This window comes from Micromys minutus (genome assembly GCF_963924665.1).
Source record: "Micromys minutus genome assembly, chromosome: 13".
Classification (NCBI taxonomy): domain Eukaryota; kingdom Metazoa; phylum Chordata; class Mammalia; order Rodentia; family Muridae; genus Micromys; species Micromys minutus.
The window spans coordinates 32,239,383-32,383,561 of record NC_137982.1 but is presented as its reverse complement, the minus strand read 5'-3'; the positions used below and the strand labels follow the sequence as shown (position 1 = coordinate 32,383,561).

Genomic DNA, 144,179 nt, shown 5'->3' with positions numbered 1-144,179 from the left:
TGGCCCTATGATTTATTGTAAATATATTCAAATGCAATTGATTTTTAAAAATATTTTCTAAGATCTTGCTAAATTCACTTATAAGATATTTTTAATGTAAAGTTTTAGTATAAATATGACAGTTCTATGGAAAAAGGACATGCTTAACATCTTTTCTAATATATATTTAAATTATCTTTTATCTTCTTTTTCTATCACAGCGTTTTGAACCTTTAGTATAATTAGAGAGAACTGGTAAAATTGGATGCTATCCCTTATTTATCCTAATAGGAGAACACTCATTCTCTTGCCTTTAAATTATCTTTTGCTGTTAATTCAAAATGCCTTTTATAAGACTAAATAAATTCTTTGTTCTGAAGTTATATTAAAATTCAGTTTTAAGATTTGTGAATATTTTCCCATACATTGATATGATCATATGAAATTTTCTTTATTTTATGAATGACTTATATCAGTCGATTTTAAGACTATTTTACAATCTATTTTTATGTGTATGTATGTTTTCCTTGTGTGTTTATTGGTGCACCATATGCATGCAACAGTCACAGAGGCCAGAGGAGGTTGCCCTGGGTCTGGAATTACAGAAAGTTGTGAACCTCTGGGAGGGTACAGGAAATGAAATCAGGGACCTCTGACAAAAACATCCAATGCTCTTAACCACCGAGGCATCTCTTCAGCCCTCTGCAAGTCATATTTTAAATGTCGAAAAAACTTCACAATTCTGCAGTAATGCCTTGTACCCATTGTGCATATTCCATTTATTCTGGTTTTGTTTTTTATAATATTTTGGTAAGAATTATTTATTTAATTGTGTTGAGATTAAGCCCATCAGTTCAGCAACCTTTCTGAGGTATATGCCCAGTCCGTCTCTGTAATTTCTAGGTTTGTTATTACACACTAACCTTCCTCTTTAAAAAAAATATTTTATGTAAATGAGCACAGTGTGGCTGTCTTCAGACACATGAGAACATAGCCTCAGATACCATTGCAGATGGTTGTGAGACACCATATAGTTGCTGAGAATTGAACTCATGGCCTTTGGAAATGCAGTCAGTGCTCTAACCACTGAACCATCACTCTAGCTTCTCCCTCTTGTTTTAAATATTTTATTTTTCCTGTATTTGTATATTAATCCACCATTAATTCTGAACATTGTAAAATTCATTTTATTTTAATACTAGATCTTTTTATATTTCTTTAACAAATGCAGCTGGGCTTTGGTCTGGCAGTCATTTAGGTTAATTAGTAGAACCATTTGAATTATCTTTTAAGGTTATTTGAAAAATTTGTCATTTCAGTTGCAACAGGACCCTGCTAGGTAAAAGGATAGAGCTAGAAAATGTTACACTGAGTGAGGTAGTCCTGAGTCATAAAAATCCAGAGGACCTGAACTAGATTTAATTTGAGAACCTCCCTTATGAGTATATATATATATACATACATACATATAGCAGTGCCCAGGAACCAAGCATTCAGGCTTCCAAAAGCGGGGTACCACTCAAACTCCAAACCAGGGAAGCATCCTACTTAGTTATAGTGCCTATTAACCACAGTGATAGCCAGCATGGCACAATAAAGTAAAGGATGCTATACTGGGACGTATATATTGGCAGCAATCAAGATCTGTCTAATTCAACTTAGGGCTTGCTTACTCAGATATGCCTGATTCTGGACACATAGCCCAGAGCTAATTAGGTCATAGATCTTAGCGGTGAACCTGCATCCACCACTTTACCAAACTAGTATAAATCTAACTACATTCTAATCACTTATTTTATACCTATAGATAAATGTATCTTATTTTTCACCGAAGAAACTTCTCTGCAACAGAAGGAGTCCATTACAGAAGACCATAACCAGTCAAAAAGCAGACAGCAACAAAGTATGGGAATCCCAGTACCAAATCTCATGTCTACAACACAGCTTCTGCATGATGTCACAAAAGAAGAGGCCGTAACAGCCAGAAGATCAGGAAATCTTCTGAGAGATATGTCTCCTAGAAATGACAGAAAAGTTATACCTATGAAACCTCAACATTAGAGCTTCCTAAATAAAACCTGAAAAAATACAACAATCCTATACATGCGAACATGGAAGGGGAAGTCTCACATGGTCCTAATCACTGACAAAGAACTATGGGCAACTAAGGAATGCTGAAAGAGGAAAAATAGTCGTCCGAGGGCATGAGCCCCATCTTATGTAGTACCAAGTGATTAGCCCTGAAATCATATACCTACAAGTAACATTAAACAGACTCAGCTGGTTGTATTTATATATTTATGCATGAATATAAACAATAACATTAAAAAAAAGAGAGGCCATGATTTCAAGAGAGATCAAGGGGTAAGATTCACAGAGGGGATTGAAAAAGAAAGAAGGGAAAGAAGGAAAAACTTGGTATACATAAGAGTCATACAGATAAAACTGGCATACATTCTGTATCTGTAATTTTAAAAAAATTAAATGCTGATGAAATATAAAGATGAAATTAAATAACTAATGCACAGAAAAGCAGACGATATTCATGGATTTATTGTATTGATAATTATTTCAACGTAAGAAAGGTCTGTTATTATTTTGAATTCTGTCTCTGTTTATGGGTAAATGCCTGTGAGTATCCACAGAAGCTGGAGGGATAAGACCCATCCTGGTGCTACAGGTCCAGACACTTGTGAGTTGCCAAGCATAGGTACTGGGATCCGAATCAAGGTCTCCTGTAAGATCTAAATGCTTTCTTAACCATTGAAATCGTCTCTCCAGCCCTCTTCTACAAACTACATCCAACACAGCCTTTATTTTATGTCATTTATGGGTAGGGAACACCGATGTCAACCCTCACGTTAACTCTACTAAATGTCTTTACGGCTCATCAAGGAGTTTTCACCCTGGTAAGTGTGAACAATGGCAGCCATGTTCCTTATGGTTCAGGAACAGCTAAGCCAGTGGTTGTGTAGAGCGTGTGGAACTTTACACAGTAAATGTGCAGACTGATATTTGACTAAGGGCTGAAGAGAAGCCCTGTATTGCAGAAGCTTTTGGTCTTTTGGTCACCGTCCTTTGTATATTCTCTTTCGGTCCCTTAAACTCTGCACCTGAACCATGTCATATCAACTCAGGCAGACTGCTGAGAGCTCTTCTAGTTCCTTCCTTTGGCATAGAGTTTTGGAAAGAACCAGATTCCCACGCTCTTCCAGTGCTTGCTGAGTCTGCTTTTCTCATCTCAGGCCTGTCAGCTCTTCATTACCTATTTGGTCAGGAAACTGTAGCTTTGTGTGATTTGTTCACTATTGGAGTGGTCTGTTAGTGAGTTCAAACTTTCTTCCTTCCCAGTGGTCAGAAGCAGAAGTCCTATTTTAATTTCCAGAATTTTTGCATGTATATAATTTAGGGAGTCAAATAGTATCATTACGTTGACACAAAATCCAAACCAGATGGTACAACCCAATGCCTACCTCTCCTCATTAACCATATTGCTCACATCTAAAGGCAAGCACTTTTATTTTGAGAGTTTCACACATGAGTACTGAATTCATACCATTTCTACTCTCCCCTTCTAACTCCTGTTGTGTTCCCTGACTCCTCTCAAAGTCATAATCTTTAATTATTATTGTTACATACATATACATATAAATAGATAAATACAACTTGCTGAGCCTGTTGAATATTGCTGTACACACACACACACACACACACACACACACACACACCACACACACACACACACACACACACACACACATATATATAGTTTTTTAGTTCTGAGCACTTGAGGTTGAAAACTTTATCATCAGGGTGCTCATTCCTAGATGTAATTAAGATTCCCCCCTTCTTAGCAGCTACTGATTACCAGTAGCTCTTCATTAGGAATATTTCTTTGAGAGATTTTTCCCATTTCTGTTGGCTGTCAACTGATGGTATCATTGTGCAGGTCTTCTTTAGGTGACCATGCTGCTGAGATTTCATGGTGGCAGCTTCCCAGCTTCCCTCATATATAGAAATCCTTATCTTGCAGCAGATGCCCTGGTTTTCTGACTCTTACAGTCTTTCATCTTCCTTCTCTATGATGTTCTCTGCGCCTTGGGTGTAGAGGCTGTGTTGTAGATGTATCAGTCGGGGTTGAGTAACACACAGTTAGTCATTTTCTGTATTTTGACCAGTGGTCAATTTCTCTAACAGTCTCCATCTGCTGCAAAGAGAAGGTTCTTTGATGAGGGGGTAAGAATAAGCAATAAGAATACAATTAGGAATTACACTGTTGAGGAAAGTGTCAGTAGTGGGTTCTCTAGAGTCCGTGGCCTCACCAGTCACAGGAAGTTGACCTCATTTGCAATACAACAGGAAGGATGACTTCCCTTCCACCTATAGAGTCTTAGGTTCAATTAGATGGTTGTTGATTACCCACAAGATATTAGTGCATGGCAAACCATGGTCAACACAGATATTGTACCTGCATTATTGTAGCATGTAAATAGTCTTGCCTGGTTCTTAGTGTATGCTATTATTTTTCTTTATAACATATCTTTTCAAGCTTTCATGGGGTTAACAAGTTTTTTGTGCTTTGTCTGTATTTTGTAGAAGAGGTCTCAGTATGCCATTGAGTCTGGCCTGGATTCTCCTATCTTAGCTTCGCAGTGCTAAGATTATAAGGGGATAATTTATTAATTTTCTAGCCCTAGACTAGGGTAATCTCAGAAACTTCCTCTTACTTCTCCTTCATTAATGTTCATATGTGAAAATTATTCTATCTGTATTATCTTACTGAAGATTTTTCTAGAGCTTGAACGTCTCAAGTTGTTCTAACCTGGCTTTTTTTCAAGATTTATTTATTTTATGTATGTGAGTACACTGTTGGTGTCTTCAGACACACCAGAAGAGGGCATCAGATCCCATTACAAGATGGTTGTGAGCTACCATGTGGTTGCTGGGATTTGAACTCAGGACCTCTGGGAGAGCAGTCAGTGCTCTTAACCACTGAGCCATCTCTCCAGGCCCCCCTAACCTGGCCTTATTCTCCGTGGCCATCTCTCTTTTCCAGTACAATTGTTACTTTAGCTCATCTCATGGGCTAGACTTCTTGTACACTGCATTTCATTCTTGCTTTTCCACTTCCCTTTTGCTGTTTAAAATTTCCTTGCAACCACCCAAGAAAGAACAGAAGAAGCCCATTTTTCTCTGTTCTGTTATTTACTTTTTGTGAATCAGCATATTTTTATTCTTGCTTTGGTTCTTAGTTTGTTACCCATCTGAGAGAAGGTAGATGTTGGTGCTGAGGTGGGGATGCTGTTAGATCTCAAGGATTATTTTTAAATTAGAAGGGTTTATGTGTGGGAATTAGACAGGCTTGGGGCATCCTATTTCTCTATGCCAGTCTATGGACATACAGTGCTGGCATGAGGTTGAATATGTATGAAATGCAGGAAAGCCAAAGCTGGTCATTATTGCTGGGGTTAAAATAACAGATGGGCAGGTAGGGGAACTGGGAGGAAGATCTAAGGTGATGTAAGAGGCATCTGATATTTGCCTGCATCCAGATAAGCTTCTGATAAATCCCTTATTCCAGGAAATGATGCTGGTCCATTTCATAAGACTTCTCTGCTCCTTTCTGTCTTCTCTTTCAGGAACACCTGTTAATCAGACTTTAAGATCATTTAGACTCTAAAACATTCTTAGGTTTTTTCTTCTGTATTTTCATATGATGTTACTTTGCTTTAATTTAGAGAAGATACTTTTCTCAATTCTAACTTCTGATTATTAACTTTTAACTGTTTAATTTTGACTACCATATAATTTTCTAAAGAATGTTTGTGTGTATGTATTTGTCCATACATATTACTGTTTTTGTCTAGTCATTTCAGTATTGTCTTTAAATTCTCTCAATATTAATTATAGTTCCTGTTTTGTTTTATTGGATTTTTTTCATGAAAATTTATTATTGGTTTCCTCTATATTTTATCCTTGACTTGTTATCTTTGAACTCTATCTTCATCTTAAATTTGTCCTCCAGATGTTTGCTGGCTATTTGTTAGACTGGCATGGAAAGGAAAATTGAAAGCTCTCTGTGCTTGGGTGAGCCATCTAATTAAAGAGCTTCCAAAGTCATTAGGTTGAAGAACTTCTTGGCTTGTCAAAGTCCTAGAGAAAACTCTTCTAGTCTTTGATTTAAAGGATACAGACAAGGCTTACAATGTTAAGGAGTTCATGTAGACCAAAGGGGAGGTACATAGTCCATGCATAAATTTTACAGTCTTCTTTGAGGGAGAGGACAAGACATCCTGAGTCAACTATCTTTGGTGTCTCCCAGCCAGAGGGCACCAAGTCCATCATCTTCTGAGAATAAATTCTTATCTCTCAAGAGATGCAAGGTGGAGGTTAAATATATCTTAAGCAGACTTAAAACCATGCATTCTGATTTCACCCCACCTCTGTGCTTTTTGCCAGCAATTCCTAAGGTTCAGGGGTTTCTACCACTTAAAATGAGTCATTGCTTAGCTCTTACCACTGCCAGCCAGCTTAGACTCTAGCTTCATGGGTTTGTTAAGTTACCCATCTGTTTTCCAGCTTCCAAAAACTCGTGCCTAGGATTGCTTCTGTTCTTTCTATGGTATCTTTCTCCAAATCTCTTTTGCATGGAATATAAACAGATATTGAAGATCTGCTTTTCCTTCCAGCCTACCAAATATAGAAATTGACCAAATTAAGGATCCTGGCATGCCACTATTTTCTGTGCTCTGAAGATTTCAGATCTCCCCAGTGTGTGCACAGCATAATAACATTTGTGTCTCTTAATGTGTCAATGCTGGCTTACTATGGGGTTATGAAATATTCCACAGTTGTACAGTTTATAAGAGACAATTTCATTCATAATTTTTATTTTATCCCAGTACAGTAAAATAAGACTGTGCACTCTGTAACTGATTTGACTTCTCATCAACATTGAGCTCAACATATAATCAAGAGAAACAAGCTTAAACCATTATCAGAAATATATTTAAATTTTCCAGTGTACAGTTTTGGCATAAGAATACAGTGGTATAACATGGTACACTTTCCAAATATAAGTGGCAAGGAGAATTAATGTTCCAAGTGATTATCTTAAGATACCATGGTAGCTTGATTGAGAACGCCTCCCTACAACACGATTGTTCCCCAGTTGATGGAACTGTTTGGGGAAGATAGGAGGTGTGGTCTAGTTGAAGGAGATAAGGCACTAGGTGTGGGCTTTGGCTTTCTAAAAGCCCATGCCATTCCCAGTTAGTTCTCTTTGTCTCATGCTTGTGGGTCACGATGGGAGCTCTCAGCTACTGCTCCAGTGCCATCCCTCCTGCCATGCTTCTTGCAATGATGGTCAACAACTCTAATCTTCTGAAAATTTAAGCCCCAAATCAATTCTTCCTTCTATATGCTGCCTTAATAATGGTATTATATCACAGCAATAGAAAAGTAACTAAGACAGATACTAAAATAGATTATCTCTCGCTTTCCCTAGACTCTATTAGGGTCTACCTTTACTAAGGTTGAACCACAGACATTTTTGAAATGTTTAATGAGGTGGCTTTCAGATTAGGTATATGTTATACATCAGAACATTCTACACCCAAAAGTTAATCCAGCTTTGTGGCATAGAAGTAAATGTATGAAAAATCACCTAAATTTGTCAAAGAAGACATGTGCTGAGTGAAGAGTCGAGTCTGCAGGATTTTAGGCTCAAGTCCAAAGCTCCAACAGCAACAAACTATTTTCCACCCAGAATCTGTTTTAGTATTCACTCTGCAGTTGCTGTTTCCATGAAACTCCAGAGTCTCAATGAGTCCCTGAAGTAATCTACTATGGAAGAATTAATACTTCACACAACTCAAATATTCCCAAGAAAAGACTAGTGAGTTAGGCAAGTATTCTGTTCTGACCTTTGGGAGAATCAAACAAGTGTGATCAAGAATCCGTTTTCTAAAGAACTTAGCCAGAGAGAATAGGCATTGTCTGCCACGTTTGAGTTTGGAGGAGGATGATACACACTATGTCACTGGTAGGGATATTAATGGCTTTCAAAGTAACACAGAGGAGGTGAAGGGAGTTTATTTGAGGGAAAAATAGAGTCACCAAAGAGGAGGAGGAACCAAAAAAAGTTGTTCTTGCGCTTGTTCTCTTGGGTCATAGAAACTTGGAGAACAATTCAGAGAGAATGAGTTGGAAAACAAGAAAAGCTATAGGGTCATAAATGGCTGTAGTCAGTTTATGTATACATTATCCAATAATATTTTGTTTATAATAATGATTATATGTAAGTATATATTATCTATGTTTCTTTTTTGACAGAAACCTATCTTAATCTACTTTATTCCAACAAATATCTGTAGACCTCTGTGACTAACAAAAACCGTTGATGAGTCAGATATGGCTGTTATCTAGAAGCTGAGATGATCAGTAGGAAATTTTATCTGACCTTTGGCTCTGTTTTCTCCATGTTGGTATTGCTTTGGCAGGCTTTCTTTATGTGGTGAGGATGAGGGTCAGTTTAAGTCTTGTGGGGTCCATACAGCTTTCCATCCTAAATGAAATCACCTCTGTTTTAATGCCCATGTGTGAGAAGTACCTAAGAGTACAATTATCTATCCTGTAGGCAAGACATGATGGACACGGGCTCACTGCTTTTATTACATTGGTGAGTGGAATAACAGTTTTTCATAGCAAAGTGTGCTGATATTGGAGAGACAAAATGTGTTTCTACAGTCCCAACATAATTTATATTATCCCCAAACAAATACATTTGTTCTTTGAGTTTTAGATGGGTGGTAAGGACATTAATATTGGTGAAAAGAGAGAGGAATAAATTTTGGGACATTGCTTGTGATATGAAAATTACAACAGCATTTCCCATCACTAACCACCTTATTCATGCAATACATTACCATTTGTAGACTCAGTTCTCTTTAAGAGAGTAAAGATCATAGAGGTTCAATAGGGTGTCAGAGTTCTTCATGATTGGTTCTTCACTGTTCATTTCTCTCTTTTTTCCTGAAAAAAAAGTTTTGTTAGGACACATAAAATTTACATATTAATTTAAGGAGATTTACATTGTGTTATTTTTATGTGGGTGTATGAATTTAGTGTTGTTTGAATAAGAATGATGTATTTGAATGCTTTAGTAATCAGAAGTAGCACTAGTTGAGAGAGACTAGGAGGTGTGGCTTTGACAGAGTAGGTGTGGTCTCATTGGAAGAAATGTGTCTGTAGGGGTAGGCTTTAGGGTTTAAGAAGCCCAAGGTAGGTCCAACATGTCTTCCTGCTGCCTGTGGATTTATATGTAGAACTCTCAGATACTTCTCCAGCACCATATCTGCCTGTGTGCCCTCATGCTTCCTACCATGATGACAATGGAGTAAACCTCTGAGACTGTAAGCAAACCCCACTTACATTCCTTTTTTTTTTTTGTAGGAATTGCCATGGTCATGGTATCTCCTCACAGCAATACTACACTGACTAAGACAATGAATTAAAGTGCATTTCTGGCACAATGAAGAAAAGAATATCAGATTCCTTTGAGCTGAAGTTACATACAGTTGTGAACCACATAACTGGGTACTGGGAACAGAACTCAGATCCTCTGCAAGAACAGTAGGTGCTTTTAACTCCCGAGTCATCTCTCCACATCATTGAGGAGATTTTTATTTATTGATTTATTTTATATGTAATGAACACAATGGCTATCCATTCAACTTTTTAAATATAGCCTTCAAAAAGTTTTTAAATTTCTCTATAAAACTCTAATTTTTATTGATTAACTTTGTTATTTACAATGTCATACAAGTATATAATATATTCTGATGACTCTCTCCCACTGGCTTATATTTATTTCTAGCCCTATCAACCTTACCTTATCATTGCCTATCTCCAAGGTTTATCATCAGTGGGTACCAAAGGCAGTGAGTCTCACTTTCCTTGAATCTATCAATGGCAAACAGTTCACCAGTGAGAGGTAGGACCCCAGAGCTATTCTCCCATCCATGTCTGACATGCAGATAGGCCCACTCTGTGCAGACCCAGTAGACATGGCCCCCAGCTGAGGCCATGTCTTCATCTTCAAATTTTTGACCCATAATTGCTCCTGACTAAAGAAAATGCAGGGACAAAAAATGGAGTAGGCTGGATAAAAGGTCATCTGGTGACTGGCCCAAATTGGGATCCAACAAGAGCCTGGCATGACTGTCCTCTGAGAAGATCTACCAGCAGCTGACTAAGACAGATGCAGATACTTACAGCAAACCATTGAACTGAGGTTAAGGATCCCTATGGAAGAGTTAGGGGAAAGACTGAAGAAATTGACAGGGATGGCAACCCCATAGGAAGAACAACAGTGTCAACTCACTGGATCCCTCAGAGCTCCCAGAAACTAAGCCACCAACCAGAGTATATATGGGCTTGTCTGTGTCCCCTGACACATATGTAGTAGAGGACAACTTTGTCTGGCCTCAGTGGGAGAGGATGTGCTTAATCCTGTAGAAATGTATGCCCCAGGAATGCTGCTGGTGGTAAGTGGATGGGGTGTACCCTCTTAGAAACAAAGGGGAGGGGAGACCAGATGAAGAACTTGGGAAAGAAAAGTCCAGGAAAGGGGCAATATTTGGAATGTAAATAAATAAAAATAATTTCATAATAATAAGAAAGTAGGAAGAGGGATTAGTGGTGTTTAGAGGGGAAGATGGTGGGGATGGGTAAGGCTGACTAAATGAAGTGGTATAAAAAAAAGCTATATGGAAACATTTATTACCAAAGTAGAAAATACAATTCATAACAATTAAAAAGGAATTTGAAGGGAGATACCGTATATGGTTAGGAAAAAGAAAGCTGTCCCTAAAGCTGTGAAAGAAGAATGAAGATACCGAGTATCTAGGAAGGAGGCCAAGATCAGGGAAAACTTCATGGTACTTGGACAAAAAATAACCCTGGGGAAGAAGCAATTCTAGACTCAGTTTTTAAGGCTTAGGTGGTGAGACAGAAGGTGGGGGTGGTAGAGAATGAATGCAATGAATTAGTCAGGTTGGTTGGGGTTACTGCCAGAGAAACTGCACATAAAAGACAGCGCTCAGGACTCTGGCTACTTAGCTATAACCTTGTTCAATGCATTGAAAAGGATCCAGAAGCCACAGAGGTGTCTAAGGCAATAGCTCAGTGGGTAAATTGCTTGACACCTAAGTTTAAAGACCAGAGTTCAGATCCTCAGCAAGGACATCAGTAGTGGTTCTCTGGTAATACCAGTACTTCCAGCAGATAGAGATAGGAATTACTAGATTAAGCCAGCTAGGTACACTAGCTGATTCATTGAGCTCCTTCCCAATAAATGAAGTGAGAAGTACAAGAGAAAGATACTCAACATCAACCTCTGGCCTACAAATGTGTGTGCATACATATTTATACACACCTATCTGCATGTGCACAACAAACATACAACACACACATCCACACACACACATGCATCTGGGAGAACTCTTATAGGTGAACATAAATTATTAGATTGCTGTGTGAGGCAGGAAGTAGGAATTACAAAATGTTTTACTCTGTCCAGTATCGCAGGAATTGAAATAAGACAAGATTAGCATAATTATTTGGGGGATGAGAGCAGAGTTTAGGGAGATATAGAAAACACACTTCTGGGATTATGTGAGTGACCTTCAAAATTACCTGGGAGGTTTTTGTTTGGGGAAGAATATGTGTTTAGTAACCAAACACATGCAAGGAACACGAGAGCAGCCTGCTAATTAGCAATCAGCCTCCCTAATCTCTATGTGCATTTTGTGCTGTTTCAGCTGCCACTCAAACCAATTTAAGGGTGCTCCTTCCTATAGCAGATAACCCAAAGTTTCCAAGCACCTCCAACAGTGTTTTCTCCTCTCAGTAATCAACTGTTTATTGAAAATTTACTATGCACCAGGTGTGCTAGGCTGCAGGCTACCAGGCTCATCATGTCGTGCTTCTTTGGTGTGTGGAGTCATGTGGACTCCATTCTTACCAAAAGACGATGCAATAAACTATCCTATGAGCTCGAGAATCAAGAGGCAGGATACCATCACCTTCACTCAGGATCTGATGGAACCAGGAGACTATGAACCTTGGAAATCGTGAGTAAGTTCTTCCCCACTATAAGTTGATTATCTCAGACTTAAAACATTTTCATTTTTTTAAATGTGCGTGAGTGTTTTTCTTTAATTGAAATACAAACACAGCATTTCCACTTCCTCCTTCTCTCTGATCCCTCCCATGTCCTCGTGTATGAGTGCTTTGTCTGCAAGGTTTTCTGTATAGCACCTGAGGGCCTGGTGCCTGGGAAAGCAAGAAGAGGGCAGCAAACCTCCTGGAACTAGACCAATGGTTTTGAGATACCATGTGGATTCTGGGAACCAAACTAGAGTACTGTGTAGAAACAGCCAGTGCTCTGTGACTGAGTCACCTCTTCATCCTCTATCATAGACATTTTGTCACTGCCATGGGAAATTGAATGACAAAATTAGTACTGAGAAGTGGGTTCATTGATTAGGTGGCTCAGAAGCCTTTGGAGTTTACTGGAAGAGTTTGAAAATGTAGGTAGAAATGAAAATACCTACCAAGAACTAGTTTTTACCAGCCCACTTTTCCTATTTTTAAAAAATAATATTGAGATGATTAACAAAATGAGATACATTGTTCTTACAGGCTGAGTTTTTTTAAGTATGTGGAAAACATAGTACTCAGATCAGAACATTTGTTCTACCTTAGAAAGTTTCAATGCAATATTTATTTATTTATTTATTTATTTATTTGTTTGTTTGTTTGTTTGTTACATTAATGACTGCTGTGTCCCAATAAATCTAGAATTCTTTTTTCTTGTTTTTAGCTGAGTGTTCTCCATTAACATCTGCATTTTGAGGCATGCATTTTACAAATCAATAACTCAGGTAGGACAAATTCTTCAGCCTTCGCATATTTTGTCTGATACATGATGATTATATCAGCCCCACCCACTCCAAACCCTGACCTCACCCCATGAGTGTGGCACTGGAACATACCTTCAATTTGATTTATAGGATATGGTAAGAAAACACAAGACTGAGTTCTCCAAGGACATGTCCTTGAGTCACCTAAATTTACGCAACGCTATGTCTTCATGCGGAGTTCCTCTTGTGCATTAGAGCATCCAAAGTACCAAGTAGTCTTGTAGAAAAGAAACCTATCAACCAGATGTTACTCAAAGAAGTGCAACCCTAGAACAATGTTTTTCTTTGTAAATGTTGCACCCACCTAATTTCCCTTCCCAGTGTTTCTCCATCCACCTTCCCCTTACCCTCTGAGAGGGCAGCCCTCATCACATCCCCCATATTGGTGCAACAAGGATTGGGTGTATCCTCCCCCACTGAGGCCAGGCACAGCAGCCCTTTGCTACATATGTTCAGGGTGAGGTGAGAGTAGGGGCTCAGACCAGCCAGTGTACTTTTTGGTTGGTGGCTCAGACTCAGGGAACTCCCAGGAGTCAGTGTTAGTTGACACTGTTGGTTAGTTGGTCTTCCTGTTGGGTTGCTATCTCTTGAAGGGCCTTCATTCCATGACTTAGGCACTAAGGTCAAGAATTAATAAATGGGACCTCTTGAAACTGAAAAGCTTCTGTAAGGCAAAGGACACTGCCAATAGGACCAAATGGCAGCATACCCATTGGGAAAAGATCTTTACTAACCCTTCATTTAACAGGGGGATAATACCCAAAATATAAAGAACTCAACAAGTTAAACTCCAAAAAAACCAAATAACCCAATCAAAAAAACGGGTACAGAACTGAACAGAGAATTGTCAACAGAGGAATCTTTAATGGCCAAGAAGCACTTAAAGAAATGTTTAATATCCTTAAGTTAGTGAAATGCAAATCAAAATAACACTGATATTCCACCTCACATCAATCAAAATGGCTAAGATCAAAATCTCAGTAGCAGCACCTACTGGAGAGAATATGGCAAAAGGGAAGCATGCCTCCATTGCTGGTGGGATTGCAAATTTACCACACTTAGCCCACACACTAGAAATCAATCTGGTTCTCTGTCAGGAAACTGGAAATAGTTCTACCTAAAGACCTAGCATTTAGAAGCTTTTGTTTCATTCCTCCTGTGGATCAGAGCTCGACTCTTCTCCAAAGCCCGTGTCTTAAATGTTGGGTCTCCAGATTGGGATCTGTGGGAAATAAGGGTTGTGGGAAGCCTTTTTATCCGTGGGGATGTGTGACCACACTCTTTCTCTCATTCACTTCCTGTTCAAAATGGTGAGTTGCTTTCTTCTGCTGTACATTTCTACCATGACCTGTCACCATGGCATGAGTCCAAAGCAGGAGGCTAACTGGTCATGTGCTGGGAGCTCGAAAACTATGACCACAAATAAACTGTGTCTCTTTACAAGTTGACTCTCTCAGGCATTCTGTCACAGTGATGTCAGCTGACTTGAACAATTTCCTAGATAAAATTGCTCACAGAAATTCTATTGATTCATCGAAGTTCCTTCAAATGTCTCATGTCATCAGGTATTCTATTTAGCACCTGAACATCTAAAAACAAAGCAAAGCAAGACAAAACAAAACAAAAAAAATTTGTATCTCTCTTCAACTTTAGAATGGGGCTTTCTTGTGAAGGTCAAGATGGATACTGAAGCTCTTCATTGCTTTCACGTGTTTGCTGACATTTTTGCTCATTGTATCAACTATAACTTCTCAAGTGGGGGGTCAAAGAGATTCCTAGAATGCAGTGGATTAAATACAAATTGGTATTCTGTTCATTTTCTCTGTAATCTGATAACCTGATTGATCTTCTCTATGGAATCATTCAGGGATCCGTCCTTCTGTTCATTTTATCTCTGCCAGCCCCTGGGACATGGTCCTCACTGGCATGGCTCCAGCTATATTGTCACATCAGGTTCCCAGCCTTGAGAAATAAAAAACCAAAATGAGAGCGCAGTGTCATAGAAGCTGACTCTAAGTGGGCTATCTCATGCTTTCATCCTGCTATGATCTCTAAGTGGGCTATCTCATGCTCCCATCCTGCTATGATCTCTAAGTGGGCTATCCCATGCTCCCATCCTGCTATAATCTCTAAGTGGGCTATCCCATGCTCCCATCCTGCTATAATCTCTAAGTGGGCTATCCCATGCTCCCATCCTGCTATAATCTCTAAGTGGGCTATCCCATGCTCTCATCCTGCTATGACCTCTAAGTGGGCTATCCCATGCTCCCATCCTGCTATGTTCAAGGCCATTAGGTATCTCTTCTAGCTTCTTGGCTGAGTGTAGAGGAGGAAGAGTCCATGGATCCCAGGATGGTTACTACCTGCTTTGCTGTTGAAATCTCATTCAGGCCACAAAACAATTTCTCATTTACACTCTCAGTCCCACAGTGTTTATTTATTATGGCTGTTAAATCAGGACATGTTTTAGCACCTATTCTGTGTTATTCATAACAGACACGCCATTACAAAATTGAACAAATGGTGACCGTTTTTAGACTGTCACAAATGGAGACAATGTAGTATTTCCATCAGTGGAGTATTTTTTTTATTGTTTTTGTTGTTGTCTGTTTTGTTTTTGTTTTTGGTGTGTGTGTGTGTGTGTGTGTGTGTGTGTGTGTGTGTGTGTGTGTGTGTGTGTGTGTATGAAGAAACTCATCCTTTTAGGACACCAAAAGAGATATCCCTTTTTGTTTCAAAAGCTGTTTAGGATGAGCTTGCTGACTGAGTATATGCAAGTAGAGTCATTCCCTCATGTCTATGAGGGACTGGTTCCAGGACCTTAAGGAATACCAAATCCTTGATTAGCAAGTCTCTTCTAAAAAATGAAGCAGTATTCATATAGCAACTACCACATATGCAGTTGTCTCTAGATTACTTTTAATAATTAATAAGTAAACAGTCCTTATGGCTGCATTGTTTATGGTATTGGGATGAGAAATTATTTTCAGTTGAGGCCATTTTCTTTTTAGATATGTTCTATCCATATTGGTTGAATGTAGACATATGGATGCAGAGGATATTGAGGATGAATTTCTCAGCTATGGAATATGACTAGTCAGCAAAGAAAATGAAAGACATTTTATGCATCAGTGCAGGTGTTGTTCACATATCGCTATCTAGCAAATTGCTAATTTAGTTGCCTATAGAGCCTGTCACCTGTCACCTGTCACCTGTTGCTTTTCACCTGTTGCCCGTCATCTGTCACCCAGTCAGTCAGATATTTCTCAATGGTTGGATGGGTTTGAAATGAACTGTTTGTCAAGACAAACATTAAGAAGCTTCCTAGTCACGGCCTTAATACTCTGTCTCTCCTTTCTTCCCCCCCCCCCCTCTCTCTCTCTCTCTCTCTGTGTGTGTGTGTGTGTGTGTGTGTGTGCACTTGTGCAGAGGTTGGCAATGAGTGTTTTCCTCAACTGCTTTTCCATTTCATGTTTTTGGAAACTGGGCATCATGGGCTCTTGGATTCAGTTGGGCTGTGTAGTCATTGGCGACCCTCTTGTATTCATCTCCCTAGTGCTGGGGGTCACAGGCCTGTGCTGCCATGGCAGGTTTTTGTTTTTGTTTTGTTTTAGTTTTTTGTTTTTTTCTTTAAATGAGCACTTAGCTGACTGATATGTTTCCCAGACCCAATTTTGTTCATTCTTGATGAGAATTTTTTCATGGACAAAGCATGAAAAAAAAAAAAAAAAAAAAAAACAAAACAACTTAAGTTCCTTTGTCCAATTCCTCATCCCTAAAAAGTTCTGGTCATTAGCAAATCTATTAACCTCTTAGGACCTACATTTCTGCATGCAGAATTACCTAGAGTGAGATTTTTGACATAAGTAATCTACTCTGAGCTCATTATTCTTTCTCTGCCAATCCTTGTAGATGGTCCTGAAGCTCTTCCATTTCCCCAAGAAGAGCTACCTAGTCACATACTCAGGTGACTTCATCAGAATATAGTGTTATGCCAAAAGGCCTTTTAAAAATCTGTATATGTATCCTTCTTTTTTAAAAAATAAAGTTGTAAGAGAGAAAAAAAATTAAAAAATTAAGAAGAGAGCCAGTGAATGGGCAGGGGAAGGAAAGGTGGAAAGAGGGGTAGGAGGAGAAGGAGACAAAAAAGAGAGATCAAGATGGAGCTTGGGAAAGCAGACCTAGAACCTGGTGGCTGTAGTCGGACATAGGTAGACATAAAGATTTAAAAGAATCCTATAGGTCATTATCTCATATAAAAGTACAGTTTGTATCTTTCTCTATTGAGTGTAATCTTATTGTGCAGAGGGTTTGTGAATTGAGAATTATATATTTATATAATATTATATAAGCCTGTTTGAAAAGTTACCAGGCTTTGAAGTGATGTTTGGGACTGGCAGTGGAGGAAAGAAGATGATGGGGCAGTAATTCCACTGGGCACAGAGGCAGTAGAGCAGGTGACTGAACCACCAGGGAAGGGAACTGCAGAGAATACAGCTTTCAGACCGAGTGGCAGATTCTTTGTGCAGGGCTCCATATTAAGTGGTACTTGTGGAGTGAGACCATGGGAGCTGATAAGAGATAAGCTTTCATCTTTTTTTTTTTTTTTGGCCTTCGTTTTTCTTGAGCTTCATATAGCCTGTGAGTTGTTTCTGGGGTATTCAGAGCTTTTTGGGGTTAGTATCCAATTATCAGTGGCTGCATATTATGTCTGTTCTATTTATTTATTTCCTAAGAAGGACTGAGGCTTTCTTTTTTTTTAAGTCCTTATTAGGAAAAAAAAATGTATAGCACCCTCTTAGAGTGTGATACACCTGGACTTTAAATAATTAATAATCCAAGAGCTAAGATAATAGCCTTGTGGCAATTTTTGGTATTCACAGATCATTATGCTTAATCTATACTCAACAAGAAATCTGTTTCCATGTTACGTCCTGTCCTACATGTACTTCATGCTTATGATAACTAGTGGGATTTCAATGCATGCTATCCAACCTCTAAAAGAATTAAGTATTGACAAAAATATACATATAATGTTATGCCAAAATGCCTTTAAAAATCTGTATATGTATCCCTCCTTTAAAAAAAATAAAGTGGTAAGAAAAAAAGAGATAAACTATCCATTTATAATATTTACTGGAACACATCCTTGTTTCTTTCGTTGTGATGGTTTGGCACATTTTAACAGCACCTAACAGCTTCCGGCTATTGCCCAAGTCAATGACCTCGAACGCTACTTATATCTTATATTTTTAAACACTGTCCACACTAATCCCTATTTTTAATAGTTTTCAGGTTTATGTTGCATCCTGGTGTGGCCCAGAGTAGACCAACATCATTATGTCATGAGCTCTGTGTGCAACTCCTCTGAGCCGTTCCTGTGATCTCAAATGAGTTTCTCGACTTCTGAATTTTAAAAGTTAATAATTTTAATATTTATCTAATTATCAATTAAATAATAAGTGTTAGTTACTATAATAAACGCTAGTAAGAAATAAATGTTTCATAATAAAATACTGGTGGCATTGAAAGTTAATTCAACCTGCAAAGCTAGAAACAGCACAGGCATGCCTGCAGGTGCTTGCTTTATGAGATCTGATACAGCGATGTAGCCTTTGGGTTATAAGTGTTTCTTTCCTAGTGATACTTGCTCTTCAGCAGCAGCAGCAAGCATATTTCTTCTTGCTAGTTCATTTTCTTCTGTCCAAACAAAAATTTTCAGAGATCTCCATAGCAGGCATTCTGGTCAAAGCAGAAACATGGAAGAGTGCTGGTATTCCAGATGCCTCCTAGTCCTAGAATCATCTTCAAAATCAAAATCAAAATAAAAAACATACCAAGAAGAGCAGCAGAGTGGATAATACCATCAACGCATCCTCTTCTCCCATTTGGTCCTTACAAGTTCAATGAGTATTTAAAGCATGTTTTACATATCAGGCACTATGCTTGGCCCTGGGTTACAGTGGGTATAGCACTGTTCTCACCATCACAGGCTACCAGTGGGAATGGTGACCAAGAACTGATGACAAATGCAGAAAGTGCAGGGATGTTAGGTTTCTGTTGCTTAGGAGCCACACAAAGGGCACAGCTAGTCCATACTGTGGAAAGGGAGAAAAGGTCCCAGTGTTGGCAAAGCACCAAAGACCAGCACTTTGCCATGGTTCTGCCAGAGTAACCATTCTGGATCACTGTCTCAAGATGGAAAGTGATAACAAGCTTCAGCCCAGTTCACTTCCAGGAATCATATATAGCAGGAATACCTGTGAGCGCTATAGATCAGTGCTTCCCATCGTTCCTAAGGTCGAAACCCTTTCATAGAAATCTCCATGTTGTGATAAATCATAAAATTATTTTGCTGGTACTTTATAACTATAATTTTGGTACTGTTATAAATCACGATGTAAATATCTGATATGGAACCTCTGTGAAAGGGCTGTTTAACCCCCAAAGAGGTTTCAACTTAAAGGTTGAGAAGCTTGGCTAGAGATACAATAAAAAGCCTACCAGTTGTCAGGTATCTGGTGTCAAAAATATACTTACTAAATAGCAACTATTGGGTTGAAGAATTTCCCAAGAATGATTACCTGAGATACAGTAGAACAACACTGCAGTTTCCCCCATAAAGGGAGTAAACATTTTTCACATGATGGGTGCTGAGCCTATGAGGTCCCATCTGCTCTTGGAGGCTGCTTTATCTCAACATCGCACAGTCTCCATGGGCAATAATGGTTCCGGTCACTGTTCAGAAGCTAGTGTCCACTCATCCAGATCTCCAGCTTCAGCTTTGCTTGGGTGCTTCAGATCTATACAAACTTCCAATTGCCTGTAGGTATTTCCTTTCCACCTGGCTTTTCCATAGCCTGTTCAAATTAATATGTAAAAACTATGTTTTCTATATGTATAGTCTATTTTATAATTTATAATTGTAAAAATACACATATTCTGCCATGTCTACATAAAACCCTGTACTTCCCATTGTACGATGCCACCATTGATTCATTCTCTCTGGGAAGTGATCTACAATTGATCCTTCACTCACAGGTGCTGTCTCCTTGCTCCATCCCTCCATAATCCATTTAACAACAACTAAGCCCAAGTCCCAAGTATCCCCTGGTGCCATGCACTCTGTTAATTTTTGCTGTTAGGGCCTTAGTTGAGGACAGCATTGTCCCCCACTAAGATATGGTTGCCCAATAATCTCTCTGCCTCTGATCTTGTTACAATGCAGCCAGAATGATCATTATGAGACACAATATAGCCATAGTACCCCTCATTCTAAAGATTAAACAGATTCTCATGGCCTTTGTGAAAGTCTATCTCCTACATGCGGTTTGTAAGTAGGCTGACCATATGTCCCAGTTTCTCAGAATAGTCTTAGTTGATGCCTGCTGCTTTAACGTAATAGTCCAAGTTCACCCTTTCACTCCACAGCATGTGCTGGTCTTCTTGCATTATAAAGATATCATAATTGCAAGGCCTTTCATTCACATAGTTCTTTTTCTTTAGCACTCAGTATTACCTATTGATACTGCCCATCTCACTAAATACCACCATGTTCTTCTGACATATACATTTTTTACTTACACACTGCTGCTTGTGCTCTCTTCTCCTCCTGGGTCACTTTTTATGTTCCTTTAACCATGGACAATGGCAAGTCACAGCCCGGTTCCATTGTATCTCTGTTTTATCATCACTTGGTACTAAATGTGTGTGTGTGTGTGTGTGTGTGTGATCACTGATACTTAAATGTCACCTCAATACCACAAACTCTGAGGGAGATGTATTTTTAATATTATGACTCCAAACCATGTGTGTACTAGAAGCCAAAGGAGGCCAGAAGGCATCACTGAATCATCTAAAACTGGTTATAGATAATTGTGAATTATTATGTAGATGCTTTCACAATAGAGCCCTGATCTTCTGCAATAACAACAGCCAGTGCTCTTAACCACTGAGCCATCTTCCTAGTCTCTGGAAACTGTATTTCTTGTTTATATTTTTCCTTAAGAACTCCTGCAGGGCATCAAACAAACAAAAACCAACAGCCAATTTCTGTGTCCCTTATGATCCCACAGAAAACCTAAGATGAGAATAAGATAAGTTCTATGGGCAACTGTGAAGTAGGGAGTGTGTCTGGTGCCCTAGCACCTCTGTCTTTTATTTGTCAGCCTAGGGCATAGGTCTGAACTTCTGTATGTGATTCCAAATTTTTCACAGAGATGGTCAAATCAAGTTGCTCCCTAGATTGCATTCTGAATATATAGCACCCTGGACCAACAGCCCAGGAAATACCTCACTGAAAAATAGGGAGGGAACATTTTTTTCAGTTGAGGATACCTCTTACCCAAAGACTGTAGCTTGTGTCAGGTTGATATGAAATTAGCCAGCACACAAGATGGTGCTGAGGTTTACATACCAAGACCTGATAATTGTTGACTTTGTGAATAAAACTTTATTGGAGCACAGTTGTGTCCTTTCGTTGACATGCTGTCCACGGATATGGGTTTTCTGAGTGGTTGTAACAAATCCATGTGGCTCACAAAACCTAAACTATTTATAATTTGACCCTTTACAGTAAAATTTATTTACCATCTGGTCTTCATTTCCAATGCAGAAGACATTGGGTAAAAATCTAGAAGCTTGCAGCTCTAAATGTGTTCAGTGGACCAGCAGCAGCAGCATCAGCCTCAAGACATTTAGTGTGAATGCAGAAATCTTGAGCCTAGCCTAGAACCGCTGATACACACATTGATAAGCTCCTTGGGTGACACATGTATATAAAGTTGACAAAATCCTGCTTCTAGATATCTCTAGAGGTTGAGGAAGTGTCCCAGGAACTCACTGAGGACATGGGAAGTTTGGATACATGAGTTTCAGGAGCATTAATTGTGCTAACAAGCCATGTGTGAATAAAGTCTTAAATGGTGCATCCAGAGGACACAGCCTAATGAAGATTCATAGGATTATCAGAATTGATGGGGTGCATATTTGGGGACACAGACTCTAAGTACTGCTAAATCACAACATTCGGCAGTCATACACTTTGTGAATAACCTTGAGCTTTTTATTTATTTTTTCCCATTTTTCTGAGCTTGAGAATGGATACAGGAGATTAAGCATCACAACACAGAAGCAGCAGCTGTTTTCTCACATGCTACCATGGTCCATTTTATTTCAAGGGCAAAATATCTTCTTTTTCCCTCTCCCTCCTTATTTCTGAGTTCTTATTTCCAAAGGCTACAGTTGCTTTGTGCTATTGGTTGGAGGAGCAGGGGAGATGAAATCACTTTTCAGAAATAGTAATTTGCCATCTCTTGGTTTCTTTTGGGGGGGCTCTCTAAAATTTAAGAAATAACCCCAAATAAGGCTAATATTTTTTTGAAACATCATACTGAGATGGTTTCTGGAATCCTGTAAGAATCATAGTACGTGGGAGATATTATGAGAGTTGTTATACACAGGAATTAAATTGATTGGTGTCAAAGCTTTCACACAAATACCACCATGGTCTGTGGGATGCTCTGTAAATTATTTAGGCTGAAAAGTAGAGAATGTCTCCAATAGCACAGGATGTGTCACCTCAGAACAGCAGATGTATTTATCCTTCTAAAAAAATTCACAATAAAGCTTGAAGTCAAGGCCATAGACTGCTTTCTTGTTGTGGAAAATGCGCAAACACAGTGTGTCAACCTGGGAAATTTAATAAATCTTGCTGCTGACCTCTTCACCATAACCTGTCACAGCAGAGCAGACACAGGAAGCTGATTTGCCTCTCTCTTGTGTTACTGTTGCTTTGCTAAGGATATTTATCCACTAACCTTGGTCTCAGAACTATTTTTACAGCTAACAAATAATAACTTTGATTGATATAATTTATCTCTTTTTTTCCATTTCTCTGATACAAGCTCAAATGAATCAGTTAAAATAAAATAAAAATTAAGAAAAGGAGAGAGAAAAGGAAGTCAGGAGGGAGGGAAAAAGAGAGCTATAGATAGATATAGAAATAAATAGATACATAGATAGATGATAGAGATATTTATAGATGATATAGAGATACATATCATAGAGATACAAATAAACAGATACATAAACAGATGATAGATAGTTGATAGAGATATAGACAGATACATAGATACATAGACTATAGATTATAAATAGATATAAATAGATAGATATGGATAGATGACAGATAGATGACTATAGAGACATTTATAGAAAGTAAATATAGATAAATGTAGATATAGATAGATACATAGATGATAGACAGAGATAGAGATGCAGAGATACATGTATACATAAAAGTACATGATAGATGACAGATGGATGATAAAAGATACATTAAGTGGATAAAGAGACAGATATAGATGAATATAGATAGATGATAGATTGATAGATAATAGATAATATCTATTATCTATCTATCTATCTATCAATCTAGAAGGAGGGAGATGGAGAGAGAGATGAAGAGAGAGAAGTAGTATCTCAGCAGGGCATACTTAAAGAGGCATATCCAATGCAGTTTGTAGTCCTGTGTTCCTCTCATACCCTAGTAACCTCCAAATGATTCTGCATCTCATAACACAGAAGCAAAGAGTGAAAGGAGCAATTAGACATTGGATTCTCGGTAGTAGAAGATGTTCTCATCCAATTCTTTGGTACTAGTGATGCATTCGATGCATGTGTGGAACATGGAGAATGGAGACTACAAATGAGTAAACACTGTCCAGATGGAGGACGAGTTCCCCTTTCTCTTCTGTAGTGGGCTGATCTGACCCAAGTATGCTGCATGAATGGGAAAATGAATGCCCCTTGCTCAGGCTAAGGAATGAGGGATTCTTAGCCAGGAAGAGTTCCAGCACACCCTCTGAAGTTCGTGTGCCACATGGTCACTTGCGTCTGTTTCTGCTTGTCACCTACAGAACAGGATTGGCATAACTCTGTACAGATGAGGGAACTTCGTGAGTGACAGGCTCATGTTCCATCTCTTCACTGCACCCTGCTGCATTGTTTTCTGGATGAGCTATGAAGTTCTCACTTTTGTATCCATTGTCATCAAGCAACCATTGAAATAATGAATATGTGATGAAGCATCCACTGCGTTCCGTGTTGAGGATATGAAGGTAAATGAGTCACTGTTTCTGTTCTTGTGGGACTCTGCCAAAGAGAAAAGAAAAAAAAAAAAAAAAACAGATTTTGCTTTCCTTATGAATCTGAATTGTTTTTCCCCCCATGCCTCCACTTGGCCTTAAGAGTGTACTTGTTACACGGCTTGTGCCAAGTAGGCCCTATACTGAGACAGAGCCTTTGCTCTTTGCGTGTTTATGCATCTTGACAGACATAATAGACCTACGGAGATGACTAATTAACCATATGGGTGATGACAAATGTTCTCATTAACTCCAACAACCCACTAATTCAGGAATCTCAAAATCTGAAGAATAACATCAATCCGATAAGTGAAAAATGAGCCTCTGAAGACTCTAAATAGTGACTGAACAGAACACTAAGGTTCATGTGTTTGCCTGCAGGAAAACCATCCCGGATCTGTGTCTGAACCAATGTACTCCTAGCTCACACAGGGTTCTAATGCTGTTGGATATCTGCTTGAAAATTACAACACATTTGAAAAACAAAGGAACCTGTTTTGTTCCTTGGGCACTACCCAAAGAAAGAGATTTAGCTTCTCATGAATCCATATTAATAGAAAAGTGTCTGAACTGAGAAGCAGGATAGGGAACAGTTAGAAGAACAAACAATTTTTAAAAAGTATTTGATTTGATTTGTTCTTGAAGAACACAATTAAGCTTAATAGTCTTTTCTCAAAGCCATTCTTCTTTTTTAAACAGAATTTAGCTATGTTCTTTACCCCTTGTTCCCTTCATTTTTGCTCCCATTAGTATGAGCACTGACCATCTGTAGTGCATGGATAACAGGTCCCATTGACTACCAGCTATAGAACTCTATCCAGAGTCCAGTTTTTAATTTTACTGTGTTCCATCAGTTTTATGAAGATGTAGACTAGAGGTGGCAATCCCAGAGGTGGAGTCTGCATTTTTCAGCAAGCCCATTCTTCATGGAGGCCCACCTAAGCTGTTCTTTCCTTAGTCACCAGTCTGGGTGGGTTTGGAAACATCAAGGTCACAGGGAAGCAGGCCCAATAAACTGGAAGGGAAACATGAACATACTCTCAGCCTAGGATATTGGGGCTGATGTTGCCTTGGAGAACTTCTTCCAGGTGACAGATGGCAAGCAGTTCACTGACCAGAGAATGACCTTTTATTATAATGAGATGTGACTAAGCATTTAGAGAGGACCAGTGAAACAGTATCTGATGGTAGCTTTATTCCTGAGCCAGCAGAGGGTGGAGGGTTGGGGAAGAGCAAGTTCCAGAAGGATTTCATTTTGACACTTGGAGATTGTAAATAATTATTGTATATTCATTATTTTAAAAGGTGGATTTTAAAATCTAGAGGTGAGATGTCAATTATGTATCTTTGCTTTTCTTTGAGTCACATAGGAACGGGATAGGTGGAGGTCTGGTCGCTTTTCAGAGATCTTCTTGTTTATAGAGTGAGGCTGGAACTCAGTGATAAAATACTTGCCTGGTTGTACTAGGCCTTGTATTTGATTACCAGCACCAAGAAGAAGAAAGAGAAGAGTGGAGGAGGAGGAAGGAGAAAAGAGGAAGAGCAAGGTGAAGGAAAAGAAGGAGGAAGAGGAGGAGGAGGAAGAGGAGGAAGAAGAGGAGGAGGAGGAGAGATAGATAGATAGATAGATAGATAGATAGAGAGAGAGAGAGAGAGAGAGAGAGAGAGAGAGAGAGAGAGAGAGAGAGAGAGAGAGAGAGAGTTCAGACAGAAACTTTGGAAAATTTGTGAAGGATAACGGAATCAGACACACCATTGGAAATATAATGTTAATCTCTTCCTCTGGGATGCTGTAATTGAATCTGGACCTTGTTACAAGCTAGTAAGCATCCTAACTACGCAGCTATACCCCCAGCCTAATACAGATCACTTAAATTGCTCTTCTAAGTTCTACATGCTCGCCCCATTTTTGTAAGTCATTTGAATGAGTGGGCAGCTATTCAATATTAGCATTTTATGAGCAAATGACTGAGAATCATCCATCTGTAGGTCAGAATGTTATTAAGGATAGGCTTGTGTATGCTGTCTTAGGTCTTATGAGGTCTCAGAGAAGTTTTAATTTTGCAAAATGAAAAAACTGAGGTTTATGAAAAATAGAAAAGAGATAAAAAACTGTCTTGTTCTGGGCACCCAGTTAGGTCCTGAAAGCTTTCATTCATGTTTGCATTTTGTGACTTCCAGACCAGTGATCTTCTTCCAGGAATCTTTCTTGCTTTCTCAGCCAAACACTCTTCTCCAGAATGTCTCTTTCTTAAGAGGGGAAAAGATAGAAATAAATGGTTTTCATACCTATAAATAAAATATTGATTAAGGATTGGCAAGGAAGTAGAGAAAGAGGAACACTCCTCCACTGTTGGTGGAGTTGTAAGCTGGTACAACCACTCTAGAAATCAGTCTGGTGGTTCCTCAGAAAACTGGACATAGTACTATCTGAGGACCCAGCTATACTCAAAAGATGCTCCAACATAGAACAAGGACACAAGCTCAACAATCTTCATAGCAGCCTTATTTATAATAGCCAGAAGCTGGAAAGAACCCAATGTCCTTCAACAGAGGAATGGATACAGAAATTGTGGTACATTTACACAATGGAGTACTACTCAGCTATTAAAAACAATCAGTTCATGAAATTCCTAGGCAAATGGATGGAACTAGAAGCTATCATCCTGAGTGAGGTTAACACAGTCACAAAAGAACACACGTTGTATGCACTCACTAATAAGTGGATGCTAGCCCAAAAAGCTCAGAGTAACCAAGAAACAATTCTCAGACATTATGAAGCTCAAAAAGAAGGAAGGCCACAATGTGGATGCCTCAGTCCTTCTTAGAAGAGAGAACAAAACACTCACAGGAGGAAATACAGGGACAAATAGATGAGCAGGGACTGAAGAAATGATCATTCAGAGACTGCCTCACCTGGAGATTTACCCCATATGCAGTCCCCAAACCCAGTCACTATTGTTGATGCCTCCTCAGAGGCTCTGCCAGTGTTATACTGATACACTTGAGGATGCTTGCAGCTAACTGTTTGACTGAACGTGGGGACTCCAAGGAAGGAGTTAGAGAAAGGACTGAAGGAGCTAAAAGGGTTTGCAACCCCATGGAGGAACATTATCAACCAACCAAAGCAAAGAGCCAAAGGTTCTTCAGAGCTCCCAAGGACTAAAACACCAACCAATGAGCACACATGGCTCCAATTACACATGTAGCAGAGGATAGCATTGTGTGGCATCAATGGGAGAAGAGGCCTTTGGACCAGCGAAGGCTTGTTTTCCCAGTGTAGAGGAATGTCAAGGCACTGAGGTGGAAGAGAGTGGTTGGTAGAGGGAGCACCTTCATGGAGGCAAGGGGAGTGGGGAGGGGAATGGAGAGAAGAGGATAATATTTGAAATGTAAATACAGAGAATATCCAATAAAAAATTAAAAAAGGATTGAGACAGATTTCTTGATTAAATTCAAATGTAAAATTGTATATTTATTGCTACTCATGAAACTCTCAGTTGGATTATTTTGTAAGTGGCATGAGACCATTGCCCAATACCTTTTAAGTCCTTTGGTTAAGGATTTCTTTCTTGCAGTATTCTTACACATACTAACTTATAATACTGTCCTTATACATACTATCCACGTTAACTTTGCATAAACACATTATCCATTAAACACATGTATCCATGTATTCTCTAATGTACACAAATAAAAGCTGCATGTAGCAGGTACTCACTAACAAAGCATTTTTAAATATTCAAAAAAAGCCACTTATTTATCACATATGTCTAAGAAACTAGTCAAGGATGACAGTGGAGTTCCTTTAGGATGGGTGGATAAAAGCCAATCAACTCTTATGCAAAGTTAATAGAGTACTCCCCAACCCTGGTGTTATATATATTCTGGAGGGGAGCATGTGGCTGAGAAAGCAAGGAAGATTCTATGAGGAAGGCCATTCTTTTGCTCATTAAAATAAATAGCATTTATCTTTTTATTCCAGTAAAGATGGATGTGAAATATTGTAGCATTTTAGAGTTTCCAATGATATTCAGTTGTGAAACTGCAGGATATGGTCTGTCCTATAAGCTCTGTTAATTACCAAACAGAATTTAGTTAGAATGAATTAATTTTAATCTCTCTCTGTGGTGAAGAATTTAGATTATGAAGTACCCCAAGGAATTCATTATGAGGCAGTTTTGCTTGTAAGCAAGGCATCAATCTACCTCTTTTGCTTTTGAGCAAGATTCAAGCTTATGGGTAAACGATTCCCTTGGGTTAAGGCAGATGTCTTGAGAAGTTTCATTAATAACTATTTAGAGTAACTGTTTATGATTCATGAGCTACGCACACTTATTTTCCCGTGGTTCACTAGACCATCTGTAAACTGGCCTGACATGGGGCTTCAAAAGAATAAATGCATAGAAAAAAATCCTAAGTTAGAATTCTGTTCTTTTTTAAGTTGAAATATGTGCTGTTTTCAGAGTCAATCAAGTGTCCTTTATTTTAAGGTTTTCTTTTCCTGGAGATCTAAACATCTATTGTACATTAATTTCAGCATATTGATTTTAACATATGGTAGACAAATATTTCTGTTAATTTGTATGTATTTTTGGAATATTTGGCTATATTATTTTAAGTAGAGAGCATGCATCTCAGGGAAGCAGAGACAAAAAAAATCAAAATAATGTTATGTAACTCGAAGTTCCTGACTTCTCAGCAATAAGCCTCATGATTTAAACTATGGACAACATGTCTTTAATCCTGAGTGTGGTATGTAATATTATAACATTTAAACAACACAAGTGTAAATTTTGAAAGAGTTATTACACACTCCACTCTTCACATTGCATTCAAAGAATATTCTAGTACCTCTCCCAGAAATCCTCCCACTTATGTATGTTATGTATGTATACACACATACATGCACCTTTTGTATTTGAAACATTGAGATCAAGCTTTATGTACTGCATCGGAGCCCATTTTCTTGGTCTTGCCTGCGTATAATCATGTAGACATACTAAATAATATTTGGTAGCCATTCTTTATTCCAGGTGTCAACTGAAGAATTATTTCTTTGTTGATTTACATTGAAGCTGTTCTCAGTATCTTTTCCATATGAGATTGTGCTTCCTGGCTCAGTGGTTAAGAATATTTGCTGTGAGGTGCGTTCTCAGCAGAGCCGTTAGGCACTCATAACCACCTGAAACTCCAGAGCCAGTCTATGAAAAAAAAACCTCAGAGATTTTTCTATGAATATTGTATGTTTCCTATATACACATGTACATATGGTTCTTTAGTTTAATGATCTGTTAGTCAAATTAAGCCTTGAATTTTTTTCTTGACTATGGGATAGATATTTTCTTATATGGGAATAGTTTAAATTTTCTGTTAGGGTATGTTTCGAGGCTAGGAATCAAATCTGGGTGATGTTGGATGAATACTCTACCACTAGTACCCCAAACCTATAGTAAACTTTATTCTAGCTATTAGCTCTTATAAAGCTCGTGGTTATGTATGTATTCATATATCATTTTTTCAAGTCATCTAGTTTGTATAGGATCATCCTTTTTATCCTTTGTTCTTTAGGCATTATATATATACACATATATAAAACACATATAGAGGTCTGTCTATCCCCTAACAATCTCCCTGGACAACTTCAACATGCTGCCCCTTCTCACCTTCATGCCTCTTTGGTTGCTCGTGTCTCACCAAGTCTAGCTAATGTTGACCACCAAAGGTGCTGTGAGAAGTTCTTAATGACAGTAGCCTTTAGACATCCAGAGGACAGCATTTGACAGCACTCTCTCCATCCTCTAGATCATACGTTCTTTCCATTTCTATTTCTGCTGTGCTCCCTAGGCCTTGAGGTGGAGGCTGCTATAGATGTCCCATTTAGGGCCAAGAACTCAAACCATCATTTGTTCTTAGCTCTTCGACCAGTTATGTATCACTGCATCATCTGCTGACATGGCAGAGAGAAGCTTCTTTGGCCAAGGTTGGAAGTGACATAAATGTGTGGGTATAAATACAGTTTAATAATTGTTGCATGAAATATAAAACAAATCCCACACTGGTTCTACCTCTCTGGAGCCCCGAAGTCGCTCTCTCCCTCCATCTCACTAAATTCCTATGACTGGCTGTCATTTCACACAACAGATAATGTGCCCATTTAGTGATCTAATAGTAGCAGGTTTTCTCTTAGGGCCAGTAATGCCTCAGTAGTAAACTGGCTTTGGACTAGGTTTATCGTGTCAGACATTAATTTCCTTCTGTGCAACAGCCTCGGGTCGAACTAGAAAGTGGTTGGTTAAGCATATAACCTTCATGCCACTATTGTGCTGGTGGGCATATCTTGTCTGGTGGGTCAGTACTGTGACATCTCATGTTAACTGCTGGGTAATATCACTGATGACTTTCTCTCCCAGTGGCTTTAATGGTTCATTCTAACATTGTGAGAGCTAGGGAGATGTTTGCAAGTCAGTTCCAGCTTGATTTCTCTAACTCTTACAACTGACATAAAGACATGTTAGTCTTTAGCAACAAGGTCTTTCCAACTAGTGATGATGGGTAACCAGGAACAATGATAATAACCAGGTCTGTTGGGACCTCTGTGAGTAATGACATGTAAGAATGTAGTCCATGTCTGACACTGAAATTTATATTTTATTAACTTTGTCTTTTGGGGAAACATTATCCATCATGCATGATATCTGTGTTTAAACACTTTCTATTTTTTAATTTTATTTTTTAGTAATACTCATGGTATATACCAGAATTGTATTGATAGAAAAACAATAAAATATTTTAAAAACATTAATAATAAATCAGTATGGGGTCTTTGTGTGTGTGTGTGTGTGTGTGTGTGTGTGTGTGTGTATGTGTGTGTGTGTATGTATGTGTGTGTGTTGCTTTAAGACGGGATCTCATGTGGTGCAGGAGTACTATAAACTCAACAAAGAGCTGAGGCTGACCCTGTCCTCCTATCTACTTTCTTCTCTCTCTCCCTTTATAAATGTAATTAGAAGTTTAATGTGTTTATTGTGTCCCTTTTATTGAAAATAGATTCCTTTCTTGTACAATGTTATGATTAACTGTTTGCCCTTCCTCTGCTCCTCTCCAGTGTTTTCTGTTCTTTAGAATATTATTTTTTTAATTTTAATTATATTTTATGTAGCTTATTTATACTATATTTATTTTATATTAAATTGATATATAATTATATTTAAATTGATATATAGAATAAACATGTTATATACTTAATTGGCTTACAAAATTGTGAGTTTCCATATGGTCATTTATGCATCCTTAATTTTGTCTAGCCCCTCCCACACTCTCCTCTTTCTTGTCCTCCTCTTCTCCCTTACCCACTTAGACCTTTACAACTCCAGTATTCACCTTGACTTTCACATCATATGTGTTCCACTCCCATCTCTTTCCTTAATGCCCTCTTTGCTTTCATGTGTCCTTTCCAGATCATGTGTCTTGATCTCTCCAGACAATTCAATTAACCATATATAAAACTTCAAAGCAAAGGTCCACATATGAAGGGGACGTGCTGGCTTTGTCTTTCTGAATCTGGTCACCTCACTTACTATAAATTCTTCTGGCTCAATTTATTTTCTTGCAAATTTTATTTTTCATTATAGCAGAATTAATTTGATGGTGGCCATGCACCACAGTTTCATTATTCATTCCTGGGTTGATAGACAGCTTAGGCTGATTACATTTCTTAGCTATTGTGAAGCATCATTCTTTTTTTTTTTTTTAAAGATTTACTTTATGTGAGTACACTGTAGCTGTCTTCAGACACACAGAAGAGAGCATCAGATCTCATTACAGATGGTTGTGAGCCACTATGTGGTTGCTGGGAATTGAACTCAGGACCTCTAGAACTCAGAACTCAGTGTTCTTAACCACTGAGCCATCTCTCCAGCCCGTGAAGCATCATTTTTAAGTGGAATTTCTAGATGAAAGAATTGTGTGATTTCTTTTTGAAAATTTCAAATTTCAGATCTTTTATATATGGTGCTTGGGAACACTCTACTAGAAATTTGTGAAATATAACTTTCCTTTCAATTTTGTGATATACTCAGTCTCTCTCTCTCTCTCTCTCTCTCTCTCTCTCTCTCTCTCTCTCTCTCTCATTATGGTTGAGCAGGTAAATGAAAATAGAACTTCATTATGATTGCTTTCTGTATTTTAAAATTATCAGTGAGGCTGAACAATAATTCATGTGTTTAATAACTGTTTATATTATTTCTCCTATTAATATGCATCTTCTATTTCTTCCCAATTTAACTCTCAGATTTTGCTTACTGAGTTGAGTGAACTCTTCACATTTAAAGCTATTAATTGTTCATAGTGATATCAATAACAAACCTACTCCCTACCAATACTTGTTATTTGTCACTTGGATTCTGGGTCATTTGGTAGTGAGCTAACTTTGTGTAATTATGGAATTTGGGTGGTTGTCACTTTCTCTTCTGTATTGTTTTAAAAATTCACTTTACCTTACTCCTGTGCCTTAACTTTTACATTTGAATTGCATATATCTAAAACTTGTTTAAGTTTTTTATATCATGTTTCAGATCTCCTTGTGTGTTTTGATACTCACTTGACAGAATTGAAGACATCAACCATTCCATTGGTCCTTAGTTTCTGGTTGCGTGTTTTCAATACTATTTCTCGATCCATTTGAGTGTGAGGTAAGTAATTCCTTGATATAATTGTGGCTTCTACGGTCAGACAGACCTGGTGTTTAAATTGTCACTCAGCTATTTACCAAGTGAGATGCCCCCAGAAAGTTTTGGTGGCTTCTGATGGCCATAGCTGTGGTAATACTTTCTTATATGCGGGCCATGTTGGACATTGTCAATGCTTTCAACATGATTGTTGTCGTCATCTAATCTGGTAGACTTGTACGAAGATGGCTCCTGCTGCTGGAGAGGATCCCAGTGAACTTTGTAGAGTGTCAGCATCTGGGGTACTCCTTCCATACAGGCCATGTTTCCAAAGCCCAGGAGTTTAGTGCTGTATCAGATAAAACATAAGCGTCATTGTTCCACCAGTGATACGTATCCCTTCATGCTGTCTATGATATATGCACATTTTTTTTGTGGAAACATGAAAATTTCATTCATTTAATTATTAGTGTTTAAACATGGGCCAGCAGGATAACTGGTATATAAAATAAAGAACAAGGATAAAAATCTTTTTGGTAATGCATAACATTTATAAGTTATAAAGGAAAGCATTGCCAGATAGTTCATGATTTAGAAATTCTGTAAATATATGTCACAAAGTAAAGTGAAAAAAAAAAACCACTAGCCACCTGCTCACATATAAAAAAGTTAATAACTCTAACAGCTAAAGAGTTTATAAACATTAAGATGGAAAAGAGAATTCACAGCCAGCAAAAAATATGAGAAAAATTCAAATGCAAATTAAAACATTAAAAAATATTTATAATAGCCAAGATCTGGGAAAATAACAAAGTGTTATTCACACTTTGTAGGTAGAATTCAGTGTGAGAGTACCTAAAAATTTAGACTCTACATATACTTTGGATCAGCAAATGCCACATACAGATTTTTTTTTTCTACATAGCAATGGGTGTGCACTAAGCTATCTGTTAAGAAAATTAACTACATTATGAAGAAGGAGAAACAGTTTGGGCTTCCTCAAGTACAATAAATATGCTTGCTACTCAGAGTTATATAATGATTAAAAATCCATGGCCAAGTTTGACGTGGAGATTTCCTAGCAACATTATTATAAACAGAATCAAGATCCATACATGAATAGGATGCTTCCAGACAAAAGCACAGATGTATTTATAACCATGTAGGAAGAGGTCTAGGAAAACACACACCTAAAGTAGGTTTGGTGTCTCTGATAAAGAGTGTGGCATCTGTGGGGAGTGGAGTGGAAGCAGGCAGGTAAGAAATCATGGGGGTTTGTTTCCCTTTCATCCCCAGTACAGCTTTGTGGTTCAAACACATTTATGAATGTATTCATGTGTACTGTACTTCTATAACTGAAACTTAAAAACAACCACAATAACATGGTTATTATTGCACAGCCGTTCTTGCTGTGAAGTGGAATGGGATGCTCACTTTGAAATTCCTGCCCAGGATAATTTACTTCTACAGAGTATAACTGGAGAGCCAATTATAAGATCGTGGCCTCTGAGAGTCACAGTACAGTGTTGGATTCTTCACACCCACAACACACCAGACTGGCCCTGCGTCAGCACATGTTTTAATACGATGCCTAAAACCTCATTAGAGTGGGAACTGGGGTGTAATGAGGTGATTTTGCTGACAAACTGCACCTTGTTCCATCACAGTAAATTTCATACTGCAGAGAGTGCTGTCACGTTCTAGGATAGATTGTCTCTCTCTGCTGGTATTCCACTGAACTTTTGCTCTTTAACATATAGGAAAAGCTGTGGCAGGAGGAAGCTTTCCTGCGATCATTAATTGTGAAACTGACTTAGAGCTGTTTGGCAAGGCTGTTGAACAAGGACATCGTTAATCTCTCTTGAGTTTCCTGAGAAAAAGATTGATGCCCTAATACCATTGAATTTTCTGCCTCCAGGACTGGCCTTTTGGGTCTGCCATTTGTTTTCTGCTTCTGACAGAGATCTGTATAAGCCGAACAACACGAAGAATGCGAAGGTTGGCATCAGCTAGCTGCAGCAGAGGCAGCTGGGAGTGCGGAAGACTTGTAACACGTACCAGACTGACTGCACACCATCCAAGGAAGGCAGCTGCAGTCGGTGTGTTGGAGCGGAGGCCAATGGTTCTAAATTTTCTAATGTTTAAAGAGAATCAAGAGGCCCCAGTGCTATATGCTTTTGCTGTTAGCTTCCAAATGTTTGGAAATACAAATATAAAATTAATATATTATATAAAATTCTATCACCACTTAGTCAACCTTATACAACTGACCACAACCAAGTTTGGCATTTGGGTACACACCACTTTGCAGCGCTATATTTATGACATTTTTAGGGGTTCTTAAATACTCTGTGTCTCAGATTCCCTAACTTTGCAGTGTGTCCTTACACACTCTCTGCTGAGGTTCTCAATAATGCAGGCTATTGAGTTCTGCTCACATGTGTTGGAAACTACATAGCTTTTATAAACTCTCCCATTGAATACATATAGTTAGTTCAACAAGAGCCCCTGGCTAGCTGCCAATCAGCTATAATTGGAATGGCAGATGGGATCTATCTTAAATGCAAATTCTAATCCATTAATGATGGTTGTCTGGAACACTGACTTGAGGACTGTCAGACTGTGGCCAGGTCTGTGGGGAAAAGACTGGCGATCTTTAATGATGTATACCTTGGGTACTGGCTAGTGGAGAGTGATGGTACTTGTATAATTCTTTTGTTTTCTGACCATAGATAGGGCAGGAATTTTGATTTAAAAATACCTAAAATTTCTTTGCAATGTTGTCCTATCTTTTTCTCCAAGTTTGTATGATGGGAAATGGAAGGGGAGACAGAAGAAAAGATGGAGAAAGAATAAAGGGAGAAAGAAAGATAGGAGGGAGGGGGAAGTATGGAAGGAGGGAGGGGGTAGGTGAGTCAGAGGAAGGGATGGAGGGAGGGAAAGATGGAGGGGGAAGGGAGAGGGAGAGAGAGGGAGAAAAGGGAAAAAAGAGGGAGATTTTGAGCCAAGACTCACACTTTCTAGGTTTCTAATCTCAAAATTCTAGAAAGATTATGGAAATTGATAAACTTCAATCTTTATTTACTAGATATTAGTCTAATTAGGCCTGATAATCATAGCAAAGTTCCCCTGGGTTGCAATTCTGTTCCTAAGTTGTCCCATTTCTTCTGAACTATCCACCAGTTATCAGAATATCTTCTCTTGACTCTCTTGTTGGTCATAATTTTGAGGAGAATTGAAATGTCTGTGTATATAGTTGAAGTCCACTATTATTTAAAAATGTTTAGTGGTTTTGATTAAAAGCAAGCAATTAACACTATGAGTTTATGGTATCAGTAAACTTCAAGTGAGTGGCCCCATGTTGGGCCAATAACAAAACATTGTCACTAGGAAGCAAGGTTTTCTCTTCCTTTTGTTCTACCTCATAAATCAGAGGCATATTTGTTAGCAAACAAGCATTACTTGTCCTTGTATATTGCAACTAGTTGCCAGGTTCAAACATTCTTTCCCTGAGATGGAAAAGAGCAGGAACAAGGGGGACTTTTCTCCTTGAACACAGCTCTCATGCTGGGAAGAAAACACACTGAAGTCCCAGTTACTCTCCCTCCTTTTATATTATTGGTCAAAACAGTGTCTTAAATCTTTAACTAGACCAATCATTGGCAAAGTAAATTAGTCAAACCAATGGCAGTTCACTCCATAGGCTGGCATGCTACCAGCAGAAACTCGGACAGAGATGGTAAGGAGTAGTAGGGAGAAATGACCAATGTGTTGAGTTTAGACGACAGTCCAGGGAGCTCCTTCTAGTGCTGGGATGATGAGAACCAGCTCCTAAAATGAAACAGTTTTCTGAGGATCTGAGATTCCTGTTCGGTAGCTCTGTGGAGGATAGAAAGCGTGTCAAATCTTGGCCTCTCTTTCTCTTGTGCTCTTGCAGCCTTGCTCTCCCACTCCTACCCCTCCACTTCCCTTTCCCTTCCCCTCTCCCTCCATGTGCTCATGGCCGACCATTACTCCTCTACTTCCCCCCCCCTCACTCTCTCTGCCTCTACCACCCTCTTAACTTTCCCATGACCTGAATAAACTCTATTCCGTACTAAAAAAAAAAAAAAAGAAAGAAAGTGTGTCAAAATGATGACTTTGATTATAAAGTTAAGATATATTTGCTATAAACACTAATGAAACATATCATTATTTCAGACCAGTATGGACAGTTGCTGATACGAGTGTTTTTATTAGTAGAACAGGTTAAGCATTATACCAACATACCTACCACATTCCAATTTTATCTCAAACTAACTGTGGACCGGAATAATGGAGCTTTAGAAATTCGAAGAGGCATTGGGAAAGCTGAATAGCACTAATGTGAGCAACGGAATGACCCATGTTATTCGTAAAACAGCCCAGAGACATTTTACAACCCATAGAACGTAGATTTACAACATGCAAAACCAACATGCCTGCTCTAAGCACAAAGATGCTCTTAAGCTGTGAGTGAGAGGTAGTTAGATGTGAGCAGCAAGCTCAAGTTTTTAAAAAATAGAGCACGCTAACTTTTGTTTGCCTCTATCCACTGATTTTTTAACCTTCTGGGTTTAAGGGCCTCATTGAGAATCTGAACAAAGTTGTGGAATGCTTCCCAGAGAGGTGCATTTGCATAGCTGCACAATGATTTGAATATTAATAACCTCTACTCTAGTGTTCTTGACCCTATTAGAACTGGAGCAGCATAACTAATAACTAACGATAGACATCATTAATTGAGTCCTTTCCAGCCTTCTAGGCACCACTGAAATCTACTCACTGTAGGCATCAGGGGCTCCAAAGCACATAGTCTTATAAAGTCCTTTTATTGTTTCTGACGAAATTAATTAGATCCTTCCTGGTTTGTGAGTGAAGCAAGAAGTTTATGTTAAAACAAACAAGCAAACAAAGATTTGTGCTCAGGGAGCATTAGCTTCAGTCTTCTTCATCTTACTTTATGTCACCTGTAATCTGGAGAGAGTAACTGTCCCCGAGACAGAGTGAAAACAAGGGAAACTGTATACAACCGCAGCAGAGCATGTCCCTGCATACAGCATACACTATAAATATTTAACTTCACCGTAGGCGTGTATAAGAGGCTGATTTATTTGCAGGAAGACTCTTGTTCAAATATGAAATGATTACTTGGACTAAGAAATTCATGGCAGTAATATTTACGTTGCATGTTAAAAACAGAAAACAGCAAGGACACCAGCAAGCTGGACAGTATCCCAGTCACACAGGCCTCAAACACTTTATCCAAACAAAGCTCTTTAATCCTCTGGTCTCATCCTCTCAAGTGACCCTGATGTTGGAAGGCCTTTGGAGGCTGCCAATTCCTAAAACTCTAACACTTTTCTGCCAATACAGTAGGTTCTTGGGATTGTGGAAAGCTTCCAAGCAACCAGATTGTTCTGAAGAGTGGAGAGAGTAGAAAGCCATGTCAAAACAACAACAGCAACAACAATGCCCAGTGGTTTGAAGATAATGTAATATATAATCTAGGATAGAGTAGACATTTGAAGATTTACTCTGTTTGGGCCACAAAAAGATATCCCATCATAAATGGCAGGTTTTTTTTTTTTTTTTTCTTTTTCCAGTTTTAGTGTTTATTGGTGCCCACTGTCAACCTATACCCAAGCCCATGCTGGCTGTTCTCGGGGATGCCCTCCCACACCTCTCAGCTGCTCTGTGAGAGATAGGCTCTTCCATTGTAGCATCTAACTGCAGGCCTCTATGGCCTGTCCCTAGCTCACCCTGTTAGTGAGAAGCAAGATGTAACTGGATGCAACCCAATACTTGCATCCAACTACAACTCAATACTTTGGTCCAACTCTAGCTTTTGAGGACAATTGTGCTATGTAGCAGTCGAACAAAAGAAAGATAGAAAAAGACTGGATAGAATCACTCTGGAATTAGAGAAGAAATATGGACAGAGTAGAAGAAGCAGTCACACTGGTGAGATTTTTCTGCCTTTCTAATATTAACATGTCTCTGATTCAGCCAATGATCCAGCAACCCAAGGACCTCTAGTGTGTGTGTGGGTCCAGATGAAGTATCAGGTCAACAAAGTCTCAATGACAGTTAACCATCGTCAAGGCCACAGCCATTTCTTACAGAAGCAATACCCAGACGAGACACGAGTGCTGAGCCCAACATTAGGGGAGCACTCCCTGTGAGTTAGTCACCACAGGCCTGGCTTCCATTTTTCTCTGGCCAGTGATCCACACCTTTGTAAAAGATCATGGAAATGAATATCATTTCCATAAAACACAGTGTTTTGTAGATTCATGATTAAATGGCAGTATGGGGAAACACATGAACTGTAGCAACCATTTCATTTTTGTCTTTGGTCAGTAGAAGGTTCCGTCCCTTGTACTATCCTAGACACAGGCCAGAAATACAAGGGGTGTTTTGGGATCCTGGTGTCTGGTCTGGTTTCTTCCTTTCTTTCTCTTTGACACAGCCTGGAAACTATACAATGAGAGTGTGACCAAAGCTCCAACCAGGACAAGAATCCTTTGGGCTTTAGAACGGGAGCTCCAAATGGTGGAAATGTATTGCCTTTACCACAGTTTTGGTAATGATGCTTTCGATGTTTGGGTCTTTTGTACTCCTGTTTTAAACTATCCTCTTGTTTATAGTTGATCTACAGTCAAAACGATCCTCTCATGAACCATCTACTTGGGTACCACTGATTGTTTTTCAAAGCCTAAATATCAACAAGAATTCAGACCCTAAACCCAATTAGGCCTCAATTACAGCCCATCTTCTAAATTATTTTATGGCTTTAGTGCTTGAGGGAGGAGTGTTACAAGAACTAGTAGCCCATGTGACCACTGAGGATGGATCCATCCCTTATGATTCACTTTGGACCATACCTCCTGTTACCTGGTCATGCTAGAAGAGAAGCATCCCATGTTCCCTCTCTTGGGATTTAAAATACATAGGAACAAGCAGTGCTCTTTTGGTTTTGTTGAGGCTGGTTAAGAGAAAACTGCTTCCTTCTGGTCCAAAAGAATGAAATCTACATCTATCTCTAGGGCGGTGGTGACATGATAATACCCCATACTCTTGCTTGTTTCTTTAAGAGTCATCCAGCTGGGCCTGTCAATCACCTGTCAAGAAGACCACTCCCTATAGGAAAGATGATTCACCCAGAGTATGTGCTTAGAAGATGGGAGGAATACTTAACCCCTTAAGGAGATAATGTACCTTCATTCCCAGCAGCCCCTCCACAAAGGTAGCTGCTTACAGACTGTCAGCCACATAGCACAGAGCATGCCCACTTTTCTGTATTCCAACTCAAAAAAGTGTAGCTTTTCCTTTCCTTTTTCTGTCTTTCTTTCCCCCCAGAGACTGGCCAAAAGCCTAAACATGCTTCCCTGATAACTCTGGACTCTGGCTCCCTCCTTCTGCTTTGCAGATATTTGCCAAATTCCACTAATGAGCATCCCCGTTTTCTTGGACCCTAAGTGAAGAAGGCATGCCTTTCTCTCTTTCTCTTTTCATCAACCTCTGTCTTGGAGCTGCCAACATTTACAGCTTGCCCGTCTTGTTTATATCTCAAACTCTAATTAAATTGTCTCTGAGATTTCTTTGGAGTCTGTTTTCAAATTCTTTTGTGAACAAGGTTGAGAATCCAAAAGGGAATCCCAATCTCCCCTGTAAAAGGAATACTTTAATTAATTATGAATTAATTAAGCTAATAAATATCGGCTACTATTATTCATTAAATTCTTAGTAGGTTATAGACATGCCCTTCACTTGAATTATCATATTTAGTTATCATCCTTACCCTAGGAGGTAAACAATATTACTGGTCCTATTTGCATAGATGTGAAACTGGGGCTTAGTGAACTTAAATAGCTTATTCACAGTTTTGTAGTTAGCAAAGAAGAAGAGCCAGAAATCAAACTGAGGTCTCATTGATGACAGAACATATACTCTGAGATACCCCATTACAATACCCTTGGCTCTTTGTAGATATTCAAGGTCTTTTATTCCAACCTGGACTAAAAATATTTTTGAGCCATCAACGTTTGTTTTTGATGGTGTGTGTGCATTTGGTGGGGGATTCTTAGTAGCTCCCATCTGATCCAGCAGACACTAATCAATCATTTATTTCATGGCTTAGCTCTGGATTAAGTTAAATTGTCATGAGCCACATCCTGGGTCACGCTGACCATTTTCTTCTCTTCTACTGCATCACAGACTTACTGCTATTAAGTTGTTTTCAGAACTAAGTGTAAATCTTGAGTGAAGAAACAACACTAAATGTGCTACAAAATTGATGTCAGTATTTACTTTAGGAATGATTTTAGTATATTTTCAGTGTCTTATGCATATGATTTGAAGCAATCAATCACTTTTGGACAAAATAAAACATTTTTTAGTGATGTTTCCTTTTACATAAAAGTCTAAATTTCAGACTCCAACCTGGAATCTAACTTCAGTCTCCATGAAAGACCTTGACCTGTATTTTTATTTGCATTTGCCCCTTAGTCATAGACACTCTCTCCAGTTTTCATATTTTTCTGGTCTGAATATTACACCAAATGTATTCTTGTAAGAGATCCTAAATTCTTTGTGAAACAAAGAGGAATATAAATAACAATTTAACCGAGTTTTCTCTTTTTGCTTTCCCAACCCATGCTACAAAAAGACATAGCTTTGAAAACAGAAATTGGTTTTCGGTATCTTAACTTTCAAGGATATGAGGAAATGATCTCCAGTTAGGGAGATATCTCACTATATAGCCTTGACTGGCCTGGAACTAGTTATGTAGACCAGACTAGCTTCAAACTTGGAGGTTTTCCCTCCCTCTGCCTCCATCAATGTTTAAACGTCAGTTCTGAAAGGACAAAGTTCTTTTTAAGCTATGTATAGTTACGTATGTGAATTTGAAATCTACTCTAATCAAAAGGTCAACAGAGCAGCCAAGGCTCAGCCAGCAGAGTACCGTCTACACAGTCACTGTTGTTCCCTGGGAAGAATGTTGGGTTTTTCTGAAGCAGTTATACTAATGAGTTAACAGTCTAAATCTTGGTGCTATATAGCATGAATCTTGGAGATGTTTTAAGTATGGTCAACCTTTAAGTATTGATGTGAGATTATTAAAAAAATATTAGAGAGTTCCCCAAGGCAGTGTCTTTGAATGACTCATTTGAATATATATCAGAAATCTGTTTAGGCAAAAATACAGCTCTGACTCAAAGAAAATAAAAGATTGTTTTTTCCATATTTGAGTGAGCATGGCCTGGAAACATGGTTATAAGATTTCTCCAAATTCCATGTTCCAATGCAGGAGAAGTGTCATGAAGTTCTCATAGTAACAGAACCACAAAGAGTCATAAACCAAGGCACCATTAAGTACAGTATGGAAACATTAAGTAGGGACTAGAGTACTGCAGAGAAATCCTGGCAGTCAGCCTCAGATGCTCTGTGATAGTCCCACTGGCCCCTTCCATGGTGGAGAACAGTTAATTCTTTACAGTATTTATCAGGACGTTCAGTTCAGCTTTGTCTGCTGGTTGCAGGATGTTAGGGCCAACTACAAGGTGAACAATGGCTCTTTATAAGTATAAAGATAGCCCAAGATAAAGTATTGGGCTCTAGACTTGTAACATTCCAACTGCTGCATATCAGGGAAATTCTAATCAATCAGCTATTGCAAACACAGCTTCTTTCCATGAGTTTTTCTTCATAAATTGTACTGTTGGTTTTAGCTTCATTTCATTCCTCCAACTCTGCCTAAAAATTTCAAATGTTTATTATCATTCAAGACTTATCACTCCTGCATAAACATTTAGACATTCTTCATCCTTCAATCTAGAAAGTTTTTAAAAACATTTCTATATATTTTTATCCTCTTCTTGCTTAATTTCATTACCTTAACAAATATAATCCATCAACTCCTGTAGGGAGCCGTTTGTGCCACACCCAAACATGGCTCCGGCTTCCCGCCAAGAACTCAGCAAACAGAGCTGTTGCCCAGCCAAGAGACTTAATGTGCATGTGCCACATACGTCATAGTCTGCTCTCAGGACATACTATTGAGTTACTGGAGGGCGTACCAATCAGGTAGCGACACGAGTCTCCTAGGCATATATAGCAGTGCATTTCTCCCCCACAGGGAGAGGGAGATAGTGGAGAGATTGCGGGAGACCCCACGTGGAGAGAGACTGGGCAGAGAGATCGCACGTGGGAGACTGCACGTGAGAGGTCGTTTATACAGTAGACCCCGGTAGGGAGTCCCCAGCTCAGAGACAAGTTTCCTGCTCAAGAAGTCCCCTGCTCAGAGTGCTGTACAATAAAGGTTGTCCGCAGAAGAATCCGGTTGTTGCACGCCTGTTCCTATCGGCGGGAAGCGTGGGCGCGTGACAAACTCCAATGCTTGTCTAATGTGGCAAAAGGTATCTGCTTATTTATCAATTTACTGACTATATATATATGTATATATATATATATATATATTGTGTGCATGTGTACATGAGTATATATATGTGTATAATGTGTGCCAGATAACCATTGTGTTCTCTGGACCTATGTACCATCTGTCTGTCTGTCTGCCTGTCTGCCTGTCTGCCTGTCTGTCTGTCTCTCTATCTCTCACTGTCTTAGAACTTGCCAAGTAGGGTAGGATAGATGGACCAACTAGCCCTGGAAATTCACCTTTCTCTACCTCATTAGTGCTGGGACTATAAACACTCACTATCACACCTGTGTTTGTTTTGTTTTTAACCAGGTTCTAGATTTGAACTCAGGCCCCTGTGCTTGCAAGTTAGTACCTTACTGTCTAAGTTTTCTCTTCACTTAGCTATGTATGTATGTATGTATGTATTTATCCATCTATCCATCCATCCATCTATCTATCTATCTATCTATGGCTATGTTAGAGATTGGATTTAGTGCTTTCTACCTTTAATTCAGTGCTCTATCACTCAGTGCTCTATCATCACTCAGTGCTCTATCATCACTCAGTGCTCTATCACTCAGTGCTCTATCACTCAGTGCTCTATCATCACTCAGTGCTCTATCACTCAGTGCTCTATCATCACTCAGTGCTCTATCATTCAGTGCTCTATTATCACTCAGTGCTCTATCATCACTCAGTGCTTTGTCACTCAGTGCTCTATCATCACTCAGTGCTCTATCATCACTCAGTGCTCTATCATCACTTAGTGCTCTATCACTCAGTGCTCTATCATCACTCAGTGCTCTATCACTCAGTGCTCTATCACTCAGTCCTCTATCATCACTCAGTGCTCTGTCACTCAGTGCTCTATCATCACTCAGTGCTCTATCACTTAGTGCTCTATCATCACTCAGTGCTCTATCATCACTCAGTGCTCTATCACTCAGTGCTCTATCATCATTCAGTGCTCTATCACTCAGTGCTCTATCACTCAGTGCTCTATCACTCAGTGCTCTATCATCACTCAGTGCTCTGTCACTCAGTGCTCTATCACTCAGTGCTTTATCACTCAGTGCTCTATCACTGAACTATATTTCCAACCTAACCTTCATAAATTTGCTCTTTCTTTGGGTTCATCTCTAGTGCTTTCCATTCCTTGTCACACTAATGTCATTCTGGTTTCTCTAAACTCAGCTGTCTCTATCTTTGTTCTACACACACACACACACACACACGCACACACACACAAACATACAAACACACAAAAACACATGGTAAACTCATTTCTCTTTGACACTCTCTTCAACACTTACCACATTAAAAAAAGAAACCTTCTTTGTAAATACTGAAATATTAACTTCATTATAATACATATATAAATATTATATTCACTCTTTCTAGGATTTATGGTTTAGGTAAACAAAATAATTAAATTATAATTACTTGCTTAACCACTTGATTAAGATCTTTCTGTTTGACATAAAGTTTATAAATAATGATGTTATCTTTTTTCATACTATGTATTCAGTGTTTACCACAGTGCTTTGTACATATAAATATTGAATTAATAAATGAAATAAATAATAAATATGGGTAAAATATCTGAACTGGTTAGAAAGTCCTACTCTAAATAGCTATTGAATTTTTACCTTGGAGAAATTATTAAAAATAATTTTGCTAACTGTTTCTATTTAATGTTGAGAAAATTAATTCTTGGCACAAATATCAGCACAAAGTAGGAAAGCAGACAATGGAAAATGCAAGGCCCTCAAATCCCTCAATTAAAAGTAATTGCAAAGTGCTTCCCACAATGACCCTGTGAGGATTAATGGGAAGGGAAGAGAATCAAGGAGCAACTTGACCACAGTGAACAGTTGTCACCTGGTAAAGGTGGGGTGGTAATGAATTGACAGTTTATCTAAACAACTATTCCTTCTTGCATCAAAGAACTAGAGGCCACGAAGTACATGATTACCCTGTCCCAGTAGGAAATATTTATCATTATGCAAATTTTGTTAACTAAGGTAAGGAGACTCTGGCTTGGGATAGCTCTGTGATAGAATGTGTACTAACTTTGTGCAAGACATTTTGTTTCAAGTCCGAAACAAAAGTGACATATACTTGCATGTAAGCCTTTGGGATTTTTGGACAAGACTTAATAAAATGGAGATAGGGGCCACCAGGAACAGCGGAGATCCAGGGGCACAGGCCTGATTAGACTGCTGTACACTGTGAGTAGCCAGGGCGCAGAGAGGGTTAGGCCTAGCACATGGTAGGTGCAGCCCTCCGGTTGATCCAGGGGAGCAGGAACTCTGCCATAGAGATTCGGGTCCACTCAGAAGGCTCTTGTGTGTGGAACAAACGCTCAGGCCATTTGCTACCTGGAAAAGTGGAGATCCAGGAACACAGGCCAGGTACATGGGAGATATGGGAACGAATCACTGACAGCAAGACCACGTATAATCACAGACAAAAAGATGGCAAGAGGAAAGCAAAAGAACTTATGCAATGGAAACCAAGACAATATGGCAGCATCAGAACCCAGGTCTCTCAACACAGCAAGCAGCGGAATGCCAAACACTCCAGAAAAAGAAGACTCAGACCTGAAATCATACCTCAAGATGATGATGGAGATCTTTGAAAAGAGTGTGAATAACTCACTTAAAACAAGAACGGGAGAAAAACCATAAGGAAATAGAAACTTTTAAAGAGGAAACACAAAAAAACACGCAAAGAAATCAAAGAACTAGAAGAAAACAGAACTAAGGAGATGAAGAAATTGAAGAAGGAATTTAAACTGGAAATTGAAACAATAAAGAAAACACTAAAAGGGACAACCCTAGAGGTAGAAAACCTAAAAAAGAAATCAGGAGTCACAGATACAAACATCTCCAACAGACTACAAGAGATGGAAGAGAGAATCTCAGGGGCTGAAGACAATATTAAAAACATAGAAAATAGAGTCAGAGAAGAAACAAAAGCCAAAAAGCTCCTAATCCAAAATTTCCAGGAGATCCAGGACATAATGAGAACACCAAACCTAAGGATAATAGGAATAGAAGAGGGAGACGAATATCAACTAAGAGGCACAGTAAATATCTTCAACAAAATCGTAGAAGAAAACTTCTCTACCCTTATAAATGAGATGAAAATGAGCATAAAAGAAGCCTACAGAACTCCAAATAGGTTGGACCAGAAAAGAAATTCCTCCCAACACATAATAGTCAAAACGCCAAGTGCCCAAAAAAAAGAAAGAATACTAAAACTGGTAAGGGAAAAAGGTCATGTAACATATAAATGCAGACCAATCAGAATCACACCCGACTTCTCAACAGAGACTACGAAAGCGAGAAGATCCTGGACAGACATCATGAAGACCCTAAAAGAACACAAGTGTCAGCCCAGGCTGCTATACCCAGCAAAACTTTCAATTACCATAGATGGAGAGACCAAGTTATTCCAGGAGAAAACTAAATTTACAAAATATCTGACCACAGATCCAGTACTACAGAGAGTTATAGGTGGAAAACCCAACAAAAGGTGGGAAACTACATCCTAGTAAAAACAAACAAACAAACAAAATTACCTAAGCAAGAAAACCAAAGGAAGAAAGACACACAGGCACAATTCTACCTCTAAAAGCAAAAATAGCAGGAAACAGCAACCACTATTCCTTAATATTTGTTAACATAAATGGACTCAATTCCCCAATAAAAAATATAGGCTATCAGACTGGATATATTAACAGAATCCAGCGTTTTGCTGCATACAGAAAACTCATCTCAGAGACAAAGACATACACTATCTCAGAGTAAAAGGTTGGGGAAAAAAACCTTCCAACCAAATGGCCCTAAGAAACAAGCTGGAGTAGCCATTCCAATATCAAATAAAGTAGATTTTCAACCAAAAGTTATCAAAAAGGATAAGGAAGGAAACTTTTTACTCATTACAGGGAAAATTTATCAGGAGGAACTCTCAATCCTTAACATATATGCTCCAAATACAAGAGAACCCATATTCATCAAAGAAACCCTACTAAGGCTCAAAAAATACATTGCACCCCACTCTTATCAATGGACAGATTAAGGAAGCAGAAAGTGAACAAGGACGCAGTGAAACTAGTGGAGGTTATGAACCAATTGGAATTAACAGACATCTATAGAACCTAAAACAAAAGAATACAACTGCTTCTCAGTACCTCACAGAACCTTCTTCAAAATTGACCATATAATCGGTCACAATACAAGCCTCAATAGATATAAGAAGATTGAAATACTTCCATGTATTTTATCAGATCATCATGGACTAAGGCTGGTCTTTAATGAGAACAAAGACAACAAAAAGCCCACATACACATAAAAACTAAACAATGCTCTATTAAATGATACTATAGTCAAAGAAGAAATAAAGAGAGAAATAAAGGATTTTCTAGAATTTAATGAAAATGAAAAAACCATATGCCCAAACCTATGGGATGCAATGAAAGCAGCACTGAGAGGAAAATTCATGACTCTGAGTGCTTTCAAAAAGAAACTGGAGAGAGCACACACTAGCAACTTGACAGCACAGCTGAAAGTTCTAGAACAAAAGGAAGCAGATACACCCAAGAGAAGTAGATGGCAAGAAATAATCAAACTCCGATCAGAAACTGACCAAATAAAAACAAAAAGAACCATTGAAAAAATCAACAAAACCAAGAGCTGGTTGTTTGAGAAAATTAACAAGATTGATAAACCCTTAGCCAGACTAACTAGAGGGCAATAAGAGAGTATCCAAATTAACAAAATCAGACAGGAAAGTGGAAACATAATAACTGAAAATGAGGAAATTCAAGAAATCTTCAGGTACTACTACAAAAGCCTATACTCAAAAAAGCTGGAAAATCTGGAGGAAATGGATGAATTCCTAGACAGATATTAGATACTAAAGTTAAACCAGGACCAGGTAAACCATCTAAACAATCCCATAGCACCTGAAGAAATAGAAGCGGTCATCAAAAGCCTCCCAACCAAAAAAAGCCCAGGGCCAGATGGGTTCAGTGCAGAATTCTATCAGACATTTATTGACTACCTAATACCAATACTCTCCAAACTATTTTACAAAATAGAGTCAGATGGATCACTACCTAACTCATTTTTCGAGGCTACAATAACCCTCATTTCTAAACTACACAAAGACCCTACAAGGAACAGGAACTTTAGACCAATCTCACTTATGAATACTGATGCAAAAATACTCAACAAAATCCTTGCAAACTGAACCCAAGAACACATCAAAACGATCATTCACCATGATCAAGTAGGCTTCATCTGTGGGATGCAGGGATCATTTAATATATGAAAATCCATCAACGTAATCCACCATTTAAAGAAACACAAAGGAAAAAAAACACATGGTCATCTCACTAGATGCTGAGAAAGCATTTGACAAAATTCAACACCCCTTAATGTCTTGGAAATAATAGAAATCCAAGGCATGACTCGGATCAGCAGCTCCTAAAGCTTTAAAGACTGGTGAGTAGGCGACCCAGGCAGCCAGGGAGCAGAGAGATCTCTGCGGAGTGCGCACAGTAAGAGCACCCCCAGCCCTGCTTGATCCAGGGACCAGGAACACAACTTTGGAACTTCTGTTTCCACCCTGTGGCGACCTCAGGGCGCAGAACAGGGCTTGGCCAATCTGACACCTGGACCAGTGGAGATTCAGGGACCCAGACCAGATACAAGGGAAAGGCAAGAACATATCACTGACAACAAGATGGCAAGAGGAAAGCGAAAGAGTATGTCCCAAGGAAACCAAGATAACCTGGCAACGCCAGTACCCACCTCTCCCATAACAGGAAACATTGGAATGCCAAACACTCCAGAAAAATAAGACGCAGACCTGAAGTCATACCTCAAGATGCTGAAAGAGATACTTAAACAAGAACGAGAGGAAAAGCAAAAAGCTTCAGAAGCTTTTAAAGAGGAAACAAGAAAAAAACTCAAAGAACTCAAAGAACTAGAGGAAAACAGAACCAAAGAGATGAGGGAATTTAAAACAGAAATTGACACAATAAAGAAAACACTAAAAGAGATAACCCTAGAGGTAGAACACCTAAAAAAGAAATCAGGAGTCACAGAAGCAAGCATTTCCAATAGACTACAAGAGATGAAAGAGAGAATTTCGGGGGCAGAAGACAATATTGTAAACATAGAAAAAACAGCCAGAGAAGATGCAAAAAACAAAAAGCTCCTAACACAAAATGTCCAGGAAATCCAAGACACAATGAGAAGACCGAACCTAAGGATAATAGGAATAGAAGAGGGAGAAGAGTATCAACTAAGAGGCACAGTAAATATCTTCAACAAAATTGTAGAAGAAAACTTCCCTACCCTCAAGAATGAGATGACCACGAGCATAAAACAAGCCTTCAGAACTCCAAATAGGTTGGACCAGAAAAGAAATACCTCCTGACACATAATAGTCAAAACAACAAGTACGCAAAGCAAAGAAAGAATAATAAAAGCAGTAAGGGAAAAAGGTCAGGTAGCATATAAAAGCAGGCCAATCAGACTCACACCCAATTTCTCAACAGAGACTATGAAAGCTAGAAGAGCCTGGACAGACATCATGCACACCCTAAGAGAGCACAAGTGCCAGCCCAAGCTGCTATACCCAGCAAAACTATCAATCACCATAGATGGAGAGATGAAGTTATTTCAAGACAAATCAAAATTTACACAATATCTGACCACAAACCCAGCACTACAACGAATTATAGGTGGAAAACCCAATACAATGAGGGAAAGTACAGCCTAGTAAAAACAAGAAAACTCCTAAACAGGAAAACTAAAAGAAGAAAAAGACACAGACACAACTCAACCCACAAAAGCAATAATGGCAGGAAACAGAAACAACTATTTTTTGATATCTATTAACATAAATGGACTCAACTCCCCAATAAAGAATACATAGGCTATCAGACTGGATACATAAACATAATCCAGCCTTTTGCTGCATACAGGAAACTCATCTCAGAGACAAAGACAGACACTATCTCAGAGTAAAAGGGTGGGAAAAAACTTCCAAACAAACAGCCCCAAGAAGCAAGCTGGAGTGGCTATTCTAATATAGAATAAAGTAAATTTCCAACCAAAAGTTATCAAAAAAGATAAGGAAGGACACTTTTTACTCATTACTGGGGAAATCTGTCAGGAGGAACTCTCAAACCTTAACATATATGCTCCAAATAAAAAAGTACCCACATTCATAAAAGAAACCCTACTAAAGCTCAAAAAATACATTTCACCCTACACAATAATAGTGGGAGACTTTAATACCCCACTCTCACCAATGGACAGATCATGGAAACAGAAACTGAACAAAGACACTGCAAAACTAGTAGAGACTTTGAACCAACTAGAATTAATAGATATATACAGAACATATCATCCTAAAGTAAAAGAATGCACATTCTTCTCAGCACCCCATGGCACCTTCTCGAAAATTGACCACATAATTGGACACAGAAGGAGCCTCAATCGATATAAGAAGATTGAATACTCCCATGCATCCTCTCAGATCACCATGGTCTACGACTGGTCTTTAACAACAACAAAGACAACAAAAAGCCTACGTACACATGGAAACTAAACAACGCTCTGTTAAATGATAGCAGGGCCAAAGAAGAAATAAAGAAAGAAATTAAGGACTATCTAGAATTCAACAAAAACGAAAACACAACATATTCAAACCTATGGGATGCAATGAAAGCAGTACTGAGAGGAAAACTCATAGCCCTAAGTGCTTCCAAAAAGAAACTGGAAAGAGCTTACATCAGCAACCTGACAGCACAGCTAAAAGCCCTAGATCAAAAAGAAGCAGATATACCCAAGTAGAGTAGACGGCAAGAAATAATCAAAATTAGGGTAGAAACAGACCAAATAGAAACAAAAAGAACCATTGAAAAAATCAACAAAACCAAGAGTTGGTTCTTTGAGAAAATCAACAAGATTGATAAACCCCTAGCCAGACTAACTAGAGGGCAAAGAGAGAGTATACAAATTAACAAAATCAGAAAGGAAAGTGGAGACATAACAACTGAAACTGAGGAAATTCAAGAAACCATCAGATCCTAATACAAAAGCCTATACTCCACAAAGTTGGAAAATCTGGAGGAAATGGACAAATTCCTAGACAGATACAAGATCCCAAAGTTAAACCAGGACCAAGTAAACCATCTAAATAACCCTATAACACCTAAAGAAATAGAAGAAGTCATCAAAAGCCTCCCAACCAAAAAAAAAAAAGCCCAGGTCCAGACGGGTTCAGTGCAGAATTTTATCAGACATTTATTGCAGATATAACACCAATACTCTCCAAACTATTCCAAAAGATAGAATCAGATGGAATACTATTCAACTCATTTTTTGAGGCTACAATAACCCTCGTACCTAAACCACACAAAGACCCTACAAGGAAAGAGAACTTCAGACCAATCTCACTTTATGATCATTGATGCAAAAATACTCAACAAAATCCTTGCAAACCGAATCCAAGAACACATCAAAACGATCATTCATCATGACCAAGTAGGTTTCATCCCTGGGATGCAGGGATGGTTTAATATAAGGAAATCCATCAACGTAATCCACCATGTAAACAAACTCAAAGAACAAAATCACATGGTCATCTCACTAGATGCTGGGAAAGCATTTGACAAAATTCAACACCCCTTCATGTTAAAAGTCCCGGAAAGAACATGAATCCAAGGCCCATCTTAAACATAATAAAAGCAATATACAGAAAACCAACAGCCAACATCAAACTTAATGGTGGGGAACTTGAAGCAATCCCACTAAAATCATGACAAGGCTGCCCACTCTCCCCCTACCTATTCAACATAGTACTGGAAGTCCTGACTGGAGCAATTAAACAGCAAAAGGGGATCAAGGGGATACAAATTGGAAAGGAAGAGATAAAAACATCACTCTTTGCCGATGACATGATAGTGTACTTAAGTGACCCCAGAAACTCCACCATAGAACTCCTACAGCTTATAAACAAGTTCAGCAAAGTGGCTGGATACAAAATCAACTCAAACAAATCAGTAGCCTTCCTATACTCAAAGGACAAATATGTGGAGAAAGAAATTAGGGAATACATACCCTTCACAATAATCACAAACTATATGAAATACCTTGGTGTGGTTCTAACTAAGCAAGTGAAGGGCCTGTATGACAAGAACTTCAAAACTCCGAAGAAGGAAATCGAGGAAGATCTAAGGAAATGGAAAAATCTCTCATGATCATGGACTGGAAGGATCAACATTATAAAAACGGCCATTTTACGAAAGCAATGATAATTGAATACCCACCCCTGAAAGCTCTGAACACCTCAGAAACAATTCACAGACTCTATGAAGTTCAAGAAAAAAAAAGAAATGAAAATGAAAAACCATTATGCTTAATCTTTACACACCAAGAAAACTTTGACTAATTCCAGGTTACATCTTGTTTTTCATGTACTTTATGCTCATTGTAACTAGTAAGATCTTAATGCACACCATAAAACCTTTAAAAAAACGAAGTACTGACAAAATGTATTTGCATTCTTTTATGTAATAATGCTTAAAATCTGTACATTTATCTTTGTTTTTTAAATAAAGTTGTTCAATTAAAAAAAAGAAAACATAAATATTTAGAAGAGGGGGTTGCAACTTTCAAAAGAAACAAATAGTCTAGGGGGATAGCTAAGCAGGTAAAAGCTAGAAGACCTGAATTTAATCATAAGGAACCACAAATAGTAGAAAGATCCAACTATGGCAAGTTGTCTGGACTTCTGTCATGACATGTTCCATGGTCCTTTCCCCCAATCAATCAATAAGTAAGAAAGATACATAAATGTAACTTTGAAATTCACTGCTTTTGTACCATCAGTAAAATATATTAAAAAAAAAAAACAAGCAAATGGATGCATCTAGAGAATATCATCCTGAGTGTGCTAACCTAGTCACAAAAGAACAGACATAATATGCAGTCACTGATAATTGGATACTAACCCCAGAAAGCTCTGAACACCCCAGAAACAACTCACAGACTATATGACACCCAAACAAAAGAAAGGCCAAACCAAAAATATCCTCAGTCCTTCTTAGTGAAAAAAATGCATAGCACCCTCTCAGAGTGTGGTATACCTGGACCTCAGATCATTAATAATCCCAGAGCTAAGATAATAGCCTTGCAGCAAATTTTTAGTATTCACAGATCATTATGCTTAATCTATATCCAACAAGAAATCTGTTTCCATGTTACATTCTGTTCTGCATGTACTTCATGCTTATGGTAACTAGTGGGATTTCAATGCATGCTATGAAACCTCTGAAAGAATTAAGTACTGACAAAATTATTCATATAGTGTTATGCCAAAATGCCTTTAAAAATCTGTACATGTATCTCTCATTTTTTAAATAAAGTGGTAAGAGATAATAAAAATAAAATAAAATATTCCTTCATGTATGTAATTCCCCCATCCCCATGTCTGTGTTCTTCAATCAAAAAAAAAATGGAGATAGGAAATAGTGGTAATTTTCTGTCTACTTCTAAGCCTTGGTGTTTGAGGGTCTGATGGCTTGAAAGGTTTTGGAGAACCCTCCCTCCCTGCTTTCCCTTTTCTTAAGGACATAAGACCTGGCCAGAAATCTTTGTACTATGACATATCCTAAGACCTTAGAGAAGGAGAAGATAACAGATTGTCTATTTCTCTAGCCTTGGCTTTGTTTTCTCGGCTTGGTTTCTTGAGAGAGAGCCGCAGCAGAATAAGGGGATAATTATCCACACCCAGGGAAACTCTTTTCTGTTTTTTTTTTTTTTTTTTTTTTTTTTTGACTGCAGACTTGAGTGTCATCCACCAAGGTAACAATGCCATGCGTGTGACTGGAGCTGGGTGCGTGTGGAGTGTATGTGGAGCACTGACCCAGGCCTTCTCTGGCCCTGTTTTCTCTTTGTCTCCCGACAGGACTCATCTAAGAAAAGTTAGAAACATAGCTGTGTGGCTGCATGAGAGAGTTAACTTCCCAGAGCTCACCAAAAGTGTTTGGGGATGATTAGAGGGAAACAGTGACTATTTAGAAGGTGGCTCTTTGGAAGACAAGAGGGTGCAGCTGCTGTCAGGTATCAGCTTTTCGCTCTGGGTAAAGTGGTCTCTGCCACAAGGTCCCCAGGAAAATGAGCTTGGGGTTGGGGAGCATGTAAGTGCTTCTAGAGGAACACAGGACAAAGCACCACTAAATCATATTTTATGAACTGGATTGCCTGAATGTATGTTCCCTTTTTTGTTGAGTCTTTTTTTATTATCTCCGAGCTTTAACTGATGTTGGTTTAAATGCCCAAGCTTTATGTGGGTACAAGTACTGGGAATTTTAGAACAGTTGTTCCACGCTTGCTCTCTGGAATTGGAGGTGAACATTCTCTTCTGCTCGTGTTCCTTGTATCCTTTCCCTTTGGGTCCACATGATGATAGGATATGTGATTACTGAGAGGCACTGCCGTCAACCTCTACTCTGACAGACAATATGCTGAACGATGAAAATTCACAAGACATTTAACTTGACTAAAGCAGATTCTTGTCTTCTTACAGGTAGCAGTATAGTAAAGAAAACAGGAATGTTTCATGTTTTCCCATAGTCTTCAAGTTTTCTCAAATGATATGGATATTTTCTGAAAACAATTAAAAAAATGTTCTTACATGCCATTTTATGTGTTACAAATTTACCTCCCAAAGTCAAATTCAATGGCATGTAAGAACATTTTTTTAATTGTATGCGTATGGGTGTGTGCCCCATGTGAATGTTAACGGCTTGTGAAAGTACGGATTTGTTTGTTACTTGAGCTGGGAAGATGTGCCCACTGTGGATGACACTATTCCCTAGGCTGAGGATTCTGGGAAGCGTGGAGAAAGTGAACTGAGCACTAAATAGTTTTGCTCCTAACTGAAGACGAGTTGTGACTAGCTGCTTCAAGTTCCTAATGTTTTGACTTTCCCTTTGTTATGAAGTATATAACCTGGGCATGTGAGTCAAATAAACCTTTTCTCCTCTGACTTGCCTGTGTCCAGGGGTTTTATCACAGCAGTGGGAGCAGGAATAAGGTTCTGTGTTACCAAGTTATAGTTCTAGAAAAAAGGCCATGACATCACCATAGCAGAGAATGAAAGATCCAGTGTTTTCATTTATAACAGCATACCCAAATATTTGCAAAATTTAATTATGTTTACTATCCTACTATTTGCTTACATGAGTTATCAAGAATCTGTTTTGTGTATTTGTTTGATTGCTTTCTTTTTGGTTTAAGAAGACTTTTCTGTGAGAAAGTGAACATGTAAAAACTGGTGTGATATATGTGTCCGAAGATGTCATAATGAACCCATTACTTTGTACCAGAGAAAAGGATAAAATAAGACTTCTGTAATCTTACCTAATTATCAAGGCTTTTGTGTATGGCAAAATATTATTATCCCCATTTGTTATAATTTTAATAGTAACTAATTGTGATTATTTAGTAGTCTGAAAGCATTCCATTAAAAAAAAACAGGATACATTTTCTCATTTTCTCATTGAATCAAAATGTGGCAAAATTATGGTTAAGCAAGAGTTATAAGAGGTCTGAACCTTTAATTTCTGGCTGTGACTTGGAAGGACTCAGTAACTTTTAAAATTCAAGACAAGCAAGACTAGACTCTTAGGATTTTAAATCCCAGGCTGTCCTTTTTTTTGGGGGGGGGCTGATAACCCCTTAGAACATTCATCCTATTTTGAGAAAATTTCCTACATAGTCCCCTCTGATTATCTCTTTAAAAGCCACCTGCTTAGTTCCTCAGCTCCTTACAGACTGTAATGAGGTGAGCGACAGTTGTCACGTGAAGTCACTAAAGAATCCCAGCACAAAAATCCACCCTGGCTCATGTCCTTGATAGTATAGAATGCATTATTTGTACCAGTGAGAGACCAGTAGCTTTCCAACAGCATTAAAACATTTTAAAGATGAATTTATTTTAATATTTTGTGTGTGTCTATGTGTGTAGGTCTTTTTACCATGGGTGCATTTGGTGCTCACAGAGATCAGAAGAGGAGATCAGGATCCATGGAACTGGAGTTACAGGTTGTGAGCTGCCAAATGAGTGTTGAACCCTGAACCTATGTACTCTGCAAGAGCAGTAAGTGCATTTAACCACCGAGCCATGTCTCCAGTCCCATTCAGGGACAATTATATAGAAGAATATGGCATTGTTTTTGTTCACATATCAGACTCTTGGGTCATTTTGGAGATGTGACCTACATCAAATGGTTTAATAAATTGAGTTTCTACATTTACTTGGGAAATTATGCTTCATTTGTCCACAACTGTAAACCTTGACAGACATGACCTACAGTTTATTTTGCCAGAATAATGTAGGTGGGAAGCCAGAGAATGCTTTGATGTACACGCTTTGGTTGCTTGGAGGTTTAATTCCTTTTCAACTTTACCATTCTCTCACACCTTTCCGTACTTCTTTATATACAAATTGCTGCCTTAGGGTTGACAATTTGGGTTAATTTGGAGACCTGAACACATAATAGCTATATTAGTGGGAAGAGATGAGCTTACCCAAGGATGGCTGGAGTTAGCAGTTCACAAAGAACAGCCAAGGAACCCCTGAAAATGCTCCAGAGCTTTCCACTGTCCCCATGGTAGAAACGAGTTCTGTAAGTAACACCAATAAGACTTTTGCCTTTCTCCCTTTCAGTTACCCACAAGTATATGCTGGTGTTCTTCAGAGGCTGCAGGATTCGTGATGATATTCTTGATCTGAAGGCTAGTGTGATGCTTTCTCCCACATGCCTGTGTTTGAGAAATGTTTCTATTTTAATTTTCGAGATAGGTAATGTGAAGAGGTGCAGACCACCTAAATACAAGCTCGTTAGGGCCAGTTGAATTTTTGGAGACTGTCTGGGGGCCATGATATCAGAAGGCATGAGAACTGGTATGTAGAGAAATTGGCATTGAGTCTAAGGACAAGGATGGTGACTCAAGACTTCAGGGCAATGGGGACCTAATCCGAGCCACACAGACAGAAAGTTGTTTTGGTTGTAGCTCTGAGAATGCATTAAGATGGGGATAATATAAAGTGATTGGCGTGATTTAATAGCTAATTATGCCAACTCAGGTATGAAATTACTCAGGGAGCAGACTGTAGAAACAACAGCAGGAATGACAATGACAACACAAAAGAAATGTAATCGCAACTTAATTGTTGACCAATTATGTGTCATCACTGGGGAGGGAAAGGAGTGAAAGACAACTGAAGTAGGACAGTGTGCCCGGAGGAAAGCGTCTGCCTGTTCCCACACATTAGCTATAGAAAAAATGATCCCTGGTACCCAATACTGATTCATTAGTGTAACATTTTCCCCTGGAAATAAAGGGACACCCACAAATAAAATCCAGATTTCAACTTGGCTGCATTAAAAAAGATGAAATCAATTTTGATATTTAATTTAACCTAAGCATATAAAATATTATCATTTTAACATGCAACAAATGCAAACTTATTAATAAGTTCCTAAATGTTTATATGTTGGGTCTTTGAAATCTGGTATGTATTTAACATGTACAGTACTTCTCAGCCAGAAATCACAGGTCAAGTCCTCAATAGCCACATAGAGGCTTTTAACCACTTCTTGAGTCAAGATGATCAGAATCCTACTTTTTTGGTCTGGCATTTTAATAACTTTGTTCTTTTTGAGCTCATTTCCCAGAAAGTGGTAGGTTTACACTGAGTCATCCAACTCTCTTACCTCTTGGTGACCCGGCTTGTGTAGGGTGTCATTACAGATCCACTCTGAGGAAATGATCTAAGTGGCTGTGGTTTGCTTCCGTAGAACTGAGTCTGAGAGCTGCCCCTCACCGGGCTGGTACTGAGTGTACCTAGTTAGAGGCCTTTCAAACAAAACAGTGGTACGGAAATAAGTGAAGGGGTAAGGCCCAGAGAAGGCAGCACAAACTGAACATTAGAGTCCTGGAGACTCTAAAGCTCCGAGCAGTAGGTAAGCTCAGAGATGGTCCAATAACCGTTTTTATCACCTGCCTTCACAAAAGGTCTAATGTGTACTTTTCTCCCTTGTAAAATCCATGCTGTCTTGTGTGGTAGGCAGACTCACTGGAGGTAGATGTTGAAATCTTTTTATAGAATGAATGTGAATGTATTTAAAAGACAATTGATAAGCATCCAAGTCCTCTCAGTTCAGAGATTTCTGAAATTAAAAATCTGACATCTGTGGAGATGAGCTCGCCACACCTTCTGTTGGGGTCATAGGGCACTAGTGAAGGAAAGTGTCAGCAAAACGAAAGATTAGGCCTTGCCAGTGCCTCACAGGCTAGTGTTACGTGCCTACTCCTTGTATGTTCATTTCATGGTAAGATGATGACTCCAAAGGAAATGAGAAATAAAGACAACACTGGAGTTTATGGAAAGGGTAATAATAAGAAACGTATGTGGTAAAAGTTCCTAAACAACCACTCAAGTAAACCGTGCTCGTGTTTAGCTATTCCATCATTTGCCTCCTCACTCATGTAGGATGATATTCTGCAATTATATTGTATTGCTGTGTTTTAACATCCTGATGCTGGCTTCGCTTGCTTGCGTTAGATTCACTCAAAGTCTGTTGAGTGAGGGGTTATGAGCCCCTTAATTATTTGTTTTCTTTTGGTTATGAGAATCTGGGAGTTATGGTAGCGAGTTACCATGGCAATGGATATGTACAGCTAGATGATTAAGGGAGGGGAGATTTTAAATTTTGAGAAACATATTTGGATGTAAATTTCTCTCTCATGAAATCTAAGAGTCTTGCTTATGAAATACTTTCTGTTATGTACAAAATTATAAAAGACATGTTTATCACATGAATTATGGATTTCCATTGTTTATATTCAATTAGAGGAACAGCTTATATGCTATGATAATGATTTTATTATTAACAGTTCATTTAAGCTGAGTGTTGTGGCATATACTTATGATTTGAAGGCAAGAGAATCAACTCAAGGCTAGCCTTGTCTAAAGAGCGAGTCTCTGTTACAGATAAAATGACAGACAGACAAACAAATAAACCAGTTAATTTTAAAAGATTAAGACTGAATTTTCCCATAGAGGTGTGTGTGTGTGTGTGTGTGTGTGTGTGTGTGTGTGTGTGTGTGTACAGTCCACATATAAGTTGGGAAACACCAAGAGATCTTCTCTTTGTTTCCTTGAAAATGACATTAAAGACCCTAATATATTAAGAGCATTCTTCATTGCCAAATTTATAATTTGCCTGCTTTGAGGATTAAATACATTTACAGTGGTTAATTATTTTCTTCAAGTTTTCATGGTACTGACATTAATACTCATAAAAGATAGGAAGTGTGGCCTTTAAGAACCTAGTGTAGAATAGTCCTAAAACTTAAAAACTTTATTTTTTAAAGATTAATTTTTAAATCATGTGGATATGTGTGTGTGTCTGTGTATGGATATGCTCATGTGAGTGTAGATTCCTACAGAAACACACACACACACACACACACACACACACACACAGAGTATCAGATTCCTTGGGGCTGGAGTTAGAGGTGCTTGTGAGCTGTCTATCTTAGGTGCTGGGAACTAATCTTAGGTCCTCTCTAAGAGATCACTACCTATTTTGAACTGATGAGCCATACCGTCAGCCTAAGAACATAAATATTTGATACCTTAATCATAGGTTGTATCACAAACCATTGCACACAGAATTGTAAAATACAAGAATATTTGTTTGTTGACTAGAAAAAAAATATTTCCTGTTCTTTTAGCATTGGCTTTAAAACTACAGTTCTTAAGACAAGGTAAGCAACTCTACCATGTAGTAAGAATTCTTTAAGCCTATACTGTCCAAACAGAGATAGATTGTGAGCCTCATATGTAATATAAAACTTCTCATAGGCACACTGTGTCAAGTCACTTAAGGGTCTGGGGAGTAGCAACACTCGCTTTGTTATCATGAGGGTGAGCATTAGTGTCTCCAGCACAGGGCTAAACAGCAGGACATGACTGAAGGTCTCTGTGACTCCAGCGCAGGAAGAGGCAGGAAGATTGCTGGGGTTTTGGATAGTGGCCATTCCAACTGAGGCGGGGGTATGGCAGGCAGTGGGAAGGGCAGGCTTGAAATTCAGGAAGAGACACTGTATTAAGAGAATAAGGTGTATATTGACAGGAAATGATATCCAGTGTCCTCCTCTGGCCTCTGATAAAGCACATTCAAGGTACAGGCAAAACTCATACGTACACAGGCAAGAGTCATTTTTCTATCAAATACAGCAAAACCCGAGATAAATACTGAAGAGAAGCTTCCTGAATATCTCTCTCTCTCTCTCTCTCTCTCTCTCTCTCTCTCTCTCTCTCTCTCTCTCTCTCTCTCTCAGTGTGTGTGTGTGTGCGTGTGTGTCCATGTGTTCAGGCATGGAAGCCAGAGGTCAACACTGACAACACTGAGCATCTTGAGTCCTCATTTATCACCCTTTTTTTTTTTTTCTTGACAGAGTCTCTCATTGAACCCAGAGCTCATCAGTTCAACTGTGTTTTCTGGCCAATCAGTATCTGCGATCTACCCACATCTACCTTCAAAGTGCTGGGGTTACAGGCATGTGTGCCTCTTGAGGGTGCTTGGGGTCTGAAATAGGCTGTAGTGGTTTACATGGCAGGCAATCTAGGGACGCAGGTATCCCCCCAGCCCCAATCCATTTGATTTAAACTCACAAGGTTAGAGGTTTCAGAGTGCTTTCTGCTGGCCTGGTTGCTTTGAACCTGTGGTAACACATTAAGATAGGGGTGGGGGAGTGGCAGCGTTAAACAGCTTACCTCGCAAATGGCAGGTGAAAGAGAGAGAAAGAGGAAGGCCTCCAGTCTCACTGTCTTTCTTGGGGATATGTTCCCACAACCTAAGACCTTTGGACTCTGCCTTCTAGAGCCACCCCCACATGCCAATAACAGCCAAGCCTCTACTGCATGAACCTGAAATGAACACTTATGCAAAACATAGTACATATTAAAAAGTAAAATGGGATAAATGGCATTCATTTTAATAATGTATAGTAATGATAGCCTCATGGAGGAATATGTTCTTAGAAACGATCCACTTGGCAAATTCTCTGTTACGTACCATCCTAGAGAGTGACCTGAACGTAGACAGTATGGTCTCCTACACACCCATGTTATATGGTATAACCTTTGGTCCTATGCTACAAATCCTCACAGCATGTTTCTGAGCTGAATCTTTAGACAACTGTGCCAGAACGCTAATTGCTTTTGTGTCTAACTATATCCAAACATAGGGAGCCATCATGAAATACAGTGTGATAAAGTGCACGGAGCACTTCCCAAAAAGAAAATCTGCTCCAGGTAAAGGACTGCAGGCTGCTCCAGGCGCCTTGTGAGTGAGCAGCGAGCTCACAGAAGGCACTACATCTTACTGTGTGAGATCCCTTATGTAAGTACCTTACATATAGGATGCACCGAATTTGTAAATTTGTTCTTCCTTCAATAATAAATTTAGCCCAGTTTTTAATAGCTTTAATAACCTTAATTTTTGGAAACTTTTTGACTTGTTTATAATATTATTCAGCTTAAAACACAAATGTTACAGTTCTTTATTTCTAGTTCTTTTCTGTAAGCTTTAATCAACTCAAAATTTATTTTTCTTAAGGTATTTTATTACATCTATCTATCTATCTATCATCTACGTACCTAACCACCTATCTACTGAATGAACTACCTACTCATCCAGGGAGGGAGAAGGAGTGCATATGGGGGTCCCACCTTTAACTGGTTGGTCCCCAAGGAAAGGTCTTCATGGTCAATACACGCGTGGAATCGTCATCTTTTACAGTACCACTGTCTTCTTCTGGAACCCTCTTGAAAATCCTGCCGGGGGTAGCTCACTTATAGATGGATGTAAATATATTTAAGTGGATGGGGTACAGTTTGAAACTGGAAATATCATGTGTATGTAAACTGAACAATTATTTATTGTTAACAAGTATTATGTGCTGTGCACAATTGTATGTGAGTCACGGTAGAGTAGGTTTTATATTTTACACTAGTGCCCCATCCAAAGGAAGAGTCTTGGGGCTGGTGAGATGGTTCAGCATTTACCCTGCAAAGCTTGACAGAAGACTTAATTCCTGAGACTCAAATGGTGGAGGGAAAACTAGCACCTCCATAGGCATGCTCTCTCCCTGTCCCTCTCCCAGTCCTTCTCTCTCTCTTTCTCTCTCTCTCTCTCTCTCTCTCTCTCTCTCTCTCTCTCTCTCTCTCTCTCTCTCTCTCTCTGTTGTGTGTGTGTGTGAGAGAGAGAGAGAGAGAGAGAGATCCCACCTCCAATAAAGAAATGCAGGTAATGAGGCATTTTAAAAGTCCATGTTCTGTGCTGAGCTACAATTTTCTGATAGATAGGATGTCTCTGGAAACAGGACTTTTTCATTTGTTTCTTTTAAAGTCTTAAGAGACCCCTGTCACCTACATTCTGACTTATTTATTCCAGTTGTCAAAACATTGCCTTGTTGACTTGTAAAACAAGGTACATTTTGTTCACTTGTAACATATCTTACTTTACCACTTTTTCACTGAGTCTTTGCAACATGGCATGGATTTTGTAAGCACAGCCTAGATCGATTTGCGATGGACACTTTGCAAGCTCTAGATGCCCACCTGCTGTTTGTAGAGATCGCATTGACAGCGCACCACCAGACTAAGAGAAAGCCACTGGGTTTGTGTGGAGTGTTAAAGTTATTCAACATCTGACTTCTTGGCATAAAAACCTTGCTTTCTTACAAAACAAGAGTGTCCCAGCTTGCAGAGGACCCAGTGTTCTGTATTAAAGACTAATATTTAGGAGAAAATACCTGGTGTCTGCTGGGTGCATTGCTACAGATGCTCCTTTATGCTGCCTTTATTTTATTATTATATTATATTTTATTTTTTGGTCTAGTTAGTACTAAAGTAGAACCCAGCTGTGAGCCAAGGCAAAACCACACTATTCCTTGCCCAAGCATTTTCTTGCCTATTTGTGTGTGTGTGTGTGTGTGTGTGTGTGTGTGTGTGTGTCTAGTAGTGGGTGTGTGGAAGGGCTTAGATGTGTACCACATCTCCATTTTTGTTGCTGTTGTTGTTGTTTTGTTTGGAACCAGGATGCAATGAGGATAAAGTCTTTTTATACCCTGGGATGTTTTGACTCATCCTCCTCGTGGTACAAAAGTTCCCCAGAACTGCCACTGTCCTGCTTCCAAGTCCATCACGATCCTGCCTCCACCAGCGCCATCATCCAGTGACAGCAAAGGCATCTTTTCAGTTTTCTTAGGCTTTAGAAAGAACGTTTGTTGTTTAGCACTGAGATAGGTGAAGAAGTATCTCTTACTCTAAAGCATTTAATTTATATGACTCAAGCACTTCCGAGGAGCCGTCTAACACCAGGGATAGTACCAGCATTGTAGTCTTGGTTTTGTGTGTCATTCAAATGAAAACAATCCCATTCACTTTTACATTCAGGCAGCATGAGTAAATGGAGCTCCTATTTGTTTCTGTTTAACTGGTGATTATTTGGGTCCCTATCGGGATGGGAAGCAGCCATTTGTTAGGAAGCTTTTACAGGAGGATGTGTGTGGTGTGCAGGTTTGGTGGTGGTGGTGCTGGTGGTGGTAAGCAATACTCTAATGACTTTTTATGATTTGAGCACTTCCCCTCCTTTCTTTTGTTTAACAACCTCCCTCACCCGGTTGCTAGGTTGCTAACTCTGATATGTTCTATGTGTCTGTGTCTGGTCCTTTACTTCCATTACTCACCATAGATGTCTATGATACCTGGCAAAGTTTTCTCAGCTTTGTGTCATTATGAAGTCTTGAGATGAGGACATGAATGAAGTTTGTTTGGGAAAGCAGAGCTGTGTAGTCTGAAGGCAAAGGTGCCTTGGGTCATTTTCAGGGATCCAGAGACTGGGAGCGCTTTCACAGACCCAAGAGCTATGGTGCTGGGGTGGGACACAGCCTGTGGTGTTCTCCTGGCTCAGGCTAGTTACATTTGGGGGACCAATAAACCAATGTGGAGAGATACTGAAAGGTGGATCTTCTGTAGGAGACTGTAGAGAAAGCAGCTGCTGCCGTCCTACGTGTCTTCAAAGTCTCAGCTGGGCTTTGCTCTCCTATACCCCACCCCAATCCCACCCCCACAAGAAAAAGCTAATCTCAGGGACCTGGCGCGGCCCGCTTCTCATCGCCCACAAGAGGTGTCACCTCCCCGCCACCCCTCCACCCTCGGTCTTCTGCCCCGCCCTCGGGAGGGTGGCTGGCAGCGGAGAGGGTGGAGGCGCGGCAGAGGCGGGCCCAGTCCCTCGAGGCAGCCCGCGGGGCCAGTGGCAGGAGCGGCGCGCCGCCAGCCGCGGGGGGCGTGGGATGGGGGAGGCGGCGGAGGGGAGCGCCCGCTGTCGCTAGAGCCAACCGCGCACTTCCGAAGGGTGTCGCGGCTGCGCTCCCCTCCCGCGCCCCGGGAACTTCAAAGCGGCCCGCGCTGCGGGCTGCGCTCTGGGACCCCCGAAGCCTTGCACCGCCACCGGGTGGCCATGACCCCAGCGCGCGGCTCCGCACCGAGCCTGGCCCTCCTGCTAGTGGCCCTGGCCGCCGACCTTGCAGCAGGTATTGTAGGTGTCTCTTTCCCGAGCTCGTGGGGGTGGCAGTGAAGGCGGTCGGCGGGTAATCAGAGGTGACAGAAGGTACTCTGGGCCAGGTGGGGGTCCGGGAAGCCCAGTGGGGAAAACGCAGTGGGCTGAGAGCGCGTGGGGCAGGACTCAGCGTGGGCACCTGATGTCTGGCAGCCGGAGGGTTAGGTAGGTGTACAGGTGTTTGGGGGACGAAATCTTCAAGAGAGGAAAGGAGACAAGGACGTGGGCTTTGGAGAGTGGGGCTGAGGTGGATGATTAATTTGAGGACAGTTTGCAGCCCAGCGAATAGGGGAGCATTTGAGCATTTGTAGGTACGTGCTTGGCTGGGAGCTGGGCGCCACTACTTCACACTGCAGGGACTTGGAGGAGTGCAGGTGCGCTCTGGGGGTGGTTATGTGTGGAGCCCCAGGGAGACGCACACGGGTGGGCGCGTGGTGCAGGAGGAGGTGGCAACTTAGTCTGAGTTTTTGGAGGTGAAGTATTTTTCCAAAGGCCACAGGTACCAATCTTGGGAGGCAGGAAAGGGGGCTGAGTAGCTCGTTATGCACTTTGCTTTCGAGGTATGGTTTTTCTTTCTTTCTTTCTTTCTTTTTTTTTTTTCAACTCCGTTTCCGGAAGTGGGGGTATGGCAAGCGGCCCAGCGTTTATAACAGGTCTGTGCTGCGAAGGGCTCAATAGCCTCGACCCGGGCTAGAATACAAACGTTTCTTTTACGGTGTTTACTGGAAACTGGGGCAAATGCATCTTTGCTTTTTAAAAAAGTGTGCTCTGAAACTACACTCTGTACATTGCCCTGGATTTCAGGGACAGGTCCTTTTATAATAATTATTCTTTAAATAAAACTCATTCTTTAAATAATTAAATCAGACATTGAAGACATTTGTACACATAACAACAAAAAACCAAAACAAAAACAATCTGGTGTTTTTCCATAGAGCAATACTTTGTCCGAAGCTGATTTTGATGCATTTTCTTTTGGGTTCTGCAGGTGACAATCTGTTTGACATTGATAGCTATACTCAGGGTGGTGGGCCGTTTGCTCTTTGTGACACGTGCAGAAGAGTGTTTTGTGTAGTGTGATTTCTGTCATGTACAGATTTCAGGTGGCCTGAGAGAATTACCAAGTACAGTGTTCAAGTCAAATAGCAATAATTGGCACGGATTAATTGAGGAAATTGGAGGATGAGAACGTCTTAGCCATCCTCAGGAAAGCGATTACTCAGGAGGGTGATGGGGAAAGTCAGTTTAGAAAATTCCTCGATGGGAACAAAGTTGACCATGCGGAAATCTTCCTAGAAAATGGCTGAGCACTTCGCTAACTGGGGATGTTGAATTTGTGTTCTTGACAACTGACTAGAACTTACCACCCCAAACTAAAAAAATCCCAAAAGCAGCTTTCAAGTTACTGCCCCCCCCTTAAGCTTGGGAGAATAGAAAGAAAGAAGTATACTTTTTAACTTATGCTTGAGAGACACGTTTTGTTTTATAACAGAAACTAAGGCACAGTAACATAATAAAATATGTCCCTTATGTTTTTGACAGGGCATGGAAACTTTTGACACTAAAATGCAATATATATGCACTATGATATATATCACACTTAAGTTTGATTATTTTCTTAAAAACTGAGAAAATGGAAAAATACATAATATGGAATCTACTGGGCCAAGATAGTGAACTTATTAAAACTGAACCTTTTCCCCAGCTTTTCTCTCCAATACAACTATTTTCAACTTGTTTTTTTTTTTTTTTTTTTAAAACTTGTAGCCTGTTTGTGTTCCACATAAGCAACAGGTGTTGATATTCACAGTATTTGTCCCAGGTCTTACATAACTGTTTGACAGCCTTCTTAGATTTATTTATTTTAATTTTATGTATATGAACATATGTCTGTGTGTGTGTGTGTGTGTGTGTGTGTGTTGTGTGTGTGTGTGTGTGTATGCTCGAGGTTGTGTACTGTGTGTGCTTGGCTGGTTCCTGAGGCGGGCAGAAGAGGGTGTTGGATCCTCTGGAATTTTCGTTACAGATGGTTGTGACCTACCATGTGGGTGCTGGGAAGGAATCTGAGTCCCCTATAAGAGTAGCCTGTGTTTAAGCCACTAAACCATGGCTTTATGTGCTCTTTGGTGTTTTGATGACAGAATTCTAGATAGTTTCCTCCCCAACACTTAAACTGTTTTCTCAAATGGTTTCTAGCCTCATTTTGTAATTTATGTCACTAACCCTACTGGAACATTTACACATGTGTACTTGACATGGTTGGCATGTTATATGGGACAGGAAGACATAGTGGGACTGTGTTACAGAAAGCACCAGCTTCCAAAATGGCCCTGAATATCTGAAAACATGGTAAAGTAGTGCTCCATTTCCGCTTTGGCTGAGCCTCTCCAGCATCTCTGTCACCTTTAAGGTGGCATAGGCACAGAAGAGTTGATTGTTTCTCTGAGAGTTCCACAGTCATGACAGAAACACTACTGTCTGTTTGATAGGATGAAGTCACAGCATTGACAACACGCCTTGTTCACACCAAAGAAAGGCTAGGGAGGAATGTCCTGGGGTCCTCTGCTCTGAACTGCAGATCCTGCAGGGTTCTATCTTGTGCATTCGCTTGATGTCACTCCACTCCTTTGTCCTTTGGCCAGCAAGGTGGCATCTCTCTAGAAGTACAGAGCTAAGTGCTTCCTTCAGTGACTGCTATGGAGGTGACGGTTTCAGGGGGTGAGATGTTTCTTCCCCCAAGCAAGAGTCAGCAGTTCACAGAGGTTCTCAGAGATGCTTCTGGAAGGAAAAGGGAAAACCTGGGCTGAGCTTGCAAATGCATAAGCTGTTGCCACCTTTGCCCTTCTTTAGACACAGTCATTTATTGGTGGATGGGTACAGATGTGGCAAGAGCTTCTCTGATTCCAAAGAAGAGATATCTCTGGCAGAGGAGAAATGTGTGGGCACCCTTGGGGCTTATTTCTTCATCATCTGAACTGCCCAAGGCTTTTGCCTAGACTCAGACGTACAGGGATGCAAAATCATGAGCTCTCCTGATTCATGCAAATATTTATAAAAAACAAAAAAAAAAAAAAATTAAAGCAGCAGAGCACTGTGAGTAAGGAGGACATTATTTTAACTCAATCAATGGACCTGTGGGGGGGCAGACTTCAGGGGTATTTAGGCTAAGGAGAAGAAGGGGTGACTCTAGAGAGCAGGAGGTAAACTGTGGATTAATGGAGGTGATTATTCAGTTGAGTTTTAAATGCCCATTAGACATTAAAGTGGACATCTTAAGAAAGAAATGGATTTTAAGGTTCTGGAGTTTAGAGGACATGTCTGGGCTGATGGTGAACAACCGAGCCAAAGCCATTTGCAGATAATTTTGAAAGCTATGCCAGGCTCTCATATTAATAAACAAAGAATAGGTCCAGTTGAGTTTCATGTAAATGATGAATACATTTCATTTTTAGTCTTCATGAATCACCAATACAGCACCAGACATACACATATTAATGATCAGTTTCTGTGACGACCAGTGGCGGTGCACATCTTTAATCCCAGCACTTGGGAGGCAGGGGCAGGCAGATCTATGACATCAAGGCTAGCTTGTTCTACAGAATGAGTTCCAAAACAGCTATGGCTACAGGGAGAAACCCTGTCCTGAAAACAAACTAACAAACAGACAAAAACGAATTCTTAGTGTAACTTTCAGCTAACTGGGAACTCTCTGACTTTAGCTTGCAGCCCATGAGAAAGAAATACTGTGATAATATGAATTCTTGGTGCTCATATTCCTGGCTTTTTTATTGAAAGAACAGAGTAGACCTATTTTCTGTGTCAGGTCTCTTAGAACTTTTGTTCTGGCTCTGCCTCTGTCCCAGGTTGCATCTCAAGATAGGTCAGCGTGAGCTCTTTGAACAGGAAGTTCCCCTGTTTCTCTGTGGCCAGAATCAGCTCCAGCCTTTTCCAATGCTATGTTGAATATCTCAACATAAGAACCTATGCAGAGGAGACAAACATAATTCTCTAGGGTGGGGGGAGGGAGATGGAAATGACTGTCAGAAAACAGTTGGTTTCACCCATATCTGCAGCCTTTTGAAACTGATTGTTGTTCATCGATGTTGTTATTTGAGGGCATTTATTCTTTTGAATAATCTTTTGTGTTTTCTCTTGTAGGAGAAATTCTTCCAGGCAGTAAGCACCCAACTGACTTATTTTTCTCAGCAGTATTTGTCTAACTTATTGCAAATGAGTTGCCTGTTGCAAATCAGAAAGTTAGGGGTTGGGGAACCAGACAAGGTCATGATTAGGAGCCCCATAGGACCTGCTCCGTCTAACACAATTTGTGGTTTGGGGCCATGATTTAAGAGAATTATTGCGAGTCTTTTGGGAAAGGAGCCAGAATATAAAAATAGCATCCGGAGGCTATTTCGCTTTTGCTCTAGCTTCACTCAGGACAGTTGTTAGCAGCTGACTGGCCCCTACCTTTATGAATGTACCCAGAGACTCTTAGGTTCTAGATATCCTCTCACATATGGCAGTAACTTACTTTAACAAAGGATGAAGTGAATTTTCAAGCACCCATGATAAGCTAAAGCAGCAAAGCAAAATTTCTAAGAACAAAGTGCATGGCATGCCACACCTTATTGCGTCATCTTTCCTTCTGGATCTTTCCGTGCTTTGGCTCATTGTATATTAAGATTTACTTCCTGCCAGTTATCAAAACTTCAGGGTTAATTTTATTTTAAGATGTGATATGTTCATAAGTAATACAAAGGTGACATTTATATAGTATATAATATAGTACACTATATACAATATCACACACACACATACACGCACACACACACACACACACACACACACACACACACACACACATATCATGTTAGGAAAACCTAAATGTCATCTTGGCTCAAATGCCTCTTCTTGGTTAAGTGGAAAGACCTGGAAAAGGAGGCTGGTTGTGGCAGAACCAAGGAAAATAACCTTTTGTAACCTGTTACTTTAGGCCCTAACTGTGTGGCATAACTCCATTATACTTGACCTTCCTAAATGCTTAATAACACAATAGTCAATGAATCAATGAAGGAACCATGTAGGGACACAGATAAACTAGAATCCTAGATCTGGACACTCTATCTTTTCAAGACCATCAGATGTCTGACAAGCAGGCACTATGGAAGAGGCAGATCAAGGACTCCCCCTTCCCCAAAAGTGTAGCTCTCAGAGAAAGCATAAGGGACACAGATAACAGTGTCGTGAGTGAAGTAAGGAATCTGGATCCGTGGGAAGAGATGCTGAGTGTCTTCTCTATGCTGAGGCAGCACCTACTTTTCCTGTATTCCTTTCAGAAGGAGGTATCAGACAAAACTATGACTTTGCCTTCTGTATCTTTCTTGACTTTGAGAGATGGATCTCAAAATGTGAGGCCTACTCAGTGGTCCCTAGATTGTGAACAATACAAATGCTTACTTCCCTTAGGAATTCAGGAAGAAGGAAATGGGAGAGGGAGATGGTGAGAATGTAAAACATGCTCAGCAGACTTTCCACCCAAGCCTACATGGCTACCTCCCCTCTTGCGCATACCTGCTCTGATTGGCTAGCAAGGTTCTACTTGTTCTGATTCTTCACTTTTCCCCCTCTAAAATCACTTACCTTTTCTGTTTTTCTCTTCTGTCTTTCTGAGAGTAGGCATGACTGTCTCACTGGAGAGGTTTTAAATTAATCCTCTCAAGAATTCATGGCTGAATCATTCAGTATGACTCAAGAGCTTGCTTATTATTTTTTAAAACAATTTAAATTTGCAATGACTTATCCATCCCAAATTAGAGCAATCTAGTTTTTCATTAAACTTTTCACATAGAAATATCATCATAATGCTCAAAATCTGAAGGTGAACTGCACATCCCCTCCCTCCCCTCCCCCACCTCAAGTCTGTTTTGTCATCTTAATCTCATGGAAAGGCACAAGGACAGTGATATGTGCCACATCTCTGCATGCTGAATAAGAGCTTCGAACAATTCATGATTAATTTATAGAAAGATCTTTGTGTGTGTGGTCAAAAATAGGACAAGACAAAATCTAGTCCATCAGGGCCTGGGAAATGGTAATTGCACTGCAAAATGTTTCATACATGCGTGCTTATCTAAGACATGGTAATTGAGAGAGTGGTAATCCAGATTAGAATGGTTTTCTTTTGGGGAAAAAAAAAAAACAGGCTGTCTTAAAACAGAGCCAGAATATATTAAAAAGTATTAGCTCCTCACATCTCACAATCCCATCTGATGACACTTTCCTGGCCTGCTCTCCTAGACGTGTATTTTTTTCTTTTTCTTTACCACCCCCATTAACACTCTTCAAGAGTAAAAATTCAGCTCTGAACATTTGCCTGCTCTTAGAGTTATAGTAAGATGTGTTCTCACTTAGTCTCCACTTACAGTCTGGGAGACGTACTTCCAGGAAATAGACAAGGTACTATACCTGGGAGCCGGAAAGAAGAGTTCTAGAATTAAAACCTTCCTTGTAGGGTAGTAAAGGAAGACTTGAATGGGATTAAGAAAAAACTATTTCTTAGGGCTGGTCTCTAGCTATACTTTTACTAAAAGGCACTGCTTTTTGCATAGTGCAGAATCCTGCCCCCAGTAAAACACTTGGAACCACTTTCAATGAGTTGGGTGTTGTGAATCAAGCTCATGGCAGTTTGGGTTTGGTCACCAGCACAGACGTTTTGGAATAACTTATTACCCATCACACAATATCAGGGTGCTCCCTTTTGTATTTCTGACATTGGGGATTCGAGCTTCATCTCGGTTTACCTTGGCGAATCTGACTAGAAGTGAATCAATTTTGTTGATTTATTGCAAACATAGAGCTATTGGCTTTATTGCTTTGCTTCTTTCCCCCACTTTCTCTGATTTTCAGATTCATTCTTCCATTTTGTGACTTACTTCAGGTTTGATTTATGTATTTTGGTTTGGTTTCTTGAAATGGTACCTCAGATCAAGTGTTGGCAGATTTTTCCTATAGGTCCCGCCTAACATCACATACATCCTGGCTTTGGGATCTGTGCCCTAAGGTCTCTATTGCAACTCTCTAATCCGTCCTTTGCAGTAATGGACGCACCCAGAGACAATGTACCGATGGACAAGTGTTGCTGCATTTCAATAAAACTTTATTTATAAACCGCCCAGACTACTTTTTTTAGTCACTCACTCATAACCTTTTCTCTTTTTTAATATCCATATTTAAAGTTGTAAGTTTCCAGCTCTGCAGCTGCTCCAGTCCATCCACGCAGCGTATCCTGGGTTGTTTGATTTACAAATGTTTTAGGAATTTTTTTTTATTACATTCCAATTTAACTCTATTGTTGGTTTGAAGAAAACCCACAACCTGTATAGTTTCATTTCTTCAACTTTGTGTTTGTTTTATAGGTCACCATGTGTCTAACCTAGTTGGTGCGCAGGAGAGGACTCTGCTTGGCATGGGCTGCACGCTCTGCAAAAACCTGTTGGCTCAGGCTGCTTGACAGTGCTTTTCCAATCCTGTGTATCTTACTGAGTTTTTGTCTCATGCTCTCTCAGTTACTAAAGGAGTGCTGAATTCTCTAATTGACCTGTGCATTTGTCTATTTATATGTCTAGCTTTCCCAGATCGTGTTTTTTTTCTTTTTTCTTTTTTGGATTTCAAATCTTGTTATTGCATCTGCTCACACATAGGGTTTTTGTATCTTCTTTCTGAAATGAATTTGATTGTTCTGTGTGCATGGGTATCATGCCATCATTTGTGTCCATGTACCACATGTGTGCTAGGTGCCTATGGAGGGCAGAATAGGACATCAGATCCCTTAGCACTGGAGTTATAAATGGTTGTGAACCACTCTCTGTGTGTTGGCAACCAAACTCCGGACATCTCAGAGAGCCAATTCCTTTAACCACTGAGCTGTCTCTCCAGCCCATATTGTGTCTTTTTTGATACATATTGGGAAATATGTTTTATCCGTGGAGATATTTATTAAGATGACACACTGCTTGTCACAATTGGTAATAATACTGTTTGTGGTCGAACCTGTTCATGTAGTCTTAACGATTCTTTTTATTTTATTGGATATTTTAAATTTATATTTCAAATGTTATCCCCTTTTCTGGTTTACCCTCCAGAGACATCCTACTTTATCTCCCATCCCCCTGCTTCTATGAGGGTGCTCCTCCCACCCCATCCTGCCTCCCCAACCCGGCATTCCCCTACACTGGGGAAAGGAGCCTTCACAAGACCAAGGGCCTCTCCTCCCACTGATGCCCGGCAAGGCCATCCTCTGCTGCATATGCAGCTGAAGCCGTGGGTCCCAGCATGTATATTCTTTGGATGGTGGTTATAGTCAATATTTTTAGATCAATTTAGTGAAGCTATCAGGATAGCAATTATAACTCTCTAAGGTCAAGGGAAGGCCTACATTTTTACAGATTTTTTTCCATTTGCTTGTTATCTTACATATGGCTTTGTATTTAAAGTTGGATTTTTTTTTTTTTTTTTTTTGGTAGCAATCATATGGGTGACTTTTTCTCGCCAATTCTTACCTACTTGTCTTTTAACTGGGGCATGTAAAACATGTATGTTTATGTTGAATGTATTTATCAGTATGGTTGGGATTAAAGCTGTCCTTAAAAAAAAAAGTATGTGTTTATTGCCTTTCTTCCCTTGCCCTCAACTAATAGATTGGACCACGAACAGTTACTATATATCATTCCCATCATTAATTATAAGCCACACCTCTTTTTTTTTGGGTGTCACCTCAGAAATTCTTGCCCCCATCTTCAAATGGCCGTAGTTTAAGGACTTCATCATGTGCTTCAGTTCTCTTTGTCTTTGTGTTGTTAATACCGTCCATCACATTTCTAAACGCCTTATAGACCGTCAGACACGCTTGCTTACTGGGGTTTAAACATTTAATTATGTTTAAATAAATTGATGAAATAAATATCAGTTACTATTTACCAATCTATTTATTGCTAGTATTCTCTCTCTCTCTCTCTCTCTCTCTCTCTGTTTCTCTCTCTCTCTCTCTCTCTCTCTCTCTCTCTCTCTCTCTCTCTCTCTCTCTCTCTCTCTCATCAATCAACTACACTACTTTTTGCTTCAGTCTGAACAAGTTTTCTTCCCCAGAGTTGGTTAGGACACTCTGTTGGCCATGAATTCTAGTTTGCTTTTATTTTTATAAAGTTTTATTTTACTTTTTCTTTCCTCCAGCTTATTACCTAATTTATCATACTACAAATATCAAATTTTAAACAGCCTTACAGTTATTGCTCATCTGCTTTCTAACTCTATTTTTATTATTGGCTACTTTTTTATTTTTGTCAAATGCTGACCCATTTGATCACCTTTTTTTCTATTAATATATATCATTTTTATGTGTTTCTAAGTAACTTATAGACAGTAGCATACTTCTAAATACTTTAGCATGCATATTATACAGAGTTCAATATTTGTTCACATTTCTCTTCTGTGATCAAATATTTATATATGATATTCTTGTGTATTCATTTTGAGAAATGCGCTCACCTAGTCTTTAGAGGATATTAATGATTAACTTCACAATGGTGGCCTGCTTCATGTACTTCTCCAGGCATTCCTTGATGCCAGACTCTCAATGACATCTGGTATTTTATTTTTTTTTCTGTAGATACTTTTTGGTTTTTTACATTCTGATTTGTAGCAGTGGATTATGTTAAGTTTGTTGGTGGTATTTTTTTAAATTGTGTATTTTTTAACCAAAAAAACTGTTTAAACTTTTTCATTATGTGAAATATTGGTCCAGTTTTTTTTTTTTTTTAGTTCTTTCTTAAACATCATTATTATTGCGATTATTGATTTGTGTGTCTCGGTGTGTGTGTCTGTGGTGTGTGTGCTTATGTGCCATGAATTGTGTGTAGAGTGCAGAAGGCACCTTGCTGGATTTGGTTCTTTCCTTCTATTATGAGTAGTGATAGAAAACAGTTTTCCAGCTTTAGTTTTGTCAAATTATATTTCATTTTATTTTCATTGTACACATATACATTTAATATTGATATTTTCTTGATAAATCAAGACTTATTTTTTATTATAACTCTCTTTATGTATCTCAGTGGTAGGATCTCCCAGGAATATTATCTTGATGTAGTCATAAAAATGTCATGATATTTAATGTTTGTCTATATTATTTTCACCACCATTTTACTAACAACTTATCTTTGATTTTTATCATCGTGGGTTCTATGAGCTATGTTGTTAGTACATCCTTCAGCATGTACTTGGTTTTTGATTTTGAACCCTTTAGCAAATGACACTTTCTGACTTTAATTAGAGTCATTGTCCCACTTATACTTAGCATACTAATTGATATAGGGATTAATCATTCTATCTTTCTTTTTGTCTTTGTTTTTATTTTATTCCTTTCTGTAGACTTGGTACTATTTTTACTGCTTCATTTTTATTTACTTTACTGATTTCTTAATTCTGATTTTTAGTTTTTTGTTGCTGTAAATTTATTCTTTCTTAATTCAATGTTCATTTTCAGTCAACATGGTGATATTTTATCCGCACTTTCTATGTTCACACTTTTATCTTCTTACTTCACACATCCCTCTTTTCCCTAACACACCCTACTTTGAACACAAAGATCTTAGGATAGCATGGCTAAATTTATAAAGATTATACTTACATCAACCAAAATGATGTGTGAAGCAAATTTAGACATGGTGCTGATGTTAGAAACAGTAAATAGATATGTAAGTTAACCTCAATAAAACTCTATGGTAAAAAATGAATGAACTGATGTGATTCTTCAGCTTAAAGAACTAGTAGATATGAAGAACAGGAGCTAATATTTTTGATGGCTCTTTATCAGATTGGATGCATGTACAAAAAGTATCATACATTTGAAGATAGAAATTACTTTAAAATAATACAATTATACTGTTTTTAAAGTAATTATAATAAAACCAAAGGTATCAGGATATGCAGGAGAAAAGGCATGAATAAGTAGAACAGGACACCCAAGGTACCAAGCAGTACATGTGTAAATGGGATTGAAGGAATGTCATTTAATAATTTTCAGACATAATGGAAGACTTCAAATTACTAATCACAGAAACTCAGAAGTCCAAAGAGAATGACAAGTATCTCTTTCCTCTTTAACCTACGCCACTGGATAGCTCATATTTTAATTGGTAGGTGTCTTAGTCAGGGTTTCTATTCCTGCAAAAAAACATCATGACCAAGAAACAAATTGGGGAGTAAAGAGATTATTCAGCTTATATTTTGATATCACTGTTCATCACCAAAAGAAATCAGGACTGGAACTGAAGCAGGTCAAGAAACAGGAGCTGATGCAGAGGCTATGGAAGGATGTTATTTACTGGCTTGCTTCCCCTGGCTTGCTCAGCCTGCTTTCTTATAGAACCAGTCCAGAGATGGCACAACCCACAATGGGCTGGACCCTCCCACCTTGATCACTGCTTGAAAAGATGCCTTACAGCTGGATCTCATGGAGACATTTTCTCAACTGAGGCTCCTTTCTCTGTGATAACTCCAGCTTGTGTCAAGTTGACACACAAACAGGCAGCACAGTAGGATTCAGAAAATCTGAATAAAATAGATGCATTGCACATGTAGAAGAGCTATCATGCATCATAATTAGAAGCTATGAAAAGAAGAAAACAAGTCACATATAATTATAGCAAGTAAAAAAAACAAAAACTTTCAATCTGTGTGCTTTAGATCTGAAGTGAACCCCCAAAATTTTGTCCCCAGGTGATGGTGCTATTGGAAGAAGGTGATTGGATGGTTAAGATACCGACTTAATAAATCGGCTAAAACCTTGATGGGTTCATCGTTGAATGGATTATTGGGATGAGTTGAAATTGTGAAGGGAGATTATGAGTGGATAAAATGGATCATTAGGAGTTTGTCCTTGAAAGGCTTATGTTATTCTTGGCTTTGTTCACTTTTTTTTCCTGGCTGCCAGGAAGGGCCCTGCCCTTCTGCCATGTTTTCATCTTGCAACAGACCTAAACAATGAAGTAAGGTGACTATAAATGAAAAACCTTTGAGATGATGACATTTAGCAAATCATTCCTCGTTTATGTGTGTTATATTATTAGCAATCAATGCTTATGTCAGAAATTGGAATAGTAAACGGGCAATTTCCACAATAATGAATACTGATATTCACCAAGAAGACATGGCAATCTTAAATGTATGTGTGTTCAATTTTGGACATTCAAACACAGGAAGGAATACTGAGAGCATAGAACAGAGAAACACAAAACTTAGGATGCTCAAAGACTCAGCATGACCACACCCCCACCAGCTAAAATACTGATAATCATTTAGAACTTGTGATGTTATCTTCTAAAGCAGAGAAGAAATTTAAAATGTTCTGTTCTCTACTTTTTCTCTTCTCTTCTCTTCTCTTCTCTTCTCTTCTCTTCTCTTCTCTTCTCTTCTCTCCTCTCCTCTCCTCTCCTCTCCTCTCCTCTCCTCTCCTCTTCTCTCCTCTCCTCTCATCTTCTCTTTTATTCCACCCCAATTTTTATTGGATATTCTCTGCACTTACATTTCAGATGTTATCCCTTTCCCACAATCCCATTCCACTTTCCTCTCCCACTGCCTCCATGAAGATGCTCCCTCTCAAAACCATCCTCTCCTACCTCAGCACCTTGGTGTTCCCCTACACTGAGAAAATGAGCCTTCACTGGACCAAAGACGTCCCCTCCCATTCATGTCAGAAAATGCTATCCTCTACTGCATATACACCTGTGGCCAAGGTCTTTCCATGTGTATTCATTGGTTGGTGATTTAGTTCCTTGGAGATGTGGTGGGTTTGGTTAGTTGATAATTTCTTCCCATGGGGTTGCAGACCCTTTCAGTTCCTTCAGTCCTTTCTCTAGCTCCTTCATTCAGGTCCTTGTGTTTAGTCTGATGGTTAGCAGCAAGCATCCTCCTCTGTATCAGTATGGCTCTGGCAGAGCATCTGAGGAGGCATTCATATCAGGTTCTTGACAGTAAGCACTGCTTGTCATAAGCAATAGAACTTGGGTTAATTGGGTACAAATAGGGTGTATCCACAGATGAGGCAGTTTCTGGATAATCTTATCTGCAATCCTGGCTCTTCTATTTGTCCCTTTATTGTCCCCCCATGAACGTTTTGTTCATCCTTCTAAGAAAGACTGAGACATCCACTTTCTGGTCATTCTTCTCTTTGTGATTCCTACATTCTGTGGATGGTTTCTTGGGTATTCCAATCTTTTGGGGCTAGTATCCACTTATAAGTGAATACATACGATGAGTGTTCTTTTGGGACTGGGTTACTTCCACTTCATGTTCCATCTACTTGCCTAGGAATTTCATGAACTCATTGTTTTTGATAGCTGAGTAGTACTCCATTGTGTGTATGTACCACAATTTCTGTATCCATTCTGCTGTTGAAGGACATCTGGGTTCTTTCCAGCTTCTGGCTATTATAAATAAGGATGCTATGATGATGGTGGGACATGTGTTCTTGTTAGATGTTGAAGCTTCTCTTGGGTATATGCCCAGGAATGGTATATCTAGGTCCTTAGTACTATGTCCAATTTTCTGAGGAACTGCCAGACTGATTTTCAGAGTGGTTGTACCAACAGTGAAGGAGTGTTCCTCTTTCTCCACATCCTCACCAGAATCTGTCACTTGAGTTTTTGAACTTAGCTATTCTGAGTGGTGTGAAGTAGAATCTTAGGGCTGTTTTGATTTGCATTTTTCTAATGACTAAGGGTATTGAACATTTTATTAGGTGCTTCTCAGCCATTCGGCATTCCTCCATTGAGAATTATTTGTTTAGCTCTGTACCCAAATTTTTAATAAAATTATTTGATTCTCTAGAGTCTAACTTTTTGAGTTCTTTGTATATATTGGATCCTAGCCCTCTATCATATGTAGGATTTGTAAAGATCTTTTTCCAATCTGCTGGTTGCTGTTTTGTCCTTCTGACAGTGTCCTTTGCCTTACAGAAACTTTGAAATTTCATGAGGTCCCAATTATTGATTCTTGTTCTTAGAGCATAAACTATTGCTGTTCTTTCCAGGAAATTTTCCTCTGTGCCTATGTGTTCGAAGCTCTTCCCCACTCTTTCTTCTAATAGTTTCAGTGTACCTGGTTTTATGTGGAAGTCTTTAATCCATTTTTACTTGAACTTTGTACAAGGAGATAAGAAAGGGTCAATTTGCATTCTTCTGCATGCTGACTGCCAGTTGAACCAGCACCATTTGTTGAGGAGGCTGTCCATTTTTTATTCAATGTTTTTAGCTCCTTTGTCAAACATCAAGTGATCATACATGTGTGGGTTCATTTCTGGGTCTTTGATTCTATTCAACTGAGCTGCCTGCCTGTCCCTGTACCAATACCCCACACATCAATTTATCATAATTGATCTGTAGTTCAGCTTGAGGTCAGGGATGGTGATTTTTCCGGAAGGGTTTTTTTTTTTTTTTTTTTTTTTTTTTTTTTTTTTTTTTTTGTACTGTTTAGAATGGTTTTTGCTATCCTGGGTTATTTATTATTCTAAATCAATTTGTAAATTGCTCTTTCTAACTCTATGAAGAATTGAGTTGAGTTAAAATTTTGATGGGGATTGCATTGAATTAGTAGATTGGCTTAGGTAAAATGACCATTTTTACTATGTTGATCCTTCCAATCCATGAGCATGGAAGATCTTTCTATCTTCTGAGGTCTTCAATTTCCTTCTTTAGAGACTTTAAGTTCTTGTCTTACAGATCCTTCACTTGGTTAAGGTCACACCAAGGTACTTTATATTCTTTGTGACTATTGAGAAGAGTGTCAATTCTCTAACTTCTTTCTAATACTGTTTGTCTTTTGAGTAGAGGAAGGCTACTGATTTGTTTGAGTTAACTTTATATCCAGTCACTTTGCTGTAGTTGTTTATCAGCTGTAAATGTTCTCTGGTGGAATTTTGGGGTCACTTAAGTATAATATATCATTTGCAAATAGTGATATTTTGAGTTCTTCCTTTCCAATTTGTATTTCCTTGACCTCTTTTTGCTGTCTGATTGCTCTGGCTAATACTTCCAGTACTACATTGAATAGGTAGAAAGACAGTGGATAGCCTTGTCTAGTTCCTGATTTTAGTAGGATTGGTTTAAGTTTCTCACCATTTAGTTTGATGTTTGCTACTGGTTTGTTTTATATTGCTTTTACTATGCTCAATTATGAACCTTGAATTTCTGACCTTTCTAAGACTTTTAACATGAAGGGGTGTTAAATTTGGTCAGATGCTTTCTCAGCATATAAAGAGATGATCCTGTGGTTTTTTTCTTTGAGTTTGCTTATATAGTGGATGCCATTAATGTATTTCCATATATTGAACCATCATTGCATCCCTTGGATGAAGCCTACTTGATCATGGTGAATGATGTTTTTGATGTGTTCTTCGATTCGGTTTGCAAGGATTTTGTTGAGTATTTTTGTATCAATGTTCATGGGGGGGGGGGAAATTCATCTGAAGTTCTCTTTCTTTGTAGGTTCTTTGTGTGGTTTAGGAATAAGTGATGTTGTGGCTTCAAAGAATGAGTTGGGTAGTGCTCCCTCTATTTTTATTTTGTGGGGTAGTTTGAAGAGTATTGGTATTAGGTCTTCAATGAAGGTATGATAGAATTCTGCACTAAACCCATCAAGTCCGGGGCTTTTCTTTGGTTGGAAGGCTTTTGATAACTGCTTCTTTTTCTTTAGGGGTTTTGCGGCTGTTTAGATGATTTATCTTATCCTGATTTAACTCTGGTACCTTGTATCTGTCTGACAATTGTCCATTTCCTCTAGATTTTCCAGTTTTGTTGAGTATAGGCTTTTGTAGTAGGACCTAATGATTTCTTGAATTTTCTCAGTTTCTGTTGTTATGTCTCCCTTTTTGTTTCTGATTTTGTTAAATTGGATACTCTCTCTGTGCCCTCTAGTTAGTTTGGCTAAGTGTTCATCGATTTTGTTGATTCTTTGTATAGTTCTATTTGTCTCTATTTGGTTGATTTCAGTTCTGAGTTTGATTATTTCTTGCCATCTCCTCCTCTTGGGTGTATCTGCTTTGTTTTGCTCTAGACCTTTCAAATGTGATGTCAAACTGTTAGTGTATGCTTTTTCCAGTTTCCTTTTGGAGGCACTCAGAGCTATGAGTTTTCCTCTTAGCAATGCTTTCATTGTATCCCATAGTTTGGGCATGTTGTGCCTTCATTTTCATTAAATTCTAAAAAGTCTTTGATTTCTTTCTTTGTTTCTTTCTCGACCAAGCTATCATTGGGTAGAGCATTGTTTAGCTTTTATGTGTATGTGCATTTTTTGTTGTTTTTGTTATTATTGAAGATCAGCCTTAGTGATCTGATAGGATGCATAGAATTGTTTCAATGTTCTTGTATCTGTTGAGGACTGGTTTGTAACTGATTATATGGTCAATTTTGGAGAAGATACTGTGAGGTGCTAAGAAGAATGTATATTCTTTTGTTGATAAAATGTTCTATAGATGTCTGTTAAATCTATTTGGTTCATAACTTCTGTTAGTTCCACCGTGTCTCTGTTCAGTTTTTGCTTCCATGATCTGTCCATTGATGAGAATGGGGTGTTGAAGTCTTCCACTATTATGGTGTGTGGTGCAATATATACTTTGAGCTTTAGTAGAGTTTTTTTTTTTTTTTTTTTTTTTTTTTTTTTTTTTTTTTTTGAGTGTGGGTGCCCTTGTATTTGGAGCATAGATGTTCAGGATTGAGAGTTCACTTTCCTTTGATAAGTAAAAAGTGTTCTTCCTTGTCCTTTTCAATGACTTTTGGTTGAAAACATATTTTATTTGATATTAGGTTGGCTACTCTAGCATTTTTCTTGGGATCATTTGGTTGGAAAGTTTTTTCTTAACCTTTTACTCTGAGGTAGTGCTTGTCTTTTTTTGCTGAGATGAGTTTTCTGTATTTAGTAAAATGCTGAATCCTGTTTATATATCCAGTCTAATAGTCTGTGTCTTTGTATTGGGGAATTGAGTCCATTGATGCTAAGAGATATTAAAAAATGGTGATTGTTGTTTCCTGATGTTTTTGTCCTTAGAGGTAATTATGTCTGTGTCTTTTTCTTCTTTGTTGTTTGTTGCAAGAAGATTAGTTTCTTGATTTTATGAGGGTGAAGTTTCCCTCTTTGTGATGAAATTTTCCATCTGTTATTCTTTATAGTGCTGGATTTATGAACCGATATTGTGTAAATTTGCTTTTGTCCTGGAATTTCTTGGTTTCTCCATCTATGGTAATTGAGAGTTTTACTGGATATAGTAACCTGGGCTGGCATTTATGTTCTTTTAGGGTCTGTGTGACATTAGTCCAGGCTCTTCTAGCTTGCCTCTTGCCTTCTTGTTATCGGATTCTAGGTGATCATGTTGTCTCTGACTGGAGCTTGTCTCTCTTGTGGGTCTGTGGGCCCGTGTCCTCCAAAGGGAGATTGTTCCTGAGTGTTCAGCTCTCTGGGTAGGCTGTGAGTTCTAATGTCAGTGCCTAGTCTTGATGCAACTGGGCCACCTCTGATCTTGGGCAGGAAGTGTCTGTGTCCAAGCAGCACTGCCACCTGTGCCCCATGAGTTCGGGCAGGGCAGTCTCTTCCAGGATAGACAGTGGTGAGGGAAGGTGGACTCAAGCCTGTGCTCAGGAGTGAGTACCCTCCTATGGTTCTTCCTCTTCTGAGTGCCCAGCAACCTGAGGGCAGGCTGCCAGTCCTGATGAAACTGGGTCTGGCCTTGGGCATGAAGTGTGTGTTCCCAAGCAGCACTGCCACCTGGGAGTTCTGGGCACCTCTTCTCTTCTCTCTTCTCTTCTCTTCTCTTCTCTTCTCTTCTCTTCTCTTCTCTTCTCTTCTCTTCTCTCCTCATCTCTCCCCTCCTCTCCTCCCCTCCCTTCCCCTCTCCTTTCCTCCCCTCCCCTCTCCTCTCCTCTCCCCTCCTCTCCCCGCTCCCCTTCCCTCCCTTCCTCTCTCCTCTCCTCTTCTATTTTCTTTTCTCTTTCTCCTCTGTCTCTTTCTGCTGCTTTCCCTCCCTCCCCGCCTTTCTCTGCCTCTATTACTCTCTTAACTAATTTTTTGTCCAAAGGCCTGCTCTTTAACACATTATATGTCTTTTAAAGACAAAATAAATATTCATCAGGCAGAATATTAGACATGCATCAACAAAGAAAGATCTACAAGAATGATAAAATATAATACAAAATACATTTTCTCTTAAGTATAAGGCCAGAGTCTTTAATGCAAAAAATTAACAAGTCTGTGTGAGTGTTTGACATATCCATAGGTAAATATGCAATAATACCCTTTGATCAGATAGGAAGGAGAACAGGAATTTACAAATTTAAATTCCTGAAACCATATGTAAAATGTTGCAATATTATTTGAACATATGCTAAGTATAGTATACTGTGATGTAAAATGTATTCTGTTTACACAGAGCAACTTAAAATATTTTAAAGGAAATATGAATTAGAAACCAGTAATGCAAATGAATAAAATTCAAAATACAGAACGAATCAATTGCTTGAGGTCAAATGAAGCAACTAAACATACTGGGACCGACTACTAATTGAGAACACATTCTGTCCCATAAATCTGTGACAGAATCATTATACTTAATTCTGATTTTAGGTTTTTTTAAGGTCAAGTAACCAACTTATAGACAGATAAACTTTAAATGTTAATAAACCTTTTATACTTTTGCACTGATTATTAGATAATAAAGTTATGCAATCAGAAATAAACAGAAGACACCAGCACCAGATATAAACACAAAAGGAAATTAACAAGATGTTAGCTCTTAATTCAGTCATATCAACAACCAACAACTGTAAATGGTTTAAATAAAACAATTTAAAAAATGAGAGCATCAGAGTGTATGAAAATGAAATACCCAGCTGTTTATTATCTATAAAAATCCCTCTCTGAATGTAAGACATACACTTCAAATATTTAAAAAATAGGCTAAAATTGGGGAAAAGACTTGTTTTTTTGCAAATACAAATCATAAGAAATCTGAAGTAGCTATTTTAGTAACAAATACTGCACATTTTCTTTGGATGTTACAAGGGCCAGATATATAATAATGAAAGAATATCTTTGTCACGAGGATATAGTAATTTTAATGTTTGTGGATTCGGCTATGGAGTTTCAAAAGCAAATAAAACATTGCATTAAAGAGTGTTGTACACAAGGTGCTCAACTCCTTCTGTCAAATAAGATTCTAGGCCCTTAAATTTTAGGAACGTGCTTGCTCTCTATAACTGCTTCCAATATTGAAGTTTTGAAAGTGTGTTCTGCTCATAGAAGCTACATTACTAAGGAGACAAAGCAAAAGAAAATGACAAATATTTCTCATAAAGATGAAAGATCTTAAAATATATTATCAAGGTTAATGGCAGCATAATAATAGGGTAATAAGTTATAATCAAATGAGATTTAGCCTGGGAATGAGATATCTGATGCAACAGTAAAAACACACAACATTATGGATCAACATTCCAGCAGATTATGGAAGAAAACTATAGGCGAGCAATAAAACAGCTAAAGTTCAGATGATAATGCTAAACCACCAGACACTGTTGAGAGAATTTAAAGAGTTAAATAAATTAAATACACTCTATTCTCAGAGTGGAAGGCTTTTGTAAGATTTTAGTTCATTTTTGTTTTGTTGAGAGAGGTTCTCCGTATGTAGTCGAACTAATCTTCCTCAATTTCAGCCTCCCGCATGCTGAGACTATAGGTATGAGTCACTAGGCCTGGTGGTCCACATTGTTAATATGTTAGTTAATCCTAGATTGTTGTATAGATTTTATATTATCCTAGTGATATCTTGAACAAAATCCTAGCATAATTTTTTTACAGAATTTTACAGATTGATTTTCTAAAATTTTTATAGAAAGAATAAGGAGACTCATTGCTTAATATGTAAGGTACTTTTATATTGCTTCAATAAGACACCATGACCAGGGCAATGTACACAACAGAGAGCTTCATGGCTACCATCAGTGAGCATGACAGTAGACATGTTGGCCTGACATTGTAGCAGTGTTGTTGTTAAAGGGTAGTCCTGCCACAAGACAGCAAGGGCTTGGTAAAGGGCACAGAGACAAACCACTCTGGAGATGGTTTCAGAAGACAGCATCAGCTTTATTGCATACAAACAACCATTTATAGAGTGGAAGCCTCATACTGGATAGGGGATTGTCATGCCATCAGGCTCTCTATGCAGAAGAAGCACATAAAAGGAGGTGTGAAGATTACAGCCTCCTTTTCAGGCCAGCTAATAGCTACTTATGTTACTTCAGAATTCAGTGTTCTGACTTCAGGAGCATGGCGTGCTGTACTTCCTATTAGACATGCACTACACCAGGTAATGCTGGCTGCCAGGTCATTTCTGCATTTTTTATTTACAAAGCAGTAGCTTAGAGCTTACATCTGATCCACAAACATGGGGTATAGAGAGCTAACTTGGAATTGCATGGGCTTTTGAAGCCTCAAAGCCTACATGATCCTCCAGCATGGCCACACCTCTCAATCCTTCTCAAACAATTCCACCTACTGGGAACCAAGCATTTAAATATATGAGATTATGGGATACATTTTTATTCAAAGCACAATAAGAATGGATATCTAAATTTTAAGGAAAAAACAAAGTTGGACTATGTATTATATCTGATTTCAAGGCTTCAAAGCTTACGAAAATGACTGACTAAAGATGCTTGTTGGCAGTTAGTTGGCCCTGGGTGTGATCCCAGCACTCTAAGAACAAACAACAGCAAAGTACAGTATTTAAGAATGTATAATTCAGCCTAGAGAGATGGCTCAGTGATTAAGAGCTCTGGCTGTTTGCCTAAAGGTCCTGAGTTCAATTTCCAGCAGTCACATGGTGGCTCACAACCATCTACAGTACGATCTGATGCCCTCTTCTGTCATACAGGCACATATGTAAAAAGAGCGCTCATATGCATGAATAAATAAAAATTTTAAATAAATGTGTAATTGACTAGAGGAGAGGGACTTCCTCATGCACGATTCAGCTGCTTTATGTTAAAAGATGACACATAATTTATTGGAGGGCCAGCTTGGATACCTCCACGGATAGAGACATCTGAGCCTATGTGATCTGATTTGATCCCTGGGACTTACATGGTCAAAGGAGAGAGCAGACTCTGTCCAGTTGTCCTCTGATTTCACACATCCTCTGATTTCGTGCACATGCACACACACACACACACATACACATATACACATACACACATGCACTGAGTATTAAAATGTTTCTAAAGAAATGATAAGTTTCTTAAAAAAGATAAGGATTTCATTTAAACATATGATGCTGGACTATCTGGTCATCAATAAACCAAACCAAACCAAATCAAATTCTTAAAGCATAACTTCATGTTTGAAACTGTTAAAATACATCAGCAACCTAACAATAAAATCCAAACTTCAGACAAACTCTAAAAGAAAACACTGAAGCCTTCTGAACTTACCAACTTAGTATAGGCAACATTAGAGTTCTCAAAGTATCTTCCACTAACAAATTATGGCTTAGAGACCATCCAAATTAAAAGTGTGGTTACTTGGTAAAATGCTTGTATTCAGTATATATAAAGAATGCTTACAATTTAATAGTTCACAGTACAATAAGAACTTTTTCAAAGATATAAATATCTGGAATGTTCATACATTGTTGATTAGAATGTAAAGTGTTGCAACTGTTTTGGGAAACATTTTGGAAATTTAGATAAACATTGCCTTTACAAAGCAATTCTACTGCCTTATAATTGACAGAGAGACACACAATTTGATTCACACGAAGACCTTTATGTTTATGCCTGTTGTAAATTGTCTTTTAAACCCATAAAGAACATGAGAAATTCAGATATCTTTTAACTACTGAGTGAATATACAAACTTGTACATCTATTCACAAGAAACCCAAGGCCTTCAAGATGTGAAATGCCTTGAGCAATGTGAAAACAAAGCAAAGCAAAAACAAAAATGGTCTTAGAAGGGCTGCGTTTCTTTGGCATCGTGATGAAGTCAGACTCAGGATCAGAACATCTCACTGCTTGCCAGAAGCTGGGTAGAAAGAGGCAGGCATTATATTAAAGGAAGGAGTAGACCTGGGGGAGGGAATGCGATGCCACTGTCCAACTGAGTACTAGAAGGGATGAGTCCATCTCAGTATACCCAACTCTCCCTCCCAAATGTGGGATGCGGAGAAGCTTAGAATCTTAGAATCTGTACAACTCAGGAGCACTGGACCATGTTTCAAACTCCATAATCAGAAACAGTAGAATGTTCTCAATGCTATGATCCCGAGTGGATATGTGAAAGAGAAACAACCAACTGGTCCAAACGATGCCTCTGGGAAGGAGACCAGGGAGATGTAATTTTCATTTTAATTCTTGCCATATTATTATTTTTGCCATATGCATTTGTGCTATTAATTAAACAAATAAAATAATTTAAAAATCATAAATAATTTATTTAAGTTTTCCATAGAAGTTCCTTTGTGAATACTTTTCTGCACATATGACTTTTCGCGTGCGTTGTCTTCACTCTGTAAAATGACACAAAGTAGAAAGAAAACCAGAAATCAGTCTTGGATATGTTACAGTACATATAATTAGGAGAGGAGACTGCAGTACAGGAACCTTATCCATACATAGGTAAAACTCTTTGAGATTATAGTGTGGTTCATGTGTCCCTTTAAAAATGAAAGCATTCAGTTTAACAGGAGAGGGCACACTTATGAGCTCATAGATCCCCTTGCCCCATTTACTCTACCCTAAGGCTTACTTATGGAGATTTTTGCTTGTATCTGCAGTCTTGGGAATGCATTTAACAAACCCCATTTTGCTGAATCAGGTTACTGGGCCTCTCGTTCATTATATTACTATGCATACAGCAGGAAGTCAGCATCTTCTTGATTATCTCCTGTAATCAGGAAAGTGATCAGGTAGGGCCTAACCTTCTCCAAAACAATTGCAATGAGAAGGTGACCTCTTAGGCTATGCTGGCATTTTGGTTTGTGCCTGCATTATTAGAGATGTTTACCTAGAGAAAGAGAGAAATCTGGAACGATCATCTATCGGGATAGTTCATGGATAGCTCTGCACTCGATAGGCTAGTCTGATTTTGGAGTAGCAACTTCAGTTCTGGGACTTGAAAAGAGAGTTGCAACCATTGCAGGGTGGTATAACATAGAAGCAGGGCCTTTGGGTGTTCACCCCGACTGCTACCAAGAATATATTATAAAAGACCTTCAACACAGCCGAAGTAAAGTGTCCCCATGACATCTTCAGCTCCTTCATGTGACTAAAATCCTTTTTGGCAAATCAAGGGATGACTTTAACAAATCATATCAATTTCTGACCACCATATTGTTATGTGTCCAGCATGGAAAGTTAGAGGAATGTGTTGAAGGTTCCCTTCAGCTTCACAGCTCAGAAAACACCACACTTTTGAGGTATTTCCTCATAGTCTCTGTTTCAGCACATATGTTTGATGATTCTACTTTTTAAACACTTATAGTCAACAAGTTCCATGATAATTACATATTACCAGAAACTAAGATCTAGTGCGATATTTACATTTCCAAATCTTTTCAAGTATTTTGACTTGGGAATATTTTACCTGTTTCCATGTTTTGACCTTTAAATGACAAGAAATTCCAAATAACCTCAGTGATCATTTCATCTCAAAAAAGAGTTCTATATACAAACTCAAAATTAACAAATATTTTAGGATTCTGCAGTTTTCCTAATTAAACTGGATATGAAAATTATATTTTATCCATCACCCTCTCCCAATTTAAATATATGTATTTTATTCTTAAGGTTATAATATAAAAACATTACCCTTCTTCTCCTCTTTCCAGATCTGTCTATGCACCACCTACCTTGTTCTTTTTCAAATTCATGGCCTGCTTTTTAATTGTTGTTCATACATATACATACACATACATGTATGCTCATCTGTAGCTATATCTCTATGTATATCATCTACCTCTATTGTCATCTCTATCTCTATATTATCTATTTCTATCTGTATCTACATACCTACCTACCTACTTACCTACCTACCCATCCATCCATCCATCCATCCATCCATCCATCCATCCATCCATCCACCCATCTATCTACCTACCTACCTATCCATCCATCCATCATCCATCCATCCATCCATCCACCCATCTACCTACCTACCTACCTATCCATCCATCCATCATCCATCCATCCATCCATCCATCCATCCATCCATCCACCCACCCACCCACCCACCCACCCACCCACCCACCTACCTACCTACCTACCTACCTATCTATCTATCTGCCTACCAACCTATCTTCCCGCCTGCCTGTTTGCCTGCCTGCCTATCTATCTATCTATCTATCTATCTATCTATCTATCTATCTATCTATCTATCTATCTATCTATCATCCATCCATCCATCCATCCATCCATCTATCTATCTATCTATCTATCTATCTATCTATGTCTATATTTATAAATATCCCAGAATACATAAATATAACTTTCCGTGTCTGTAAAACGTTATTTGTATGCATGTTTTTAGGGCTGATCATTGGTATTGGGTAGACAGTTGACATGCTTTTCATTGGAGAAGACTAATTTTCCTGCTTGTTTCATCTCTTGTTTCTTGTAGTTTTTTGTCTAGGGTGGGAGTCGTCCCGAGATTTCCCTGCTCCATGTTAGCTTGTCTATTGGTCTTGTCATTGTTCAGGCCTTGTTTAGGCAGCTGTGTTGGTGAGAATTTCTTGGTGTAGCTACTTTGGCACTTCTAGGAACACACACTCTTAGAGCAAACTTCCTGTTCCTTTGTCTTTTGCAGACTTTTTGCCTCCCCCTCTGCAATGATCTCTGAGCCTTAAGTTCCCACCAATTTATAGCTATTATAATTTATAAAGTCATTTTTAGTTTGACATTAAGATTAGATCTTTGAATTTTCTTTCTTCCTTGAATATTAATGGGATTAACTTTCCATATTATTGGCAGATTTTTTTCTTTTTTGTTCATATACTCTGTTCATTATTCTGTGGAAATGTTTGTAAAATTAAAAAAAGCCAATTAATTGTGAAGGAGAAATTTTGGTATAGTACTGAGTAGGAGGGTTAGTTTTCAGATATTTCTACCTTGGTGTTTCATACTCAGGTGTTGTTGTTTTTGCTATGTTTTTGATCCATTTATTTTATTTATGGTAATATGGCTCTCAAAGCAAGCATTAATCAAAATTCAAAAGATTTACCAGAACTCTGAAAGTTGTAATATAAAGAGTGAGGCTTGGGTCTTGAGAGCTGGGAATCCATTGTCTGTAACAGTGGGTTGTAGTTTTAATTATCTGAGACATATAAAATGTATTATCTATATCATTTGATCTTCAAAACAACCTTGTCGGATAAATTCCCTCCTTATCAGCAGCATGGAAGACCTATTTAGAGAGGAGCACTACCTATTCAGGCCACAGGGCTGGTCTAAGAGGGGCTCAGGATTTCAATCATGGGTAGAGAGCTTTTCTGGTGAAATTCTGACCAAGTTGAACTCAACTCAGGCAGGAAGACAGGGGCTTTGCTTGTTTGTTTAGTGTTTTCCTTTCTGATTACTTTTGTTTTACATTGATGTATACCAAAGAAGCAGAACCATGTACAACAAGCTGTTCTATTTTCTCCAGACAAAGCCTGAGCATTCGCAGAGTTCCATTTTCTCTCTGTTCTCTTGCCTGCGCATCTCTAGGCAAGGGCAGTTATTATGTTGAGTGATACGTTGATAGACAGAGGATCAGGAGAAGCCATGTAACTTCATCTTCTTAAGTGACTGTGATCATCCCTAGAAGTCTGAGAATTATATATTTAGAAGTATATTTTTTTAAATTACGGATTTAAGAAGTTCACCTCCCACTCATCAGCTCCCACTCCTACCCATCTTCTTTGCAGATAGGGCCAGGAGCTGCAGGATCAGCACACATGCACACACACACACACACACACACACACACACACACACACACTTCTCTAATCACTTACCCAATTCTTCCTGTTTCAACTTCTGTGATGATTTAAGTATGCTTGTCCCAGGGACTGGCACTGTTTGGAGGTGTGGTTTTTAGAGTAGATTTAGCCTTGTTAGAGGAAGTATGCCACTGTGGGCATCACCTTTATGACCCACTTCCTGGCTGCCTGAAAGTCAGTCTTCTTCTATAGGCCTTCAGATGAAGATGTAGAACTCCCAACTCCTTCAGCCCCACGTGTACCAGATGCTGCCATGCTTCTGCCTTGATGATAATGGACTGAACCTCTGAACCTGTAAGCCCCAATTAAATTTTGTCATTTATAACAGTTGCCTCTGTCATGGTGTTTGTTCACAGCAGTATAACCTCCATTGTCATTCATTTTAGTTAGATCATTACTTCCTTCAGAGAGCTCCCTGTTATTTCTTGATCCATTTATTCTTTACCATATCTGATCATTGTAGAGGTGCACATGTGGATTGTGATGCCTCCATCAAATTCCTAGGGTGAACATTTTGACAAGTAAGCCCCTGAGAACTCTTGAGGATTACTTCCTCTAGTCCTGGAATTGAATGATTAATTACCAATTGATCATTTACTTCTCCTTTACAATTTTAATTTTGTCTTTGAAGCAAAGCAGAGATCCATTAGTTTTCTTACTGCCTTTATCATTCACTTAGGATTAGATATCAGCTTGCTCAACCCCACTGCATATGCCACACTCTTCTCATTTCAGCCACACCCTTGGGGTCCCTTCTCATTTGGTTCTTGGGTTTTTTACTCTTCACTGGAGAGAGAAAGCATCAGGTGGGGACCTCCATGACTTCAGAGACCTTCAAATGATGAATTCTGAGAGTTGGCTTCAGCCTGATTAGAGTACACTCTCTGGAACACGTTTCTCCAAAACTCATGCTTCCAACATTGAAAATCTTAATTATCTGGGTGTATTCTCATATGCACACTGATCCCATGGTATTGGTGACACCACTATATGAAGCACTCCTCGCTTAGATTCACAGACTCTTAGACCTTGTCTTGGTTAAGGCTTCCATTGCTGTGAAAAGACACCGTGACCATGGCAACTCTAAAAAAGAAAACATTAAACTGGGGCTGGCTTACAGTTTCAGAGGTTTAGTTCACTATTATCATGGTGTCCTTCCATGGCAGTGTACAGGCAGATGTGGTGCTGGAGGAGCCAACAGTTCTTCATCTGGATCCACAGGCAGCAGAAGGAGTCTGTCCCACTGGGCAGACCTAAGCACGTCTGAGACCTCACACACTGCTTCCATCCTGACACCCTTCCTGCAGCAAAGTAGAACCTCCGAATAGTTCCATTTGTGGGCCAAACTTTCAAATTTGTGAGTCTATGAATAGGCCATACCTCTTCTAACCACCATAGACCTGACAGGAACATTCATGATCATTTAACAATGCTTTCTCAGAGTGATTGGTTTAGACATAATCTTCAAAGATAATGTGACTAAAGCTAGGCTTAGAATCTTGAATCTAATTTGGCTTTCAGTTGTCCTGGTTGGCACAGGACTGAAATGCTGCTTTTTTTACACATGCTCACTTCCCCATGGAATATTACATGGTATTGCTCAAAGCTGCATTTTGCCAGAATTGACCTTAATTGCTGATTATTTTTCATGGAAACAATATTAAAGTTGCATACTGGTATATGTGTAATCAACACTTTATCATCAATTAAAGTATATATAATTAAATTATTACTTCTCTGTAATATTATTATTTTAAAAAAATACATATTATTCCCTAAGTCCTGGTAAAGCAACATAAAGGTGTAGGCTGACAAAAAAAAAAAAAAAAAAAAAAAAAAAAAAAAAAAAAAAAAAACAGGATTTGTGCCCTACTTCCGACAGAGCCTTTACTGGGATATTTTGATTTATTAACTAGTATTAGAAAATAGAAAATTTAAATAAATTTAACATTCTAAAGGATAGTTAATATTTGGCATTTGAAAATTTCCGAAGATAATCTCTTCATCTTTTGGGTTTAGACTATCTTTGCTTCTGAGATTCGTGTCCCACCTTACCTGGTTGGGGACATAACTGAGGAGGGACAATATTCTCAGTCACATGTGGCTCACACTGCACTGGTGGGATTCTAAAGTTTCAACCAAGGGAAATCTGGGACATGAGATTTTATTGCTCATGATCACACAGTGTAAAAAGTGACCCAATGGCCTGCATGCTGCCTCTGCAGCCACTAGGTGGTACCAAGATGCCCCCGAAACCATCCCATTCCTGGAGTTTGTCCCCCTTGACTGCCCTTTGAGGTAGGGGACAGAGCATAGCCTGGAGTTTGGAAGGTGGGTACAGAGAGGTGTTCTGTGTGCCCTACATGGCCGGCCACCAGACAGGCGGCCCGGGTCGAGGAGGCTCCGAATCCCTCTTTGCAGGCCAGGAGAAAGGACTGAACATTTCCGGTGGCACAGGCCCTAGGGCCGCCCTTGGAGGCTGGTGACTGGGACACCGGAGGTGGCGAAGGGGTGGGCGGCAAGCTGGGAGTCTCTTCCAGCTGGAGAGTAGGAGTGACAGAAGCTGCTGACAGGGAGGGGGCAGGCGAGACACTCCAGGCCCGTCTGGTGGGCGAGGACTGCCGCGGTTTCCCCGGCTGCTGTGGTTTTCCTGGCTGTCTGACAATGGCAGAGCTGGCTGCAAAGAAGGTTTTCCGGGTCCCCGCCCAATTGCTTTGAGTCTCTTGTCCCCCTGCCCAAGTTGGGTGAAGCCACGCCCCACCTCAGTGTTCCAACAGCCTGTATTAAAGCATTCTTGTAACACACTAACCTTTATACCTAATGGGCAAAAGTCCTTTAGGGCATGCTGTGAACCCTCCCCCCTCCCCCACTTGCTTCCTTAACCCAGGGTTTAGGTAAACAATAATTAAAAAAAAAGAAAAGAAAGAAAAATATTTGAACGCCTAAAGATAAAGAAAAAAAAATCACTTAGAATGTGCTAAAGAGAAATGTGTATTAGCAACATATTCAATACACTTCAAACTTCCATATGGATGTAAAATTTAACTGTCCTTTACTATTAGTAAATCGGAAGAAAATACTGAATATTTAGAACATATCTAGAGAGAAGACTTGCCAGGTTTTAAGAGAAGGACGAAATTTTAAGTAAAACGTGAGTGTACATGTATCTAAGTATGAACTCTGTGTAGAGAGATTTGGAGAAGTCAGTAACAGTAGTCATTTTGGGAATGTGAGCCCTATGGGTAATTTACTTTCAATAGCATGCATATTGCTGGATTTGTTTTTGACAAGGAGGAAATCCACCCCCACTCTTACGCCCCCCCCCAAAAAAAACCGAACCACTCATTCTTGGGCTTCTACCCCCTGCACACCAAGAAACAAACAAACAAAAAACAAAGACGGGGTTTAAGAGAAAGCAGCACTATCAAGTGGGAAAGTGACTAGGGCTTCCATCTTTACAAAAGCTCTTACAAGTTAGAAAAAAATTAAAACCCATAGGAGATGAACACAGTCAACCAAAATCTTACCCAACAGGAAACCAAATAAATATTTGGGAAAATAAAAGGTTTGACCCCTTTAGCTGGGAAATAAAGGTTAGTATAAGCGACAACTGCCAGGTGTCTTCTTATTTAGGTTGCAGGGAACCAAACGCAGATGCTCGTCCCGTGGTGCTTTCATACAACACCAGTGGGAGACGTAACTGGAGCGGTTCTGGAAAGTTCTTTCACAATAGTTATGAAGAATGTCTAGTGTTGTAATTCCAGCTTGGGACTCCTGCCCAGGAAAGGCTCAAGGCAGTGTTATTTATTTGCAAAAACTGAAGATAATCAAAATGACTAAGAATAAGAAAATGCTGTCTGCTGTACATGTTCACCGACGACTGCGCTGTGTATTCCATGAAGGGATCATAACAAAGAAAATGTTGTGTTCGTGATGTCATCAGGAAGGAGTGAATGCAATGGCAGCACCTGAGTTTTGTTAATGGATTCAGGTATGAGCCATTCATGTGTAAGACTGGAAGAAAACACACGATAACAAACAGCGATAGGTTGTATGACTTTTAGCTCTGAATGCGTCTGTAGTTTTCAGTTTTCTACAAATTGTAGTCCAGCCCACATCTGTAGGCCAGCCCACCTCTTTAGTCCAGCCTACCTCTATAGTTCAGCTTACCTTTGTAGTCCAGCCCACCTCTTTAGTCTAGCCTACCTCTATAGTCCAGCCCACCTCTGTAGTTCAGCCCATCTCTGTAGTCCAGCCCAACTCTTTAGTCCAGCCCACCTCTATAGTTCAGCTTACCTCTGTAGTCCAGCCCACCTTTGTAGTCCACCGCACCCCTATAATTCAGTTTACTTCTATTGCACCAGATTCACACAGCACCCTGCTGTAGGTGTTGGGAATGTGCTTGGATGGAAATGGAGAAGGTGTCTCGTTCTGTAACAGTTGAGTTGTATTGGAACAAGTATAATAATTGAGCTTAGTATAGATTTGTGGAAAGAACCAAGAGAAGCAAGGAACGGATTCTTGATCAGGAGGATTCTAGGAGATTTTGCCCATGTGGAAACATCTGATTTGAGGTATGAAGAATCAGAAGGAAGGGAGAGGTGCTTCAGGTGAAGGGAAGACAAAGGCAAGGGTGGGGGGAGTCATTTATGAGTCGTGCAAAGAAGACCAGTGATCTAAACTGAACATTAAAGAGGGGGAAGAGCTCAGACTCTCACATTATTCTAAATGTGACTGGAATCTACTGAACATTGCTAGTCTCCTGAGCAGTGGACAGCACATTTTAAAGGATGGACGGAGAGTAAGAGCCACCTAAAGTGTGTTAGAACAGTGTCTCCTGACAAGGATGCTCTTGCTTTCTGATAAGATACTCCAGATTGGGTATTTTCTGTTACACAAGACTACAACGTAGACTTGTCAAGAGACTCAAGATAGGCTATGCCCTCTTTAAAAGGAGAATAATTTAGAATATTTTGCACTGTGGCCTGAGCCGTCACCACACAGGTCCCACCCGGGCTACCTAGCCTGTTGCCCATTGGTGCCTAACTTTCAATGATCTGAAGGAGTAGACTGCCATCTGTTCATCTAGCATTTTCTCTCTATCTTTTTATTTACACATTTTAAGAGATATTTTAATAGAACCTACACAAAAAAGTTTTGTCACCTATCAGCTAACTAGGCAATACCCTCTGGATGGGCTTCCTCTTGGTAGGCATCGCTTCTGAGCAAGCAAGACATGGCTTCCTGAGTTAGAGGCACGACTGCCCTGCTGCATACACAAAAAAAATTTTCTCAGAGATATCCCAACAAATAGAGTTTCTATAGGACAAGTCTTTACTAAAAATCCTTTAGGCCAAAGCATTGCATTTATGTTACCACATTTCTTTAAGACTGTTTTCTTTTGCAGTCTTGTTTGCCCCTTACCAATAAGGAAGGCAAAGCCAGATATAACTGTATGTGCCTATAGTCCAAACCCTCAGGAGGCTGAGGCAGGAGGATTCCCTAAATCCAGTACCAGCCTGGGCAGTGTAGTAACACAGTAAGATCAGTCTAAAAGAGAGGCAGGTAAAGGGTCACGGGGAAAATTCTTTCAGATCCTCTACTGCTGTTTGTTTTGTGTCTTTCCTGTGCACTTTCAGCTCTTTGATGAGCTTGGATTAGTTACCCTGTTATCTCAGAAGCCTACAAATGATGAAAAGATTAAACATCCAGCAGGTCACATCTAGCCTGGGCTAAAAGTAGAGCTAATGGACCAAGTAAACTAAGTATTAGGAAAAAAGACCCAAATATGGAGTCAGATGTTTGCGTGGTCACTACATAGTTCAGCACATAGTTCAAGATGTAGAAAACAGTTAAGGTAAAGCCAACATACTTAAAGAACTATCTCAAATTATTTGTCAAAAAATTTGTCTTTTTAGTGTCATAGGATCTAAAGATACAAACGTGCAAACACACACACACACTTTGTAACCTGATAATTTTTACACTTCGGTCAACAGGGTGTGCTAGTCATCATTGTAAGAAATAGATGAAAATTTACTTTCTGTTGATTAGGAATGTGCACATCCTTTGGTAGATGTGGGTAACAGATGTCTTTTGGGTAACAGATGTCTTGGCTTTTATAGACTAATTGGCGAAGAGGGAGAAAAAGAGATAATTAAATGGGTGGGAAGAGACACGAGAAAAGTGCAGTCCTCATGTTGAGGAAAGGTCTAATAGACCTCCTTATTACAGATAATTGCCTCTTTCTTCATCTTCATTTGCTGTCTTACACCATATGACTTAAGTACATTGTAAGGGAAAGTAGAAGATAAAGAACCACAAGGAGGGGCTGCTGTCTGCTAATGACCAGATTTATCCTGCCATGGAATACTCCAGAAGAGCTGACTCAATTAGCGTCAGGTTTAAAACAGCAAAATAGAAAAAGCATAAATCAAATCAATAGCTGCGACTTCCATTTTAATTGGCAGCTTAAAGTTCTGTGCTGAGGAGAGTTGACGTAAATATTCTCTAATTATACAAATGCAACAACACAGGGCAGGGGTGAGACGTCAGAGAGGAGAGATAGAATGTGGCAGGTATGCTTACATGGTGGGTCTCATTTAGTTTGCTCTATGTTTTCTGCCGGTGTGGTGGTTTACCTATTGACCTGAAGTAAGTGTGGACATTGAACAGATGTTTGAAACCGTTACTATTCACAATCCTCAAATTTGTCAGCATTTTCTATTATGCAAGGTTTGAAGTGGGGTGTTGTTTTCTGTGTCTTCACTAAAGGTCTATATTATCCTGCTTTGTAACCTTTACTTTAAACTTAAAGAAATTCTTTAGCTTCTTAAGAAATGAGTGGAAAATGCAGATCACTGGTAAGAAATACTATATAATAATTTTTATAAGGATCCAGTCAGTGATTTGAAAAGAAATATAGGGGATGTGGTTGGAAGATCCACAGAGGCTTAATTAATGCAGAATTTATACAAGCAATTTAGAACAAATTATCTAGATATTTGTTCTAACTATAAGGCACATGCTATTGATTTTTATTCGCCTATTTGTCCTGTCAGTAAACTGGTAGTTAAAAAAATATCTACCTCGTCTTAAATTTCGTTGAAATAATACAGACCAAAACTTTAGATATCGGTAGTAACAATGAATTCATTTCTCTTATATCAATACTGTATTTTATTTAGTGCCTAGAAGCTAGTGGGGTGACGAGACTAGTTCTTGCTACCCTGACAGCTTCGGTGGGACAGAAACAAGATTGCTTGTGTTGGCTAAAGGTTGTTACATTCAGTCATTTACTTGATTTTTTTATGCCTCATTTCATATCTGTAAAATTGCTGACAACCAAGTTGCCCTTGGAATTGTACACCATGATAAACGCACATGAGGTCAGCTTAAATGTTCAGCTCTTGGTGGTTGTTTTCAGTCAGTGGGTCCCTAATCCCTTAGGTGGTTGCCTTGACTTGGTGGCTTAGCTCCTCCTGGAAACCAACAAATTAACATTAAAAAAGATGCCTTTATAGTATTTTATTCCTCAGATGTATGTCTGGGCACCATGTGCACGCAGTGCCCTGGATGGCCAGAAAAGGGCAATGGATACATTGGAACTAGATTTACAGATAATTGTGAGCATCCTTTTGGGTGGCAAGAAGCGAATCCAGGTCCTGAGCAGGAGAACCAAGCATTTTAAGTGCCGAGGCAGCTCTCTAGCCCAGACAATTTAAGGTTCAGATGATGGCAGTGACAAAGGATTTGCGATGGTATGTCAAAGGGCTAGTCTACTGACTTCCAGCCCCCCACTTCTGAGGGTTCGGACCAGACATAGAGTGGCTGGTGTCTTTCATGCTTTATAGTGTGTTTTTACAAACTGTAACTGTAGAGTCATCCCATCTGTCAAGTGTAGATAGTGCATCCTCCACAGGGGATGTCAAGATTTCTGGACCTAGAACCTTCACTTTGGTTCGTTTGCCAAGGACACTGTTGCTCCCCAAAGGAACAGAGACTCCCTTTCTCATTTGTACCCACTGTGGTAAAATTTAAGAAATGCATTAAAACTTGTCAAGACAATACAGATCAACCTTTGTGATTCCTTCACTGCTGGCTTTGATTGTTCCATTAGATTTATACCATGCTCCCAGATGCTGAAAACTAGTGGGATCAGAGAAAACCCTTGCAAAGCATGAGGCCACTTAGTTTTACTGGTGGAGGCGAGAGAGACACATTTCTTTGTTAGGCCTTTTAAGTGGCTGCTGGTCCTGCTTCCCGCAGCTACTCCTGCCTGGGTGATGGAGGTCTGCTGATGGTTCCTGTAAGAAAACTAGTTTTACTTTCTTGAGTGTTAGGAGAGGCTGTTACTAATGCTTATGTCATATTTCCTATGTGCCAGGAAAGGGTGGAAAGAATTTATATGATTACTTTTCTCTCCATAGCAACAGGATGAGGAAGTATGTTGTCATTGTAGTTAGCATCTTTTAGATGATACCCAGAGGGGGCAAGAAATTTTCCAAGATCTTAAAGCTTGTACAATCAGGTGTTGAAGACACTTGCCAGGGTGGGAAATGCTATGATTCCACAATCAGAGACACCTGGGTTAAAGACTGATCGTCATGTGATTTCTCTTTTATATAAGGAAACTGATTTAGGTGTTTCTGCTGTTGTCATTTTTGACAGGGTCTTACTGTGTATCCGTGCTGGGCTGGAACCTTCAGACATCCATCTGCCTCTGCCTCCTGAGTGGCTGAGATTGAAGGCGTGCTTCATCTTATGTGTTTTAGTTTCTCTGGCTGTGAGCCTCATTCTTCAATGGCTGTGTCACCTCTCCAGCCTCCTTAACACATCTGTTAATCACTAGGTTTTGTCCACCTGGCTCTGTGGAATCTCAGCCAACCTAAAATATCTTATTCTACTACAGCTCATTACTATTGATAAAAGGATATTTATTCATGATTAGTCATTTATAGATTGGATATTTTATTAGTATAAAACTGGGTCTTGGTTTAGTAATTAGACATTTAAAGACTAATGTTATTAACAGTGTTTGTATGACACAACTTTTGGTATTAAGATAATTTGGGGGTAGTTATGATTTAACAAAATATTCATTAAAGTCATGACAGAAATACCCAGAATTGCAGTATTTAGAAATAACTTATTGAAATGAAAATCTGAATAAATTACAACCTTTGGACTTTATACTGACAACGAACCATATCAAGATAGAATTATCAAACTACTTAAAAGTATATTTGTGAGAATATGAGCATGTATGCTAAGAAGAATGTTAAGATGATATGTTAATAAACAGATTAATTTAACAATGTCAATGTTTTGAATGTTTTATTGTCAACATTATATTAAACTCTACTATCAATGTGTTTTTTAATGTGGTATAGAGGTACCCATTTAAAAATTGTTTAAAGGTTAAAGTCTGCATTCAAATGGCTGTCATTCTCAAATACATTCCTTAGTGGAGGGGCCAGGTAGAATGGTCCATCACCTTAGTGGAGGAGGCAGATAGGATGGTCCAGCAATGCCTTAAAGGTACCTACAACAACCATAACACCCTTGAGAGACAAAGAATAGAAGCATCACCACTGGTTTTAGACCTATGTGTTTCTAGAATTTGTTTTGTGTTCAGCACATTCATTTAAAAGTTTGGAGAAGTGTAAGTGAACAGGGTGTGCCGGCTTGTTGGGTTGCAGTTACTCTCGCCTCACATCGTTGTTCTGGAAGCTGTGCCAGCAAGTTCCTCTTGTTGCTGAGATACTGTTTCCTAGCATTTCATAGGAGCTATCGATTTGGGAGTAAACTGATGGAGCTTTAGAAGGATTTAGAGCATAGACCAGGAAAACAGTAACTATAGAGACAACTGTATAATTTATAATGATTAATTGAGCAGCCTGTTTGAGGAAGCACAGGATCAAGAGGGTGTCTTTCTCACACTTAAAACCTGTCTTCAAGTTTTGTTAGGACTGAATTTCTAGACTCAAGCACCACAAAAGTAACTGTCTGCCATCTTCTGCATTTTAAAACATCTTGCCTTCCTCTTTCCAGGATTGAAGTGTGTGTGCCTTTTGTGCGATTCTTCAAACTTCACCTGCCAAACTGAAGGAGCATGTTGGGCCTCTGTCATGCTAACCAACGGAAAAGAGCAGGTGATCAAATCTTGTGTGTCCCTCCCGGAATTAAATGCTCAGGTTTTCTGTCACAGTTCCAACAATGTGACCAAAACGGAGTGTTGCTTCACAGATTTCTGCAACAATATCACACTGCGCCTTCCCACAGGTAAGAGGGTTGCTTAGCCACACTCTCTTCTAATTACATCTCATTTCAGTTTTGGAAGACTATAACGTGGCAGAAAATAAAATCATCCAATGTTTCCTAAGATAAAAATGTGTGTTTTACAGCTCTTCTTAATTTTGGCTGGTGGAATTCTCTAGAGTCTAGCTGAGGTTGATTTTTTTTTTTTTTTTTTTTAATTTTTAAATTGCACATCACTGTCAAAACGGTGACAATAGTTTCACAGTCTTGGGAAAATCTGACCACATCAGTTATGGTTTCTTGACATAATTAATGGACCCAAACTAAGATGTAAGTTTCTGTGAGTTCTTTTTATCAAAGAAAGAAAAAGAAAAGAAAAGAAAAGAAAAGAAATTATCTAATCCACAGTGATAGAGGATCATTGGCCTATCCCAGTAGAAGGGAAGGGACCGAGAGAGTGTTTAGAATGACAGAAGTGTCATGGTGTTCACATGGTCACACACCTGTTAAACTCCATCCAACTCTACTTCTATAGCATGTGTGCCTTATCATGTTAAAATCATCCACCCCTCGCTAACACTGATCTCTGAAAAATAAAAGACTGGTTGGTTCCTGACTGAGGGTACTAAGGGAGTATATTCTACCGAGCCAAGACCCTTTAATTGCTCAGGTGCATAGCAGCATCTTGTCCTGGAAGAGATGTTGTTAGAGTCCTGTGGTGTACTGATGCCGACTGGCTGACCATGGCTTTAAAAAGGACCACCGTTATAGCCAATGCACTTTCCTCTTTAGCCCCTGCCCCTTTTGGATTGTGTCACTGATACGGCCATCAGTAAATATAAAGCCTTACTTCAGAATGTGTCTGGGTCTCAGACTAGGGAAGGGCATATCTGTGGTAATTCAGATCATCACCAAATCCAGGAAAGATATATGAGACAGGAAGTACCATCTAAACACACATTATGAATCTTTAGCTCATGACGTGAGTCAACTATAACGTTCCAGGTTGAACCATGTGAAGTTTGTTATACTTGAAATAGTGTTTCCTAAAGCATGAAATAAGTACCATATTAGTACTTCTGGGAATTTTTAAGGTGACTATTATTGTGGTAAACGTGATACTGAACTTCATCTGTGCACTTGTAGGTCTGTACTGAAAAATCACAATGAACTTTGTTTGTGTGTACAACTCGTTTGTGTTGATCAAAAATTCTAAACACAACAAATTATATGAAATAACATTGAATTATATAACTGATCTTTCCAATTCTTTTAGTTTTTTTTTTTAAAAAAAAAAAAAAAAAAAACAAGATGTCTTGTTTGTTTGTCTTTCAAAACAGGGTTTCTCTGTGTAACCCTGGCAGTCCTGGAACTCCGAGCGACTTGCCTGCCTCTGGCTCTTGAGTGTTGGGTCTAAAGGCATGAACTGCTACTGCCTGACTCTTCTTAGTTTTTACACTTAGCATTATGTTCAGTTTCAATGTGTGCAAAATGACACAGCACATAATGGTGAAGAAAAGGTAAAATTTATTTTTTCCATGTGGATAAAAGTTGTTTCAACATCCAGCACAAGTTGTTAAAAGCTTTGACCTTTGGGCTGGAGCAATTGCTTATGGGTTAAGAGCATTGGTTGTTCTTCTTGAAGACCCTGGATTTGGTTCCTAACATCTATATAACACCTATATCCTTCTCTAACTCTAGTTCAAAGAGATCTTCCCCCTTTTCTGGCTCTTGTGAACATTGTAATGTACTTAGTGCACACATGCAAGCAAACTTCTCTACATATAAAATAAAAACAAATAATCTTTTAAAAAATAAAAACGCTCTAGCCTTTATGTGTAGAGTTATTTTGATACTTAAGTTGAAAATAAGGTACATATATGTGTTTATGTGTATGTATGTATATATATTTAAGTGGGCACATTTATGGATGCTCTATGCTATGTAATTGTTATGTGCTATAAGCTATTACTGAACTGTCTTGATTATTACAGGCTTAAAATAAATATTGAAATTAGGATGTATGGCTCTTCTAACTTGATTTCTTTAAAAACTATTTTGATTATTATAATTTTCATTTTTATTTAGTTAGTCAGTTTGACTATTTCTACAAAACACATGCTAAGATTTTGATTAATTGGATTTAATGTATCAGAATAATGTGGAGAAAATAGTCACATTAACAACATTGATCTATGAACATAGTATGTTTTCCCATTTATTTTTTTCTCTGGTTACTCTTAGTTATGTTTCATAGTTGTCAGGGAAAACATCTTAGAAATATTTCACCAAGATTATTAAATTCTTCAATGTGATTGTTAATGTCATTAAAAAATGGTCTACTCTTATACAATATATTCCCAGCACAGATTTCTCTCTCTCTCTCTCCATTCCTCTCAATCCTCCTTCCTCATTTTTTTTTCATCCAAATCCATTCCCCTACTTCTGCCTGCCCCCAGAAAAAAGCAAGTTTCCCAGGGGCATCAATTGAACTTTTACAAGAAGTTGCAATGAGAGCAGGCACAAACATTTATAACAAGGCAACCTAGTAGGTAGAAAAGGATCCCAAGAGGAGGCAAAAGAGTCACAGACACCCCCAGTCCCACTCTCAGAAGTCCCCTTAAAACCCAAGCCAACAACCATAACATACATGCAGAGGACCTAGCACAAACCTATGCAAGTTCTGTAGAGCAGCTTCAGTCTCTGGGAGCCTCTAGGAGTCTTGCTCATTTGATTCCAAGGTCTGGGGTTGTAATCTCCCTGTTTTCTCAATTTCTCCTGCTCCCACAGTTCTTCCTCATTCTAAGGAGGGTTCCCAGAGCTCCAAAAGGAGGGAATTGATGGAGACTTCCTGCCTGGATTCTCTCCTGTTTAATGTTTGTCTGTGGCCATCTGCATTGCTACTAACAGCTGTTCTAGGCATCCTTTCCGATGATGACTGAACTATGCATGAATCTATGAATACATCAAAACACTGGAATAATTTTATTGTTTTTTTTATGCTGGTCATATTTGATTCTACTCTAGGTTTATGGGCTATCCTGCCTTCATTTCCTGACCACTAAGGTAGTGTGGGACATGGGTTCTTAGGGGTGGGAGCCTCAAATTAGACCAGTTGTTGGTAGGCATGAATGACATTTTAATAATTTCTCCTATGTGAAAGGGTTAATTTTGTTAATTGATCTTGTATTGAGATTGTAAAGATTATGTATCAGTTCTAATGTTCTATAGTCACTTTAAAAATTCTACATTCAGACCTATGTTCATTTAGTTTTTCTTTCTTGTGATTTTACACAACTGGGGTTTTGGTTAATCTAGGCTGTGGAAGAAAAGACTCACTGTCTCCTGTTCATGCTTCTTCTTTGTTTATAATTTTGTTTCTGGCTTTGTTCTGAGACAGAGCTTGTTTGCTTCCCACTGTGTAGGTCTAGCTGCTCCCAAATTCACTTCTGTCTTTGTGTCTCCAGATTTACGGAATTGTGTCTACCTTTCCTATCCTTCTGTTGGTTATCAATTCTTATACTAGCAGTATTAATGGAAAGATGTCTCTTTTATTTTTTATTTAGGTGAAACATTTTTCAATCTTAAGTGTATATTTATTTTTATCCAAGCATTTTCATGACTTTATTAAGATTACTCTATGATAATGTGTTGCAGCAATTGACTTCTAAACATTATCATAGAAGAGAAAATGTGAGTTTTGTAACCATTAACTAATCTATCCATAAGAAATGCTGTGTATGTCATTGAATTCAAACCCCTTTATTGAAACTAAGAATTTGTATCATTTAGTGACAGTCTATATGGTAAATGGGGATTAAATTGAATAGAGCTACTTGCAGGCCATGTAGTTTCTTTGTGTGAAGTTGTTCTTGGAGACAGGGGAGGAGCTGAAAATGGCTATAAGCTATGTGTGGACCAGTAGCTATGTGGAGAAAGGTGGAAAAATGGAAGCTAAGTAGATCCACAGACCGTGCCAACAATTACACCATTTTCATGTCATCAGAGAGTGTGGTCGGTGACCCTGCTCTGCATTGAGATGTCCATTTCGGCTACATATTGAAATACGGAAAAGCATTTTGAAAAGCAGGGTGATATTTCTGCAGTACTTGACAGTGAGTTTCATGTTCATGGCCAATACTGTAGAAAGAGTTAGGAGCTGCCAGAAGCTGTTGTGTAGATGTGGAACTTTCCTTTAGGATTGTGAAATGATCTTTGCCCCCATGCTCCCTACCTTTCTTTCATTATCACCGTGGACGTGTGATTTGATGAAGAACAAAGCCTCTATCTGCTTCAGGTGCTTAGATCTTGTTTGCAGAAGCTGGCCTCTTAGTTTCTTTGTGACAAAATTTCTATGTTCAATAGAGCTTGTGTCTCTGTGCCTACTCTACCCCATTTGCTCCCTGCTATGGTCCTAGTAACGCATAGCTGGAGACTGTTAGCACTCACTTTCTTCCTTCTGCAAAATGCTTTTAAATGTTTGATGCTAATTCCTAACAGCTTAGAGAATTTTGTGTGGGCTTCTATTGCCTGCTACACAAAAAGACACTCATTTTGTGCAATTTCTTTCACCTCACACGGACATAGAACAAAAATTTTACAAAACAAATCTTTAAAATGTATATGGTACTTCAATCCTTGCTATTTCCTTAAAAAGTGTGCTGGTTGGATCCCACTGATAGGCTTTTTCACAGCTTCAGAAACACTGTTTTAACTGGTATTTAAAGGGTAGGATTTGTAAATGGAGCAAGGGCATTTATTATTTTAATTCACTAGTATAAAAAAACTATTCAAAATGTAAGTTACTATTTTAATTTCACACATTTTTTCTTTTAAATGGCCTAAAATTGATTAGATTTAAGACAAATTAATTCACATCAGTGAGACTGAGATTTAATTTAGATCATATTTAAATCAAATCATTTGCTCTTTAAATGTACCTTCTGGTTTAATTTTACGCATGGGTATAATTTTCAGGAGTTAGTAGTTTTTATTTGATAGAAGCAAGCTTATATTTTGGTAGAAATATAATCCTAGAAAATTCTCTCTCTTCCTTAAAGTTTATTAAAACAGTTATTGTTGAGATGTTGGTGAAAAATAAATGATTTTCCAAGTTCAATATGAGCACAAATATAGGTGTTTTGTTTTTTCAAATTTGGAAAACAACAATCATTTAACAAACTAACCTTTTATTTGACTAGTACTGAAGTTCATACCTTTACAAACAACAAGCACGTCAGGCCCAATAAACAAATGTGGTATCATTATATGTTTAAAATTTTAATATAGAATATGCAAATTAGTTAAACAAGAGAAACTTATGTTTTCTAGAGCTTTCTCTGTCTATTCTCTTTTTCATGTTTATTCTTAGAGCAGAAGGAGAAAACTTAATAATCACTGCCTCTTCTTGGGAGTGTGTTTCTCATTTTGACCCTGTGCCCTTTGCATAGTCCTCCCTGTGTTCCTGGCATTTACAGGCTGTTCACTCTCAGTTCCTCTTCGATAAGGAGAGATGGTAGTTTGGCTGTCATATTTTATTTTCAGCAGTAAAGGAAGTAATCATAGCCCTTCAAGAATATTTCTATTTCAAAAGAAATATATCGATTTGCATATGTTAGTATGCACTGAGGGGAACATCTGTGTAGAGCAAATAAATAATATATAACAACTTTCTATACCTAGGGTACGTTTGTCCCAACAGTGCGTTCTGTGAGTTCTATAGTTCATTCTCAGTTTTTTTCACCCTTCCTTATGGATGCTACCACGAAAGCACAGCTCTCATCTCATAGGGCATCTCTGGTTCTTTGATTGATGAGGAATACTACCTAAAGCTTTTTATCTGTTTATCAGGATGCTCAGTTCAGCTTTATCTGCTAGTTCCCTCAGTCTGCCACAGTGGTGAGTAAAGATTGGCTCTAAAGATAGCATGGAGTAAATTGGCTTTAGATTCTGGATCCATGACATTCCAAACTTCTTCACGTCACTGATAGTCTGACCAGTCAGTAGCATGTGACGACACAGCTCCTTTCCAGGGATTATTCATCACTCTCATTTGGTATAAATTGGAGTTTATAAATTCCTCCCTCCTTCCATTTTTTCCTAATCTTTGAATGTTTAACTATTTCATCGTTTACAGCTTCTGTGGGCTGAATTCTGCTGGTTTGGTTCTGCTGACTCATGTCTTCTGGCTTAATCCCTTGTTTGTGATTTTTGAATGTACATTTGTTTTGGGCTTCATATCTGGAAAAACGATAGGAACCTAGCTTAATTTTATTTCCTCAGAAAAGACAGAGATTAGTTTTTATCAGGTGTCTTTGGGTGCAGTCCACCCAAATCTGTTCCATATTTTAATTAACTATTCTGGATAAATATAGAGAATGAATTCTAAGCCTGCTTTTCCTTCCTTCTCTCCCCTTCTCTTTTTCCTTCCCTTCGTCCTCCCCCTCCTCTTTCCTTCCCCTTCTTTTCCTCCCCTTTCTGACTTTTCCTTCTTTCCCCCTTCCCTATCCACACATTTTCTTTCTGTTCTAGTGAAAACAGTGGCTGAGATAGAAGTGTATATACTCTGTCTCCCTCTGTTGAATATTCTTATTTGTTTTGTTTTCAAATAAGAACTTTGTGTAGTTGCCTCTTTTACCTAGGCATCTCTGGCCTGACTTTCCATTGCTTCCAGGCCATGTTTTATCTCTTGCCTTTGTATGCTAAGACTTGGCCACCATGACCGCAAAAACAGTTTAGGGTACATTGGCAGATTCTGTAGTAGTCAAGTACGGTCTAAATTTTCACTGTAATTTTGGCTGCTGAGCAATTCACCCCCCCCACCATAAAACAGAAGAAAATTGTTTCTATTTTATTTAGCATTTGAATGTATACTGTACCAGGAAGGGTGCCTGTGACCATCTAAAGTGGGATGTGGCAAAAATGGAAACTCTAGAATGGCTTATTTTCTAAAGGATACGGGCATAAATATCTACCCATCTGGAAGAAAACAGGGTTGGATCAAGTGTCACATCATATACGAAAATAAATTGCAGCTTGATTAAATATCTAATTGTGACATATCGAACAATTTAAATGTCAGAGGCAAATTTAGAAGAAAAGAGTGTATGATTTTATAGTATGGAAACTGTTCCTAAATAAGACAGGAAACTTAGATCTATAAAAGGAAAAGACAAATATAATCAAGTACATGAAAACTAAAATAAAATGAATGAAAAAGTACATAAATAACACTAAAAGATAAATTAAATATTGGGTAGAATTATTTGTAGTATACATGACTGGGACAAAGTTACATATACATATTTAGAAGACACTTTGTGTGCACATGCCTGTGTGTGTGTGTGTGTGTATGTGTGTGTGCACGAGCGAGTGCACACGTGCCCATGAAAGCACACACACGTGAATGCATGTGGGCTTGTGTGAGTGATTAAAGGAAGGGAGAAAGAGAGAAGAATTCTAAATAAAAAAACCAAGGCAAGAGCAGGCGATACAACTCGATATTTGACAGTAGAGGCCAAGAAATTCCACAACAAGCAAGTACTGAAATGGTGCTCAACCTCACTAATAGCAAAAGAGATGCACATTAATATGGCCATAGAGAATTTTGTACCTATTAGTCAGGATGTTTTCAACTAAGAGCCATTAGAAAATTAGACAATAATATTTTAAGTGATAAAGGGGGGTACATTGATGTAATAGAGTCTTTTGTTTCTTAAGGAACTGAATGATGTCACTGTCTTATGAGGCTTTGACCAGTGAGGATATTCTTACTAAACTTTCTCATCTTTCTTCTGCTATCTTCTTACTCACATGGACCTCCCATTGTTAATGAGGCAAATGTATTTTGTTATTATGGTGTTCAAGTTTCAAGAGCAATAAATGTCAAGAAGCATAGTTTGCCAAATCAGGCAATGCAACAGAAGCTGACTATATGTAAATGAAATTTCAAGTTTCTTTCCTAGATGTAAGTTTAAACCAATCATACAATCTCATCACCTTACCCTATGCAAGACCTTTACTTTAGTCCTACCGAGAACAGAAAGCAGAAATACTAACATTCCTGACAGAACAGGAGCAGAGGCTGGCTATCTATCTGACAGACTTCAGGATCTTGTTAGTATGCTGGAGTGATACAGGATCCTCCAGATAAAAGTCTCTCTGATGTGTCAGAAAACTTCAACCATTCTAACTGCCTCCTGGAAGGGAATATACATGTTCTCAGGATGAAGGCACTGTAACATTAGGCCTGCAGGAGACAGAGAAGCATGTAACTAGTACATAGCGCAGAATACCCAATACAGAGGATAAACCAGGATCTGGAGAGATGGCTCACCACTTAAGAGACCTTCTTTTCTTGAAAGGAACTGGGGTTCAGTTTATAGCATCATTATGGTGCTTCATAACTCTCTATAACTCCATTTCTGTAGGCTCTAATTCCCTCTTCTGGCCCTCATGGGTACCAGGTATGCAGGTGTACAATATATGTTTGTAGGCAAGTACTCATATGCATTAAAAATTAAATAAATCTTAAAAGCATAGAACTCAGTATAAAACACATGTATAGGAATTTGTAGTGATCTAGGAGAAGTGAACAGTAACAGAAGAAAACATTAATAAAAATATACAACCATTAAAATTAAAGACTAAAGAAATAACAAATGAAAAAATATACATCTAAGATTTGGGCTATACAAAATTGTTTTCTGTGTACTGTGCAGACAATAAATGATGGAAAAGGTGAAGAGAGGCAACAAAGTGACAAAAACACAATATGGAAAGGGTTAGAACATCAGGTGGGTCTTTCACAATGGTACAAAAGAGCTGAGAGAAAACCGCACCAAACCAAACCGCATCAAACCACACCAAACCAAACCAAACTGCACCAAACCACTCCAAAACGCACCAAACCACACCAAACCAAACCAAACCAAACATCCTTGGGGAAAAGAACTGTCTATATAGTTAGTAAATCAAAACTGATGAAGGACATGAGTCCACAAATCTCAGAAATTCAAGACGTATCACCAGCACAAGTAAGAAGAAAACCTGGACATACTGCATACCTAATTGGTGGATACCAACACAAAAAAAAAGCCTTCCATTTGTCAGAGGAAAGAAAGCAAACGGAACCCAGAACAGACATAGTGAAGACAGCCGATGTGAAGACTAACGTGGTAGACTTGTTAATGGAAACATTTAAATTATTCTCATGGAAAAGATATGACATATACATTAAATGTAGGTGATAATTTGCTTTTGCTTAGTAAATTAGCAAATTGAGAAGACAGACTAAACAATGCAGAAGAGTTACTAGAGTTTAAAAATGGTCTGGTCAAATTCTGTAGCTCTGGGAGCTTGTACTTCATACACACACACACACACACACACACACACACACACACACAGAGAGAGAGAGAGAGAGAGAGAGAGAGAGAGAGAGAGAGAGAGACAGAGAGAGAGAGAGACAGAGAGAAAGAATCAAACTGTGCACAACTGGGAACATAAATCTCTTTTTGTGTGTGGATGTGCAAATGCTTTACCAAGCATAAGGAAATATGAGATGTGTCTACAATCTCAGAGGGAGATTTTATCTAATAAACCACAATACAATCAATTAATATTAATTTACTTAATAATTAAAATTAATTAATAGACCCTGGTTATAAATAGATAATATTCTATAAAATTACAGTTTACCAATGAGCATTATCCTGTGGCATTAAAGACCTTGAACCAGTGGCTTAAAAATACTCCTTTAGAGAAAGTATCACCGCCCTAGAGGATCCACCAGAAAACACTGCCAAGCCTCCAAGGAGAGTAGACTCTTCAAAGCACAGACAGAGGAAACAGCCTATTTTATGCTTATTTCAGGAGCCTGATCTAGGAGATGACAGTATTGAGATGTGAGGCTTTTGAGGAAGTAATTAGGTTAGGAGGGTGGAGTCTTCAGGAGTGGGATCAATGGCCTTATAAAGGTAGCTTTACCTTCCTTTAAGGAAGCTCTTTTGAAACATATGAAACATTTGAAAATAGACCTGTATGAGCCAGAACACAGGTTCTCAGCAAATACAAGATCTGATGGCAATTTGGCTTTGGATTTCCTACCCTCCAGAACTAACTATGAGACATAATTTATGCTGTTTATAAGCCACACATAATTCCCCAAATCAACAGGTTAGTATACTATATTTGTTATTTTAATATATCGAATTGTTCATGTTATTACAACTTCCTGTTTTACTCTTCCCCCTTAATATCTAAGAAAATCTTTTCTTATGTGAACAAACATACTTTGTTCTTTTGTAGCTAGCCTGCATTTCAGTTTCTAAGAAAAAGGTTTTCTGGTGAGTCTCAGTAATGATGTTGAGAACACCTAGAGGAGTAGTTATGCTATTAAAAAATATCAAAAGCGCTCTACTATCCAAGAAAATCCTTGTAGCACAAAGAGGGGACACTTGGGCTAGAGGAGTCAGTAGTTTGTAGGGTTAATTGTGAGAGGAATTGCTATTTGGTGCATGCTTACACTAATTACAGCTCTTCATATGGAAATAGACTATTCACCAACAACCTTCAAGCTACACAATCTTTGTTTCTATTCTGCTACCAAAATACAGCACAGGATAAGGGCAATGGAACTGTAATGCCTCATTTTTCCCCCTTCTACATTACAACCTACTACTTTAAGACAACTACTTTATTTTTCACTAATTTAAATAGTCATTTTAAATTTAAAAACTACGTACATTAAAAGGTGTGTACTTTGTTAAGTTTTGACCAATGCTTATTTCCTCTTCTGTTCATAATTATGTAAAAAAAGAAGATACATTTACTTATTATATCAGTTTTGTGAAGTGTGTGACGCCCACATCAGGGATGTGTCTAAAGACTTTCAGTGAAATGAAAGCTTTTCATCCGAAGAGAAAGAAACTGCCCAAAGGATCAATTTTATTAAATATCAATAATTTGAAAATATACTGTAATTTGTGAAAAATGAAGGTGACACTAGAAAATGTATTACATCCATCACTGTATTTGGACTTTGGCTTTCTGTTTGAGACACAAGTTCATTGCTGTAATCAGAATGAGGTAATGTGTGCATTAAACACACACACACACACACACACACACACACACACACACACACACACACACACACACACTCTTGGCCCCTTGTGGGATTTCTCCTCCATCTCAGGAGCAAATTCCTTCCCAGCTTTCTTGAAGGGCATGGCGCACACCTGACAGCTGTACCAGACAGGATTCCCCCACCTCACCCCAGAAAGTGAAAGGTGCTATAGTTTAATTTTTTCTAAGTTCAATTAACTCTAACATTCCAAGAAATCAAACTTGTGCTTTCATAGAAGAAGCATTTTGAGCTTCCAGAGACAAGTACACTGATTTTAATTAGAAATGTTTCTTCATAAGGATGCAATGGGAGATTGAACATAAAATTTATAACTAATTTAAAATTGAGTATTCTATAGTTTGCAAGGCTCTATGCATGTAAATACTTTTGTGGCTCACTCAAATCCGTTTTAGTGACTATGGTGGGACCTTGGAAGAGGTCAAAATGTGCTTATTAATCTTTTCCAAGTGAGCAAGCTACTTTGTGGAATCCATTAGAGCTCACACCAGTGAAGATTTGGGGACAAAGACAAGTTGCTTTTTCTTTGTCATCAATTTGTTAAGAACCTTTCTCTGAGCAAGGTTGTCTGCTGTGAGCTAGGGAGACAGACTTTCATTTTTCTAACAGAAAGGACTCTTTCTGGTGGAAGATGGCTTCGACTGTATTTTGAATAACTGAAATCTCATAAACACACACCACTGACATAAGTCTTGATGGCAGAGATGCAAAACTATTGCCTTTGCTGCCCTGAAATGAAGGAAAATGAATTGTGAAACCTACTTGTGTTTTCTCCCAATTTCTTCTTTTGTTTTTAATGATCAAAAGTTCTTGTGTGTTTATGTGCATATCCTTGTGCTTGTACATCATATGCGAGCGGGTACCCATCGAGATCAGAAGAGGGCGTTGAATCCCCTGGATCTAGAGTCTTAGGTGTTGGGAGCTGTGAGAATTCCCCATCATGGATGCCGGTTCTCTGGAATAGCAAGAAGCAGTTTCAAACCCGGAGCATTTCTTTCTTCCTCTTCCAACTGTCTATAAATCTTACCTGTCCTTGAGTGAAGGTTTTTTTCCAATTTATTTTTCCAATTCTCTTAGTTCAATAATTATATTCTTAATCCCGGTGCTCTTATTTTCTTAAAACATAAAAACATTGGTAAAAAGTTTGCAGCCTTTTGGAGTTCTGTATGTACTCCTCCATAAGCCAGAAGCACCACTTAAAGCTGGCTGGGACAGATTTTTATGTGTGATGTCATCTGCCTACAAAAGATAAAATGAAATTTGGCCAGATAGTAATAGTGTGTATAAAAAGTGTGTGTATCTTTTCTAGACAGAGCACCAGAGCAATGGAGCTTGTTTAGTTTAAATAGCTCACAGTTTAAAAGCATAATTATTGTTTTAATGGTTCAAAGGTAGAAATTCTTAGGCTTGTCCCTGCATAGGCTTAGTAGAATATTCAGACTCATGGTTCAGTACATGAAGTGCCTGTTGATCACAGGGCTTTGAAAACACGACTAGCAGTGTCTGCATGAGGAAAATCATTTGCTGCTGTGCACACTGAAGCATTATGGAGGAATCTGGCCAAATAAGCATGAATCTGGCTTATTCCTCCTTAATCTTATCGTGGTCACTGTTGGGAAGAAGTGGACTAAGACAAGCTACAGGTGGGTATCTGCCTGCAGCCAATGAGGTATCATATGATCCCTGGACAGCCAGACAGAAGTCTAGTATTGTGACTAGTCCCCTAGCTCCTCCCACACTACATTCTAGTCTGAATGCAAATAAACATAATGCACAGAGCCTTTAATAAAGGGTGAATAACCTGGGTCTCTTGAGGGTATGTTGGCCATTTTCATTTTCTGTAACCACTTGTTGCCATAATGTTTGGCAAGAAACCACAACCTTGAGAAGTTTGGTAGAATGCACTGTTTACAGGAAGTCTTCTGGTTTGCTCTTCTTTGTCTGCATGAATTACTTTTAAAATAGTCATTTGGCTGGTGTATGTCTCTTTCATCTATGTAGTCTCCAGGCATTTCTCTATATTGTCTCATTGTACATCTTCATTTTAGCCATGTTAATACCATTTCAAGGTGGGAGAGAAATGCAATAAATTGAATATGGATTTACCATAAAGTTTTCAAGGCAATAGCAATGTAGATTAAAAAAAAACTTGATCAAATGCATTTACCAATACTCACTTAACCACAATTTGACTGAGTCCTAACCAATCTCCTATAGCAACTCACCAATTGATCTCAATACTTAGCAAGTGAATGTAAGATTGGTAAGCTGGGCCCATATGGACCTAATGAACACCAGAAATGTTTTGTCCCTTTGATAAAAGAAACAAGGTCGGTGGGGGTTGAGGAAAACATGAGAATCACATGCATCTTGTCTCCTCTGTTTCTTTGCAACTCGTTGAGTTTGCTTCCGATAGCAAGAAACGGGAAGTGATGGGAAGGAGCTGAAGTGAGCAGCATCCAGGGAGAGGATGACAGATCTCAAATCTCTGTTACAAGTCCCAGTGACTTTACCACAAACTCAACTGGGCATCGAGGGAAAAATGCAAACTCACAAGTTAAAGCTCCCTCCCTTTCTCTCTCCCTCCCTTCCTTCATCCCTTCCTCTTCCTCTCCCTCCTCACTGCCTCCCTTCTTCCTTTCTCTCTTCTCTGTCTGTTCTTCCATTCTTTCCTTTTCTCTACTTTGTTAATCTATCAAGCCGTCCATATCTATGAGTTCTGCTTCCACACAGTCAACTCTACACTGAAAGTATTTAAGGGGAAAAGGTGTTTGAACACATCTCTACAGAGTTTTTCTTTAATATTATTCTTTACACAATGTGACCATGACATAGCATCTACATTGTATTAGTTTTTAGAAGTAATCTAGAGACAAATTGAAACGTGTGGAGGAGTGGTGTGTGGGTTATGTAAAAGTCCTATTCCATTTTATATAAGGGATTTGAGTGTGAATTTTAAATTACTCTCCACAAATACCACAAAAGAGTCGTATTTATTTTCCCAATTCAGAGTATTTTAGAGCCCAGGAGACATTCTTCTGAGCTGGTTTTCACACACCTGGGCTGGTACTTTTGCCTTTCCATTCTTTCTCACTTGATTGTCTTAGGAAGGAAGTGCTTTGACTTAGGGATGCAGTGTTGCCCAGAGTCACTTGTGGGCTGTTACTTATACCCTTATGGTCGGTGCACCCCCACAGGCTCCAAAGAGTCATCTTCAGTAACAACTGTCAAATAGTAAGTTCTCCTGTGAACTCATTATTGTTCCAAAAGCAGTATTTGTATCAAAGCCGTCTTCTATTATTGTCTTCCATTGCAACTCATTGGCTGTAGGTATAGACGCTTATTTATTTTTTCCTTCCCATTAGGATTACAGGGAACACTTAGTTTAAGGAAAGGTTTTACAAACATTTGCTTTTAGAATTTCTCAGTGTTTAAGAAGTCCTTTCTAGTTGGTGTTGTTAGCCTGTTTCTAGCTGAGTAATCTTTTTTTTTTGTCCATTACTAACTTGTATCAGTAGATCTGTTCACAAAAGGAGAAACATTGGCCATCTACAGTAAACATCTCTGAGAGCAGTTGCTGGCACCCAGGCAGGTGATACTGATTCCACGTTTGCTGACCTTTTGTCTCCATCAGTTGCCATAGTGATGAGCTGAGGTCTGCTTAATAGAGCTTTACCAAAATGGAACCAATCAATAGCTTTCTAAGGTTAATGTTTATGCTGGTGGCTCTTAGTAGAAAATATCAAAATTAAATGTAGCTATATGAAAGACTCTGGTGACAGAGCTGAAGGTAAAAGATGTTATCACATGGAAATGGGTATTTAAAAAAAACTTAATTCAGAAGATGAGTGCACTCAGTGGCTTTTTTGAACACCTACGATCCTCCATGAGGATACAGATAAATAGAATGATCATTGTAGAATAGGCAGTTATGTTCTTTTACAATAGCAAGCTCCAAAAGTCACAAGGACTTGGTTAAGGATTTCTGAAGTCTAGGTGTCGGAGACCACCTTTTAGCACCCCTTGAAGAATATTCCAGGCCAAGCTCTCTCCATTTCCTTACACGGGAGCTATTGATCCCAGAAGAGTCATGAGATACACAGCTATGGGGTGGGCAGCAGAAGTCTGGGATGTTTGAAAACTCAAATCTCCTAAGTTCTGTTGTAACAGTTTAACAAACACACCTGAAGGCATTTTATAAACAAAACCATCACCCCTGAAGAAACCTCTCTGTCCCCTTTCTCTCACTGCTTCTCAGTAACTTACTAGAGCACACGAGAAAGCCCACCCCTGGGAGTTTGAGTAGGTGGACAGGGCAGATCCAGGCCACACTAGATGCATCAAGAAGGCAGCGTAATTAATCCTGAGTGTCAACAGTGCTGTTTTTTCCCCTTACACCTTTATTTATTTTTTAAAAAGAGATACGATACATGTACAGATTTTTAAAAGCATTTTGGTATAAAACTATATGAATATTTTTTGTCAGTACTTGATTTTTGAGGGTGGGGAACTCCAAAGCAGCTATGGTCTGAGGAAAAGTGGGAGAGAAAGAAAAGTATATTTTAAGAATTATAGTTAAAAAAATAATAAAGGAGAAAAGAGATCATATATTTGAGGGATGGCATATGAGAAGGGCAAGAAGCAGGCGGAGGTGTAAACACAGGACGCAGATGTGCAACTTTAATTTTTTTGATTAAAAAAAAAAGAACAGGGCTGTTAGAGGACCTTTGTAGTGAAATTATAAATGTACCTGCGGAATGTGAAAGCTCATGTGTGATGAGCGTACCTTCCATGAATTCTGCTGTTATGACACTTCTCTGAGATGTGGTTCTCTAAACTTTAAAGGATGATGTGTAAAAAGGGGGTAAACAGATGAATCTAGAGAGGCAGTTCAGTTGGTAAATGACCTACTATGCAGGTGTGCAGATATGATTTCTACCCCCAGAGCCCATGGGGCCCGCTTTGTCTCCTTTTGACTTCATTTGCTTTGGTTTGTTTTAATGAAGGGAATACTGAACATGTAATCTTAGTGCTGGGAAGTGGGGAACAGACATGTTTATGGGATTTCATGGTTAGCCTACTAACCAAATTGGCAAGTTCCTGGTAAAAGTAGTCAATACTGCCTCAAAAATAAAAAGAAAATAAACAAAAAAAATTTAAATTGGTGCAGAGGCAATCTTCAGTGAGCCAAAAGGAGGCAAGCAACACATCAACTTAAAGAGGGAAATTAACTTAAATACAGAAAGTGTCTGTTATCACGAATTACTGTTTTTCATGTATTACTGCTTTTGTAAATTTAGAAGAAAAATCTTGAGTGAAAGATTAATGTTCCAATACAAAGATGCCTAAGAATATAATTATATCTCTTTTTCTTGTGTGTATGTGTGTGCACATGTGCCTTTGTGTTTATGAAGCCAGAGGTTGGCATCTTGTGTCTTCTTTGATTGATCTCTGTTGTGGTATATAGTAAAAAAAGTGTGTGACTGGCTCCCACATGTCTTAGAGCACCTCATCACGCTGTTCCCACTCATAGTTCCTTTGGTGGGCTGTTACCACACCAGTCCCACACATCCCAATTCTGTGGCAGGCTTGGTGCATCCTGCCACTGCACCTTCTCTTGAACCCAATAAAGTTGCCACACGAAGGAAAACATCACACAATAAATTCTGATCCAATTGATATATGTTTTCCAACTAGACAGCACAAATCATCCCTTATAACTATTTATAACCCATCCCTTATAAACTATTTATAACAACCTTAGTCTATGCAGAGATGTGCATAGAAGATTGTTTACATTCTCCATGTTGCTTCCAGCTCCTTCTTATCACTCTGGCTCCTTCTCTCTTTCTAAAACTTTGTTATCAACCAGCCTTCCTTCTCGTCCACTGACAGGCCTTGTTTTATCTTGTTCCTGCCTTCCTGCATAAAGACATCTTTTTTTCAATATTTTATTTATTTTATAAAGTATTATTATCGCTCACAAAATTTGTTACATAATAATATATGATGAATACACATTTTTACCTTTGTCTTTTTTTTCTAAGAAAGACTGTGGTTTCCTTTTTTTAAAAACTTCTTTATTTTTTTATTTGTATCCCTTTGACATCCTTTCATTGTCTAATTGCTCTGGCCAGGTCTTCCAGCACTATATTGAATAGGTAGGGGAAGAGTGGACAGCCTTGTCTAGTTCCTGATTTTAGCGGGATTGCTTCAAGGTTCTCACTGTTTACTTTGATGTGGGCTACTGGTTTGCTGTATATTGCTTTTACTATGTTTAGGTATGGGCCTTGGATTCCTGCTCTTTCCAAGACTTTTAACATGAAGGGGTGTGGAATTTTTTTCAAATGCTTTCATAGCATCTAGTGAGATGATCATGTAGTTCTTTTCTTTGAGTTTATTTATGTGGTGTATTACATTGATGAATTTGCATATATTGATTTATTCTTGCATCCCAAGGATGAAGCCTATTGAACCATCCTGGCATCCCAAGGATGAAGCCTACTTGATCATGGTGAATGATCATTTTAATATGTTCTTGAATTCAGTTTGCATGAATTTTATTGACTAGTTTTGCATCAATATTCATGAGGGAGACTGGTCTGAAGGTATTTTTCCTTGTAGGGTCTTTGTGTGGATTAGAAATTTGAGTCATTGTAGCTTCAAAGAATGAGTTTGGCAGTGTTCCTTAAGTCTCTATTTTTTTTTTGGAATAGGTTGGATAGCATTGGTATTAGGTTTTCTAGGAAATTCTTACAGCATTCTGCACTGAACCCATCTGGTCCTGGGCTTTTTATGTTTGGGAGGCTTTTGATGACTGCTTCTATCTCTTTAGGTGTTATGGGACTGTTAATGGTTTATCTGATCCCGATTTAACTTGGTATCTTGTATCTGTCTAGAAATTTATCCATTTCCTCCAGATTTTCCAGTTGTGTTGATATAGGCTTTTGTAATAGGATCTGATGATTTCTTGAATTTCCTCAGTTTCTGTTGTTATGTTTCCCCTTTCATTTCTGATTTTAAATTTGGATATTCTCTCTGTGCCCTCTAGTTAGTCTGGCTAAGGGCTTATCAATCTTGTTAATTTTCTCAAAAAGCCAGCTCCTGTTTTTGTTGATTCTTTGTACAGTTCTTTTTGTTTCTACTTGGTCGAATTCTGCTCTGAGTTTGATTATTGCCTACTGTCTACTCCTCTTGGATGTATCTGCTTCTTTTTGTTCTAGAGCTTTCAGCTGTGCTGATAAAGACATCTTCTTATAGATCTTCACTTTATACATTGAGGCAGTATGTCTCATGGAACTCAGACCTTGGTTATTTGGCTATTCTAGTTATGTAATGTGCCTGGAGAATTTCATCTCTGCCTTTCAATGCTGGGATTGCACAGACAAGCCTCTATGTCATCTTGGCTTCTACATGGATTCTGGAGATCTGAACTCTGGTCCTTACTCTTGTGCAGTGAGTTCTTGACTCACTAAGCCAGTGGTTCTCAACATTTCTAAAGACCCTTTAATACAGTTGTAATGAACCCCAACTATAAACTTATTTTGTTGCAACTCTATAATGTAATTTTGCTGCAGTGATTAATTGTAATGTAAGTATCCATGTTTTCATATGGTCTGAGGTTACCACTGTGAAAAGGTCATTTGACTCCCAAAAGGGTTGAGACCCACAGGTTTAAAACCATTATATTAAGCCATCTTTTCTTCTCCTAATTATGTCTTACTATTATTTGGTTTCACTGATCACATTAACATTTCTAAAGGAGAGATCACATACTTATTAGGAATAAAACTAGTCAATTTTTCAGTGACCCAGTTAAGAACTCTTTATTGGTGACCTGCAGTGAGTCAGGCACTGTTGTAAACACTGGGGATTTGGCTAAGAATGTCATAGGCAGTTTCCACCTGTTACAAAGCTCATGGTCCTCATAGAAAGTCAGATAATACACAAATAAGCAAGTGACTACTATGTGGTTGTCTTAGCCAGGAATTGAAACATAGCATGTTTCTAGGAAGTGAATGGAGACTGGCACGAAATTCTCCTAAAATTTATACAAGTTTTTTTTTTTCTTTTCTTACATTTGAGAGGATTAAATCATGTAGCCAAGGCTGGCCTTGAGTTTTCAATCCTAGTGTCTTTGGCTTTGTAGGTGTGTTGGTCTGTGCCCAGCTTACTGAAAGTACTTTTTGGCAGGGTGAATTGTTTCTTGGGTAATTAGAACATTCTGGAGCTAATATTTGCGTATCAGTGAGTGTATACCATGTGTGTTCTTTTGTGACTGGGTTCCCTCACTCAGGATGATAGTCTCTAGTTCTATCCATTTGCCTACAAATTTCATGTAGTCATTGTTTCTAATAGCTGAATAGTACTCCACTGTGTAAATGTACCACACTTTCTGTATCCATTCCTCTGTTGATGGACATCTGGGTTCTTTCCAGCTTCTGGTGATTATAAATAAGGTTGCTATGAACATGGTGGAGCATGTGTCCTTGTTAGATGTTGTAGCAACTTTTGGTTATATACCCATGAGTGGAATAGTTAGGTACTCAGGTCCAATTTTCTGAGAAACCGCCAGACTGTTTCTAGAGTGGTTGTATCAGCTTGCAATCTCACCAAAAGTGGAGGACTGTTTCTCTTTCTCCACATCCTCACCAGCATCTGCTGGCAGCTGAGTTTTGAACTTAGCCATTCTGACTGGTGTGAGATGAAATCTCAGAATTCTTTTCATTTGCATTTCCCTGATGACTAGGAATGTTGAGCACTTCTTTAGGTGCTTCTCGGTCATTTGGTATTCCTCAGTTGAGAATCCTTTGATTAGCTCTGTACCCCATATTTTAATAGGATTATTTGATTCTCTGGGGTCTAATTTCTTGTGTTCTTTGTATATATTGGATATTAGGCCTCTATCAGATGTAGGATTCGTAAAAATTCTTCCCCAGTCTGTTGGCTGTCTTTTGTCTTTTTGAGAGTGTCCTTTGTGTTACAGAAACTTTGCAATTTCATGAGGTCCTATTTGCTGATTCTTTAAAAAAATTTTTTTTTGTTGAACTTCACACAGTCTGTGAGTTGTTTTTGGGGTGTTCAGAGCTTTCTGGGGTTAGTAACCCATTATCAGTGACTGCATATTATGTCTGTTCTTTTGTGACTGGGTTATCTCACTCTGATTCTTGATCTTAGAGCATAAGCCATTGGAGTTCTGTTCAGGAAAATTTTCCCTATGCCTATGTGATCTAAGCTCTTCCCCACATCCCTTCTAATAGTTTCAGTGTACCTGGTTTTGATTCAGTTGGACTTGAGTTGTACAAGGAGATAAGAATGGATCAATTTGCATTCTTCTGCATGCTGACTGCCAGTTGAACCAACATCATTTGTTGAAGAGGCTGTCCTGTTTTGTGTTAGGAGCTTTTTGATTTTTTCACTTTCTCTGACTGTTATGTTGATGTTTTTGGTGTTATCTTCTGTCCCTAAGATCCTCTCTTCCATCTCTTGTAGTCTGTTGGTGATGCTTGGATCTATGACTCCTGATTTCTTTTCTAGGTTTTCTATTTTCAGAGTTGTCTTTTATTCTGATTTCTTTATTGTTTCTATTTTTGTTTTCAATTCCTTTACCTATTTGGTTGTGCTTTTCTATAGCTCTTTGAATGGTTAGTTTATGTGTGTTCTCCTGTCATTGTTTAAGGGAGTTATTCATGTGCTACTCAAGGAATTTCATTATAATCATAAAGTTTGATTTTAAGTCCATATCTTGTTTTTCTGGTGTGTTGGGAAATCCATTACTTCCTGTGGTAGGAGAACTGGGTTCTGACGTTGCCATGTTTCTTGGTTTCCATTGCTTAGGTTCTTGTGCTTTCCTCTTGCCATCTTGTTATCTGTGACGTTAGCTGATCTTGTTGTCTCTGTCTGGAGCTTGTCTGTCCTGTGGGTCTGAGGCCCAGTGAGCTCAAGAAGGAGATTGCTTCTGGCTGTTTGCCTCTTTGTGGGCAGACAGTGAGTTCTGGTGGTGGTGACTAGGCTTGGTTTCCATGGGCTCAGGTGGGAGAGCGATTCTGACGTTCCTCTGGGTACTCAGGTGTCTGTGGGCAGGCCCTGAGTCCTGATGGCGGTGACCCAGCTCTCTCTCTTGGGTTATTTGTGAAATGAATGAATGGATAGATGGGTTTGCTGTAAGGACATGAATGTTGAATAACAAAGAGAAAACGATAAAAATAAAATTATCAAATATTTTGGAGGATGTTTCAAATTTTCCTAGTTGTTTCCATAATCCTACTCTGCCTGCCACAGCCATTGTGATAGCCGCCGGCAGCTCACACTTTGTACTTATCATTGCTTGTACTGTGGCCTTTGCCAATAAATTTAGATCCATACTTTTGTGGATGCATATTCTACTGTAGTCACCAATAGCATATTGTTGACACTACTTGGGTTTCTGAAACATGGTCTAATATTAGTAATTTTGAACCATTTTTTTAACATTCATATAAAGCAATAAATGGGTTTTATTGTGAAATTTTCATATGCATATATTATTATGTCTTATGGCACATGCCTATAATTCCAGTATGGGAGAGGTATAAGCAGGAATAGTAAAAGTTCAAGGCCATTTTTGGGTTAACCTGGGCTACATGAGACCTTGTCTCAAAAATGTAAAATAATCTGTGGTTTTAGAATTGCTACAAAACTCTCCAAAAATCACTGCAAACAAATTCTAACAATATATAGATAGAAAAAATATCTTTAAAAATGTCAAAAAGCATTTTCATGAGTTGATTTACGGTTTCTTTCATCTTTCTTGTTTAAACTGCAGCATCTCCAAATGCCCCCAGACTTGGCCCCACAGAGCTGACGGTTGTTATCACTGTGCCCGTTTGCCTTCTGTCTATAGCAGCCATGCTTACGATATGGACCTGCCAGGACCGCCAGTGTCCCTACCGAAAGACGAAGAGACACAATGTGGAGGAACCACTGGCGGAGTATAGCTTTGTAAACGCTGGAAAAACACTCAAAGATCTGATCTATGACGCCACTGCCTCGGGCTCAGGCTCTGGTATGTGCATGTGTTCAGTAAGCACGCTCTTGTTGAAAAATAAATGAACAGTGGTTCCGATAAAAGTTTCCAGTGTGAACTCATCAGCTAAAGCGCTCATAGAGGGACAGGATAAATGAAGTCGTGAAGAGAACTTGCTTGAAGGATTGCATGCCAATAGTCTACAGTAGTAGGTGTCTTTATAGTTTTTCAAGAGCCTTTAGGATTAGTTGTCCCTCCATGAATTCCCTTGTCACTCTGCTCTTTCCCTTATTGGTGAGAGAGAGAGAGAGACAGACAGACACACACACACCATAATGCACACATATCACAAACATAGAAAGATAAAGATGGGGTGGGGGGACAGACATGGATTTGAGTATGGAAGAGGTGAGGGAGGAGAAATATATTGTATGAAAAGAACTTAAAATCCCACTTTAAACAGGGGGAGGGGTAGTGTTGAATAAAGAAGAAAACTGTCCTGATGTCTTCTTAGATGTCCACTGCAGTTATTTTGGATCTAGTTTTTTTTTTTTTTTTAAGTTGGGATATTTATTTTACATGCAGATTTCATATGACGTTTTCCACATAGAATTGAACTCAGAGTTAAACAAGTGAATAACCAATTTTTATAAAAATAAATAGACATATCATCATGAAGGTCATTGACATATCATTGTATTATCTCTTTGCTTTAACTTATAATGTACTTTTATTTCATTAATATCTTTCTGTAGAATTCTCAGTTGATTTCTGCTGCTGTCTCAAAATTCTTGGGACATGTTGATTTTTTTTTTTTCTTTTTTACCTCGTCGGATTTGGTTTCTTATTTATTTGTTGCGACTTTCCTTTTGTTCCCAACTTCTTTTCTTTATTACTAGAGCCATCACCACCACACTCCTGGCTGTTTAGTGGAAATAAGGCAGTTAGGAGTGTTGGGTTTAAATCTGTTAAGCCTGGGGAAATTAGTTAAGAAAGCAGTCTTCCTCTGAACACTTGTTTGTGACCCCAGGATGCCTTCTGGATCCATAAGTGTCCCATGGGGGATGTGCTTTCCGAAGCTAACAGGAGTGCCCTGGAATTAAATCAACATTATGTTTTGGAAGCCCAAAAGTGGGAGCCAGAAGGAAGTTCATGGTACCCCTGGCTGGCTCTGCCGCTTAAGGTTATGTTTTCTTCTTTAATGGATTCCTCTGAGGAAGAGATTCTGAGGTCCAGACCACATTGCAGAGTAGAAGAGACTTTTTAAATAGCACAAAACATCATGGAGTATAGGAATAGAGCAGAATTTCCCCGAAGTAATAGGGGTTCCTCTCTTCCTATTTGAATTTCCAGAAATCCTTCGACTTATGACCAAGAATACACCCAGCCTAGCCACTTCCTACGCCCTTACAGCTCTTTGCTTTAGAAGAATCACAGTGTCTTTCTCCAGCCAGGGACAGTGGTACCTATCTGTAATAAACGTACCAGAGAGTATGTAGTCAAAGTCTCCCTAGTTAGAGACCAGTCTGGGCTACGTAGCAAATCCTAGCCTTGAAAAAAAATGATAGGAAACCAATCCAAACCAAACACATAGCTTTGAGGACCTCTCTCACTGGTGGGTGTGAGCAGCAGCTAGGCAGACACTGTTATAGAGGCAGGAGGGAAACCACATCATATTCATACGGCACCCACATTCAACAGGAAGTGCTTTGGATGCATCCACAAGGAACAACATCTTGCTGACCGAAGAAGTCTAATGGCCTAGGCCATCATTATAACATCAAGTGACATGTTTAAAAGAGAAAACCAAGAAAGTCCTGCCATTATAGAACATATAAATCTGGCTTACCTTTTTAACTGAAAAACAATATTACTCAATATTCAAACTCTGCTTCTTTAGACGGTGAGGCCTACTGTACCCCCAATTTTCGAGTGCTGGTAACATCCAGACACAAAGAAGTCTGATTTATGCCTAATTTCTATAAGAATATATTTTTTTCTGTTTGTCTACTGAGACTCAGTTTCTCTATGTAGCCCTGGTGTTCCTGGAACTAATTCAGTGGATAAGGGTGGTCTTGAACTCAAGAGATACACTTGCTTCTGCCTCGTGAGTGCCGGGATTCAAGGAACGTGCCATCACCACTGGACAAACACATTTCTTTATGACGTTCAAAGGACTGTACCATGTTCTGCTTACTTTCCACACAATCCTTTTAGATCCCTTGGTGATGTTAGGAGGCATTCTGGTTAGTTTTTATTGTCAACTTGACACAACCAAGGCCATCTGAAAGGAGAAGCCCCAGTGGTAAATTTTCCTAGGTCAGGTTGGCCTGTGGCTCTTTCTATGGGGAAATTAATTGCCTTGATTGCTAATTGATGTAGGAGGGCATAGCCCACTATAGGTAGTACCATCCCTGGGCAGATGTTCTTGGATGATATAAGAAAGCTAGATAAGAATAGGCCAGGAAGTCATCCAGCAAGGAATGTTTCTCCACAGTTCCTGCAGGCAGGTTTCTATCCTGACTTCCTTCAAGACAGACTGTAATCTGGAAGTATAAGCCAAACAAATTTACCCTTTCTACCTGCAAGTTGATTTTGGTCATGGTGTTTGTTTATTTTTATACTCTTTAAGTGGAGTGAATCTGACAAAAGGTTTCTTCTCCAAGTAAACTGAAACAGATTAAAAGGCAGACAACTATGTGTGTCATTTAAGAAAGGAGTAATGAGCTGGCAAGATGGCTCACTGACTAAAGGTGCTTGCCACCAAGCCTGAAGACTTGAGTTCATTTCCAAGGAGCTACATGGGAGGAGGAGAGATCCGATCCTCAATGGTTGTTCTTTAAACATACACTCCTTATTCTTCCCCCATACACAAATAAATAAATGCAATTAATATTTTATAGGAAAAAGTCATGAGTTGAGCAGAAAATATAAAATTTTGACAAGTGGCACAGTCACAGATGAGTGTAGATTACTGTAGGAAGGTATTTTTTATTTTTTTTCAGCGTATGGTGACCATTACAGAGAGCCATAGTTGTTCAAATTTCATAAAACAATTGTTCATTTGGTACCAGAGTGTATACTTACACCACAGCTCTTATACCTGAGGATCAGGGAACATCACAGAAGATGGAAGGCAAAGACTGTAATAGGTAAAGAAGCAAGAAGCCTTCTGTGAGATTGTGCCTCTTGGAATTGGAGGGAAATTTCACCTGTGAGACCCCAACCACTTGGCTGCCCAAACAAGGCCAGAACAGGGACAATACCAATACCATGTTAATGTGGAAGGGGGAAATCTCATGAAGCCACCAAATCTCAGGGGGACCCCAAGTTCAGACACACCAAAGGCAGCCATCAGGTTGTATTTATGTATTTGTACGTATTATACATGCAACAATAAACATTTTTGAAAAATCATGTTACATTTTTGAATTTTTTTTAAACTGTGTTTCAGGCACAGATATGGATATGTCGGCTTCTGAACTGTTCCCTTTGAGATTGTTCTAGGACATTTTATGAAAGGAAGAAGAAAACATGACCAAACCCAGATCATTTCTTTCTTTTTGTTTTTGTAACAGAGATTGAACCCAGCACCACATACCTCACATGCTGAGCAAGTGTTCTTAATATGAGCTGCATCCCCAAGCTTTATCTGTCTGTCTATCTGTCTGTCTGCCTGCCTGCCTGCCTGCCTGCCTGCCTATCTATCTATCTATCTATCTATCTGTCTGTCTGTCTGTCTGTCTGTCTGTCTGTCTGTCTGTCTGTCTATCAATCAATCTATCTATCTATCTATCTATCTATCTATCTATCTATCTATCTATCTATCTATCTATCTATCTATCTACCATATGTGTGTGTGGCACAGGGTGCTGTCAAGGTGTCCCTAACTTCAATCTGTAGATCGGCATCACCAGGCTCTGCTTATGGATAAATTTCCTTAAAGACAAATTTGAACAGGCTTTAGGCATATTGTATAGCCACAGTTGTTTGGCAGTGACCCCTATATAAAAGCACACGCCTTTGATCATCTTAGAACAGGTTTATTATCAGCAGTGCTTCTGCCACAATAGCTTGCCTGTGGGGAGGAGACTGGACCAACCTGATTCTTCTCTGCCATTCTCAATTGGTTGGTGACCTTGGATCTGAGGCAGCTTTGTCAGATATTGAAAAACCCTGATTACAAAGCTTATCCATGGCCAGGTCAGGGACAAATTTCAAAGAGATGGAGAGCCTACAAAGTGAAAATAAACGATGTTTTATTGGACTCCACTTGAGAGTGAGCTTTGTCTCAGGCAGCTTTTAAGGAAGTGGGGAGCCTGCTTCTTTGTTTTACTGTATAGCATTCTGAAAGAAGGCAACACAAGCCAGACATCAGCTTTCTATAATCCATGGTGAAAAGATTAAAATGGACTCATAGCAAGAGACAAAGTTTCTGTTCAAATGCAGCCTGGAGGTGTATAGCTCAAAACCAGCTGAGATTCATTTCGTTATTTGTGAAGCAGCTCTCATTCTCCTGTCTCACCCTGCTCACCCCACTGACCCCCGCACATGTTCTTTGTCTACCAATTGGGTGTTGCATCAACTGCAGTGTGAGAACTTTACTGGTTCCCTTCTTTGTCAGTGATGATGCGGAGAGGGGTGACTCTGAGATTTGGCTTGCTAGTGTCACGTTGTGCCAAACACATTGAGTGAAGCCTACAAAGATAACCCTGGTTATTTATGATGGAATGTCTTCCTGCTCACAGAGAGGAGCACAGGTCTGGCTCCTCTGGAGGACAAAGCATTCTGGGCCAGCCTCCCCCTGCAGCAGACTCTCTTTAGGTCTGTTTACTGTCAGGCTCCAATTTTCTCATCGATAGATGATGAGGCTGAACCAGATGGTCCCAAAAGAACTTTTGGACTGTGGGGCTTGGTGACTAATTGTTGAGGCTCATACCAGTGAATTTATAGTCTGTGCCTATCGTGGGTGGTTCTACTGGAGATGAGAACATCTGTGTAAACACTGGCTCATTCTTGGAGCAGGGGACAATGCGCAGAGGAGCCATGTGGGCATTGTTTTCTTCAGCCACCTGAGGACAATGACAATAACCACACTGATTTTCTGAATACACTCGTGCTGTAGCCTTTTAAACTATCTCAATACAATTGTAGGAATGACAAAACCTTCTCATGGATCTTCTATTGAAAATACAGCAACCAAGAAGAGAAGAGAGACTATTATAACTCACTCTGATTCCATCATGTGCTTCAGTTTCTTTTCTATCAATACTTTGAAAAGCTACAAACTCATAGAGATAAAATTCCCTACCCTGTTTTCAACGAACAGTGTAGCGAAGTAGCTTCCAGTGTCACCGGACTACCTTTACTAACAGCACTATCAGTGTTAATCTTATGTGACCCATTCTGAGGTTGCAGTAATGTTACAAGGGCGGCCATTTTTGATCACGCATCCTGCCAGGAACAATGCTAGCTGGGAAATCTTTATCTTAACTCTTACATTGTCTTGTTTCCTAGAGAACAGAGCTACGCTCGCAGAAGTTAAGCAAGGTGCTTGTAGTGACTAGATGATGTCTCTCTGCTTGCACATCTGCACCATGTTGCACATTTCAAAGGTTCCCTTTTTCTTTAGTATAAATAACAATGTATTCTATAATTTTGCATAGAGTCTCTACATTATTTGTTAATTCTATGAAATAGAATTTTAGAAGTAGAGTTATTGTTTTAAAACTACAACCAGCCCGGACCTGGTGCCATGTGCCATTAGTCCAAGCACTTGAGAGGCAGAGGCAGACAGGTCTCTGGGACTTTGAAGCCAGTTTGCTTTGAATTGTGACTTCCAGGTCAGCCAGGATGCACAGTAAGAACCCGTCTCATCTCAAAACAACCACAACAAAGATGATGAGCGTTATACATATACAAAGAACATGGTTTCTTTGTATTTATTTCTCAGAAACATATTTTTAGGGTAGCTTTCTTATCTTACATTGTCATTGAATTTGATCTCTTACATGTACATTTTAATTTTCTTTTGAAAAAATATCACAAGGAATGGTTTTCCCAGAAGCCATGCATTGCAAACGTTAGCCATGCATGGCTTCCTTTGAGTTAGACTGGCTTTGTGAGAAATTAGCAGGATTTGACACAGTTCTTAGAAATCAGATATCTGCAGCAACAGGATGTGTTTTAAAAGTTTTATTTGTGAATAAGATAAAAAATTAATAACTTAGGACATTTTATAGATCATGCTTGGCATTACAGTTCGCTGTAATGATGCTTATTTCTACAAATTTAATTTTCACGTAACAGCGACCGTCATTGTGACTTTTGTTCGAATGATCACTCTGCCATTTTTTTGGCTAGGCCTGCCTCTTTTGGTTCAAAGAACAATTGCAAGGACAATAGTACTTCAAGAAATCGTAGGAAAAGGTCGTTTTGGGGAAGTGTGGCATGGGCGATGGTGTGGAGAAGATGTGGCTGTGAAGATATTCTCCTCCAGAGATGAGAGATCTTGGTTCCGTGAGGCGGAGATTTATCAGACGGTGATGCTGAGACATGAGAATATCCTTGGTTTCATCGCAGCTGACAACAAAGGTAATGTCCGGTCCCCCAGGGTGGGCAAGCAGCAATGTTGGGCCATCATCACCAGTGTCTCAGGAAAACACATACAATTCCATCTTCTTTATTAAGAAAATCCTCCTTTCCCACGTGCAAATGCACATAACTAAAAAGTAAAGTTTGGCAGCAAGTGATTGGGGTAGAATCATGATGCATCAAGGCTGATATTTGAACTACTCGATAACTTGTGTTGGACAGGAACCAGCCATCTGCATCTGGAACCAATTTCAGGAAAACCTATTAGTCTCGATTTCATGTCTTCAGTCACCCTTGGTCATGGAAGTTCTAGAACATTCTGGAATGTGGAGGGGCTGGCCAGTGGGATGTTATTGGAGTTCGAATGGCTGTTGTTTACCAGCTGGGTTTGTCCTCTATGTCACATGCTTTCCAGGCAGGTGTCCAGATCTCAGCATATGTCCCCCTAGACTGTGTAAGAATGCGTTAAGAGGTTATCAGTGGGGTTTGCTATATTATTGTTAGTTTGACTATATATACTCAGAATTTGAAGTTTAACACTGACAGATAACAATTGTCAGTTGTTTTAGTTTCCTGGAGCAAAACAGATCATGACCTATATGATATTTAAAGGCAGTACTCTAAAATATTGTACATATGCAGGGGTTGTGAGGGAGGGATGTAGCTGGTGGATTACCTCTGATTCTTTCCACTTCCTACAAAGCCTGGTCTCATTTTATTGCACAAAAAGGAAATGCAGACAGAAGTGAAGAAATTCAACCCTGTCAGGTTTCAAACTGGAACTTTAATCAGGTTAATATGATGAAGAACTTTGATGCAGCCATAGCTACATTCTTATCCAAAAGCAAAATTTATGTTTAAATTATGTGTGACGTTTACACATTTACTATTTCCTGAAAAATTAAATAAAAAAGAACCTTCACTTTTGTGTTAGAATGTCAGCGCTCTCATGGTAATAATTGCGGTGTAAATCTGTTGGATTTATTGCTTTAATTTTTCTTAAAGGCTTTATAGTAATAGACAAGACTGCACTGAGGCCCGAGTTGACTCTCAGAAGTTTCTCCCACAGTGCCTCTCTCAGAAGGTCATGGATTGCAGTAACTGTCACCAGCAATGACTGCTGAAAGCAAACAGGGGGAGTATCACTCAGGTGTTAGGACTACCTTTCACAATTTCCTGTCTCGATGGAAGCTTCCACCATACCCACATCTACAATAGTCAAAAGTACTTTTTCTTCCTTTCTCAACGTTTCCAACCACAAATGATGTTCTCTCCACAGATAATGGAACTTGGACTCAGCTTTGGCTTGTGTCAGAGTATCATGAACAAGGCTCCTTATATGACTATTTGAATAGAAACATAGTGACCGTGGCTGGAATGGTCAAGCTGGCCCTTTCAATAGCGAGTGGGCTGGCTCACCTACACATGGAGATCGTGGGTACTCAAGGTATGTACTGCCTTTCAGAAAGCTGCTCTTTGTGTTGACTTTACTTCTTGACCATCATCAAATGCAGAGGAACAGTGGAAGTCCTTCATAAAAGTGAGGTTCTTGTCATGATGCAAGTGACTTTCCCACAGTCTCAGCACCACACATGATAATCCTGATGTGTTTTCATTCTCAGTGGCTCCATTCATGCCATTAGACTGCATACCTGGAGGTCTTGGTTTGGTGGCCTAGGCAATAATATAGTCATAGATTGCAGGTGATAGAAATGCTTGCTTTTGATTAAAATGTAACTGGTAAAGATACATGATTGTGAGGGGAAGCTGAGTGTGGGAAGCTGGGACAAAAAATATTTAAAAATTATGATTATCATATGTGAAGGCCAAATGATGTCCCCTGACTTGTCAATTCACTGAGCCTCCAGGAAACTGACTCTCAAGTTTAAACAGGCCAGTGGGTTTATAACCTCTTTATACTCTTAAAATATTATTGAAAATTCCAAAAGTTTTAAGGCAAATGTAGGTTATATTTATTAACAATTTTTATATCAAAAACTTTTCATTGAGAAATTAAAAAAAATGTTTACCTCGAGGAACTGTAATTAGCCAATTAAATATTAATGTGAGTAGCAACTTCCAAATGTTTTATAACATTTTTTAATGCAATGAAGTAAAAATAGCAGTTTTGTTTTATGCTTTCGAAAATCCTTTAAATATCTAGCTTATTGTCTGAAATTTTCACAATGTTCTTTATCCTAGTTGTCTCCTATTTGGTTGAGGTAAATGAAGAAATGGCGGCATGACCCCGAAGATACACAGTGGTTCTTCTGTTCTCTTTGGGGAATTGCTATTCTAGTGCAGTAAAAGTTTGAGTAAATGTGTTGTTAGAAAACATTTGCCCTATTGTAATCACACAAAGCAGTAGCTGTGAGTTCTTTATTGAAAAATCTGCTTATCAATGTTCACCACCGTCACCTGGTGCTCCTCCGATTGGCACGACCTGAGCTCAGAGTCAGAGTCTGCCCTCCCTTAGCTTGGAGTTTGAAGAGGGGACTGCTTGTCTCTTCAGAGATCTGCTGGACTTGGGCGTGCAGTTAGAGACGATGTGTCTGAAGAGGTGACATTTGAGCTACATCTTCTAAATGATTTGCTTCAGTGGGAAAAAATTAATACACCTTTTAATGCCTTATAGGTAAGCCTGCTATTGCTCACCGAGATATAAAGTCAAAGAATATCCTAGTGAAGAAATGTGACACGTGTGCCATAGCTGACTTGGGGCTGGCTGTGAAACATGATTCCGTCATGAACACTATTGACATACCCCAGAACCCTAAAGTGGGGACCAAGAGGTAAGATGAACTTTGTTGGTGGCTTTAAAAAGCTTCAATGGTGATGTGTGTGTCCAAACGTCAAAAACGTCAGGCTGAAAAAAATAAAGCACGAAGTCTTTCTGGAGATAAGGAGACACCAGTGACCACAAGGCGGGATTACAAAGGCAGAGCATTGACCTTTTGCCCCGTTGAAGTAGCCATTTTGGGGCAGAATCTAGGGCAGGGCAGTGGTAAAGAGACAATTGACATGCCATGGCAGTGTGACACATTTTACGATGTCTTTCCTGGAAAAAAAGACATGCCCCCCCCAGAACTCTAGCCCTCCTGAGTATCTCCAATGAACTGAAACTCAGAGCTTGCTGTACAGGCTTGAGTTTTAAAGAACACACACAAAACCAGTGCATTGGAATAGATAGGGTAGGGACCATATATAATAAAGCCATTTGTGTGATAGTCTATGTTCTTAACACACAAAGATATTGTGCTTTTAATTTTTTTTCCGATAGCAGGACTTGCCCTTAGTCTCACAGAATAATGTATCCTGTCCTATTATGCATTTGGATACAGTTTCCACGGGAGGGACAGAATGTGATAGCAAAGGGGGAAGCACAAAGTAAAAGGAGCACTCACACATCTGTGGCTGGGACAGCTCATCAGTCACAGCATGGCTGGGCTGCTTCTTTGTTTGACCAGCAGGTGGCTCCTCAGCTAGTCTAATTCTACGTCCTTTCCTTGGGTTCCAGGCTTCATGGTACTTTTTCATATTTCCAGAGCTCATGACCTTGAAATCACGACAATCAGATTATTTTTTTCTGGACATGATAAAGCAACTGAGAATAGAGAATAGAGAATTTCTAAGTCAATTAAGATTTCAGAACAGTGAATGTAAGCCACCTCCTGTCTGCTGTAGACTTAGGAAGTAGGCAGAATCCCTCCAGGGAAGTATGTTCAGCATGAGCAATCTTAATGGACATATCTTCTTTTCTTTCTTTTTCAAAAGATTTATTTCTATTTCTTTATTATATATAACTCCACTATAGCTGTCTTAGACACACCCGAAGATGGCATCAGATCCCATTACAGATGGTTGTGAGCCATCATGTGCTTACTGGGATTTGAATTCAGGACCCCTGGAAGAGCAGCCAGTGCTCTTAACCACCAAGCCCTCTCTCTAGCCCCTATCTTCTTTTTTTAATAAGAACATTTATCATACTATTCCTGCATCAGGGATACTCAGGCAAGGCTTGGGTGCTGCTTTCCTTTGGAGGAGCCTGATAGCTTGAAAAGAACCTAAAGAATATATAGTCTCAGGAAATGCTCAACTCTGTATTGACAGTAAGACTCTGTCAGGTCCTGCGAGTCTTAAGACTTCCATTAAATTTTGTTCGAATAAGGATATACTTTGCTTGGCTATATTATGTAACACAATTCTTTACGTTGACAAGATATCTGTGGGATACCACATAGTCTTGTATTGGCAATCGAGCCCCCTGTGGTGAGGGACATCCCCTGCTTGTCAGAAGAGAACTCTCCATGATGGCAAACTCTTGAAGTGTTGAGCTCTGTTGTTGAGTGCTTTGCCCATTGACCTTCCCAATTTATTTCTTCCCAGTACTAGGCTGATGTTGGTCCTCCCATAATGTGGAATTACATAGCTTTGTTTAAAATGTTTGACAAATGATGGTTGTCTCAATAACCGTGATTTTAAAAATTTCACCCTATTATGGTATCTAAGATGTTCCTTTGACATTGATGTGCAGCCTTAATTGATGTTTTTAATCAAAATGTATTAAAATGGTGTTCCACTGGCCATTGACCGAAGCTCAATGTGCACATTTCTGAAGGTATATGGCTCCTGAAATGCTTGACGATACAATGAATGTGAGCATCTTTGAGTCCTTCAAGCGAGCTGACATCTATTCAGTGGGACTGGTTTACTGGGAAATAGCTCGAAGGTGTTCGGTTGGAGGTGAGCTTTCGGAAATTCCCTTTGTTCCCCTTCCCTTGGCACTGAGCACAAGATATGAGTTTATTTTCTCCTCAGTAGACTGAATTGTTTCTGGGTGATGATGGTTCTGATCTTTCTGATGCCCATGTGATTATTTTGAGTCCCTTGAAAATTATCTGATTGGAGCCTGGAGGCAGCTGGTCTCTTTACTCTTATCCCAGAGAAGCTAAATGTCTTGCCAAGGCAGCAGGTCTGTGAGCCTTCTGTTTCCCAGGCTTTTCCTCTTCTCTCTCCTGTTCTGTAAACAGCAATGCCAGACTAAATATCTCGGAGAAGTGAGTTGCCCTCTACAACTTGACAGAGCTTAGAAATTAGTAAGGGGACCACTGCTAATACAGCCTAAGGAAATTGTTGCATCGACAGAGAAAAGTTAAATGCTTGTATAAAGCACTTTACAGATATTACATTGTAAGTAAGATACACATAGGATGCAGCTTGGTTTAGGACTTCCTGTGTGTGTGTGTGTGTGTGTGTGTGTGTGTGTGTGTGTGTGTATGTATCATTTTAACAGGTTTGGCAGTAGTAACTTATATGATGAACCTTACCTGGCCATTCCAAAACCAAAACAGTTGTTTTGATAGGTAAATGTACTCTATTTACAGAGTACTAATGTTATGCTATAGATATTGCAATTAGGGAAATTGGGATTTTTTTTACTATATAATGACAATTTATGAAATTAAAGTCACAATGCTTTTATTAGAGACAATATTTGTTTTGTTTTATACTGTTTTAAAATTGTCTACATTATTTATGCAGTATTTTGTGTATTACTTATGATACCATTACTAATTTTACATCTTTTAAAATTTATTTTATATTATAAATGTCATAATTCAAAATAAGTACTTATGTGAGTGTTTTGAAGTGAATTTATAGAGATATATTATTTTAACAAAAGTGAGGTTCTATGTTTTTCAGGCTATCATATGTGTCTGGCAGAAGTCAGTGGTATTACTGATTATATATGTAGGGCAATGTATTTTCGAATTTCTTATAGGACTTGTTGAGGAGTACCAGTTGCCTTATTATGACATGGTGCCTTCAGATCCTTCGATAGAAGAAATGAGGAAGGTTGTTTGTGATCAGAAACTCCGACCAAATCTCCCAAACCAGTGGCAAAGCTGTGAAGTAAGTCTACTATGTTTTCTTCCTTCCTCCTCCTCCCCAGTCATTCTCCCCACCCTCTGCCCCCTCCTTTCTTTGACTTTTTCATCTCTTGGAGACCAAAATAAACTATATTCTTACTTATTTCTTTGTATTTTATTGTTCAGATTACCATCAGTGAGCATTTTCAGAGAATAGGTATTTCTTTCTTAGCCCAATTGCTTAATTTATTCCATATATGAAGGGTGCCTTTGTTTTACGTCTTTAGAGGGATTTTAGTCTCTTTGGTAGTTTTATACCTATGACACAAACCCCAAAGCCCACACAGTTTCAGACAACAGGACACTGAGTAGTGCTTCTCTCAAGTCCTCTCTGGCTTGGGTGAGTGTTGGGGACATATGTCCTCACCAAGTTGGCTCAATCCTTGTCCTCACTAATCACTGACATCCAGGTCTCTAGATCTAGCAAAGAGAGGAAACAGGGGTGCAGCTTGGCTCCTCAGTGTTCAGCAGAAGGAATACAGAGTTTCATCTCTTACTTCCACGCAGAATCAGTGGAGTGGATCACAGGGCAAGAAAATGGGGACTGAAGGACATGGGCCAAGTCAGTGGGTAATTGTACTGTAACTGGTAATTTATGCTGGGTCTCAGACTATCTGAAGCTTAATCTCTCTCATCAGATAAGCCCCTCACCTTAGATCCACTTGATACCTATCTTGTCTTCACCAGCAATACAGGACGGTAACCAACATGGCCGACACACACATATACACAGTGCTCATACAGAGAGAGGAGGCGCAGGCACCCCCTATTCTGTGCCTTCACCTCTCCACCCCAATCACTGCTGTAGTTGAACATAGTAACTAAGCCATTTTAGGTGACACTGTTTCTTTTCATTTTCTTATTATTCTTAATATTTTTATTCATTTCTAAGTAGTCTTTTTTACCACATCTCTCTCCCCCTTCCAAGATTCTAACTTTTTCCTTTAAGGCAAGTGTTAGTATTTTTGTCTTTTGTCTACTTATTTGAACCCTGTTTACTTGAGAAGCAGACTTAGAGACTTGTATACCATACTGAAAGAATAAATTTTCTAATATTATTAGTTGTATTCACATGGGGGAATTAAAGAATAATAATTAAATGAAAACTTGTAAATGCACAGTTTGAAAAGCTGAATATTTTCAGAAATCTTTGAGGAATTTTCTGCCTTGCTGAGTGGTTAATGTTGATATTAATGATTTATTATTCCCCAATTTTATTTAGATTTTGCCACATATTTATCTATATCTCAAAATATTTGCATTTATGTGTTTATGAAATTATAAGCAAGACTTGTTACATATATTCTTAATTTTTTTCAGGACACACAGACATATAACAAGCTGTCCATTTTCATTGCCACGTAGCGTTCTTCTGTGTGGATTTAATAGAATTTCTTTGTCTATTCCAGTATTGGTTATCATATGTGATCTATAATTAGCATTGTTCAAAAGGATGTTGCTAAATGTGTTAGTGCATTTTATGGTTGCTCTGACACAACACCTGATGACAAGAACTTAAGAAAGAGTTAAATTTAGCTCGAAGATTGAAGGTAAGATGATGGAAAAGGCATGGCAGCAGAAACAGGAGGCAGGGGGTCATACTGTGTTATAGTCATCTTCTATTGCCGTGAAGAGAAGCCATGACTAAGGCAACTTACAAAGAAAGCATTTTGTTGGAGTCTCGTGGTCCCAAACGGTCAGGGTGCATGACCAGGCAACAGAGACTCAGCCCAGAGCATCAGCTCATAGATTCAGCTACATTTCAGATAGAACCTTTACTTTCTATTAATGCTTTCTGGAAATAACCTCATGGACACACCTAAACATGTGTTACCAAGGTGACCCTGAGTGCTGTCAAATTGACAAGTATGATTATCCATTTTGCAGGGCTGGAGAAATGGCCCAGTGATTCAGACCACTTGCTGCTTTCATATAAGTCCAGTATTTGGTTTTTAGCAATTGTGTAGTGGCTCACAACTGTCTAACTCCAGCCCAAGGAGACGTGACACTTTCTTCACACACACACACACACACACACACACACACACACACACACACGCACGCACGCACACACTTCAAATTGTAAAAGGAGAGTGACAGTATGTAGATGTATATGTTCAACAAGTTTTGAAGCTATTGACTCTTCTGAGGTACCCTTAGGCCACTGCTCTCCTCATCATTTCCATAGTCTTGGGATCTCTGAACTCTTACCTCAAAGTGGAGTCAGGAAACGCTTTGCTCCTTATTCTTACTGCTACCTATTTTCCCTCTTAGATGAAATGAAAATAGACAGTGATTTTAATACAAGTTTGCCTCAATGTCTTCTCCACTTGCCTTTAATTCGTGTTATTCTTTGTGTGAATGAATATTTTACCTGCGTGTATATGCACATACCATGTGTGTGCCTGGTGCCCAGAGAGGTCAGAAGAGGGCTTTGGATTTTCTGGGACTGGAATCATGAATAGTTGTGAATCACCACATGAGTGCTTGGAATCGAACCCAGGTCCTCTGCAGAGTAATGGAGTGCTCTTAACTGCTGAGCATCCCTCCAGCCCTCTAATTGCTTTTAAGAAATCTTCCTCCCTTAATGCTGTGTCTCATGGCCAGGCTTTCTGTTTGTAGGCACTTCAGGGTTTTATTGAGGGAAGTTTTCTCCATATAGCCCAAAGTCATAGGAATCCTCCTGCCTCTGAGTGCTGATGTCACAGTGTGCACCACTGAACCCAGCTTTGCAGGGAAACTTGTTTGAACAAAGACTGCTCTCATTCCGGGGACTTGTGACATTCCCCTGTTCTAGAAAATTCTGTGATGATATGTCTTCAGATAATTCTTCTCTCATTGTCTCTGTTTCTATTTTTGGAAGACTCAGTGGCTGCTGTTAAACCTTTCAGGTTCTACCCCGTGTCACCTGTATTTCCTCCCTTGGCACCTGTATACTTGTTCTTGTGGATTTATTTTCCACTTCTTTGCTTCTGTCGAAGGCATGTCTCATTTGTCTTTTAATGTATCCACAAGATTCTTTATCTTCATACAAAGAACTTTTGATTTTTGCTTTTGCCACCCCATCTCTGAATTCAGATTTCATTAGTGAAAATAAGTACATTTTCTTAGAGACTTCCATTTGGGGGAAGTTTCATATGCACACATTTATTTTTATTTTGTTAATTTTCTTACACATATGTGGAAATGCATGTGTGTGCTAGAGCATAGTGCCAATGGCCAAAGGAGGATGTGCAGGAGTGAGTTTTCACATTGCACATGTGGGTCCTGAGATTAAATTCAGATTTCCAGCTCAGTGGCAAGGTGCTAGCTGCTGAGCCATCTCAGTAATTTAGGCTTCATATTTAAATCTAGCCCCCTCCCCATCTGCAACCTCTTCTCTTTGCTTTCTGTTGACGTTCCCTCATCTTTCATGTTTTTCACATGTGGTCCCTCATGTCTGAGGTTCCCCATCAGAAGACTGAGCATCTTCAGTGACTCCCTGGTTCTCTCATGTTGCTTGCTTTCACACTGACTTCTCTAAGTGCGTCTTCTTTTCTTTGATAGCACATTCATACCGAGTCTTTCTATTTACCCTCATATCGTCATCGCATGCAGCATGCAATTATGAATGGTGAAAGTGGAACTCCTGTTTGCCAGCCCAATGACATTCTTTTCCTGCGTGTGCACCTCTAATTAAATGGAACTTGGGATTCCTGCAGTTTCCACAGCCCTCCATGCCTCCTGCCGCTTTTTCGCTGTTTGATTTATAAGGGGGTTTCATGGAACTGGCCTGGCCTGGCCTTGAATTTCTGCTGCTTTTGCCTCCACCTCCCCAGTATTGGGGCTGAGAGCTTGCACCACGGTGCTCATCTCTCATTGCTTGCCTTAGCGGAGTTAAAGCCGCCATCGCGTCCCAGAAATCAACTATTCCCTTTCAGACGGTCTTTGCAAGGTTAACACCTTTAAAAACGATTTTTACAGAAGTTTGGCCCAGTTTTCTCGATCATCCCCCGATCTGTGACTTTGCTTCTTTTATCCTCTGTCCTGTGTACCTTAAACCTTTGCTGTCTTTCTGTCCTGAAGGCGCTCCGGGTCATGGGAAGGATCATGCGAGAGTGCTGGTACGCCAACGGAGCAGCTCGCCTGACGGCCCTGAGGGTGAAGAAGACCATTTCTCAGCTGTGTGTCAAGGGAGACTGTAAAGTCTAACGCAGCATTCAGGCAAAGGGAGAGCGCTTGCAGCTTTCTTTCGTGTCTCTCGCCTTGTGTAAACGTTTATTTATTTATTTTTTGTTTCTTTTCTGCTGTGTTGTGTTTTAGTTCTACCTCAAGGATGATTCACTACAGTGTTGACGTGTCCCAAAGGCAGCATGAAAAGATAACTCTAAAGTTAAGCGTGGACAGGTCTTGACTTTCCCAGTTTCCATGTTGTCCTGAATTTTATTTTTAAAGGTGACACGACTCATTTTTTTTTTTCTTTTTATTTAAGGAGGAAGAAGTTATGAGTATAAGATAAGCTATATACAAGGGTAAAATGATTAATGTTTTGTTATACTTGAACCAAGAGCATACACAAGTGAGATGAAGACTTATTTAAAATGTGAGCGAGAGTATGTTATAGTGAAATGGAACTGTAATAATGTACTGGGCCATTGAAAAGTAAATTTTGCTCACAATGTTAACATCTAAAGACTGGGAAGGTGGGGTATCAAAGTGAAACCATATTCTCAGGACTTGCATTCTCCACCTGTCTGCCACTCTTCCTCACTACAACAGCTGTCCCTAAGGAGTTTGAAAGCCACCGAGCCATTACTCCTGATAAATAATAGAGGTCTGGATGTCTCGAACACTGTGAAATGGCCCAGAGTCACAGAGCTCTCGCCAGAGATGGTCACAAATCCTGTGACCACTAGCAATTTGAAGTTTGCTGGCCACTATATTCCCTCATAATCCCATAATGCTTTTCTTCCCCATTGGGAGCATCTTCAGTTGTTAATATTTTTAATTTAGTCACATAGAGACTGAGTGCATTGAGTATTTTGTAAGACCATAATAGATTTTCTAGAATTTCAGAATCAATCTATTAGAATTTCCTCATAGAAATGTCATCATTATCACATTCAATATTGAGAAAAAATGTTTTCTGAACATTGCCAAATATTGACCAATTATAAACATACATTTCCTAAAGATGTTTGTCTTAAGATGCCATTGCTTTTGAGGTACATATCTGGAAAGAAAATGATGGAAAGGTCAACAAGAGTTTGAGAAAAATCAGGAGAAATCTTCCAAAGGAGTTTAACTATTTACTGTAACCAAGAATCACCTTGGTTGTTACAAAACATTCCTGGCCTGTTAAGAGAGACCATGCATTGAGAGATTTGGAGGGTCTACCTCTATTCTCCTTTTTTTGAGATATAGAGTGTTTAATAGGACACCAGGTATTCCCTTCAAATGTACTATGTGATTTAACAAGGGCGATTTAACTCATTGTCTTTCAGTGTTCTGAAATACTGTTTCCAAACCCCATTCCTTAGACTTTTCTTATGCCTAGATGTCCTTAGAGCTGAAGTGCTCTCTGACAAGGTCTTGAAGAGTGCTATGTTAACATACTCTCTTCTTGGATGGTTCTGGCAGTGAGGACATGTCCCATGGATATTTTTAAGGCCACATATTTGATTGCAGCCTTTTCATTTTAAACAGGGAGACGTTTTACTATCCAGCATTTAGGCATTCTCTACAGCCCAACATGGGAAATAATATTCTGAATTATGTCTACATTTCACTGTGAGATGTGCTTCTGAATCCATCTCACTTGACTAAGTGGAGATAAGAGAAACAAAAGGCTCTGACAGCTCTGGGGTTTGTATATACACCCATTCCCAGTCATGCCTTCATTCCATTATGAGCACAGGGCACCCTGTAACTTGCTTGCCACAATATTGGGTACAAGAGGGAATAATAAGAAAGATAGGTCCTGCCCTCAGGGATTTTAAAGTCTAATTTGGGAGTAGGGAAAGGCATGTGAGTCTGACGGAAGAGAGTAAATTGACAGATAAAATATGCAGTGGATGCCTTTGAGTTCTGTGTGACAATGGTTTCTAGAATAGGTCTGAAAATCACTTCCAATCTGCAACACATTTAGAACAGATCTTTATTTAGATAATACAGTCTAATTATATCATCAGTATCAAAAGGTGTGCCTGCGTGAATGGATGTTAAGAAGAACCATCTGGATTGTACTGGGTTGTGTTTATTACCTTCCTTCACAGTTTCTATATGACAGGAATGAAATTATTTAGTTCGGTGATTGTATTGAAATATCCAGTGGAAAAACCTTACTCTACCTTGCTCCAGGCACCACTGTGAGGGGAACACATTTACTAGATTTTTAAAGAGAGGGTGTTGTAACATCTTTATTTTGGTCATTATGTTTTATAATTTATTTCAGAGTATACAAACATAACTTATATTTTCTTGGTTCATATTTCACGGTGGAAAAGAAATCTGCACATTGGTACATTTTTGAGATGTTTTAATCATTTTTTATCTGTTGCTGAACTGTAATTTCTAAGTGAATAATCTTAAAGAGAAGAGCCACAGAAGTAGATGGGGAACAATAGAAGTTGTAGTTTTTGCTTAACTCTCAACATAGTTCTACATAGAGACTGCTCACTTATAAAAAAAAATAGAGTAATATTTAGAGCATAAGGCAGATTTACTGTACATATCTACGCAGTTCAATTTTATATTACGTGTTTTTGATGGAATCTCATGTAACACTGTTTCTCTTAAATTTTGTTATGAGCAAAACTATCTTTTTAAGTTAGGTGCAAAGGGATGCCATTGCTTTGCTCCTTATGGCTGTTTTGGCTCTGGGTAAAACATAGAGCTTAGGAATGCTATTATGAATTTTTAGTCCTGTACGCAGAAATGGTTATACACAGCATCACTTCTTGAAACACAGGACACATTACTTGTTGTCTACATTTGAGCATGAATTTGTTGCCTTATAAGTCGTGCGTTTAAGTTTGTAATCAGTACTGACTCTGTTGTACGCATCTTCCTGCGTCTAAACTATTTGGCATGTCACATCTACAATTCTGAATTTATGTTCTGCCACGAGAGTTAAGTGAAACATGACTGTCATGCTCTATTTTAAGCGCAGCACTTGCTTTTCATCTTTCTACTTTTCAATTAACTTTGCATTTTAAATTTCCATAATTGTATGAAAATAGTAACCCGATCGCAATGTCTGAAGACTTTCAAGTCAGCTTGTATTTTAAAATGAAAAATCTACAATACATTCGTTAGACCAGAAGTTCCACAATAACTTATTGTTTTGAGTGCTTCTATGATTGCAGAATGATTAAACGAAAAGCCTACTGTCCTGGAATTTTGCCACCGCAGGGCTTACTGAGACAGAGCAAGCTTGGGGCCATCTTGGAGCAGAAGCAAAAGTCAGGGAAGAACTTAGCGCATCGCCTGAAGGCAAGGAGCAGGCATCTGCCATCAAGCAAGGATCAGGAGAACAACTTGAAATTACTTGGCAGGCAATGATTTTTGACTGATTCTTGAAAGTAAATACGAAAATTTACATGACTAAATCAATTCATGTAAAATGTGGAGAACTTGATTTCTATCGAGTAGTTAGGAAACAATAACAACTCTATCCAAGTTGGTAGCTGAATTCAATATTCATTTCCTTTATATAACTTGAAACAACCAATATTATCAGCCACTCAGAAATGTTTATGCTTAGTGTCCTGTAATGATGTTGCTGTAGTTTTTTGAAGATAGTCTTTCTTTCTCTCTTTTTTTAATTTGTCAAATGTATTATCTCCAAGGATAACAATACTGTGTTCTAATTCCTAATCCTGATACTTCAATTTTATTCACTATCTTAGTGAAGGCAGTCATTGTTTTAAGGGCTTTTAATACTTTTTTTCTTTTTTGCAGAATTCTTTAATGCTAAACCAAAACAGATAAATGGACAGAAAGACAGAAAGAAAATATAAAATTCAAAATACTTATTAAAAGTCTAATATTAAGCAGAATTTCTATAGTGTTCACATTTTTCACATGATGCTGATGCAAACTTCCTGGTGCTTGGCTTTCTCTTTACCCTCCACCTTAGCTTTGTTTAATTATCTTTCACCTACGATTAAACTTAAGGTTCCTTCGTCATCTTTCAAAATTATAGCCACTTTTTCATTATTTTTAAACATAGCTATAAT

The 144,179-nt window shown here is 38.9% G+C and overlaps 1 protein-coding gene across 1 annotated transcript; it reads left to right on the top strand.

Moving 5' to 3' along the window:
* The first annotated feature begins 64,751 nt into the window (after positions 1 to 64,751).
* On the top strand, positions 64,752 to 140,947 carry ACVR1C (activin A receptor type 1C). Its single transcript, XM_080927269.1, has 9 exons — positions 64,752 to 64,929; positions 101,079 to 101,309; positions 123,236 to 123,475; positions 129,800 to 130,030; positions 131,310 to 131,477; positions 132,666 to 132,822; positions 134,649 to 134,773; positions 135,813 to 135,943; positions 140,026 to 140,947. The coding sequence occupies exons 1-9, from the start codon at positions 64,857 to 64,859 to the stop codon at positions 140,149 to 140,151; spliced, it is 1,482 nt and encodes a 493-aa protein (XP_080783395.1). The 5' UTR covers positions 64,752 to 64,856; the 3' UTR covers positions 140,152 to 140,947.
* Positions 140,948 to 144,179: the final 3,232 nt, after the last annotated feature.

Bases quoted from the DNA above. Each gene is read 5' to 3' on its own strand.
- ACVR1C (XM_080927269.1), top strand. From the start codon at position 64,857: ATGACCCCAGCGCGCGGCTCCGCACCGAGCCTGGCCCTCCTGCTAGTG. The intron at 130,031-131,309 runs GTAATGTCCGGT...TTCTCTCCACAG, and splicing joins CATCGCAGCTGACAACAAAG to ATAATGGAACTTGGACTCAG. The intron at 132,823-134,648 runs GTAAGATGAACT...ACATTTCTGAAG, and splicing joins CCTAAAGTGGGGACCAAGAG to GTATATGGCTCCTGAAATGC.